General features: G+C 41.6%; 2 protein-coding genes and 1 long non-coding RNA gene across 5 annotated transcripts; all 3 read right to left on the reverse strand.

Moving 5' to 3' along the window:
- Positions 1-2,718: 2,718 nt before the first annotated feature.
- On the reverse strand, positions 2,719-3,494 carry LOC115263394 (uncharacterized). Its single transcript, XM_029866704.2, has 2 exons — positions 3,153-3,494; positions 2,719-3,089 (listed from the first exon to the last, which is right to left on the reverse strand). Exons 1-2 carry the CDS (start codon positions 3,432-3,434, stop codon positions 2,883-2,885), a joined length of 489 nt encoding a protein of 162 aa, XP_029722564.2. The 5' UTR covers positions 3,435-3,494; the 3' UTR covers positions 2,719-2,882.
- A 10,254-nt stretch (positions 3,495-13,748) lies between these two features.
- Positions 13,749-93,227, reverse strand: LOC109429483 (uncharacterized). Of its 3 annotated transcripts, none has more exons than XM_062855841.1 (10): positions 91,549-93,224; positions 37,891-38,443; positions 26,009-26,165; positions 25,738-25,942; positions 25,566-25,675; positions 25,108-25,498; positions 24,475-24,953; positions 24,278-24,401; positions 23,710-24,204; positions 13,749-14,740 (listed from the first exon to the last, which is right to left on the reverse strand). In XM_062855841.1, exons 1-10 carry the CDS (start codon positions 92,666-92,668, stop codon positions 14,505-14,507), a joined length of 3,870 nt encoding a protein of 1,289 aa, XP_062711825.1. In that variant the 5' UTR covers positions 92,669-93,224; the 3' UTR covers positions 13,749-14,504. The 3 variants fall into 3 exon arrangements, with proteins under 3 accessions (XP_062711825.1, XP_029724188.2, XP_062711826.1); XM_029868328.2 differs by having other exon boundaries at positions 26,009-26,168; XM_062855842.1 differs by lacking the exon at positions 13,749-14,740 and having other exon boundaries at positions 24,145-24,199; positions 26,009-26,168; positions 91,549-93,227.
- On the reverse strand, positions 42,035-76,205 carry LOC134289653 (uncharacterized). Its single transcript, XR_009998597.1, has 3 exons — positions 72,066-76,205; positions 59,073-71,888; positions 42,035-59,028 (listed from the first exon to the last, which is right to left on the reverse strand). It is a non-coding gene; the product is annotated as an uncharacterized LOC134289653 (long non-coding RNA).
- Positions 93,228-102,040: the final 8,813 nt, after the last annotated feature.

The following is a 102,040-nucleotide window of genomic DNA, read 5'->3' on the forward strand; positions in this document are numbered from 1 at the left end:
TGCGTTGCTTTACTTCCGCAACTATCTCTGCCATTTCGTCTGATTTATTGTGTTCTGTATTAAGGAAGCAAAAACACTAATTAAAGGCATGTTTAATTATAAATTTAGTAATAATATAACAATTGCTAACCAGATTGAGCACTGAACGAGGCACTTAATGTAAATGTAGCGAATCGTAAACAAACAAAAAATGAAAACGAATGTTGACAACGGAAATGACAACAAATGTCATCAAACTGCTGTGCCAATGTTTTTGACGTTTTATCAAATATGGCTGAAAGTCTAAAAATCTTTGCAAAGCTCAATACAGCTGCATTGCGATGTTTTTGAGTGCATTCTGGCTGCGTCCAACAGCAATTGACAACTGTTTGACGGCTGTCAGTCGTTGCAGTTAGCGAATTTCATTCGATAACTGAAACGTAAACATGTTGCACTTATCGAACGTCTGCTGTACACAGAAAATGTTTTTTCGACAAAGTCAATTTAGCCGCAAAACAATAACATTTGCCCCACCGTGATTTTTTTCCCACTCTGAATCCAGATAGGGAATCAGGACTGTACAACTTGGTTTAACTATGTCGACCACGCATCGAGCGGGCCCGGCCAATCCAAACAACACAATAAATGATCACGGCCCATGCCGGATGGCAGCACAGCTAGCTTTCCACTATCACACTCACAAAATATGCGTAGCATGCATACTTTGCCTCTTGCATCCTCCTGCCGTCACCCCCATCAACAACATCGGGAGAAAAATCAACAATCATAGTCGACTAAGAAACATTTGCACTATCGGGGAAGGGTGCTCCCTCCTCTCTCTCTCCAGAAAAACACTCTTTTTCGGTACTCACCGCAACAGCAAGAGACAGCCTTTAATCCTGAGGTGCACATATGTAAATACCACTGCCAGCGCTTGGGCTTCGACGGACAACTGGCAGAATTCGCAACTGTTTTGAAATTCTTAATATTCACCACTTTTTCTTCCCTCTTCAATGTGTTTTTGTCCTCGTCGCCAACTGTAGGATCGAAGACGTTCATTGAATTCCAACTGAAATACTTTTATGTAAGTTTCACGTTTTATATTTTCTTGCAATCCAACACACGCCATTCACGTCTCACACTTCGCTTCGTTACTCTCGATCTGCCACCACACTTGTATCCGATGACATTCATGACAGGGCTGTCTAACTTGATCTATTTATATAAAGGGCCAATGCGCCTCTAGACTCTACACTCAGGACTGAAAGTGAGTTCTAAACTGAGTTATAGGCAAATTAGTCAAATAGGTGGAACGGGTGAAGTGGCAACCAAATGAACTCAAGACTGAACTTTATGTTTGATCGCGATACTATCGAATGATGATATTTGGGTGAGCTCATTTCTTTTTGCACTGTAATTTAATTGTGATAGTTTTTGCTTTATTTTGGTAAACACATTTCCCCTCTCCCTGTAAACTAGAGTGTCATTAATCTTCTTAGCAACGTCACTCCTATCGCTAAATTTGTTGTGATGAGTCTCATTTCTGCCATTTTTTCGCCAATTCTAGCAATCTTGGGCTCATTGGATTCAGATTCTGACCCTCTATTGTGATGGGGAACCGGTCCTGTCACCGTGGAATGCGGATAATACGTATTTCGGTGCAGAATCTTAATGCCCGATGCCACAATGTCCTAGGTCATATGGCGCATTTTTCCGTGCAATAACGAGTGTATCAGTGTATGCAAAATGCGTCACAATGTCCAAAGAGAGAAGGCATATAGGATTTGATGACGCATTCAAGCTTTTGGACGATATTTCGCATAAAAGCGTGTCATAAGAACCGAGGCGTTGTCACCCCGGACGTTTCGATCCGCTCCCTTCCCAACCCCATAATGCAATGTACGTATTACTAATATGGTATTGATTATGTGGTACAGTAAAGTAGTACCATGTTTCAAGAAGTCTGATTTCTACGGAACCCAGGACGACTGAACCGATTCATAAGCTTTACATATTGATAGAATAGTGCATTAAAACATTGAGCCGAATGGGGATCTGAACGGGTGTTCTTGAGCAGTAAAAAGCTCTGACACGCAAGTTCAGTGTTTACTGCGTTCACATTCAAAAAAATGAACGCGTTCAGTTCCCTTTTGGCTCGCGTTCAGTTCAAATGCAACACTGGTATAAATGAAATGGAATTCGCTCGAAGAGCGATCAGTTTTTTTTAAAGCATGCAGTTGACTAATAAACATCGTTGAAATCGAATCCAGCAGGGTCCTCCAGTTAGCCTAGTGGTTAAGGCTATGGATCGCCAATCCAGAGACGGCGGGTTCGATTCCCGTTCCGGTCGGGAAAATTTTCTCGATTCCCTGGGCATTGTATATCATTGTCCTTGCCTCACAATGTACAAATTCATGCAATGGCAGGCGAAGAATGCCCTTCAATTAATAACTGTGGAAGTGCTCGAAGAACACTAAGTTGAAGCGAGGCAGGCCAAGTCCCAGTGGGGACGTAGAGCCATATAGAAGAAGAAGAAGATGAAATCGAATCCCTCAAGCCTTCTTCTTGGACAGCCGAAACAATCAGCCTTTTCCAAGGCTAACTCTTGAGAGTTGGTTAGAAGTTACGTCGTCGAGCTATCGTCTGCAGCAGTTGTTCCTGCGGCCCTCTTCAGTGGGAAGAGCCGGCCATCCTCCGTCCAGTGTCCGTGATCGGACAATTGGTAATATAAAACAGAAATTATTATACTGAATTGCATAAAATTATATATTATATATTGTTTGCTTTAATCGACGTATCAATTTCAGATGGATTTGTTTCCGAAAAGCAGTGCCGTTCCTGCGTTATAGATCGATGACCACGGGTGAAAATCGCCAAAACCACGGTCAGGTAAGTTCCCCTTTCTATTTAGGCTGCTTGCTAACAACGGCCAGGTAGCAGAAGGCGCCACATCGTGGTACCGGTTGCGATACCAAGAACGCTCCTCCATCCGGTGACCGTTTGAATAGTTCGGCCTTTTGTGATTGTCCTGCTGAGGCCGCCGGTCCCGAGTAGGCCTCATAGATGGGTCTGGTGCTAGTGGAAGCGGTCATTTCCGTTCCCAGCATAGGCTGTTCAAAAAAGGACAAGTTATTTTCAAAAGGATTTTAATGTTATGTAGTTTATCATCTCACCATCAAATGTGACGAATTCAGGACATATCCCGAAGGTGGTCGCTGATCGAACGGCGGCATCAGAGTTCCCTCCTCGCAGCTTCTGGCCAAGTAGAACAGAAAGTCGTTTCTCAGGCGGACTTCCTCCATCGATTGATTGGTGGCCGAGAGCTTCTGAATCCATGCTTCCACGGTACGGCGGCTTTCCAAATTGAGATTTCTTGAGGCAGCTCGAACCTCGTGCAGCAGGTAGTTGAAGTCGTAGTTCAACTCTTTCAGCAGCTCGTCCATCGTTCCGGCCATCGCGAGAGGAAGCTTTTACTGGGATGACACTTTGCGCAAGGCTAAATCAACCACCTACTTTGATTGGTTCATACAATATTTACAGAACAGTAAGGGTGCCGTTATAGTTACGCGTGAGAGTGGGAGTGCGCGTGTGCGAAGCCGCAAAAAAGAATATCAACAACAGCAAATCCACGAAAATCCTTTGGACGCGCACTCTCACTCTCACTTTGAAGCGGCACTATGTCAGCGCCGTAAAATTGGCGAAGTGAGAACGATCCAATCAAAATTAGGCCATCTCCAAAGGATGTGCTTGATAAGGCGATGTCTGAAGCGTTCTCTTCAACTCGCACGGCAGCGTTCGGAGTTCTTTTTGACGTGGCCCCACTACACATTCATCTTAGAAGCACTTTCTTGCACTTACCGCCTATCGGTGCTCGATTTACTAGAGGAAACTCCTGTGAACCGCAGATGAACACACACCTCGTTGTTTTCACTTTTGGTGGATTTGGACAAAGTTGTCCTTGGTCCAAGTGATCTTACAATTACTTGTAATTTTCCATATGGGATGTTTTCCATGATATTCCCTTTCCGGGAAGAGTGGACATCTTTTTATCTAGAGAGAAGTATTTCAGACGGCATACATAGTATGTTATACTGATGGCTCCCTTCTCGAAGGTCGATCAGGTGCTGGTGTCCACTCTTGTGAGCTAAGGCTACATCAGTCTTCCTAATTTGGTAGACACTGAATCGTTTTTCAGGCTGAAATATTTGCTTATGTGCGGAGTGCAATCAGCACTTCAGCAGCACGTAATGGGCAAAGTTATATACCTCTGCAAACCTGAGCGTCTGTTCTCCAGGAGCCGCTCCCAACAGCGTCTGATCCCCATGTTAGGGGCGGATGATTAACGTCCGAATGCCAGGGAAGAACTCTAAGCTCAACTGTGCACTTAGGTGCTCCGGAAAGTATGGAGTTGTTGTCAAGCCCTTTAAGCCAGTTGTAAAAAAAACATTGTAACAGAAAATCAGCAACAGAGTAATACGAACCGAGACCAATGGTGTGGACGAAAAGGGACTTGCGATTGGAAGCTCGGTACATGGAACTGCCGATCTCTCAACTTCATTGGGAGCACCCGCATACACGCCGATCTACTGAAAAACAGCGGGTTCGGCATCGTAGCGCTGCAGGAGGTGTGTTGGACAGGATCCATGCTGCGACATACCATCTACCAGAGCTGCGGCAACACACGCTAGCTGGGAACAGCTTTCATCGTGATAAGTAATATGCAGATGAGCGTGATCGGTTGATGGCCTATCGACGAAAGAATGTGCAGTTTGAGGATCAAGGACCTATTCTTCAACTTCAGCATAATAAACGTGCACAGCCCACACTCCGGAAGCACTGAGTGATGATGACAATTTACGCGCAACTCGAACGCGAGTACGACCGCTGCTCAAGTCACGATCACGACGTCAAGATCATTATAGGAGATTTGAACGCTCAGTTAGGCAAGGAGGAGGAATTCACACCGACGACGATTGGAAAGTTCAGCGTCCACCAGAAGACGAACGAAAACGCCCTATGACTCCTTGATTTCGCCGCCTCCAAAAATATGGCCATTCCAAATCGACCACGTTCTGATTACCGTACGGCACTTCTCCAAGTGATGGTCAGACTGGCCCCAAAACTCTTCTTCATCAACAATGTGTTGTGGACTTACCGGCTACTTGTATTCTACCAGTCGCTTCAGTATGGCCTCTAAAGTAGCCGTTTTATAAAAAGTGTAATTATCGGGTAAGTCGGTCGGGAGCAGTACTGAGACTTCCCGACTCAATAGCTCCAGGGTCGGCACGCTCACGTCCCGTAACTCGCGGGCAGGGAACTCTCGCACTTAGAAATAGATAATCACAACAGCACTTCACGGACAACTACACTTTATTCAGGTTTTACACTGTATATTTCTGGCACTTCCTTCTCCCTTTATCTCCCACTTCCTTAAAGCTAACCTGACCTTATCGTTGGGGGCCCCTCTCCTGCAGCACTCCACCACTTCTGGTCTCCACTGCGTCCTGGATACTGTGCGCGATGGCGGCGCACGAACAACGGCAACGTCCTTCGGGTTTGGGTGGTTTGGGGTGGCACTACACGGGATCCTGAACCTCCTACGCGTCTCCGTCCTGCCGATATGGTGACGGATCAGCCTTCGGCAAGTTCTGTGCCGGAATTCTCCCAGGTGGTCACGGAGACGACGTAGGGAAATCGGTCGGGCACTTTCAAGTAAAAAACGGCAGGGTTCTGTTATACGGGGAGGGCATTACTAACGGGTTAACATCTGAGAGTTAAAATACGAGAAGTGGTGGTAGAATTACCTGTAGTCCACTTCGCACTCACTCTGTCCACTTCTACCAACTTTCTCAAAAGCAACTCCAACTACTTTCAACTTTCACGTTCTGGTCTTCAACTTTTCGAACTTTTCCGACTTCAAACTTGTAACCAGTGGTGTGTTGAAGTGCCCAAGATTTGTGAGATTTTCGTGATTTTGTGTTTCGTTGTATTTTAATGTCAAACCAAGGAAGTCCTTAAATATCTAAACATGGACACTACCCAACACCCACTGTGAGGTAACGCAGCAATTAGTTCCGCTACTCACCAGCAGACGTCGCAGAAGGGCGGCCATTGTGGGTGGTGTAAAAAGGGCCATGATGGGGCGAAATTGGATGGGCGGATGACAGGACGGCCGAAGGCCTGGATCGTGAACCACCATTACGAATCCAGCAATTAACTTGCAACAGTTGTGAAAGCAAGACGTGAGCTAGCAAACTGAAAGCTAAAAGTGAATTTACAAAGCCAGCCAAATTAAGACTTTGGTCTACAAAGAGTGAAAAGTGGAAGTAAAGAAGTGGTGATAGCATCCAGGTAATTCACAACACAGCGCATTAATTCCCGACCGACCTAGCATTCACCGCCAAACCCCCCCCCCCCCCCCCCCCTCCAGGACCCCTGTGCTATAGTTTGAAATAGCCTTACCTGTGAATAGTGCGATACTTACCCCTGGAAGCCTCTAGTATTCCTCCAAGTTGGCCGGAGGATTGACGGAGGTACGCCTTAACCCTGTGAGAACCGACCGTGGTCCGGAGTTTGGCCCAGACATCAAAAGCGCCGCTCCGTAGACCGGATAGACCAAACCGACGCCGCCCACCCAGGCGAGGCCATTTTGTAAGTCCAGAGTTCACGCGCCACGCCATCAGTCGCGACTCGGACTGCGTCGAACGGCCGTCCAACCCAACGGAAGGCGACAGCGAAGAACACCGAAAGGAGAGACGAAGGAGAAGGTGAAGTAGCGGAGCGAGAAGAAGGGGCCCCGCCGACTGCGTAGGAGAAGGAATAGTGAGGTAGGAGATAGGCAATTACGAAAGTGGGAGAATCAATGAAGGTACCTGTAGTGCAAAACTAGAATAAAGTGGGTTTGTGTTCAAGCAAAGTGTTTGAATGTTCCTTGGCCGCGATAGTCAAGCGCGTACGCCGACCCTGAGGCAGTTGAAGGAGGGGGGGTCTCAGTAGTGCTGGGCAGGGATCGCCCACTAGTTACAAACTAACTTTTCGTCTCAAATATCAACTGTCGTAGTCGACGAACTCTGGGCAAGTCCCTGATCATGAAGTCGTCGATGGCCTCGAGGTTCATGACCTCGTTCCTCGGTCATTGCCCTCTCCAACAGTCCCGTTTCTTAATGGCCTCTGAGGCCACCCGTCATGGCCGCCCAGTGGTTGGTAACCAGTCCCTCTGGTGGTGGGTTTTTACATTACGGAATGTAGCATAATGATGGGTTCTTTTAGGGTGGTGGAGCCTGATCTTGTCCTATCTAACCTATCGGGAGCTTTTAGCTGGGTGGGACCTACTCTAAACACGAGTATTACCTGCCATTTAACTTTTTAACAATTCACGCAGCACAAATCACAAAATTCTCGGTAATACTCACGACACAAAATAACCAATACTTACATAAGAATAATTTAAAAATGATTTTAAACATTTTTATTGTATGAGCTATTCCCCAAGCAACACACTTGTTATAATAGAGTTACGACAGCGCAAGTTTTGGTTGTATAGAAGTTTATTTTACGTAATTCTAACATAGTGTTGAAATAACGTAAAATAAACTTCTATACAACCAAAACTTGCGCTGTCGTAACTTTTATATAACATGTGTGTTGCTTGGGTCCTCGTTGCCACTAGTTACTCAGCGACATTAATTTGTTGACAATCAGGTCGATTTTTATATGAAAACGGCTACTTTGTAACGGCTACTAAAGTAACCGGTAGAATACAAGTAGCCGGTTAATCCACAATACGGTACCGGTGACCGCCACGGTACAACCTAGAGCGACTGAAGCCACCGGATGTCGCCTCAGCATACGCGCAGAATCTCGAGGCTGCGTTACCAGATGAGGGCGAGCTCGATGAAGCCCCTCTAGAGGACTACTGGAGTACAGTGAAAGCAGTCATCAACGACGCAGCCGAGAGCACCATCGGAACGGAACGTGGAACGGAATCGACGGAACGAATGGTTCGACGAAGAGTGCAGAACGGTTTTGGAAGAGAAGAACGCAGCGAGGCCGGTAATGCTGCAGCAAGGGACTCGACAGAACGTGGAACGTTACAAACAGAAGCGGAAACAGCAGATCCGTCTTGTTACGGTGAGAAAAAGCTCCGCCTGGAAGAAGCGGGACATGAAGAAATGGAACTGCCTTGCCGTTCCAAGATCATGGAAGTTCTACTGGAAGCTCAACGCATCCCGCAACGGCTTCGTGCCGCGAGCCGAAATATGCAGGGATAAGGACGGAGGCCTCTTGACGGACGGACGTGTGGTGATCGAATGCTGGAAGCAGCACTTCTATCAGCATCTGAATGGCGTGGAGATCGTAGGCATGGGATATCACGGCAACGGAGGGAACGACGCTGCCAGTGCAGCGGATGACGGTAATGAGCCAACTCCCACGCTGAGGGAAGTTAAGGATGCCATTCACCCGCTCAAAACCAACAGAGCAGCTGGTAAGGATGGTATCGCTGAGGGGCCCAGAAAAGTTGGCCACCTGCCTGCACCGGTTGATAGTCAGGATCTGGGAAACCGAACAGCGACCGGAGGAGTGGAAGGAAGGAGTAATCTGTCCCATTCACAAGAACGGTGACCATTTGGAATGTGAGAACTTCAGAGCGATCATCATTTTGAATGCTGCCTACTAAGTGCTATGCCAGATCATCTTCCGTCGTTTGTCACATAAAACGAATGAGTTCGAGGGAAGTTATCAAGCCGGCTTCATCGACGGCCGGTCGACAACGGACCAGATCTTCACCGTACGGCAAATCCTCCAGAGATGCCGTGAATACCAGGTCCCAACGCATCATCTGTTCATCGACAGGATCGACCGCACAGAGCTATGGAGAATCATGAACGAAAACGGCTTTCCGAGGAAGCTGACTATCTATAGACTGATTAAGGCAACGATGAACGGTGTGCAAAACTGCGTAAGGGTTTCGGGTGAACTATCCAGTTCATTCAAATCTCGCCGGGGACTCTACTCTTCAACATCGCTCTGGAAGGTATGATGCGACGAGCCGGGCTCAACAACCAGGGAACGATTTTCACTAAATCCGGTCAATTGGTGTGCTTTGCGGACGAAATGGATGTTATCGCCAGTACATTTGGATCGGCAAAAGTGGGCAAATACAAAGTACATGCTGGGTGGTGGAACCTAACACGAGCGGGTTCGTCTGTATCGATACGATAGACGGAGATACCTCGGACTTTCTTTCAAATCTCAAATCACACGCTCTGTTTGATATTTTTTTTCAAATACATTTTTATTTTGTTCATTTTTTTCGATATTTATCCATTCATAGTTCCTATTACTAATCATTCTCACTTGTTTTCCCTTTTCTTTTTGCTTCGCTCCTCTCGCTCTTTCTTTCTCTCTCTCGTTTTCGTATCCTTCTTTTGTCTTGTTTCCTCTTGACCCCAATGGAAGGAGATTCCCCATTCAGAGTCCAAGTGAGTTTCTCTTGTTTGTGTGTGTTGCCTTCCCTTTCGCTTGCGCTTGTTTGCTATTTTTTCTCCCTCCTTATCTCTCGCGTTCGCTCGCTAAAATCGTACGATCCTGCAGCTCACTCACTCTCTTTGATTAGTTTTTTGTTTCTGTTTGTTTTTGTTTGTATGTTTGTACCATGCACAAATGAGTTTTGCTTTATGCTTGCTAATGCTCTCTTTCTCGTTTCTTGTGTTGCCTTTCACAGCACAGCACACAAACACTGTGTGCTTCTCCGTTTTTTTGTAGTGTGGGGTGTTTGCTTTTGTCTTACTCAATGTTTCCTTGTTTGTTTGTTTTTTTTAGTACTTACTTCCTAGCGTTTTCCCTTTATCTCTCTTTCTTTCTCTCGATTAAATACTGTACAACGTGTGTGTGAGAGTAAAGGGTGTGTGTGTGTTTCCCTTCGTTTTCTTCGTATGTATATTTGTAGGTGTGGGATTGTGTTTTTATTGTTTGTTGCTTAATGCTCTGCTCTGTGGAAGAAACCATGGTGCAGACTTGACTGTTCATCCACATTCCACAAGAGTGTGTGTTTTGTTTGTTTTGTGTATGTGTTGATGGTTCTGTTACAATTTGCCTTTTGTAGCTTGAAATATTTACAATAAAATAGGTTTGTCGTCGTTCTTTTCTCAGCGTTTTGAGTTTGATTATTCACTTTAGCTTAGTTTTATAAACTTCACCATCTAGTAAGTGGTGATCTATAGACATTTACAAACACTTTATTATGTTTTTTTGTGGTTCCTTGTTTTGATTTGTATCGTTTTATTTGTTAAAAATAAACGTTTTAAATTAAAAAGGATAAAATTGAGCTACGATTATTTTCAACAAAACATAAATTATAAATACGGATTTTGTTTTCGTGTGAGTTTGTGTGTTGTCTTGTAATTTTAGGTTCATGATTGGTTTTGTTTCTTTATTTTACAATAATATAGAATAGCAATAATTCACATCTTCGCAGCAGACTTTCTGCTTCTGTTTGTGTCCGATGGCTAGAAAATTGCTCGGATTTTTTAATGGGCCCACAAGATAGGTATTGTAATTGATTTGTTTTGCTGTGTATCAATAATAGATGTTTCGTTGGTTTAGATGTCTCGTTCTTGTCTCTCTCTCGATTTGTTTCATCGGGATACATTGCTGTAGGATTTCTTTGAATATTAAAGGCAGAAGGTCGCGGAAGTTTTAAGGGTACTCGGTTGTTTGATCATGTAGTTCATTTCAATTGAGAACCAAATAAAAAAAAAAGTTTTGTTGCCCTAAACTCTCATTGAAAGTTTATCATTAAAAGTCTAAGTGGTTTCCAAAAGAACTTCAGTAATGCACAGATTTCAATTTCAATTTGGACCCAATGAAATATTTCGAGAAGTATTTGGCAACACTGGAAATGAATAATCGAGGAAAAGTTTATTTCTAGTGTTACCAGCAACGTTCACCAGTGATTCGAAACCTTCTTCATTATCCTCCACTACGTTTACTGATGTTTCTTGATTGTCACGACGATAAATTCATTCGCGTTCGCTTAAGGTTCATCGAGTTGACGTCTTATGAATAATTATCATGATCATCAGTTTTTACGGAAAACTGCAGTCCACGGGTTCACGTTTGACGTACACGTCCAACGAGAAATTCATGATCGCTATGAACCAATGCACGTGTTCATCCGTTTGAGCGGTGCCGTGGTGTTATCTGGACGAGGCCATGGAAACGAGTTCATTTTTTTGTAAACGTGGCATCGCTCAAACGTCATTTTACGTTTTGTACGATGACATCACGAATGAACATTCGGTTCATTCTCATTCTGCCCGTCCCCTACAGTTCCACAAGAATATCGACAGTTTCCGATGGTATGTTTTGATTCCCATTCGTTGCCGTTCTTTTCTCTCACAGAGAGAAAATTGAGTTTTTTTTTCATGCAAAAACTCTATTCGTGAACTCGTGCAGAGATCCAGAATTGGAGGGCGAAACCGGATGATTGTGAATGTATAACTTCAGAAAAAGGTGAACAGTAGATGTTCGATAACTGCACCATGTTTACATTTCACTCAGTGAACAAATTCGGTAACTGCAGACGTCAACAGTACATAATTTGATAATCATTTTCCATCAAATTCATTCGACTGTTGCTAATTTGAGCATCATTTTGATAACTGCAAATTTGTTGTTCTAGCCAGACTTCCTGTACAATCTTTTGCATCGATCGAACATTCATTGTATCCGATCGGTTTCAAAAGGCCAGAGGAAATGGTTCACCTTGAATGAACATAACATCAAATCTACTTTTTTCATTACATTTTGCAAGATGTCGTGACGAATGAACATTCGGTTCATCCTCGTTCGTCCTGTCCTCTTCCCTCCCACACGGCTTTTGACAGTTTTCGGTGTTTTTTTTATTCCTATTCATTGTCGTTCTTTTCTCCCACAGGAAGAGAATTGAGGTTCACTTTCCATGCAAAACGTTATTCAAGAACAGAGAACAGACATCCAAGTCCAGTTCAGAAACTGTGTAAGGAATTTAACAAACATTTGAAATGGCAACACAAGTGGCAATTCCGTGGCGGCGCTGTTATCGCCAAGTTCTCATACCGTTGTCAGTGGTGAATATGAAACTGTATACTCACCACTGATTGTGACAACCTGCTGTATGGTGGCGCTAGTATTGTCAACGCTAAATACATTTGAGTTCTTACACAGCTTTCGAAAGGAAACTTGTTCTAGCTTGGATGTGGCCCATATAGCCGAGGCGGTAAACGCACGGGTATTCAGCATGACCATGCTGAGGGTGACGGGTTCGATTCCCGGTCGGTCCAGGATCTTTTCGTAAAGGAAATTTCCTTGACTTCCTTGGGCATAGAGTATCTTCGTGCCTGCCACACGATATACGCATGCAAAATGGTCATTGGCAGAGGAAGCTCTCAGTTAATAACTGTGGAAGTGCTCATAGAACACTAAGCTGAGAAGCAGGCTTTGTCCCAATGAGGACGTTACGCCAAGAAGAGAGAGAGAGAGAGAGAGAGAGAGTCTGTTCTCTGTGATTCAAACTTACGGAGAGAAAAATAATTGACGTTTGGTTCATTCAAACGTCAAACTAGTAAACTCGTGCGGAAGCCCATGCCATAGATTTGGCTTGCAAGATGACGCCACGAATAATCGTTTTGTTCATAGGCCAGGGGAAGTGGTTCACTAAGGCCGATGGACTTATCCACCGATGAACGGAATTCATCGCAGTCCGAGAATTTTGACACTAGAGCGGGGTCTGTTCCAATCAGAATCGTCCAATTCTGATTGGAAATGGCCCCGCTCTAGTGTCAAAATTCTCGGACAGCGATGAATTCGGTTCATCGGTGGATAAGTCCATTGTCACGTCCTTTTGCCTCTCAGACGAATTTTGACTTGGCAGATCGGTGGTTTGGTTAGATGGATTTACCCATTAATGAACCAAGTTCACTCCGTCCAAGAACGGAATCATTTCCAATCAGAATCTTCCAGCTCTGATTAGAAATCAGGAAAAATTAATGTATGTATCCTTTTTTGGAATTTCTAGACTCCCCTTTCCCCTCTGTCACGCTGTTTTTCTGTGCCTAATGCACGTGCTGTCACACTTTTAAGACCCCCTGCTCTCCCTCTAATATTCGACGTAATTTATGAACGTTCGTGTCAAAATGTGTGAATTCAGTTAACCAATAGACGAGTGCACCGATGAACTGAATTCATCGCGGTCCGAGAATTTTGACACAACAGCGGGGTCGTTCCCAATCAGAATTGTTCAATTCTGATTGGAAATCTTTCACTTCTGATTGGAAGCGACCCCGCTGTTTTTTTTTTTAATTCTCGGACCGCGATGAATTCAGTTCATCGGTGAATTCGTCTATTATCTTTCTCTCCAATTGAATTTTGCAGGGTGACGTCACGAATGAATGTTTGGTTCATTCTCGTTCGTCCCTTTCTTTTCCCTCTCACGTGAATTTCGACATTTTCCGGTGCTTTGTCGTTGCCGTTCTTTTCACTTTTCGGTGCAAAATTCTATAGAAAATTAGAAAACAATAGGACCAAAACCTGTCAAATTTGACAGGTACATACTGGCCCTGTTGTTTCCTTACGGAGTAAGAGACACTTTTGCCGTGAGCGCTGTTGATGGTGATGGCGGTCAATCCGGAGCGCGCAGATCCGGTGGTACCAATTCATTTGGGTAGGCTCAAGAGAGCACACGAAACATAACGGAGCCAAAAATCGAATTTTTGACACAAGTTTTGAAATAAAATCTGTAATCTTCTATATTTTAAGAATATACATAAAAAAGTTATATACATTTCAATCATAAAATTTTCATATTGCTTGCCTCTGCTAGTTCCAAAGTACCTTCCTAAACTACGATCGGACAGCTCATCGAACTAACGAAACAATTCAAATCCTTTTTTTCCCTAATGTCCTACCCAAACTAACCTTCCGCTTGCCTATTTTCAGGGGAACGAAACCTCTTCTACGTTGCTATTGCTTCCTCGCCATCGCTGTCGACGCCATCGCTTCTAGAAAGCAGTTTTTGTACCATTCGATGGCTTTTGCCGGTGCTGCCATCTATGAGTCGAAGTTCGGCGGAGACGTTCCCACCGTCTGGGACCGGCCCAGAGACGCAGAGTAGCAGCCAGGCGTGAATATTAAGCAAGAGAGCAACAACGAGACGAGAAACAACGATACCTCCCCGAAGGGAGAAACGGGTAAAGCGCGGAATAGAACGGAGAGGGCACTTTAGGGTTTAGTCTCTTCTCTGGTGGAGGTGTGGATACCCAGTACATTCTAGGTAAGTTAGGTTATGATCCCTTGTAGACAACAACAAAAAAAACTTTCTGGCGTATGGCTTTGTTCAGTTTGTGGTTTTTGGGGTGGTTGGTTGGTTGGTGATGGTGAGGTGTTATTGGTTCTGGTCAACTCAACGGTCAAATCCCGATGATGATTGGTGGTTGTGGTGGTGGGTGGTTGTTACTTTTTGAGTGGCGGGCTCATCGCCGTTCAGTTCAGTTCCGTGAAACTAAGGCACCCACCTTTCCCAGCTGCTGGGTGGATTGGGTTTGGGACGAACCAACAGCAGCAGCAGCAGCCGAGGCAGAGGTTGTGAACGGGCCGATTATGTGTCCTCCGGCTTCCGGGTCGTACCGGGAGACCACAACCGGCGTTAGACCGGACAGCTGGCCAGGGGTCACCACGTGGAGGGCCGTCGTTCGACCCGTTCCGGTGGTGGAACTATCGGTACCTGAAATGGAAAGATAATGGGGAAGCGTTAGGTAATTCATGATATTGTATTCCCTTAGATATTTTAACTACTGTGGAGTTTAAAAGCGAGCTTCTAAAATACGGTTGAGAAGCACTGGTGAGAGCTCTACACTGGGTCATTATCAAGATTTGGGAGGAGGAACTATTACCGGAGGAATTGATGGAAGGTATCGTGTGTCCCATCTACAAAAAGGGCAACAAGTTGGATTGTGGGAACTACCGCGCGATCACACTACTGAGTGCTGCCTACAAGATACTCTCTCAAATTGTATACCGCCGTCTATCACCGATTGCAAGAGAGTTCGTGGGGCAATATCAGGCTGGATTCATGGGTGAACGCGCTACAATGGACCAGATGTTCGCCATCCGCCAGGTGTTGCAGAAATGCCGCGAATACAACGTGCCCACACATCACTTGTTCATCGATTTCAAATCGGCGTATGATACAATCGATCGAGATGACAAATTAAGCACGAATACGGATTCCCAGATAAACTCGAGCGTTGTGCTTATTTCGAGTATCAGGGACACTCTTGAGTCCCTTCGAATCTCACAGAGGGTTACGGCAAGGTGATGATCTTTCGTTGCTTTAGAGGGTGTAATAAGGAGAGTGGGAATAAACACGAGTGGAATGATTTATTGTCTATCCGGTTGGAATCAAGACCGACATTCAATCAAAAATTGCCATTTTCTTGGTCCACAAGTGTCGCAACTGTTTCGCATCTAGTGCGCTGTGTTGCTGACAACAACGGGAAGGATGCGCACTACATTTGACATGATTAAAAAACGTCGCGAGTTGGGTCGCGTCGCGACTTGATTGTGCGAAGTCCGGTTTGGTGGCGGCCCGACAATATACGAAGTCCGATCAGCTGCTTGGTTTCGCTGATGGCTTAAATTTGAGACGATGGCGGAAACGTACATCTCACTAAAGAGTGAAACCAGGCATGGGCGTAGCCAGAGGGGGCAGGGGGGAACGTGTCCCCCCCCCCCCCGGCCGGGAGATTTTTTTTAATTCGAGCCAACTCAAAGATTATCGATAATTCAGAATTCCATAAAAAATATGTTAAAAAATAAACTATTTTAATAATTACAGTTTTTATCCACAATTATCAAACCTTTTTTACTCGAGAACCTCAGGAAATTTCGCCAAGTATTTCTCCGAGAGAACCACTTCGATCTTATCATTGAATTTTACCAAATAATAAGCTTGGTTGAATTTTGTGATGCTTATTCATGGAATACAAAAACAGCATGCCATATTTTCCAGATATGGCGAAACTGGTTCTGGTTCTGGAAGGACTTTGCTCCAATAGAGTGCAGTTATGTGCTACTGATACACGAATTTTCACTTGTATTCAATTCAAACAAACGTCATACTAAGAGCTAAATACCTCAGCCAGCAATTTGGTTGCTATATCGAAATTGCAACTGTAATAGTCACACATATATAGCACCAAAGAAATCGTATTCAATGCACGAAACAGGCATATACATACTAAAGTGGAGGCCATATCGAAACATATATACGATTACTGCGTTTCCATACAACATAATTTACGATTTCTCGGAAAAATTTCTACGATTTCGCTGATTTTATTCGTCTAAATAGGGTGGAGCGGGGCAAGATGGGTCGCCTAAGGATGGGTCACCATAACTTTGTAAATACAAATCGGATTGGTTTGTATTCGTCCGCTACTCTTTAATTCACTAGTTAGCTATGCTAAAAGTCGATAAAAAGTTCATTAAATACAAAATATGATGTTAAACAAGCAGTTTTAAAAAGTGATCGATTTTGCGCCGTGAAAAAAGTGCGGGGCAAGATGGGTCACCTTTTAAGTAATTCACATTTTCTCAACGAAAAACGTCAAAATATAAGATTTGTTTCGCATTCATATATGCTCCATATTCATACTGAGTAAACAAGAGCTACTAGTAAACATTTTATAAATTTATTTGGAATATAAAAAACTTTACGATTTGAGTGGTCCTGAGACGACTTAAAAATCGATGTTTTCACTAAAAAATTATCATAATTTTATGTTATAATTTTAGGCGTTCATTCCGCCTGATTGAAGTGAGTTATGAGGTAGTCTTGTAATAAAAAATAAATAACTTTTAAATGATCCAAGAATACGCTTAATATTGGAGGTGACCCATCTTGCCCCGCGGTGGTTTATATGGAGAATATATGGGATGTATCGCATAAGAAAAATGGCTAAAAACCATTTTATTTTTTATTTCCAATGAGAGTGAATAATTTTTCAATCAATACCCTAATCTTATGTATTTTCATGCTGGTCACCTAACAAAATTATTAACATAATCAAAACATAAGTAATTCGCTCGAAAATGGCACTGACCCATCTTGCCCCGCGACCCATCTTGCCCCGCCCCACCCTATACGATTATGCATGATCTTATTACGATTGAGAGTACCAATATACGACTCAAGATTTTCGAATAAAAAAAAACAATTGGTGTTCAGTGGGAATCGAACTTAGGTCCTTTGATTGAGAACTGCGCGTTATCTCTATTGGCTATATTGCCAAATTGAAGATAGAGAGTTCAAAGTGAACGGCATGAAACGAATAAAAAATAGCATGATACGGTGCGAGACTTGTGGTGGGAGCGTTGTTGTTGTGCATTGAGTGGCACCAAAAGTGGTACCGTGCAAGAGGCCCGGAGTTCACATCGTCGTTGGATTCTATACATCACTTATTGTTAGTCATCTGCTAGTATGAAAACCTATATATTTGGTTGAAATTATTGCTACTATGGTTGGAATGTGTCAACAACAACAAAAGTACACATTTGTGATGAATACCATTTTTTCTTTTTTCTCAATCTTTCAAATATGTAAACAAAAACATTTACGATTTCCGAGATTAAGATTCGACCAAGGATTCGACTATAACAAGTGCAGTGACAATCATATGCGACTGTAAAAATGAATATACGATTTCTACGATTTCATTCTCTTCGTATACGACGCAAGTGTGACGCAAACGATCAATATACAACATTGTTATAGTTGTATACGATTTCAGCGATTTTCATCATACCTTTAGGTAGCAAGCTCGATTTAGCAGATTCATATACGATGTGAAGCGACGATTTCCACGATTCAAAGAAATCATATATACGATGCTAGCGAACTTGCAGCTTGACACTAAGAATGTATATTTTTTTCACGATTCTATCCGATTCTGTGCGATCCTACCGATAGTATCTCGCACCTTTTATGATCGGAGACGACTATATGGAACAAAATCGCAATTGAAATTTAATTTGGCATGAAATGCGATTTATGCAATCATTGTCAACAAACATACATATTATTATACAATTCTGATTCAATATATGAAAATATACGTTTTTTCCACACAATGATTTACGATATTTGGTTGGCTGGGATTCTTTACGCTTTTTTTTCGAGGACACCTTCAGAAATTTCTTGAGGCATTTATTCAAGAACTTCTCCAGGGATTGTTTCAAAAATTCCTCAAGGGACTTCTCCAGGATTTTTTCATTCGTGAATTCTTCTGCAAGGATGCAGCGACGAATCTCTCCAGGATTTTTTCCATAGCTTTCTTTGGTGATTCCTTCATAGATTGCTCCAGAGAATTTTTCAAGAATTCTTCTATGAGTTTCACCAGTCATTCCTCCGGGAATTTCTCATAGGATATTATTAGAGGTTCCTCCAGTGATTGTTCCAGTGCTTTTTTCAAGGATTCCTCCAATAATTTCTTTAGGGATTCCCAAAGGAATGTCAACAGAAATTCTTTTAGGTATTTCTGCAAGTGTTCTTTCAGAGATTTCTGCGGTTTCTTCTCCATATATTCCTTTATGAATCCCACTAGAGATTGCTCCAATAATTCAAGATGGAATAATTCGAAGTATTTCAGCAGCAATATTTTCTAGAAACCCTTACAGGAAAATCCAGGAGTTCCTCCAAAAATTATTGTAGACATGGATTCCTTCATATTTTTTTTTCCTACAGAAATTCTTCCAGGAATTTGTTGAGAAAGCTTTTCTGGGATTTCCTAAGGAATTCCTCATTGGATTGCTTCCGTGATTTAGGAACTCCTGCAGAGATTCCTCAAGGAGTTCCTCCGAGAACTCTTCGTAAAATTCCTTTCAGGATTTCTCTAAGGATTCCATCTGCAATTTCTTTAGGAATTCTTACTGGAATTCCTCCAGGAATTTCTCAAGGGATTCTTCCACGAATTTCTTCAGAGTTTCTCCAGGAATTATTCCAGGGATTCCTCTGGGAATTACTACAGAGATTCCCCTTGAAACTCATCTAGGGATTCCTTCAGAAATGTCTCTAGAGATTCCTCCAGGAATGTTTCTATAGAGTCCTCCGTTAATCCCTACAAGCATTCCTCTAGGATATCCTTTAGGAATTCTTCCAAAAATTACAGAGTTTAACTCGAAAATTGCTTCTGTGATTCTTTCTGGAACAACTTATTTTAAAAATTCATCTAAAGATTCTCCCAGGAACTCTTTCGCAATTCCTCCTTGTATTCTGTAAATAAGGATTTTCTCCAGGAATTGATTCAGTACTTCCAGAACTGTTAAGAAATTCCCTTAGACATTGCTCTTGAAACTGCTTCCGGTGTTCTATCTGGAGTTTCTTCAGGAACTCTTCTAAGGATTCCTCCAGAATTTCTCCATAAAATTTCATCTGCGATTTATTCAGGAATTATTCCTGGTATACCTCTACAAATTCCTTGAAAGATTTATCCACGATTTTTTTTCTGGAATTCCTCCAGGATTTTTTCCAGGGAATTCTGGGAATTCCTGCGGGGATTTTTCTAAAAATTTCTCCAGGAATTCATTTAGAGATTCCACCATAAATTTCGCCAGAAATTCCACTAGAGATTTCTCCAGGAGTTCCTCTGGAGATTCCTTCAGAAATTCATACAGGCGTTCCTCTAGGATATCCTCTATAGATCCCTCCAAGGATTCCTACATTTTTTTCAGAGACTCCTCCAAGAAATCCTCCAGGGTTTCCTCCGTGTATTCCTTCATGAATTCCTCCAGACATCCCCCCAGAGATTCCTTCAGTAATTGCTGCAGGGATTTTATCCAAGAATTTCACCAGGAATTCCTACAGAAATTGATCCAGGAATTTGCTGCAGGGATTCCTCCATTGATATTTTTTAGGGACTCCTACAGGAATTTCTCTCAAGATTTCTCCAGGAATTACTTCAGGGAATCCTCCAATAATTCCATCATAATTTCTCCAAGGCATTCTTCCAATAAATTTTCCAGGGATTCCTCCTTGGATTCTTGCAGAGATTTGTCTAGGTTCGCGCGATTCTTCCAGGAATTCCACCAGATATTCCACTAGGAATGGATTCAGGGACTCCTGGGATTCCCGAAATTCATGCAGGCATTCCTCGAGGATTTCATCCAGAAATTTCTCCAGGATCTCCGCGAGGAATTCCTCCAGAAATTGCTACAGGAATTCCTTCGGGGATTCTTCAAGGAATTCCATTATAAATTATGTCAGCAATTCGTCCAGGAATTTCTCCAGAAAAGCCGTCAGGGATTCCTTCAGAAATTATTTCCAGGATTTTCTCTAGGAATACTTTCTGAAACTTTTCCCGAAGTTCCTCCAAGAATTTTTCCAGATCTTCCTCCAGGAATTCCGCTGAAAATTCCTCCAGGAACTTCTTCAGGGATTTTTCCAGGGTTTTCTCCCCGAATTTCTCCAATGATTCCCCAGGGTTTCCTTCAGAAATTCCTTCAAGGATTTCTCCAGGAATTCCTCCAGAAATTTCTCTAGAAATTCTTCCAGGAATTTCTCAGGAGTTTTTCTTTCAGATATTTCTCCCAGGGTTTCTCTAACCCTTAGATCTAAGATTTCCCCAGAAATTTATCCAATAATTGTTGTAAGAATTCCTCCAGGAATTTCTTCAAGGATTCCTCCAGCAATTCCCAAAGGAAAACCGTCAGGATTTTCTCCAGGCATTGCTGCAAGATTTCATCCACGAATTTCTCCTGGAACTCCTCCAGGAAATTCTCCAGGAATTACTCCAAGAATTTCTTCAGGATTTTTTCTAGGAATTGATGCAGGAATTGCTAATGTACATCCTTCAGAAATTATGTCAGCATTTTCTCTAGGATTTTTTTTCAGAAAATTTTTTGGGGATTTTTGCAGGAATTCTTTCAGGAAATTCTCCAGGAATATCCTCAGGAATTTTTCAGGGATACTTTCAGGTCCAGACATTTTTCCTGGAATTTCTCCTAAGATTCCTTCATGAATTGCTTCAGGAATTCCTCCAGGGATTTCTTCACGAATTTTACAGGAATTTTCCCAAGGATTCTTCCAAGAAATCCTTCGAAGATTCCTTCAGTAAATCCTCCAGAAGTTCCCGTAAGGATTTCTCCAGGAAATCCTCCAGGGATTTCTTCAGAAATTCTTCGACGGAATTCTCCAGGAATACCTGCAGGAATTTTTCAGGAAATTCTTCTAAAGATTTCTCTAGAAATTCATCTAGTAATTCTTTCAAGAATTCCTCTAGAGATTTCTCCATGAATTGCTGCAAGGGTTCTTCCAGGAATTCCGCTAAAAATTCTTGCAGTTACTTCTTCAGGAATTTTTCCAGGGATTTCTCAACGAATTTCTCCAATGGGATTTCCCCAGGAATTTCTCCTAAAATTTCACTAAAAATTCTTCCAGGAACTTTTCAGGGGATTTTTTTTCAGATATTTCTCTCAAGATTCCTCTAGAGATTTCCCCAGAATTTATCCAGTAATTATTGTAATAATTCCTCCAGAGATTCCTGAAGAAATCCCTTCAATGACTCCTCCAGCAATTCCTTAAGGAAAACCTTCAGGAATTCCTCCAGATATTCCTCCGGGATTTTATCAAGGAACTCTTCCAGGATTTTTTTCAGGAATTCCTCCAAATATTTTTCCAGTAATTGTTCCTGGGCATCATTCAGAAATTATGTTGGCAATTCCTCTAAGGATTCATCCAGGAATTTCTCCTGAGACTCCGTCAGGAATAGCTTTAGGGATTTCTCTTGAAATTTCTCCAGAGATTTGCTCAGGGATTCCTCCGGAAAATTCTTCGAAGATTCCTCCAGGAAATTCTCCAGAAATTCCATCCAGGATTCTTCCAGGAAATCCTTTAGGAATACCTTTAGAAATTCTTTCAGGAAATTCTCCTGGAACAGCTTCAGGAATTTTTCAGGGATTTCCTCCAGAAATTCCTCCAGAGATTTCTCCACAAATTTCTTCAAGGATTCCCCCAGGGATTCTTTCAGGAATTGATTCGAGAATTTCTCAAGGGATTTTTTCAGAAATAGAAAAATAGTAGAAATAGAAATTTCATAGAATCTCTCTGGAGATTCCTCTAGAAATACACCCAGTAATTCTTTCATGAATTCCTCTAGAGATTTCTCAAGCAATTCTCACAGGAATACTTCAAGGAATTCCTCCAGACATTCCTCCAGGATTTTATCCAGGAACTTCTTCAGAAACATCTCCAGGAATTCTTCCAGAAAATATCCCAAGAATTTCTTCAGGAATTCCTCCAGGAACTGCTCCTGGACATTCTTCGGAAATTACGTCAGCAATTCCTGCAGGAATTTCTCCAGGAAATCCTCTACGAGTTTCTGCAGAGATTCTTCCACGAAATTTTCCAGGAATACTTTCAGGAATTTTTCGGGGATTGCTCCAGACATTCCTCCAGGGATTCCTCCACGAATATCTCCTGGGATATTCCCAGAGATGCCTTCAGGGAATCCTCCAGAAATTCCTCCACGGGTTGTTCCAGGAAATCCTTAAGGGATTTTTTTTAGAAATTTCCACAGCAATTCCTCTGGAGATTTCTTAAGGAATTCTTCCAGAGGTTGTTCCAAGAATTCACCCAAGAAATTTCTCCAGGAATTCCGGCTGGGTCTTATCCAAGAATTCCTCCAGGAATTACGCCCGGAGTTTGTATCTCCAAGATTCTCGCTAGAGATTTTCCCAGGAATTCCTTCAGGGATTTCTCCAAGAATTCTTCCAAGGAATCTCCCAAAAAATCATCATGGATTTCTTCTAGGATTTTCTCATGAAATCTTTTCAGAAATTTCTCTAAGTATTCCTCCCATAATTTATGCAGGAGACTTTCAAAAAATCTTCCAGGGATTCTTCCGGAAATTCCTCTAGAAATTTCTCTAGGGACTCTACAGGGCTTCTTCCAGGTATTCCTGTAGGAATTGCACCAGGAATTCATCCAGGAGAAATTCCACTAGCGAAAAGTATTGGAAGATAATTTAAAAGGGGTTGCATTAAGGAACCGGGGAATTCTAGGTTAGTCCTCAAAGTTCGTAATTTCCAAAAGATTTCAGCTATTATTTCTTATGATTGTTTTGTAGACATTTACAAAATAAAAAAACGGAACAAAATAATGCACAAGTAAATAAAAATCCGCAATGTTTCAGAAATTGGTCACCACTATCAGCATCACGTTGATTTGTGTAGATCAGGTGAGATTTTTTTCGTATTGAACAAAATACAACAGCGTGACAGCTGAAGGATTAAATAATGCTTTAAGAATATAATGTTATTATATTCAATGCGCAGCAATAATGGGACACTCGCAGGGTAACAATGTATAAGGATCTTCTTTTTCACCAACGTGAGTCACAGGTAAATTGTGCGATCATAGTCCCAAGAGAGACACACAAGTTTATTGAAGTATGAGACACATGAAGTGTTATAGTAGTTAGAAGTGTTATTTCACAGTGAGATGGAACTCGGACACCCCCAGATCTAGCAAAGTATTCTTCTATAGCGAAATGGACACCCACAAAACAATCATTTAGTTCTTCCATTGCGAGATGGGACGCTCGCTGATCAATATTGCGCGTTATAAATGCAACTGGGACACCCGTAGAATAAAGCGTACCGGCGTGGGACACCCACCACAATCCCAAGTTCACTTACCTTTCAGAGTCAGTCCGGTACCGCCGGCGGTGGAGATCGCATTCACGAAGGTAAGCTTCCCGCCCGGACCGGTGGTGGCCCGGTACAGGGGCAGTGCCGTGGCCCCGTTCGTCCCAGCGGGCAGAATGTTCAGTTCGGCTCCGCCGGGAAGCCGCGCCAGCTCCGGAGTGATGGTGGCCGTTGGCGAACCGCCGTTACTGTACCCGGCGCTGGAGGACGTGCTGATGACGGTGCTACCGTTGCTGCCGGACCCGGCTCCCGCCGACGAGCTGATGAGAAGTTTGTGCAGCTGGGCGCCGGTCATCGTTTGGATGTGGGTGGGTTGCTGCGTGTGATGGAGGTGGTGGGTGTTGTGGTGGTTACTACTGCTGCCCGAAGACTGATTCGATGGCTGACTGGTGGCGGTTAAATGCGATGGGTTGTTGTGGGCGGTGGCGGAACTGTGCAGGCCATTACCACCGGTGGTTCGTTGAGCTTGGTTTGACTGCGACTGCACTGCAAGAATCACAGGAATTAGAAACGGGTGTATGAGGGGGAGTGGTGGCGCGAGAGTGTGTTGGATAACTACCATTTGCTGCGGTGCTGAGCTCGATGGTGGCCAATCCATTGGGGGCTTGCTGGATTACCCGCAGTCCCTGGGAGGTGAGTAGCTGGATAGTTGGGCTCATCACCAGACCGCCTTGCGGAACGACCTGTAAGAGAGAAGAAACACGGTTTGAAATAGCAGCGCAACAGGTTATGGGCCCAGGAATGATCGAGTCTTACCTGTGACAGCATCATCTTGTCCTTGTCGATCGAGGTCACCCCGACCAGGGTATTGCCGTTGACCAGCCTCATCACCTTGGTAGCCGGTGGATCTAGCGCGGAACCAGCCGCGGATTGGGTGGCAATAATCTCAATCTTGTTGCCTTCGGTGGTGCGGAAGCCGTTTTTGGTCAGTGCGGTCCCGTTGAGCAGTTCCTTCCCGGTGGTGGAACTGATCAGACTGGCCGGGATGGTCGTTCCGTTGGCGGTGGTTCCGATGATTTGCAGTCCCGATGGTCCACCAGCGCTGGTTAAACCGTTCGATGTGCTAACGATGGATGGCGACGAAGACGACGACAGGTGGTGACCGTTGGAAATGGTGGAAGCGACGTTCAGGTTCAGGGGCAACGTCTGGATGGCGGTGCCATTACCGGTCGTCAGGATTGTGGCCGTGACCGGCGTTAGCAGTTGGGACTGGCTCAGACTACCGAGGTTGTTTGCTGGAAGAGACAAACATAAATCATGCTATTGAGGACCATATTTATTGCTTTCTTGCAGTGGAGGAAGCTTTTGCTCTTTTGAAAGGGAGTTCCTCAGTAGGATCCGAATCAGTTAGTAAGTAAAGATTAATCAAGGAACTCATAAGCAACTTACCATTAACAATCAACGGCAGTGGCGTTCCACCGATACCGTTGGTAACGATGGAACCACCGCCGGTGCTGCTGTTTGGCGTGCTGCAATTGCTCCCGCCGGAGGAGTTACTTCCTCCGTTGCTGCTGTGTCCATTGATGGTGGTGGTGGCGCTGAGATTGAGCCCATTCGGAAGCCCGGACGCGCTACCAAACTTGAGCGGAGATGGTGTACTGTTGCTGCTGTTGTGCGTATCGGAACCCATGACTACACCACCCTTGGTCGTCAGGGACAGTGGCATGGGCATGCTTCCGCCGGCCGGGGAACTCGAGTTCCGATTCACCGCAGACGACGGTGGACTGGCACGGCTGGGTGACGACGCCGCTATCAGCACCGGCGAGATGGTGGTGTGGAGCTGTGGGGTTAGATGGGAGAGTTATGAAGGCGTCCGCGGGGTATTGTTGAGGAATTGCTTTACTAACCGGTAGATTACCGATGGAGGCAGTGGTGGCAACGCTGGACAGAGAGCTGGACGAACTGTACCGAATGCCGTTACGACCTGGGGCGATGCCCGGCGGATCGTTCAGCAAATCTGAAATAAGTAGACTTTCAATAACGCCTATTCAAACTTAAACTTCTCTTGAAAGTCCTTACCTCGATCCGATTGCACACTGTTGGCGGTAGCACTGCTGCTACTATTTGGAATGGCGTCGGTGTCCGGAGCGAGGCGCGAAAAGTCCACGTCTCCCCATTGGGACAGTTCCCGCTTCAGCACCAGTATCCGGTTTTGGGAGGAGATTTTCTCCTTCGCCAGCCGTTCCATTTCATGCTCGTATTCGCGCTCCTTGCGCTTCAATACCTGCGAATGCAAAAACGGGTATGGGTTATTGCACATCGCAATGATCTTCTGGACAAGAACACCCACCTGAATGTGCCGTATGGCCGCGTGCAGAATCGACAGGTTGGACGTTTTCTTTTCATCCGGCTGGAGCGTGAGCTGCTTCTTCAGCGACTCGAAGCACTCCTTCAGATGGGCCCGTCGATTCTTCTCCAGCTTGTTGTGCACTTCTCTCGTACCAACGCTGCTGGAAAAGGACAAAAGGAAAACCGACCGAAAGTTGTTAGAAAAAATGATCCACTATAACTGTGTGTAGTGTAATGCTGGGTGAAACTGATTTGGCGTATAGCTGAGAATGGTTCTTTATCTGTAGGGCCTAGAGACAGTTTTGGTAGTCTAGTGGCTACGCTTATGTTCAATTCTGAAGCAGAAGGCCCAGGGTTCAAACCCTGGCATATCCCTTCTCTCCTACTTTGTATCTTTATATCTACTTTCTCCCTCTTCTCTACATACTACTCAAGTATATTGATGACATGGACATTATTGCTAGAATATTTAGAACGGTGGCAGAACTGCAAACTTGCCTGAAACGTGAAGCAGCACAGGCCGGATTGATGATAAACGTGTCGAATACGAGGAACATGCTGACAAGCGGAACCACAAACGACAGGACAATCCTATAGGCAGCAGTGTTACGATAGACGGGGACACTTTCGTGGTGGTGAAAGACTTCATCTACTTCGGATTCTTATTAACGGCAGACAGCAACGTTTTTGTCCGCGAAATACGAAGGCGCATCATCAGTGGAAGTCGGGCCTACCATGGGGTCCACAAGAACCTGCGGTCGAAAAAGATTCACCCTCGTACCAAATGTACCATGGTACAAAACGCTGATAAGGCCGGTGGTCCTCTGCGGACACGAGCCCTGGACAACGCTCGAAGAGGGCATTCAAGTACTCGAAGTGTTCGAGCGTCGGGTGCTTAGGACCATGTTTGGCGGTGTGCAGGAGAACGATATGGCGGCGAATCTAGCCGTGCTGTATGGCGAACCTAGCATCCGGAAGGTCGCAAAAGCTGGAAGGATACGATGGGCAGGTTATGTTATGAGAATGCCAACAACGACCCTGTGAAGCTGATGCTTGCAAGAGATTTGGATGGTATAAGGAGACTTGGAGAGCAACGTGCAAGCTGGGAAGACCAGGTGCAGAACGATCTGGAAAATGTAAGAAGCGGCCGAGGATGGAGGACTACAGCCACGAACCAAGTGTTGTGACTAAGAATAGTTGATCAGTTTAATGATGATTATAATGTAACGCTGAATGAATGAATGAATGTTCATTCAAAAAGATGCTCACGAGGGCGGCCAAGCGGACCTTGACAGGCTCTTTTCAACTGCGGCAGTACCAGAGCCCGTGAAGCTGAAGATGCTGAAATCCACTCAGACTAAGGCCTGCGCATTCGCGGATAGCCCGAAGGATACGCTGGCCAGACACGATTGCTTACGATAAGCAATCCCAGAAGCATGCGAGGCAGTTGTCTGGAGAGGAGGCTACCACGGGTTAGGATGAGACAGGGGGAGAACGTTCCTGGACTTTTGTCAGCACTCTTGCAGGCGATGAGCAGCCAAGCTCGTGGATCTTGTAGCCGGAGTACGCAGTATTTGACGTACTCGTACAATCGAAATGAGCCTTAAAAACTGCGATAAATCTCGCATGGGTGTCGTTTGACTACGGAAAGGCATACAGGTGTTCTTGGTTCTGCTACCTGCGGTGGACTAGTTTGTTGAAATAGCAAAGCTCAGGGAGGACTGGCCGGTATGTCCGCTGAGCAATGAGCATACACAATTCACCGGAGTTTTACCACCGACGAACCGACGTGACAGCTAGAACAAATAAATTCAAATTTGTTGTCCGCGACGCCATGATGAAAAATAGCCGAACACTATCGCCACCTCTATAACGGCTCGCGATGATTTGATAGCTCGACACCAAACCCCCGTGTGTTCATATAGGAAACGGTTCGCGTCTGCGCTGATTTGACAGAAGCGTTCGCTCGCTTCGCTGGTCGACTGTTAAATTTGGGGGGGGGGGGGGGACAGTTTTGAATCGCCACTGTCACGTCGGTTCGTCGGTGGTTTTACGTCAGGTGTCTTCAACCGAGACACAAGTCGTGGGACTATAAGGACCCTGACAGGAGCATGCTTTTTTTGGTGATGTGGAGATGAAGGTTATAAGTCGCAAGGCTTCACGAACTCTCCCAAGTGCTGGATCTGCTCCTGGGAAATCCGCGAAACAGTAAACACGGGAGGTCTAAGGTTCTCTGCCTTCAAAAGAGCCACAGCTGACGAATCACAATGCAGAGGTAACGCCTGAAACCACCGCAACCTGAACCCCACTGTGATGCAGCCTAGCAACTGCTATGCCAGGCAGCCGATGAGTGGGGGACAGATATCTTTATAGCGAATACCCGTCGATAACGGTATTCGCCAAAGAAAACGGGGTCTACTTCTGTAGCTACTATGTGCCCCGCGGTGGTCGATCGAGCATTTCATGCCGATGCTGGGCTGTATGACAGCTGAGCTGACACGCCGAAAGTCGGCGGTAATGGCGGGTGACTTCAATGCCAGGGCCGTGGAATGGGGATGCCGTTTCACGAAACAGCGGGGTAAGATCCTGCAAGAGGCACTGGCTGACAATACTCGATGTCGTTCTATGTTGGATAATGTTGGCACTACAGGACCGAGGCCAGTGGAGGCGGATACTTCATTCGGCGTAGACTCACCACTACGAGTAGTAGCCCATCAAGTGAGTAAGTAATGTTAGCACTAAAGGTTTAGCCGAAACCAAGCGAAGTCGATCATCGATATTATTTTTTTGTAGTCGTGGCCTGACAAGTAGTTATAACTGGAGGGTAGATCTACCGAGCAGTCTCCAAAGATGCTGAAGACAGTCATCGAGGGGCTCTTCCCGCATCATGATCCGAATCTATGGCCTCAAGCAGGGGACGGGGGAAGGCGTGGCTGAGGCCTTAGATCCGGACGAAGTTCTGAACCTGGCATTAAAACTAGCCATTGCAGAGAATGCCGGGATGTTCAGACCTGCTATGCAGAAAGGTCCGGACGAGGCATGAGCTTTGGGAAATTGGAATTGTCTCACCACAAAACTGGAGTGGTGGTTGTTAGCAATCAAAAGTCGGAACAGCAGGCGATGATCGACGATACGCTTACCTTTGGTAGCCACGAGGATCGAAAGAGCATCCACAATTATAGTAGCACTGTCCCAGATGATGTCCACTAGCTCTACGGTGTAGCGTCCACAATTGAATCTTGGGTCCGGCTTCAGGCATGGCACTACGTACCGATAGCTACCGTGGACCGTGGGAAACTCGAGAGTACGTACGGGCTACTCAGGTTTTTCGGACTATGGCTTCTTTCGAGTGCCTGGACTACATCCTTCTTTCGAGTGCCTGGTGGAAGCAGGTTTAAAGGCTGGGGAATGTGTAAAGACAAGCTATGAATGCCCTTCTATCGTCGGCTATCGCCCAAATCACCTCGGAGCAACAGAGGAAGTGGCGCGTGGACTCGACGAGAGGGAAGTTCAGGAGCAATCAAGAGTACGTCCAATGGCTCAGAGTCAGCTACGCAGGCCATACAGATGTCCTGCGGTCGAACTCGACTTTTTTTTATAGGGGCCGCGTGGAGAACAACAAGGTTCACGCAGATGGATGTGCCATGCCGGCAAGTCATTCTGGGTGCTAGCTGATAGGCCCTCACCTTCAGGAGGTCAAATTGCGGTGCACGCGATATCAGTCCTGATACTTGCTGTAAAAAGCAGGCGTGGTGTCGTTTCTGCTCCGCCTTTCGAGGACAAAGGCAGCGGTCAGCCCATCCGGGAAGCCGGCAATGTGGCAGCACTCAGGGGACTGAGATTTAGCATTTAGCAAGTCGCACAAATTCGTAGGTGGTACAGTTTAACACCGCTGTTATGCGAATTCAATTGCCTCCTCCCCGTTCGTTACCAAAGCACTGAGATTTGGGGCTAATCACTGACTCTAAGACAAGATTGACGCAACAATCGAAAGCTGTCCTGGCCACACCCTGCGACACGACAGCTTAGGAATGGGAAAGGATGATCAGTTGGACACCTAAGAAAGGTATGTAGATTTTAGCACATATTCCCCATATGGAGGAGAACGTGCCTCTGGAGTCGACCTACTGAAGGTATGTAGTAGGTTGTCCCAAAAATTGCACATGGTCAAAAAGTTTGGGGGCTCACCCTGCAAATGATAGCTAAGGGTGATAGAAACAAACTTTTGTATAACGGCAACTTTCAGAAATGACGTTTAGAGGTCGCCCCGGCAAAATTTTTGAAAAATGGCCATTTTTCATAATAAATTTCATACAAATATTTTTTACCGTACAAAAATTGGCAATACCCACTATTTTTATATTTTTTTTACAGCTTGATATGGATCCAAACTTCTTGGGAAAAATAATTAACGACATGTTTTGCAGGTAACTTTTTGATACTGAATTTTTGAATTTACTAAAATTTGTCATTTTTTGATATACTGTGCATTTTACCCATCATAAAACGTATATGAACTTAATACTAATTTAAAACAATTTCCATAAAAAGATCGGAAATTTTATAAGGTAAAACTTTTCCGAAGACAGCATTGCGTTTTTTCTATCCGTTTTAGAGTTATTTACGATTTGCTATTTAGTGAAATTGGGATTTTTAGGTATTTAAAAAAAATCACAAAAGAACTGCCCAAAAACATATACAAAGTAAAAAATCACGTATGCTCAACAAGTTTTTGTTTTGATTGTGTTTAGGAATTATGGTGGCATCATTTATTGAATTTTCGTTTCCGTTGACAAATCCATTTTCTTTGATACAGAAAGGTACCTATTAGCGAGAAACTTTATCATTAGGTACCATTTTGAGATGCCTCAGTAGGCCATGGCATTTTTAACGGTTTTGTACTGACAATGGTTTATACGAGCATAATACACAATCAAATGCACGGCACATTTTATGTACCATTTAGAAGGTGATAGGACATTCCGCAAAACATGCTGATTTTATTGTTCAATGATGTTGTTCTAATCGTTCAAAGACATGAATAAAACGTTCTAGTAGTCCCTATCATTTTGATCAACATATAGGACGATAAAAATGACGTCACTTGTTTATGTCCAAAACTGTTGATTACCAATAATAGCCTACCTTGTCTTATTGTATGCCGTGTATGTGTTATAGTAATCAATTTGTTCTAACCTTGGATAACATTACGTTAACTCACTGGTTCATCTCATCCCACCCGTTTCAATTTGCCTCGGTGGTATTTTATTTTCGGTGTTGATAAGATAGTTCAAATCAGTAAATGTCAAAAAAAGGCATGCTCTGTTTTTTATAATGTCTTGAATTGGTATTCATATTGGTATTCTTACGTAAGATGTTCGTAATCGCGATTTGAATTTGGTATGGAGCAACGTATTCGCCTTTATTCACTTTGCCACTGTTTCCTGGGCTGTTTCACTGGTCCAGGACTCATACGTCTTCGTGTAGAAAAATAATTGAAAATATCGACAGGAAAGTAAGATAAACGCAAAAATATATTTAACATTTTGTGGAGAATATCTTTAAAAAATCAATAGGCAGTACGAAGCTTGTCAATAGAGCTAACTTTTTTTAAAACCTTTGCTAGTTAATTTCTATATGGAGGGATTGAATAACAACAAATCAAAATCAATCAATGATGTCACCATAATTCCATAACACAGTCAGGACAAAAAGTTGTTGAGCATTCGTAATTTTTTACTTTGTATGTGTTTTTGGGAAGTTATTAGGTGACATTTTTAGAAAAATACCTAAAAATTCAAATTTTACCAAATAGCAAATTGTGAATAACTCTAAAACGGATAGAAAAAACGCCATGCTGTCTTCGGCAAAGTTTTTCCTTATAAAATTTCCGATCTTTTTATGGAAATTGTTTTAAATTAGTATTAAGTTCAGATACGTTTTATGATGGGTAAAATGCACAGTATATCAAAAAATGACAAATTTTAGTAAATTCAAAAATTCAGTATCAAAAAGTTACCTGCAAAACATGTCGTTGATTATATTTCCCAAGAAGTTTGGATCCATATCAAGCTATAAAAAATATAAAAATAGTGGGTATTGCCAATTTTTGTACGGTAAAAAATATTTGTATGAAATTTATTATGAAAAATGGCCATTTTTCAAAAATCTCGCCGGGGCGACCTCTAAACGTCATTTCTGAAAGTTGCCGTCATACAAAAGTTTGTTTCTAACACCCTTAGCTATCATTTGCAGGGCCCCCAAGCTTTTTGACCATGTGCAATTTTGGGACAACCTAGTATGTAGCTACCTCTACGTCCTCTCAGGCCTAGGTGTCACTAGAATTTCAGTATGTGTTAGTGGAAGGGTCAAAGCCTGGAACACATAGCGTCCGTTCCGTCGAGGTTTGCGTTTTTTTGACAGTTTTCCTATGGGAAATGTGTCAAACTACTGTCACGCACACGCAAACGGATGCATTGTGTGGGGCACTTTAGCCCAAAGGATACGTTTGGTCAACGTTTAGGCACCAAACCAAATACAAACTCACTAAATTATACGAACTCCAATACTCTCGAGACGAAATTGTAGACTTCCATTTGAGTCTTCCGGACATCCAGCAGCGGACATTCACCAAAAATTACACAGAAATCATGCGAAAATGAAGAAGAATTCCGGCAAATATTCAGGCAAGAGAAATATGTTGAACAGCCGGGGCTCGTGGCGTAGTGGCTACACGTTTGCTTCATAATCAGATGGTCATGGGTTCGATTTCAGCCCCGGCACATTCGTCAGTTGCTCTTTCCCCCTGAGAGCAGCTGACACTGACCCTCTTCTGAGCCCATGGCTCAAATGAACCCGGATACTTGGACATCGGCGAACGGCAACCCATAATGGACCCCCAATCGGACTGGAAACAGGAACAGCCACACATCAACATCCTCGTGCTCATCATTCTACCATGATAGTGTAGAAATTGAAACCAGCGCAACGGCAACCAGTTCGATGTAGTACAATTAGAATAGAATACATTTAGGCGCTGTACAAAGTGTATGTACAGCTTCCGATTGGAATCGCTCACGCAGTGCCCTAGTGGACAATAGAGCTGTAAATTAGGTTAAGTGATTGAAGAAATAAAAATATGTTGAACATTAAAGATCAATTTGTAAGCACTTTCCGAGAAAAAAATTGCTGAACGCATAGCACCACCAGCCGATTCCATTTCAGCCGGCCATATTCAAAACAAACGCGGAGCAAAGAAAACGCGTGCCAGTTTTGAAAACGCAGCCGCTCGCGCGCACAGCCTGCTACGATCTATACCCACTAGGGTGCCAATGGAATGTATGGGAAAAATTTGACCATCGAGTTTCAAAAACGGGTAGTGCTCAAAAGTTTCGTCTCCTCAAAAAAAGTCCCCATGCAAATTTTCAGCTCAATCGGACTTCGCTAAAGGGTGGCCCAAAGCGGTCAAAGTTTGGCTGTTTTGAAACACGAAAAATATCCCAAGGTAGGGGTACATGAAAATTTCGAAATCGAAAATTTTTTTTTGATGCCAAATGCCTTAAAAGTGTATGAAACGTCGAGATCTGGTGTTATCTTAAAAACATTTTTTTGGAAAAAATTTGACTTTTTGGACTTAGAAAATTTTTGAGTTGGGAGAGTGAAATGAATTTGAAATGGAGGATTTGAATTTAGTTGCTGAAATATTCATAGCAATAGTACTGGAACATGTCTTATATCATCGTTGGCAACTGCTAGCATATTATATATCATATATCGTTAGGGTGGTTCACTTATTTTGCATTAGGGTGGTCCTTTTCTGGTAGAAAAATTTAAAAAATAAGATAATAGTATTAAAAAATCTCTTATATACCTGTAAGTCATTTTCAATGTTGAATATATATAATATTTCATTAGGGTGGCTCATTTATTTTTAATTAGGGTGGTTCTTTGAGATAGAAATTAAGAACAAAACAACATTTCCAGAAAATTTACCAGTCATATTTTTGTATAGTTTAAAACCATGATCCTTTATGTAACACTTTGTTAAGATATTCCTAGACCAACATGTGGAAAGGGCGTAACAACCATTGCGAATTTCTGCTTCTCATGTCCCTGGATTTTTTTTACCAGTAACAGATAGAGCTGACTCTCCTCTATCTGTTAATTGGAAAAGTTTGCATAATATATTGAGATATGCCCAGAATGGACGAGAAAAGTGAGCGTTTGCAATGGTTGTTCCGCAACACAAATGTTGGACCAGATTTTTATTATGGTTTAAAATAAGGAACTGATAAACTGATTTTAAACGTATCCAAATTATGACAGCTTGATAGGCGATGATAATGTGCAACAAAAGTTTTTTGTTTATATGTTCTAAAAAGATTCTTGGCCTTGGGCTGCTTCATTTCTGAAAACACAGTTACGTTGCTGGGGAAAGAACAACAGTAGGTTGCTTTCTATCTATCTAAACAAAATATACCTTAGCTACAAGATTACCATACAGCATACCGAATGGGACGAACAAAAACATAGAATAAATTTAACTATGAAATGTGATTTGGTAAATGGAAATATTTGGCATAAATCGTTAGTTTAGATGTTAATCGACCAATTTACACTTTGATTGCTTTAAAACATAATTTCCATACTTGATGGCTTGCAGTTAAAAAATCCCAAAATCACATATTTTGCCCTATAATTTGAGGTATAGCTCAAAATCCTGACGTGCTGGAGCAAATCTGAGCCCGGATTCGGATTCAGCGACTCAAAAACTGTGAGAGACACATAAGTTTGCTTTTGAGACAGATCAAAATTTAATTTTTGTTTCGCTGTGTTATGTGCTCTCTCTCTTCCGGAATCCTTCTTATTGGAAACTGATATTACACAGAGGAATAACAAAAAAGGAAATGAAAATAAAAGTTCAAAAAAAAAAAATCAGATGTAATTTGGGAACATATATTCGATGTTATGTACCAAAAACCTATCAGCATGATTTTAGTAAATATCACGAAACCGTTCCCACTCTTTCGTTACGTCCCTTTTACTACGACCAGGTTTGTTCGCACTGAGCGTATGAAAATTATGCTCTATTGATTTACACCACCGAAATCATCGTATTTAAAAAAATCTTCCTATCTTAACTGATAGAATAATGATTTAAATGTCTTTTCAAACTGTCAAAAAACCGCACCGCAGTACCACACTGAGCACACGGAGAGAACTTTACTCGGGTGAATTTTAACGCTCCGTGCGGAACTGCGTTGAGGTTTTTTTACAGTTCGAAAAGACATTTAAATTTTTTCAACATCCTTCTACCAGTTAAGATAGGAAGATTGCATGAAATCGATAATTTTGGTGGTGTAAATCAAAAGAGCATAAATTTCATCAGCTCAGTACGGGCATGCTTGGCCATGACCATTGCAAAAGTAAATTATATCTGCAAATACCGCATAATGAAAAACTTCCCCATCTTAGGGGTTCAACAAACAGTTTTACTATTCAAACTAAACTCTTCTTCCTCATAGAAACTGCTGAATAAATGTTTACTAGAATTTTCGAATTTAGTCTCTCAAAACTTTTCAAAATCTTACAATAAGATGAACCTCTCTAGTCAATAAATCTTTTTGGTAGTCCGTACCACAATATTTAATTCTGTAGATAGAAATCGGTTTTAATCACTATATTGATGCCGTGATTAATGAAATAGAACGAAATAAGGGATAATAATTAGAGAATATCCCATTATAGATAAGTCACCGATAGATTTGCAGGAAATCATGGCTTGAAGCTATACGAAAAATATTACCTGGTTGAATTTTCTAGAAGTATTTTTTGATCTTAATTTCCAAAAAAAAACAACCCCAACGGAATTTTTCTACAAAAAGGACCACCCTTATGCAAAAAAAGTGAAGCACCAAAAAAAAAATCTAAATTTAAAAAAGAAAATAAAAGACTTCATGAATAATTGAGGACACGCCCGGGAGGGACAGGAGAAGCATAAATTCGTAATGGTTGTTACGCCCTTTCCACATGTTGGTCTAGGAATATCCCAATAAAGTGTTACATGCCAATAAAGCATCATGGTTTTAAACTATACAAATATATGACTGGTAAATTTTCTGGAAATATTTTTTGTTCTTAATTTCCATCTCAAAGAACCACCCTAATTAAAAATAAATGAGCCACCCTAATGAAATATTATATATATTCAACATTGAAAATGACTTACAGGTATATAAGAGATTTTTCATTACTATTATCTTATTTTTTAAATTTTTCTACCAAAACAGGACCACCGTAATGCAAAATAAGTGAACCACCCTAACGATATATGATATATAATATGCTAGCAGTTGCCAACGATGATATAAGACATGTTCCAGTACTATTGCTATGAATATTTCAGCAACTAAATTCAAATCCTCCATTTCAAATTCATTTCACTCTCCCAACTCAAAAATTTTCTAAGTCCAAAAAGTCAATTTTTTTCCAAAAAAAATTTTTTGAGATAACACCAGATCTCAACGTTTCATGCACTTTTAAGGCATTTGCCATCAAAAAAAAATTTTCGATTTCGAAATTTTCATGTATCCCTACCTTGGGATATTTTTCGTGTTTCAAAACAGCCAAACTTTGACCGCTTTGGGCCACCCTTTAGCGAAGTCCGATTGAGCTGAAATTTTGCATGGGGACTTTTTTTGAGGAGACGAAACTTTTAAGCACTACCCGTTTTTGAAATTCGAAAATTCGATTTTCATTGGCACCCTAATACCCACTCAGGTGTCTGGTGAGCAGATTATCCCCCTATTGGTTAGAGAAGAAAAACAGGGTAACTTTTTGAATGGAAAAACAGTCAGATTAGTCAATGGAGCAAAATTCGAATGTGGAATTTGACCTGGTGTGCATCAGAAGAAAACATTCAGCGGTTAAAAGTCTTCATCAATTGATGCCTGTGGTGTAAAATTCGTGCATGGTGACCTCAGTCAGAATATGGAAATCATCGTCACGTGGAGCTCCATCGTTGATGTCATTAAAACCTAACGACAGAAACTGGAAAGCGAAATTTGAAATGGGTCGACGGCACTTAACGAAGAGACCGAATCTGCTAACAAGCGGTAACAATTGGGGCCGGATCACAACGTCCGAGGCCATACTGTCCCGGACTTGAGTTGCGTTATTTTTCCGAAATAACGTCCAAAAGTTCGGATGCGTCATAATATACTATGTGCCTTCTTTCTGAAGTAACCGGCCATCGATACTGAGGAAACAGTTAACCACGGATTCCATGGAAGAGGTTTATTCTGTTATAAATTGAAACACGACGTTACTCATGCGATCACAGTTAGAGACTCTTTATTCAATTCTTTATATTCTATACCGCCTGCAGTAGAGATCTTATAGGGTTTTGCTTTCTGCTGAGAGAACCTCTTCATGAGATTTTACCGTAAGATAGGGTGTGTTTATCATGACACCACACTTTCCTTGGACTTCGTGACATATCTGCATGTTTGGACGTTATACTCCAAAGAATGCACCATAAACTCCTGGGACATTATGGCCACGGACCTTATAATACTGCGCCGTATCAACTGTAGACTTCATGTTCTGAACTCATCACAAAAAGTACCTAAATCTTTTTTTATTATTTCTATATCTCCCAATACCAAATCCTTTGAACTACGTCAAATCCGCTCGAAATTGGGCAACGAAGGGTTAATCAGACTCAAAGTTTCCTTCAAATTTTCTACGCAATTTAAAAACGTCAATAGACACTAGCACTACAACATTAATAACAATATCATTCAAGAATGGAGCCAACAGAATACCCAAATTTGTACGCCAACGCTTCCGCCAACATCATGTTCCCCTCCGGCCGTAACTTACCCGTTGCTGTTGGAGCTGGTGGTCCGCCTCCGCCCACCAGCCGGGATGTGATTCAGCAGGGTGGCCGTGCTGGTCAGTCCGTGGTGCGGTTGACCCCCGCCGATCCCCCCCAGATGCTGCGACTGTCCTACAATGACGAGATCGTGCGGCAGCGGGGACGAGTTGGACCCATGCGACGTCGCCGCTATCACGCTTCCGTTGATGGGCAACGGCGAGGAACCGCTGCTCAGGTTGAGCGAGCTGGAACTGTTGGCGCTGTGGCTGGTGATGTAACCGCTGGTGGAGCCACCGCTCAGATTCAGCGACGACTGCGAGTCGTCCACCGGCGAGATGGTCAGCGTCGAGGACGACGACGAACATCCGGACGAGGGCGGCGTGCTGGACAGGCGGTGTCCGATAATCCCCGAGCTGCCGTTGCTTTTGACCGAGAGATCAATCGTGAGGGACGAGACGGCGGCGGCGGCGGCGGCATGGTGCTGCTTCTGGCTGCATTTATTGGTCGATATCACAACGAGCGGTGGTGCTGTGGAATGTCCGTTTACGAGGGGTTCGTCTGGAAAGATCCGCCGTGCGGAGAGATAGAGAAAAATGCACGTTAGTCGGCGGGTTGGAGGCGAGAGGATTAGTTGTGTAACATCATGCATGTGAAATTGAATCCCACCCCGAAGGTGGCACCGGTGGTGGTAATTGGTGTGGTGGGGCGTAACAGCCGGCAGCGTGATGCATCGCGATGGAAGGCTATCGTGAGTGAGTACATCGGAGAATCGGTACTTGTTAGTTTGTTTGTCAGCAGCGTGGCCCCGGCGCGCGAGGAGAAGTGATTAAAATCCAGTTTCAATGTCATGCAATCTTGGGTGTGTTTATACAGTACAGTTTATAGTCGGATTATGATCCAATGTGGCCGCGTCATCTAGGGCTCAACTACACATATTGTCGTATACAACTCTGTATAGTTAACAGTGGGGTACTGTGTTGTACTTACAACACCACATAGCAGTGTATAGGTAGATGCATGCCAGATGATAATGAGGTTCTGTAATCTAAAGTTGAATAACTGAAAATATTCCATCGCCTCTCTGTAATTTACATACGTATCTTACGTTTGAAATCACCATGGAATTGTTATACCGGGAATATTAACGTTATTTTCAATCATAGACTATCTATAATAATATAACATCTTCTTTCAAATCTTACAAAAACCTTTCACATCACATTTGGGTAGAGAAAATAAGCTTCGAAAATTGAAATTGAAGTGAATTTAAAATTGTGAAACTATGAATTAAACAGTAAAACTTCTACATACCAGAATAAATAAGCTTGCAGAATTCGACTTTATCGAAGAGAAAACGCTGGATGTCAAGGCCACAATTTCAACCAATATAACAGTAAATTTTATGTGATCTTTCAGATTTTTTTTTTATTTACACTTGTAAAAATTACTTTGAATCATAACGAACAAATGTTTTTATTTAAGAGGGAGGTTTTTTTTTTACTTTTGATTCCAGAGAGCCTTGGCCTGAGCGTCTGTTCGAGCCCGTATGAAGTTGATTATCAATATTAACTTCTTTTCTCGATCAGCCTAGATTAGCTGTGTAGTGTCGGTAGCGGTTGTTTGGCTAAGAATAACAACTACGGACCGCCTGTTATGGTGGTAAGAGTCCACTAAACAGGTGACCCCTAATTCATGGTGTGATGCGGCTATATGCTTACCGTGACTAGGAATTAATTGCTAGTCTATAATAAAAACCTAATCGCTAACGGAGCCTGTGGAGTACCAGGGCGCCCTCCACAGTATTTTGTCCTTACTGCGCTAACCGCAGCAATAGCGCAGTGGACCTTATGTTTCTCCGAGACAATCAATTGCCCTTCTTTAGTTTCAAATTTGAGGCTAAGGGCTGAATTACTTATGAAGATGTTGTTAATTAGTTTAGATCACCTATTACATGGTTTCGAATTATGTGATCCAGATGTAAAAAAACCGTAACAGTGTGTTCTGTGTATCCTCGCCTTTGGCGTTTTCCAATCGATACAGATCTAGTTTTATTATTGCTGTTCTTTGTTGTGCTGTGATTATAAATAGTCTAATCTTGCCCAGATTGGATAGTGGCTACCCGAGCAAAGTACAATAACTGAGCAATAACAAACTGATAACTAGTGTTCGCTTAAGAACTCATTTTACAATTTTGTGTTATCAACTTGGTAATTCATGTTACCATTACCTGTCAAACTGGGGGCACCATCGTCGACAACAACAACAGAAGTTAGTTATCAATAACCGTTGCAAATATCTTTCTGATAACAAAATGAGTTTTCAATTGGATAAAATTGATAGATTTACAGAAGTTGTTATCAGGATGCCTTTGATGATACCATAATGAGATATTTTAATGGTATCATCGTTATTCTTGATTATTATCATGTTTGTTATGTTGCCTGCTTATTCAGCCACAATGAGAACAAATTTAGTTTATTATTTTTGATATCAGATAACACAGTATGTTATCCGATTGTTATGAAACTTTACTCGGTATACGGTTAGGATAGCTCAAATCAATCTTAAGAATAAAAGAACAGCAACGATCAATCTTTGCAGACTTATGCAAAATGGTGTAGCCCAAGTGGCGTTAATCCAAGAACCTTACTTTAATAAGGGGTATTTATATCTAGGAAAGCTTGTGAGCCCGGTGTTTGCTGCTTTCAGTAAAAATGAAATGGCAAACTCGCGTGTCATGCCTCGAGTCTGTGTGCTTGTTAACTTCAGTTTGTTGGAATACTTAAAAAGTAAAGATCTTGGATTACTTAACATAGGCAACCGCCCAACCTTCATGGTTTCTGCTAGGTTACTTCACAAACTGCGTTTCAGGAATCTCCGGTCAACCAGCTGGGATCTCTTTACTGATTTGGTTGCGGTCAAATTTCATGGATACTCACCATCCATTGACACTTCAAGTGAGTTAGATGATGCCGTTGATACTAAGACTTTTATTATGAGCGCTTTTGAAGCAGCTTGCCCTCTGCGGTCTGTGAAGACTTCAAGAGAAACCCCTTGGTGGAACTCGGATCTAGCGAAGCTCGGGAAACAATGTAGAACGAGTTAGAACAGACGATGTTCGGGTGGACCGGAGGCTTTCAGGTCGGCTCGCAAGACAAGGCATAATCTGGGATGATTATGACCTTCTCTGGTTTAGTTTTTGAATAACAAAAGGCACTCATTTGGACATGGAAAAGTTTTTTTCAGAAACTTTTTTTTAAGTTTTTATCTTGTGGTATATCGGCGTTTAGTAGGGAACACAATTACCTATCTTGAGAAATATTTCATCGAAAAAGAGAATGGTGTTTTCGTCTTTAATTTTATTTTAAAATCAACTTTAATTTTTTTTGAATATTTTTTTTAATGCATATCAATTAATTTTTTTTTCAATATTTTTTTCTTGAAACTTGACGTATTTTGTTGTTACCACCCTCACAAGACTTTTGTATTTTTTTTCTAAACACATTTGAAAAAAAAAACGATAAAAAAGAAAAAGCAAACCCCTTTTTCAAAAAAAAGTCAATATAGAACTTCAAGAAACTAAGTATGCAAAGTGGCTGATCTAGTCGGTCTACACACCTAGAAAGTTTCATTATATATTGGGTTTCTTGTTGATGTTTAGACTACTGTGATAATTTAAGAATCCACTGAATCATCATTTCCCAGCGACATTTCACACTAATCAAACTGATTTTGTTTACCTGTTGTGTATCCGACGCCCCTGAGATGAACTCAACGGAACTTGTGTATGCCAGCCGCTGCGAAGTCGTGTGCGAAATTCGACTGTGATGATAATGAATTTCGGCCGAGTCTAAATGGGTGCAAATGTCGCAATATGAGATGGTGCTACCAACTCCGAATGCGATTTGGAGCGAAATTCGGCACTATCTAAATTATTGATAAACGTTAAAAATTTCATTCAATTTGGTTAACTGTATGAATGAGTGTAATCAGTTTCGTACCTTTTAATTCCGCCCTATGTTGCTTATCCTTTGACAGATACGCGTATTTCGACTACCACTTGTAATCTTCCTCAGTGTCAGTTATCCACGCGTATCTGTCAAAGGATAAGCAACATAGGGCGGAATTAAAAGGTACGAAACTGATTACACTCATTCATAGAGGGTATTCTGCTTAGAGGGTTCGAAAAGTCGGTGCAAGATTGGTTAACTGGTTTCCAAGATATGACAGTTCAAAAATTAGTTGTCTAAAAAAAAATTGTTTTACCGGAACGGTTCTAACTTCATGAAAGATTTGACAAACAGTCAAAATTTGAGATTTTTCGATGCACTCTATGAGAACAAGCTTTTTTTTTTGTATAAGAAAAAAAAATATGCCTGACATGTCCCTAACATTTTTATTGTTAACATTCTTGAAAAAATCCTTGACATATTTGATTCCAAAATCTGTTCGAAAATTCTATAGTTATTTTTTTTAAGGATTCGCATATAATATTATTATTTCTATTAACAAATATTTTCAAAACAAAATCCTGCATTTTATGAACTTCCACGTGCGTTCAGCCATAGATCATTCCAGAAGTTTTACCAACCATTCTTTTAAAGATATTTGTTAAAATTTGAGTTAGGAATGATCAGGGATTTGCAGGATACTTTTCCAGGGTATCCTTAGAAATACTTCCAGAAGGTTCTACCCAAATTTGCCGAGGTGCATTTCTAAAAGGAAATCATTACGGTTTGTACCCAAAAAAATCTATTAGAAATTACTCAAGCAATAACGTCAGGCATTTATAAGGAGTTCTAAGGAGTCATTATAAGCCGCAAACACAGGCGACATCCGTCTCCTCTACGATGTCTCACGTCACCTTAGTGGGATTAAGATGAATGCTACGATGCCCGTGAAAGACTCGTCTGGACCCGGCTGATCATTTTAAAACGCTGGCTCGAGCACTTTGGAAACCTTTTTCAAGTGTAGGCCACGCCATCAACACCTCAGCATGATCCGCCAAGGGTTCGACGCATTACCCCGTGTCCAGTGTTTGGACGAAAAAGTGATCAGTGAACCACTCGGCAGTTTTTCTTCCCTTCTGTTGGTTCTGTTTCAATTACCAAGCGGTGTATGTTCTCTCGTTGAGTCGCATGGTTCACGAAGGAACACAAAGAGGATAAACAAGCTGCGGCGATGAGCGGGCATCGCTAAGTGTAACACTTACCGATGATCGCTCATCGTTGGCTTGGGGCAACTGTGAATAATCGTTATTTCCATAAGTATTTAATGTGTTTTCGCTTTAAAAACGTGAAATACTATTTAATTTAACTGTATTCATGACGTTGCAGGTTGTGTAGTCACAATAAAAAAAGAATTATGGCAATAAAATATTCTTACCGAATGCATCGCTTTCATTAGCGTCATCGAGCATCTTCTCTCTTGATTGCGCTCTCGTATCGAACCGGGCAAGAGAATGAACAGCATTTCGGGGAGCGTTCCCGAGCATGTTGGTTCATGAAATGTTACATTCGCGAATGTATCACTTGCTGAGCATGGACCATTCAGTGGTTCGCGATAAAAATCCACACACTGCCCGTGTCAGATAGAAACAGCCATCCGTAGCATGAAATCGAACAGAGCCTCAGGGGTCGATCGCATATCAGCTGAGATGCTCAAAGCTCACCCCGTAGTATCCGCACAACTACTGCATCAATTATTCTGCAACATATGGGAAACCGCGACATTTCTGGCCGAATGGATGCAAGGCGTCTTAGTAAAGGTACCCAAAAAGGGTGACCTGACTGCGATAATTGGCGGGGCATCATTAGGGCAGTTCAGATTTTAAACACGTTAAAAATTCAAAGCTCCTATATGTTCATTACAATCCTTGGTGCAAAACTAGAGTCCTGTCAAATTTTCAGCCGTTTCGGTGGTGATTTAATGGTGGCCCAAGAGCAAAATAGGTTTATATGGGAATTACTATGGAGAATTTTCGAAAAAGGTTCTCCGCGCTGTAGAACATTACCACATGGATGAAGGCGTTGGGTCAAAATCAAATTGAATTCTTCAGATTTTAATGATGAATGTTGCCGATGACCGCCACTCGTTTCGAATCACGAGACAGAAGTTATTAATTAATATTCACTCATGCATGCTTGAACAGAAGACCACAGTTCGATCGATATGCTTGACACGCAATCATAGTATGCGTGTTACCTTCTTGCACATCTTGCAGGACATCGTGTATAAAGATGCGTATGCGAGTGAGAATTTGTTTAATAACTTTTTCCACGATTGCCGAAATAAGTTCCGGTCTTCGGCAACATTCATCATTGAGATCTGAAGAACTCAATTTGGCTTTGACCCTATGACTTCGTCCATGTGGTAATGCTCTACAGCGCGGAGAACCTTTTTCGAAACTTCTCCATAGTAATTCCCATATAAACCTATTTTGCTCTTGGGCCACCATTAAATCACCACCGAAATGGCTGAAAATTTGTCAGGACTCTAGTTTTACACCAAGGATTGTAACGAACATATTGGAGCTTTGGATTTTTGACATGTTAAAAGTCTGAACTGCCCTAGGCATCATGTTGCTGTGTATCGTTCTCAAATTCCTTTGCAAAGTGATCCTTAACCGGATACAGGAGAAGATTAACGCAACTCTCCGACGGCAGTAAGCAGGATTCCGTGCCGAACAATCCTGTGTGGACCATATTGTCACGCTCCGTATCATTCTGAAGCAAATCAATGAATTCCATGAGTCTCTCTACCTGGTGTTCATTGATTACGAAAAAGCTTCCGACCGTCTCAATCACGGAAACATGTGGGAAGCCCTCAGGCGCAAGGGTGTCCCTGAGAAAATCATCGGCCTAATTGAAGCACAGTACAGAGCATTTTCGAGTACTGCACAACGGTGTTTTGTCCGATCCCATCCGGGTCGTTGCTGGAGTGAGGCAAGGATGTATGTATACTATCACCGCTACTGTTCCTCATCGTAATCGACGAGATCCTGGTAGGTGCGATTGACCGTGAACCAAATCGTGGATTGCTGTGGCAGCCCGTTACCATGGAGTACCTAAATGGCTTCGAACTGTCTGATGACGTTGCTCTCCTAGCTCAACGGCGCTCTGATATGCAGAGCAAGCTCGATGATCTTGCCAATCGCTCCTCAGCGGCAGGTCTTACCATCAACATCAACAAGATCAAATCGTTGGATGTTAAAACGGTCAACCCTTCCAGCTTAACGGTAACTGGGCAATCACTGGAGAATGTTGAAAGCTTCCAATATCTTGGTAGCCAAATGGCGGTCGATGGCGGCATCAAGATCGACATAGGTGCACGGATCAAGAAGGCGACGGCTGCTTTTGCGAGTTTAAGAAATATATGGAAAAACTACCAGAACAGTCGACGCACCAAAATCCGAATTTTCAACTCGAACGTGAAATCTGTGCTGTTATACGCCAGTGAAACCTGGTGTGTATCAGTGGAACACTCAACGGCTGCAGGTCTTCATCAATAGATGCCTGCGGTATATAATGGTGGCCCAACAATTGGATCTCTAACGTGGAGCTTCATCGTCGATGTCATCAAAAGCCGATAGCGACAGATATTCGGGAGCGAAAGTGGAGGTGGGTCGTCCTCACTCTACGCAGGAAAACGAAATCTGCAAGCAAGCGTTACGACTGGAACCCAGAAAGAAATCGCAGCAGAGGCAGACCCAGAGGCTCATAGCGGCACAGCCTCAACAACGGAATCAAGGAAGTCGACAGAAATTTGACCTAGCCACAGGTCAAGGCGATGGCTGGCAATCGCCCAGGATGGAGATCTTTCAATTCCGCCCGTGGGTGTCCAGGACTGAAAGTAAGTAATTAGATCACTACTCGTTCGGGGAATCTAGAGAAACGTCGCCCAAGACCGACGAAGATAGTGCTGTACCATACGCTTGGCGTTCGAGTGAAGCAACTTTGTAGCCAACAAGCTATCAATGTAAGGACTGTTCATTAAAGAAAGTGGACATCTGTTCACCAATAGTTTAGAGTTAAAACTAAACAAAAAATTTTAAATTTTTGCTCAATGTGTAAAAACATTGTTCACTTTGGCAATACACTCAAAGAAAACGGAAAAAAGCGAGAAATTTCGAGCGATGGGTCGGATTAGCTTAGCGACTAGCTTTAAATTCTGCACAAATGGTGTTCCAAAAAGTTATCGTTTCGAGAATTTGCATACTAGTACACTTCCGTGACTGTAATTTTTCAAAGCTGAGCAGGGGACAGTTGTGCCGGATGATGTAGGGTACGTCAGAACCGAAAAAATTGGGAAAAAATTTTAATACGGCAATCCAATAGTTCTTCCGGCTCAAAGAGTTCTTAATATTTCACAACGGGAACAATTAACGATGAAAATAACAGAGAGAAATGCATCAAAAAACGACTTCTACCCATCTACCAAAAACATACGGATCCTCCATTGTTTTGGCCGGATCTGGCATCCGCTTATTACGCTTCTTCTACACTAGAGATGCTCAAGACGGAAAAAGTCGATTTCATCGAAAAATGGCAAAATCCCTCAAACTTCCCTTAACTGCGTCCTATGAAATGATACTGGACAATTATCAAGCGGCATCTCAAGAAAGATGGAAGAGAAGCAAGCTCTGTTGATTGCTACAAGTAAATTTTGTCTGCGGCACAACGAAAGGTTACGGAGAAAGTTGTGCAGAATCTAATGGGAGGTATCAAGAGGAAAGTCCGAGCGTTCTTCAGAAATGCGAAGTAAATGTTCAAACTCACGTGAACTCGGCCACATGTATGTTGATTGTCATTAATAAAAAACAAACTTTTTAATTTGTTCGAAAATAAATATTTTCTATTGAAAAACAGGTGTCCACTTTCTTTAATGAATAGTCCTTAGATATTAAATAGCAATGCTGAGTAAAATGCACTTTAATTCAGGCCAAACATGTCTAAAGGTCCTATCTGCAGAAGAGAGCCTCTCTTTGGTTTCCCTCTCTTTCGTTAATATCTCAGCTGTTTATTTGTATTATGATTGTCTCCTAGCATTGAACGACGGCCAAAACAATCCTAGCGTAACATAAGAAAAGAGCCTAAAGGCTTTTTGTAAACAAACATGTTTCGGTCGCAGTAGGACTCAACTTGATCTACCCACGGACAACAATACACTTAACAGATAGCCCGAAGATTACTATTTCTGATAAGCGTGTTGATGTGCGTGGGTGGATCAAGATGAGCCCTACAGCGACCGAAACATGTTTGTTTACAAAAAGCCTTTAGGCCCATTTCACATGTTACGCTAGAATCGTCTTCTGATTTGTACTGCAAAAATAGTTGAAAAGTGTACCATTACATTGCAATAATTGAAACAAAAAGTGAACAAAGAGAGCCTCTCAAATGCAGATAGGACCTATTGAAATGTTTGGCCTGAATTTTTCTTGTTCATAAAAGGCGGTCAAAACTGTAGCGAAAACTCTTGGCAATCCGTATGTGGAAATACTGTGTGAGATAGAATCGAAACTATACAAAGACATTTTGTGTTATATCGTTATATGCTCTACGCAGAATACGTTGGTCATCATTTGTTTTGCCTTCTAATATATGTATCTCAATATATACTATATCGTAGGTGGATGATAATCTTCTCATATCATAAAAGTTAGGAAATAAAAAAAATTGTATAGATATCTTGAAAGAGTAAAATAAATATTAAGGTTCTAGAAATCCTCTACACCCTCTGAAAGGAAAACCTATGATGCCATTTCATGAAAAGATAACAGAAAATTACCAGCAAATTTTGTTGTTCTTTTCGTGTGGCAATATCTCATTAGTTCTCCTTATTATATTTTAGTCGTTCGCAGTTCCGAAGAATTCGAATGAACGTCATCTACATAATCAGACTTAACGCCTACATATACGTAGCGCAGAGCCGCAAGCAATCGCCTCGCAATAATACTGCCCGAAACATCTTTTCCGCAAACGGCAGCACTCAGCAGAATGTTGACAAACATAGCACCGGACCGACCGACCAGGCCCTGACGAAGTGCACAAATCCTCCCACCCACCGCCTCTGCGCGTCATAATTCCACCACACCGAAGGCGCGCAACAACACCCCCACCGCCCATCATTCGGGGTTCGGTCAAAGAAGCCACTCCACGTGAATCGCCCATGAGTGTTGTCCTTTTGGATAACGCGGCCCCCAAACCCCACCGCCGCCACTTGGAAGGCGATGGTATAGAAACAAACAGTAAATAAAACAAGCTCCATGTGCTCCCCTCTCAACGCCTGCTCTCTCCATCCACTCTCTCCCTCCAAGGCCAAGCCAACCTTCGGCGACGACCGGGTGGAATGGGGGGCTACTCTGAGAAAAAAGTGTGGCACGTTGCCACCCACCGACCGCCTACTTGAGCTTTCATGGCGGGTGCTCTCTCGTTCGGCTACACTGAACTGAGCTCTAGATGCGGGAAAGCTCGGCTCTCACAGAAGTAAATAGACGATTTGGATGGAAGCCATGCAGCGTGTTCTCCGGTAGGATCACCACCATGGTCCTCGCGTGGTGGGGTGTGGGTTCGCCCCAAGCAGGAGGCGGCGGTGCGAGATGCAAAGCGCTCGATCAAGCATCGAGGTACACGTTTTTCTCGAGCACGCGGCCGGCTCGGTTCGGCTGCCCTTTTTCCACACTGCACTGACTGGTGGAGTGGGAATGGGCGCACGACGGCGGCGCATCATAATAAATAATAATAGTAGTAAAGACACCGCCGGGGTGTCATGGGTGTGCATGGGGTGAGAGATGGCGGGTATTATACCACGCCACTTGCTCCAGTTGATGATGGTGGGGAAAGTGGGGCCGCCTCCTAGCCAGCAGAGGAGGCGATGTGTTGTAAACAGAGACCGTTTTGACGTGAATTACGTAAATATGATGTCCACGTCAGGAGCAGGACTGGAATCGGAAGCGGTTTGAAATGCCATTGCGTTGCGAGTCTACATTGCATTGGTTTGAGATGGATCATCAATGGTGCAACCGCGAAATGGAGAAGGTTGTTGTGACATAGTACAATACAACCTGGATTCGCTGGTTGGGTCATTCGTTGGGACAACTGACAACTGATCGAAATAATCGAGACACACGCAAGTGACGAAACACTCATATCCCGGGTGGAGCGGACCTGGTGTGATGGTTAGAACACTTGACTATCACGCCGAGGACCTGGGATCGAATCCCACTCCCGACAAACTCGCAAAATGTGAGTTCTTCCTTCGGAAGGGAAGTAAAGCGTGGGTCCCGAGATGAACTAGCCCAGGGCTAAAAATCTCGTTAATACAGATAAAAAAACTTATATCCCGGGCAGACGAAAGTGACAAAAGATCAAATTTTGCCATTAAAAATGAATAGCTGAATGGCAAAATTTGTTATTGGTTTGTTGGGAACAAGAGCTAAAAGAACAAAAATAACAACTGACTTTGTATCGGAAAATAACTCAATAATAACTAACCAAGGACAAAATATTTTTAAATGTAGAATAACTGAATAAGTTATTAACGACCTATTGAGAACAAAGTAAGTACAAAATAAGCTACCGTCTTACCCCGCTGGTTCGACACGTTTTAATACGACATTTTTTAATTCGTATCCCGCTTATTCGACACATGTCGAATTAAAAAGTGTTCAAATGTCACAACGATTTACACTGTAAATGCAAAACAGTTTGATATTGCGCTTATACTCGCACCCGCAGCAATTCCTCTTGCAGCCGCAAATTTCGGAAGTGCTGAGTTGGTGCTATTCAACACCCAAACCGCCTGGAGGCCAACCGGAATGAACTGAGGATGGCAAGAATCGTAGAAAGAACGAGCTTTTCATTCGCGCCACCGCACTATTTGATGAAATTATGTTTTATAACAAATCCGGAAATCAAAACAAAAACAAAAATAGAGTTACAAAATTTCAATGAGCATGGTGGTGTAGGGTGACCAGTTTGTCGAATTGAAAGTTTACCCCGGTTATTCGACAACAGTCGGTGTCGTATTAGCGGGGTAATACGGTATTCCTACAAAGATCATAATAATTGTAAATTTTGTTCTTATGATTGGAAAAAGTGTATTTGAGGTTCAGAAATATTTTGTCCTTGGTTTGATCTTATTATTACTTTCAGCTCTTATTCCCAACAAACCAATAACAAAATTTGTTTTAAGTCAATATTCTATTTGAATTTGATCTTCTCATGTTATCTCTGACAAAACAAAAAAAAAAAACAAAATAGCTCATCAATAACAAAATAAGTTATGATTGAAAAATATGCCATTGGGATGTTATTGTATTCGGGATAGTCATAAGAACTTATTTTGATATGATTGCATATTTTTTTATTATTCAGTTATTTATTGTTATTCTATAATAACTCAGAAATAACAAATTTTGGAATGATAACATTTTTTGTTCTTGACGAGTTATTTAGTGTTAATCATAAACAACATGAGAATCTTGTACCGACTTTTCGGACCCTCTAAGCAGAATACCCTCTTGCCTCTTCGAATGAGTGTAATCAGTTTCGTACCTTTTAATTCCGCCCTATGTTGCTTATCCTTTGACAGATACGCGTATTTCGAATACCACTTGTAATCTTCCTCAGTGTCAGTTATCCACTGGATACACTGGATACAGTGGATAATTGACACTGAGGAAGATTACAAGTGGTTGTCGAAATACGCGTATCTGTCAAAGGATAAGCAACATAGGGCGGAATTAAAAGGTACGAAACTGATTACACTCATTCGAACATGAGAATGATAAAATGAGATATGATGGCAAAACTTGTTATTATTTTGTACTTGGTTTATACTTTGCCTCTACCCGGGATACTTGCACAAACATTCTGTATATAGAAGGTGCGATGCGATGGCGGTCAGACGTCAAACTCGTTTTGACATCGAATTTAACATTGGCAATGCTTTTTAGTTGGATTTTGCCCCAACCAGGGAACATTCAACCATCGAGATAGCCCATGTAGCGAGCCCCAACGAACGAATCGGCACTGTAAGGGGTGATACACAAATTATGTCACGCAAAAATCGACCATTTTCAACCCTCCCTCCCTCCTATGTCACACTTTTTGCATGAGACCTACAAATTTTTTGTATGGGTCGTCACGTTATGGAAAACCAACCCTCCCCCTTAAAAACGTGATGTAATTTGTGCATAGCCCCTAATCTTGTTGCGAAGCAAAAAACTAAACCATAGTTTACATATTGTTTACATGATAAATTGTTTACTCTCGCATTGAACAATAGCCCCGTAGGCTAGATTAGGCGAACATAAGGTTTAGACGCATTTTTACGAGTTTAGAATCATTTTTAGAATCATTAGGGGTATTCACTAGACAGATTAAATAACTGCGTTACTGCCGTTCTTCTACAAAGTGGCGTATGCGCCATTCCAAATGTCGACGTCTTTTGGTATATATCTTATGAAATTTTAACACTGTGGCATGTCTGCTAAATTAGGATGCAAGATCTAGTGGTAATCTAGCATCTATAAAAGAACACATAACGGACGATCAAGAGTTTGATGAATAATAACCAAACATTTATCAAAATTGTCAATGTCGCTTACGTCACTTTACAGAAGAACGGCAGAGTTAGCCATAAATATCTAATTATTGAAATGTTTCATGGAACTGTGAAAGAAATAATCAAAGATTGCCTTGGTGATTGCGACGTTCAATCAGTTTAATCAGTTTACGCTGTTTAGTGAATCCCCTAATTCTTCATTACAACAACAAAGCTACCCAGGTAACCAATAAGCATTAAACAAGCTATATTTCAACATTATATCGACATTCCACTTGTTTACTGCTCTATCATAGCAGTTCAACTGCTAAACTGTCCTAAATTAGCAACTGAACTGCTACTGAAAATGTAACAGCTGTTCCGCTGCATTTCAAATGCACGATCATTTGGGAGTTCAAGCCAAATAATACTTTCAGCCCTTTCAGCCCATCCGAAATCGCATCAATTACTTCTTTTTGAAGCGTAGAGTGAAGAAAATAAATATGAAAAGAAGATAGAAAAGGCAGCAAGAGTGGAAGTGTGTAATTCTACACATATTTTCGTTTCAATTTTTGATAGTCTAAGGGATAAGCATTTAATCAGCCGTATATTGGGCCAAAACCTGCATTTAAGCAGCACTTAAGGCGCATATACGGCTAATATTCATTTAATGACCTGCTGTAAAGGCACATTTCAACTGCTTATTGATTACCTGGGTAGCCATGAAAATGTTTTGACAGACCACACGCATGCGCGAAAAAGACGGATCATATATATTACTTCTATTATTCTACTTTATCGACCTTGTTGCCGTCTTTTTCATGCTCATGTTACATCTGTCAAAACGACCTGATAGTTGTCAGTTATTTTGAGGTTAGATTCGTTTGTGTGATAAAGAATTGTTACTTTGTTATTGAAAACTACATAAGTGTAAAATTAGCATTAGTTAATAGACGTAAATAACAATGAAAAAAAATATTGAAAACTCATATATTGCGCATTACGTTCGCTACTGGACTGCGCAATAAGTCTTCATTTGTCGCATTTGGTGGATTGTCGAAACAAATACAGGTTGCGACATTATTATTACTGTTCCGCGATGGTTGAATTTTGATTCAGTGGCGAAAACGTAAATAAAAGTGCGCGATTACATCGAGTTGATGTCTTCGGCGCACTATTTCTTCGCTATATGCTGAATAAGTGCTCTGAACAAACAGAGTTGATTTGAAGCAATCGCGCGCACTTTGATTTAAGTTTTCGCACTTGTGAAAACTTGTGCGATAGTCTACTGATGAACTAAATGCCCAATATAATAGTCGAAGCTGTTAAGACGCGTTTATCCAGCAATACCATTTTGACGGTACCTGAATTTCTGATCGGTCAAAAAATTATTGGTCTTATAACAGATGACCGCGAGTCGATTGCTCGAATGACAAAAACCACACCAAGCCATTTGAGTTCCACGCCGAGGTCACACAATTTGCGCCAGTTCAGATGCATATGGTTTTTATAAATCATTGAAGACAAAATATTTCAGAGAAAATCAACTAGTTAAACAAGTTATTAGTATTGGTGCCCGACCATTTGGCCGAATTCCTTTTGGTCGAACGCCATTAGGCCGAAAGGGTCGTTTGGCCGGATTATGATCGAAAGAATTTAGAGGCGCAGACAAATTCTTGCTAACATTATTGATGCCAATTATGGAAATAGTACCAATTATTCGCCATAGTTGATGTTCACCCTTTACCGATGTAATTCAACAAGAAAACAATTATGAACAGCAGATCACGTTCACAAAAGATGGTTGCACTCATTTAAACTCCACATTTTGCTCAAATTATGGTAGACATAAATCATTTTCCTTAAAATTTCGACTTACTTGCTCCCTTTTTCGCCATAGTGTACCAGTTATGGCATTCCCCATTAGGAATGCATGCAAATGGTGCGAAAAGGAACCGAAGTTAATAAATGTAACCATAACTAGTACAGGGTTCCTATCATTGGTACACGCTGTAATAAATACTAAAAGTAGTTTTGGCTCCGTTTCTATATTTTTCCTGTAAAGTATGGAAACTAAGCTATTATTTATATTCATATTGATGGCATTGGTTGGTCTTCTCGTTATTTTTGTACAAATAGTTTCCCTTAGGTAGTGCCATCATTGGTACAGGCACCCCACTCCAATTTTTGCGGGGGCGATGAAATGCTGTCAACCACGACATGTAACGATAAGCTTTCTTTGAGGTAACAACAACCCAACATTCATTGATAGTATGTACTGTCATTGGCATTGGAAGAATGCTCAACCCTATGCAAAGCAATGCCAGAAAGTCTGCAGCGAACATTTGAACGTGGGTGGACAGCCTGCTACAAGGTACCTACCCAACTTAAAGCTTCCCCCAGAAGTGTGAAACTGACAGCATACGTCCACAATGAGAGCACACGCCGCAAGGCAGAGGCTTCGAACATGTGGCCACCCGAGCACATGGCAAGCGCCAAAGTCATTGAGAAAGGAAGGAGAGGGTATGCAAATCTTCCCAACGCACGACTGCATGTATCAACTCAAGTAGGTATGAACCACCCGATGGGGATTCATCCATCGCCATGGGGAGCTGATACCGACTGGATATTAACAGCATGAACCTTTCAGGCTTGTTGCAGACAGACAGGATCATCATAACGTCCTCTTTCCATGAAGTAGGCTTTGCTTGACGCCTCGTTTTCGCGCGCCATTGAAGTACAGAGTAAAATGTTAGAATGGGGACACCCGGTACTTTGTATATTCATGAGGCAGATTCCTTCCGTTTGAGGTTGATTGGTTGAATGGTATGCGTCTGATTTTGAATTTTGATGTGATGCAATCCTGTTCAATAATAAATAGTCAATAGCTTGTTAAGGTCCCATCAGACTTGACAAATATTTGGCCAAGCAAGCCCAACAAATGACCAACATAACGTGATTCATAGTAACCTTGGATAAATGTCGGACTTCAATGGCAAATATTTGGCATAATGACAAACAGTCACCTTTAAGCCCCATTACACATGGACAAATATTTGTCATTGCAAGTCGACATCAATCCAAGGTTGCCATGATTCGCCGAATATGTGCCATTGAAGTCCAACATTTATCCAAGGTTGCTATGATTCACGTTGTGTTGGTCATTTGCTGGGCTTGTTTGGCCAAATATTTGGCACGTCTAATGGGACCTTTATCTTCCCCTACAAGTTCTAATGCCTAAACCGATGTCTCAAAATTACTAGGAAACTTGTACATGTTTTCTTTGTTCGCAAAAGCCAACACTAAAAATAGATTCACCCGACTACAAATCCTGCGTTGGGTTCCTTGCGTCATCATCGATGAACACTCTGGCAGTTGTCCCACGCGGGTTTGGCATTTTCTCCAAGAAGCAATCCTGCGCTGCCTGGATGCAAATCCCTAATCGAATTAGCAACCGCGACGATGTTGTTGTTTTTGTTGTTGTTTCTGTCGTAAACAAGCCCTGCGGCAAGGTGTAATAAGACCACCTCATGTGCAAATAAGGGGCCCATGATGTGCGGCAACAACAGCCACATGGTTCCGTGATGGTTGCGGCAACTGACCGCACGGTACCGGAGGCCATACGAGCACATGGTCGCGTGATGGAAGGTGTAAATGCCAACGGTGCCACCACGTAAGGTCCCACCGTAACATCATGTGTGGCTTTTGGAGGGATTTTCGTGGGGGTTGCGGTTATTTTTGTCCCCAGTGGTAGTCGTATGCGTATTAGAATGCGTCAGGCATGTGTCGCGATGATTACAAAGTTCTGCAAGGTTTTTTTGAGAGAACGGACACGAATCTCTTGCATAAAGTCGTGATTCCCTAGCACAGACTTCAAAGCTGACATGCTTTATCGTTTGTGTGGCTTCGTGGTCGTGCGGCTAGGTCACCAAGCATTTAGTCGCATCGTGCTAGGGGCGCGGGTTCGATTCCCGTCGCAGCTGTCAGGAAAAATTTTCGGCTGTGCCACTGGGCGTTGCATGATAGCCCGTTGTCTAGTATGGCGCTTCCTTCAAAGAGCTGATAGCTCACTTGAAGTACTAAACGTGTGTCCGTGTCTTCTTACAAAATTTGATCTTTCTGAAACCTGGTAGTTTTTTCGATCGACTGGAATTACATAACAATGATGCATTTCACTAAACCACACTATTAAATCAAAGGAAAGATGCAGACTCAGGCGAATATGAGGTAGAATTTGTGGACAGACTCAGCCTTAGCTAGGTTTCTTCTGAAGACAATGACACACTTGATTGTGTAAGTTCTTTTCCAACAGCAGTGTTTACGTAAATCATCTCTACCATCCTAGGTGCATTTGGTGCAAACCTAGGATGGTAGCACTTTTTATGATGAAAAAACTTTGCGTTTGCCATTTCTGAGTTGAAATCATAGGGTGGCCCCTCAGGGTTGAACATTCGAATACACAAGTTCTTCATAAAGATAACTGTGTTTCATAAAAGCACAATCGATTTAAATTTTTCAATACAATAATACAACAATAATACAAGTACTTTAGATAATTTTGAGAAAAGAATTTTTAGAAATAGACAATTCCAAAACGGTTTAAAATCATGTCAATCCAAAAGTGTTTTTCAAATTTTGGTTAAGTTCTGCAAAATTTTCCGACTTTGTGAAAAAAATGATCAAATTATGTCAAAACTTAAAGGGAAACTAGCAGTCCTCGACATACTTTGTTCTGCCCACCGCGTTTTGGACATTTGAAATGTCACATTTCAAGTCCAAGTCCCCGATCAAAATGTATGAAAAATCGATTTATCCATACTAGATTCGGAAGATTTCTTGCCGGAAGTTTGTTGTTCAATGCAAAAAGCAAACAGTGAGCATGTGAGCGCCAGCGGCTAGATTCGGAAGGGTCATTGCCGGTAGTTTGTTGTTCGGCGCAAAACGAACACGGCTAGATGTCGGCGCAAAAAGTAAACAGTGAGCATGTGTGCGGCATGATTAGGAAGATTCCTTGTCGAGAGAAGGATTATTAGGAGGAATCCTCGAAGGTTTACCAGGAGGAATTCCAGAAGGATTACCTTGATGAATCCCCGAAGGATTTACAGACTGAATCCTCACGAAATTCCAGAAGGTGTTCCAGAAGGAATTCCAAGAGGGATTCCCGAAGGAATTCCAGGAGCTATTCCCGAAGGAATTTCAGGAGGGATTCCCGAAGGAATTCAAGGAGGAATTCCCGACGGAATACCAGGAGAAATTCCCGGAGGAATTCCAGGAGGAATTCTCGAAGGCTTTGCAGGAAGAGTCTCGGAAGGATTTCCAGGAGGAGGTTCCGAACGATTTTCAGGAGAAATTCTAGAAGAATAACCAGGAGGAATCCGCGAAGGATTTCCAGGAGAATCTATGAAGAATTTCCAAGAGTTATCCCCAAGGGATTTCCAGGAGGAATCCCCGAGGGATTACCGAAAGGAACCCCCGAAGAAACTCCAGGAGGAATCCTCGAAGGATTTCCAGGAGGAATTTCCGAATAAATTACAGAAAAAAATCCCGAAGGAATTCAAGGAGGAACCCTTGAAAGAATTTTAGGAGGATTTCCAGAAGAAATTCCCGAAGAAATTCTAGGAGGAATCTTGAAAATCCAGGCAAAATTTTTGGAGGGTTTCCCGGTGGAATCTCCGAAGAGTTTCCAGGAGAAACCCCCGAAGGATTTCCAGGACAAATCTATTAAGGATTTCCAGGGGCCCATATAGCCGAGGCGGTAAACGCACGGGTATTCAGCATGACCATGCTGAGGGTGACGGGTTCGATTCCCGGTTGGTCCAGGATCTTTTCGTAAAGGAAATTTCCTTGACTTCCTTGGGCATAGAGTATCTTCGTGCCTGCCACACGATATACACATGCAAAATGGTCATTGGCAGAGGAAGCTCTCAGTTAATAACTGTGGAAGTGCTCATAGAACACTAAGCTGAGAAGCAGGCTTTGTCCCAATGAGGACGTTACGCCAAGAAGAAGAAGAAGGGGTAATCCCTGAGGGATTTCCAGGAGGAATCCCCGAGGGATTACCAAAAGAAATCCTCGAAGGAACTCCAGGAGGACTCCCCGAAGGATTTTCAGGACGAATCTATTAAGAATTTCCAAGAGTAATCTCCGATGGATTTCCAGGAGGAATTCCCATAGGTTTTCCATGTTGAATCTCCGAAGGCATTCCTGAATAAATCCCCTAAAGATTTCCAGGAGGTATCCCCGAAGGAATTCCAGGAGAAATCTCCAAACAATTTCAAGGAGGGAACTCCGAGAGATGTTCAGGAGGAATTTCAGAAGGATTTCCAGGAGGTATCCTCGAAAGAGTTCCAAGAGCAATTCCCGAAGAATTTCCAGGAGGAATTTTCGAAGAATTTCTAGAAGCAATTTCAGAAAGAAAAGGAATTCTAGATGGAATTCTGAAGAATTCCCAGAAGGAATCCCCGAAGGATTTCCAGTAGCAATCCTACAAAGAATTTCAGACGTAAGTCCAGAAGGAAATCCTGGAGAATTCCCTGAAAGAAATCCTGGAGGAATTCTCGTAGGCAGTCTATGGGACCTTGATCCAACAAGGAAATCCTAGAGATATGCCGGATTATATTCCTAGAGAAATCCTTAAAAGTACTCTTAGACTTAGAAGAATCCTTGAAGTAACCCCTGCAGGAATTCCGGAAGGAACTGCTGGAGAAATCCTTGATGGGTTCCTGAATCCTTCTGGAAAAAATCCCCGAAGAACTTCAAGGTTCAATTGCTGGAAGAATCTCTAAAGGAACTTCTGAAGATATCCCTGAAAAAAAAAAACTCCTGGAGCTATTTTAGAAGGAACTCCTGGACTAATCCCTGAAGGAGCTTCTGTAGGAATCCCTGAAAAAGCTTTTGCAGGAATCCCTGGGACTTCTGGAAGCTTCCTTGAATCTTCCAGGAAAAATCTGTGATGGTTATCTTGGAGAGATCCCTGAAGGAACTTTTGGAGAGCTCTTTGAAGAAGCCCCTGCATGAATCCCTTATTGTAATTTTAGACGAACACTTGAAGAAGCTTCTGTCGGAATACCTGAGGGAACTTCTGAAAGAATCTCTGATAAAACTCCTGAGGGCATCCCTAAATCATCCTGGATGAACTACTGAACTACTGGGGAGATCCCTAATGGAACTATTGGGGCGATTCTTGAAAGGATATCCTGGACAAATTCCTGGAGAAACTTCTGGAGCAATCACTGAAAGAACCACTGCACTCCGAGGAAATCCTCAAAGGAACTCCTAAATTAATCCTTGGAGGAACTTCTGTAGGAATACCTGAAGCAGCACCTCGAGAAATCCTTAAAGGAACTCCTGGTAGAATCTTTGGAAAATCTCCACGAGGCATTCCGAAGATATTCCAAGAGGAATCCCCGAAGGAATTTCAGAAGGAATTCCAGAACAAGTTTCTGAAAAACATCCTGGAGGAATTCTTGAAGGAACTCCTGTTGAAATTATTAAAGGAACTACTGGTATAACCCCTGAAGGAATTCTTGGAGAAACCCCTGAAAGAATTCCAGGAGGGATCCTTGCAGAAATATTTGGAGAAATCCCAGAAGGAATTCCTGCAGGAACCCTTGATGGAACTTCTGAAGGCATCTCTGATTACTCCAGGAAGAATATCTGATGGATCTTTTCGAGAGACCCATGAAGAAACTCTTACAGAGATCCCCGAAAGAATTCCTTAAAAAAATACCAGGAAAAATCCATGATTGGAATTTTAGAGGAATCATTGATTGGAGTTCTTTGGAGGACCTTTTGCACGTATCTCTGAAAAACTCCTGGACTTATTCCTAAAGAAACTACTGTTCGAATTCTTGAACTTCAGAAAGAATTCCTGTAGAAACTCCTATACCAATCTCTGAAGGACTTCTTATATGTCCTATAGGAATTTCTGGCGGAATCCCTGATGGATCTCCTGGAGGCATCTCTGAATCCTCCTGAAAGAAGTTCTGAAGAAACTTGTGGAGTAATCGTTGAAGGAACTCTTGTCGGAATAGCTGAGAGTTCTTTTGAGAGAATCCCTGATGAAAATCCTAGAGACATCCTTGAATCCTCTGAAGGAACTGTAGAAATCACTTAGTCCTTCTGGTGAGCTCGTTTTATTTTTTTTTTCAAAAAAAAAACAGTGTATTTGATAAAAACATTAAAAATTAAAATCTTTGTTTCAAATTTTCAAATTTCAATTTCAAATTTTCTGGCATGAATGGAAAGCAGAATATAATATCTTTCGATCACAAGAATACAGTGTTTTTGTCAGATTGATGAAAGTCGTTGTTGGCAACTTATTGGACATTTCAGCTGAATCGAAGCATTAATTCCGGAGAATGATATGTATGAAGTAAGCAACTTTGCTTTGCTAAAAATAGAACAACAATGATCATCAGCTTATTGTGTTAAAAAAAAATACTTCAAACTACTGTATTAGGTAAAGAAAATTCCAAAACCGTCATTCTCTTTAATACTTTGATAAAATCTGCCAATTTCCTTTCATGATACGGTCGCCATGTTAAGCATGTACGTTCACGGTCGTCATATGTTTTAAGGGGCTGTCCATAAACCACGTGGTCATGGGGGGGGGGGGGGGGGTTCGGCCAATGACCATTTTGTATGGACAAATTAAAAATTTTGTATGGACAAATGACCACGCGGGGGGGCAACGTTCTGTGGAATGTTTTACGATGCCCCATCCAATAGCAGAAGCCTCTTGTTCCTCTCGATTCTGTTCTCCGGTGGTCACTTGGATGGACATTAATTGGTGAGCTCGTTCCATATTGTTAAAACACTATATGGCATATATATTTGAAAACAGCTTTAAGAACTTTTCGAAGGGTAAATCACGTCCTCGACTATTTCTTAAGATTCGAAATCGCGAAGCATGGGCCACCCTAGCAAAGATCTGTCTTCTGGCGAAAAGGTCAACTTATTTCCACCTGTAGCTCTCTGTTGGGGACAGCCACCCACACGCCAATTTCGTGCGCATTTCCAGCTCCCCTCCCTTCCTCCACGTTCCCCCCTTCTTAACGTTCCCCCTTCTCCAAACCCGTTGTTGTTTTCCTGTACTTGACCGTATCCAATGGCAGTAGTGCTAGGCTAGGATGACGTCTCACCGGCCTCCGGGCTCGTATTTCGCCACACATAGTCGTCCTGATGGGTGGTCAGAACGGCGATGGCGGTGGCGATGTTGTCCGCTCTCTCTTCTCTGGATTTTCAACACCTCCACGGCGAAGCCGGGTCTATTCCGACATTGCGTGAAAGGAAGCGAAAAATATAGAAGCCATTCACAGAGGCAGAGGCCATTCGCAAGCAAACATTCCTCCTCCAGCAGAAAAGGACCGGGACTGGAAGGAAGCCGTACCTACATAATGCGCTTTCGCAAGTGGTTGTTGCGCAATATACCGCAATTGTTGGCCAGTTGGGCGGCTTGCTTCGAGCTTGGTGGTTCGAGGGGGAACCACACGTGGCTGAGCCTACTCTTTCTTTATAAAGCTACACTATACTAATTGCCGATGGAATAATCGAGAATGCGAAAACAACAACGACATGCTTGTTGTTCTACACAGTACCTACATATACAGGTGTTCTTTCGTTACCCCTCTTGTATTCTAGAAGATCAAATTGGTCTTATAGATGTTATTTTAAGCAAGTTTTTCAAACATCTTCATTTTGACGTAACGTCCTCACTGGAACAAAAACTGCTTCTTAGCTTAGTATTCTGTGACCACTTTTACAGTTATTAACAGAAGCTTCTTTTGCCAAACGTCATTTTTGAAAAACGTTTGAGCAGGAATCATTATATTAAACCTTCAATATTCTGAGATACTTTAGCCAAGGGCTGAAAGTCTCTTTAATAAAGACAAATCAATCAATCAATTCTGAGATAATCACTGACATAATACTTAAAAAATCCTTATTAATCCACCTAGCGGTGATCTAGTCTTTCTCGAGCCTTCGAAATCCCATTCCAACAAAACTCAAGTGACATGTTGAAGAATATCGCACTTTCACTCGTTTAACAAGCATCTATTTCATGGCACCAGAAATCATATCGTTTATCTGACTTTTGATGTGTGAGCCCTAAACTCTGTAAGAAAAAGCCGCAATCTTGAATTTTGAGCCGCTATTTTGGATTTAAGTCCGCCATATTAGATTTAAGATCATCATCTTGGATATTCAGGCCGATATTTTTGGACTCCGGACATATTCTCCATACTATGTATACCCATATTGCATGGTTTTAGGACATTAAACTCATTTAAACAGTCGCCATCTTGAATTTGGAGTAAAGTGACCAGACGTCCCGCGTTTCGCGGGACAGTCCCGCATTTCGACCAAATGTCCCGGGACAAATTATGTCCCGCGTTTGTGTCAAATCGTAAAAATGTCCCGCCTTTGAAAAAAAAATCAACAAGCATTCAAAATATTGTAGTAACTAGTAACTTCAAAGCCAAAATAGTCAAATCGGTTTTGTACAAAGCACAAATCACATCAAACATATTAACGGAACTTTGAACATCAGAGTTCAAAAACTGAAAGATTTTTGCGAGAAAGTACATGAAGATTCTGGGTTACAGTAAAGTTTGAACTGTTGAAAGTTTTTTTTTTATCGAGCGATAGCAGTCCCAGCATTTTTTTTATTTTTGAAGAAAAAAAAATCGAAAATTTGATTGATTTTTATGCACATTCAGGCAGCATCATTTTACAGTTCGGTGAAGAAAATAGAAAGTGATAAGAGTACAATTACCAGGGTGGCCACCGAACCGGGAAAAACGGGAAAACCGGGAAAAAGACGGGAATTCGGAACGACCGGGAAAAAAGCGGGAAAAAGTCGGGAATTTGGAATGATTACCGGGAAAATTGTTGTTAAGAGAGTAACTTGATGTGCATATTTGAATGTTTACACCGAACACGAAAATCTGCAAAATCAAAGCCAAACCAAAATACTTCTACGAAATCCCAAGGAATTCGCCTGTGCAATCACTTGGAATTTCCTTAAAACAGAACTTGGGATTCTTCAAGAAGTTTCCTCTAGAATTCCTCTAGGTTTTTGTACCGCTTGATTATCTCTTGGAATTCGATGAGATTTTTTCGAGGAAAGAGTTTCTTGCATCTGAGATTTTTTCAAAAGTTTTAGTAGATAAGAAAATCATAACCACTAAACTGGGTTTTAATCAAGACAACCTATTGCAATTTATTCAAGAGTTCCTTTTAAGATTCATCAAGATTTTCCTTCCGCAATTGTAACAGGAGTTGCTCCAATCTTCAAAATTTCCTACGGGAATTCTTCCCAGATTATTTTTTTGAAATCCCTCCAGAATTTTCTTCCTTTTCTTCCTGGAGCTTCCTCTGGGGTTTCCCTAGAATTTTCTACTGGAATTACTCCGAAAGCTTTTTTAGAAATCAATCGGAAGTTCTTTCTGGGACTCTTTACAGAGTTTCTTCTGGTATTTCTCCAGGATATCATTCTGTTACTCATCCATCTCCACAAGTTCTTTGCACGATTTCTGCAGGAGTGCCTTCTGAAACTTTGGTTTTGAAAACTTCCAAGAGGTTTTGCTGAATTTTATCTTTATTTTATATTTGCTTTTGGAATTTCTCCAGTGTTTCTTACTGTTTTCCTTCAAGAGTTCTTCTTGGGCACCCTCCAGGAGTTTGTTCAAAGAAACCTCCAGGAGTTGCTTATGAAAGTTGCTTTTGGAGTTGCTCCAGGAATTGCTTTTGGGCATCCTTCAGAAGGTCCCTCTGCAAATCACCCAGGAGTTCCTTCTGGATGATCTCCCAAAATTTCTTACAAAAACTTGACGATAGCTATTTCTGGAAATACTCCAGAATCCTGAAAATCAAACTACTGCGGGAGTTTTGTAATCGAGAACTCTTCCAAGTTCCTTGGGAAACCTTCTAGACATGTAGGAGATTTTTTTGGGAATCCTTTAGGAGTTCCAGGAGAAATCCCTAGATCGAATTCATGATCCCAGACCAAAAGTTCTATTCCCTAATTGCCAACAGACTGACTAAAATCCTAAATTCCCCAAAGGAACTTCTTCCAGAATAAATCCATTAACCCTCGAGCGATCGCGCTGTTGTGTTTTGTACAACACGTTGAAAAAATCTCGCTTTTTGTGTTCAGCATTAGCGTGGTGCTGGCGGTGATGGCCAACCGCGCTAGTTATGGACGGTTGAGGAATCTAGAGGAATCCACAAAAGATATACAAGGTGAAATCGCCAACAGAAGTTATTGAAGAAATCCAAGATAGTATTTTTGGAGTAATCGAAAGATGAAATCTCGGACAAAACTTTGTAAGAATCCCCAAATGTAAATTTTTGGGGGAATACTCAGTTGGACATCCTGGAGGAATCCCCGGAAACAACACCAATGAAGTTGCGTTAGGGCACCTACGCTAATGAATAAAATTTAAAAAAATGGTTCGATTATCCTCCAAGTCCCGGATAATCGAGTGCGACCTTTGCTGATTTTATATGCACATCTTACCTATTACAGATCTGTCATAGTTAGCTACCACTTCTACACTTGTTTTTTTTAAAGTACAAGAAAATAAGTAAAATAATGAGTGAGGGAAAGCTTAGATTATGCGAATTTGTAGCTGTATGAAAATATGTTGTAAGTAATTGTGTAGCATACGCCCTTTATGTCATCAATGGTAGTTACTTCCAATTTTTTCCATACATGCATTACATCAAAAATAATATTAAACTATAAATATCTAGTACATAGTATTCACAGGATTGCAAGTGCATTTTTACATGGTACTTATCATCCATATGATACAAAAATTGGGCGTTACCTACTAAAAAATGTGCATTTTAAAAACCGGGAAAATTTCAGAAATCGTACCGGGAAAACCGGGAAAAAGACGGGAATTTCAAAACTGATATTTAGTGGCCACCCTGAAAGCAGTTGACGATACTGTCTCAAGTTCAAACTACAGGGTAGAAAACTACTTTTATTAGTATGTAAGTGCGCACTGTGCACAGTCGAATGAAAAATCCGGAAGGAAATCGTTGCCCGAAGTTTAAATCTTTCCAAGCCCAGTATAGTAAACTTTTATCGGAAATTTATTTTGACTGTGTTATTTTTTTTCAAGTGGGTGAATATCAAAGCCTTCATTGACTGGCAGGCGGTACGCTCGTAAATTAAATTCCAATAAGTTAATCCAATGTTGACAGAGAAGCATCCGAGCTACTTAAGGCAATAGTACGGACAAAATTGGACATGCAGCAGCTAGATTGTTTAACATTTTCAGGCACTTAATAATAACCACAAAAAAATATATAGTTCACGTCATGCTTGTCAGGCAAAAATGCTGTAATAAACGATTTTTTTTTCAGTTGTGTACGAAGTTTGAAACACCTTGATTTTAATTTTGAAAGCAATTGAGAGTTGAAATATTAAAGCCATTTTCGACAGCTAGATATAATTCTCAGGTTTCTTTTGAAGACTGTAGAAAAATGTTTATGAGTTTGTTCCACTTCTGCAAAGCTCACATCGCAGAAAGATATGCTTGGTAGAAGAAATGAATACTTCGTATTCTACGAACAAAAAAAATCGCTACGTAGGTATTCGTTAACAAAAAAAAAAAAAGATCATGATTTCACCTTACTATTCATCTTTCCAAAATAATGTCCCGCGTTGGAGCTCTGATCATCTGGTCACTTTAATTTGGAGCCATCATATTGGATTTTAGACCGCCATCTTGGATATTCTGGTTGCCATTTCGAATTGCGGTCATCTTCCCCATACTATATATACCCATATTGAACGGTTTAAAGCCTAAAACTCCATTAAACAGCCACCATCTTGAACTTGGAGCCGCCTTCTTGGATATTCTGGTCGCTATTTTTGAACTTCGGACATCTTGTCCATACTAAATATACCCATATTGCATGGTTTTTGGGCCTAAAACTCTATTAAACAGACGCCATCTTGAAATTGTAGCCACCATCTTTGATGTTAGTCCACCGACTTGTTTATCTTTGTCGCCATTTTTGGACTCCGGACGTCTTCTCCATACCAAATATACCCATATTGAATGGTTTTTGAGTCTAACACTCCATTAAACATATTGAATGATTTATTAACCTAAAACAGCATTGAATGGCCGCTATCTTGAATTTTGGGACGCCATGTTAGATTTTACATCATAATCTTGGATATTCTGGCCGTTATTTTTGGACTCCGGACATGTTTTCCTTACTATCTATGGTTTTAGGGCCTAAAACTCCTTTAAACAGTCGCCATCTTGGATTTTAGACCGCCATCTTGGATATTCTGGTCGAAATTTTTGGACTTCGGACATCTTGCCCATACTAAATATACCCATATTTCATGGTTTTAGGGACTCCGGATATCTTCTTCATACCAAGTATACCAATAATATAGGTTTTTGTATAGCCTAACCCTCCAATTAAAATGCACCATTTTTAATTTGGAGCCGCCATCTTGAATTTTAGACCGCTAACTTGGATGATCTGGTCGCGATTTTTGGAAGTCGGAGATCTTCCCCATTCAAAATATACCCCAAACAGTCGGAACCCGCTCGTTGAGCCACAACCTCCACCCAACCAACGAATTCGATTCGCTAGTTGGGTGAAGTGACAGCAGCACAAGGGGCGTGCACATTGTTTTTTTTTAATCGTTTAGGTTGGAAGTAAAAAGTAAAATTTTTCTATTTCTTTTACATTTAGAGCAAAACTGATACGTTTTGGCCAATGCGAGAAATAATTATTTTCACCCATTTTTAGTCGGTCAAGTGAGAATATAGATGTTTATGAAACCACCCGAAGCAAAATGCAAGCACAAAACGCTTTCAATGATCGACAAAATAAAGATTGTCGATGTTTTACATTTGTTTCGAAGTAATTGTACATATTGTTTTTTTTAAGAAATATGAAATAGAAATTCTTTTCGATTATCAGTAAAATTTAAGAAACCAAAAACTCATTAGCTCGCTCCTCCGAGTTGCAGATTGGTTGTCATTTTCAGTTTGACATTGAATTATGACATCCAGGTACTTTTTAGTTGGCTGACAGCTCAACTAACGGAGCCCCAACTAAAAAGCCACCCAACTATTAAACCCCCAACCAGCGGGTCATGACTGTATTGCTTTGTTTAAGAGCCTAAAACTATTAATCAGCCGTTATCTTGAATATCAGGTTGCCATCTTGAACGTTGGACCAACATTGTAAAATTTATGGTCTCAGTATTGATTTCCGCACAAAACTCGTCAACCATGCTAAAGGTTACAAAAATCGCCGCAGTTTGATGTGTCCGCATGATGGGGCTTCGTTCAGTTTTATATACGGCCAGTTCTACCGGTTGCTTGTGGTCTGGATCACTGAAATGGCCATAACTCTGGAACGCCTTGGTCGATCTGGACCATTTTTAATAGCAAACAATGCGGTAAAATTCCGGTTCGATTTGAGCTATAATCCGAAAAATCGGTCAATGGGAAGTGCCCTAAAAGTGAGTGAACTTTTTTGCGCACAGACATACATACATACACACATACAGACATCATCTTAATTCGACGAACTGAGTTGATTGGTCTTCTATCGAAAATTCGTTTTGTGAGTGATCATACAGTCTTTCAGTACACTTTGGTGTACGAGAAAGGCAAAATGGTCAGAACACTGAACATTCTTTAGAAATCTCCAGAAAAAAATCCTGAAATTTCGAGAAGCTTATATAGTTTTCAGATATTTTCTTAGTGCCTAAATAAATCCCGCATTATCTGTTTGACGGAATTCGAACTGTTTTCCAATGCCAGAAATGCTTGAAACTTATGTCTTTCTGTAAAAGCCTGTTATTTTGTAATTTTGAACGACATTTTAGTGATTCTATAGAAATAAAACTAGCCTGAAAAAATCACAAAAGTTTCTGAAATTCTAATTGTAAGATTTTGCCAAGACTTCCACTGTTTTGCAAAAAAAAAAAAAAGGGGAACTTCCTTAATAAGTACATTTTTATTTGTACAAAACTGTAAACCCATTACATTGCATCGTTGCAGCCACATCCAGCTCTTACCCTATTTGCACGGATAGTCATTAGCCATCAACCGTAGCCAGCTCTCTGGGTCCCGGGAAGCGCGTGACCAACCGTCCACAAGGCCCTGTGCAAACACTGCACCATTTGGGAGGTGGTGTGAGAAAAGTGTGTTGCATCTTCGGAAATCCATAGGTACAGTGAGCGCCTACAGCCCCGGCATGAGTCGGGCTGGCTCGTGCAGCGTCGAGCGCTCTAAACATTCTCGTACTCACCACAGTATCGGTATCTAGCTGTGTGTATACTCAGTAGATATAAACCGTAGGTAAAGAACTGCGTATAAATAAGAGACAGTTACGAGTTGATACATAGCGTAACTTGTTGAATCAACAAACAAAAACGGCAACAATGAGGTGCATCGTGTTACACAAACAAAGAATGCAATGGAAGGAACAGTATAGATCGATACATCTGAAACTCTTATATTGAAAATTTGGGAATTTGGGATCGATTTGCCTGACATTTCGGAAAAGATCAAGTTATATGAATTCTGATTTGAGGGAAATAACGGCCATCAGATGATAAATGAAATTGTCGAAGGTCTATTTCTTTAAAACAATTCATTAAGTGTCAGTGTAGTTTTAAAAATTAGACCTCGAAGTTGTATAAAATGAATGGGCTGGGGATCGATCCCAGAACCTTCTACCTACAAATCAGAAGCGATAGCAATTATACTACCAAGCACATCTAATGATTGAGCATTTTGTTCGAAACATCAATAAGTTTCGAATAATGTGACCAACTCTGTATGAATAGGCTGTAAACACCGCGGCCCGGTGAGAAATGAGTAATTGCATTTGGATAATATTTGCAATTTCAAGTGCACCGATTCAACGTGGTGTTGGTGCCACGCGATGACCGCTTCCACCACCGATATCTGTGGTCTGTTTATCTTCCACACTATTGCTGCCGACAGTGCAGCGGACATTTGATGTTCACCACCGCCGCATTGCTATTTTTGTACCGCACTCTGGCCACTTTGCCTTCGGTGGCAAAACTAGAGTACTTTGTGGCTCAAGCTGGAGTGACAGAAATGCATTCACCCGAGTCGATTGACGTCATACCAGTGCAGTGTCAGTGGCAGGGCCGATAAGATTCCGATCAGCTCCCGGTGTCGGTCCACAATCAAGACGAACCATCTCGAGTTGCACTATTTCTAGTGCAAGTGCTGCATTTAATCGGAATCTAAACATCTTTCCTTCACTATACCCCTCGCACGCTGCCTGGCGTGGCGCTCGCCGTTTGAAAAATAAATAAAATCAGAATTTGTTGTCGCTGAAGCAGTGGTTCCCAAACAGTTTTAGCGTTCCTTTGAAAATTTCTACAATTTTCCCCGATTAACATGATAGATTTCGAGAACATTTCCAAAACTTCAAGAACTAAGGGATTACCGGAAACTACAGTAAGAATTCAAAATCATTTATAACTTTACGTCGTACTCCTTAAACAAATATTCAAGTTCTGCTTCGTGACAACAACTATTTTCTACCATAAAACTTTCTAAAGAATGCTCTGATGGAATTCTGTAGAAAACGCAGGCAAATTGTTTGGAACAAATATCGCTGTTTCTAATATGTAAACTTCATATGGATTTCTGAAAATTTCTTCGAGGATCTTTAGAATTTCTAAAATTACTAGCAATGTTATAACGGAAGGCTTCGACTGACAAATGGTCGCAAGACATTTGACCGAATTTATAGAATGACCTTATGTTCAAAAAGTGGAAAGAATTACCTAAAAATACATTAACTTGTTCTTCCGGCCATTTGTCATTCGCAACAGTCAGTCGGAAATTTATCCGGAGATGATTTTGAGCGAAACCCCGAGCAGAATTTCAGACGCAAGACGCAACCCTTGCACGTATTTACGTGTGAAAATATATTGTTTTACTAAAAATTTCAGTAAACTTCAATGGGAACCACCAGTAGAAGTTCGGATGAAGTTTCAGAAAAAGCAACTTCTCGAAAAAAAAACCTTAGCGATACTTATGGTGTAATGTCTAGAGTGTTAGTAGAATTTGTTGAAAGTTGACAACATTAAAAACTGATTCCGTGTAAAAATATCAGAGGAATCCAAAATGAAAATTTTACAGATTTATTATCTGGACTCTAGGTCACTTTTGATAATTCACAGTGAAGAAATTGAGAGACTGTTCCTACTAGTCAGCAAGGTGCTTCGATTCTCATCCTATGCAAAACAGAAGAACTGAGACGCTGCTTGTATTGTTTCTTATTTGTGTATTTTTGAAAGAATTTGATGAATCGGTGCCGAATGCATGAATGGTCAATTGACAAAGAATGCTCTTTGTTAAAACAGCGGAGACACTAATGAAATGACATAATGCTAGCAGAAAAGAAAGATGTAATTCAAGAATTAGAATGATTGTTATTAATAATAATGATAAACATTGCCGACAACAGAAAATTATTGTTAAAGGGCCTAAACAAGTGCATGTTTATAGACCTTTAAACAAAAGAATGCCTTTCGTTTCGACCAAATTGAGATATTCAAAATTTGAGCTTCATTGTTTCTTAGAAGAGAAGCTATGCTATAATTCATTTTGATATCTCTTGGTATAATTTGAGCACCTTTTAGGAATTCGTTCTTGCAGAAATGCAAGAAGGGCTTTGTATAGTCATTCATTCAAGAATACAGCAAGTATCTTTGGATTATCCAAAAATAATAATTTCTGGTAGATTTCTAATGGAGGCAGATTTTTAAGAACGTTAGAGTTGCTAATGAATTTCGTGCATATGGCTTCCTAAAATACCTAGGGGTCCCATAGAGAAATTTTTGATGATATTTATAGAGAAACTCTAACATAAAATACTAACAAAACGACCTTATATTGTATTTAGCCTTCCAAAGACATTTTTGAGGAATACTTTGAGAAGAGCTGTTGAATTTGTCCCTTTTTTCACAGTTTCTCTTGTGAATGCCCACATGATATTCTTATGAAATTTTGTCATTACATTCTGTCGGAATTTCATCTATTTAGGAAGCAATGTCAACCCTATGTAAATTCTTCCAATGCCACTTTCTTGAACAGGCAACCCCTGAAATTTAGGAAGAAATCCCGACAGGAATCCTAAAGAAATTATCCCGGAAAGATTCTCTCGAGAGAAAACCCTGAATAAATCGTGGAAGAAATGCTCAATGGCGAAAGAGGATTCACTGGAACAATTACTGAAGGAATCCAGATTCTTCGATGAGTCCCCAAATAAATTTCCTGAAAAAAAAAATCCGTAGTAATCTAGGGAGCAATCAATGATGGAATCCCGGAAAAATCCAAAATCAATTCCGGAGGGAGTCCTTTGAAATATATCTGAGAGAATCCTAAAAGAAACCTGAGCAAAATCAATGAAGGAATTCTGGGAGGAATTTTTGAAGGAATTCCGGAAAAAAGCCCGAAAGAAATCTCTGAAGCAATTGCGCCAGAAATCTTAAGAAAATATTGAAATTATCTCTGAATGAATCTCAGAAGTATTCTCTTTGAATTTTCTGAAGGATTCCCTTGATGAATCCCTGAAGGAACCCCAGGAGTAATTCCTGAAAAAATCTCAGGAAGAATCCCCGAAGGCCCTGAAAAAAATGCAGAAGGAGTCTCTGAAGAAATGCCTGAAGAAATCCTCAATGGAATCCTTTGAAATAATTATTTAATTTAATCTTGGGAGGACTCCCGAAGAAATACCGGGATAAATTCCTTAAGAAAATCCGGGAAGAATCAATGAAGGAATCACCGAAGATATTTCCGAAAGAATCCCTGGAAGGATTTATGAGGAATCTCCAATGAAAGCCCTAAAAGGAATCTCGATAGAAATCAGTGAAGGAATCTCAGCAGCAATCCCGGGGGAAATCTTGCAAGGGCCGGAAAGAATCCATGAAACAGTCTCTGACTGAATCTCAGGAGTAATCGCTAAAGGAGACCTCAGCAAAATCAAGGAAGAATTCCGGAAGGAATTTCTAAAGTCTGCCAAGGAGAAACATCTAAAGGAATCCTGGGAACCCAGAAACAATTCTTGATACAATCTCGGAAATAATCTATTAAAGAATCTCGGAATTAAACCCTAGAGGAATCGTTGAAGGATCCTCGAAGCAATCCTTGATGGAATCCGGAAAATATCCGTGAACTAATCCGCAAGAATTTCCTGCAGGATTCTTTAACGGAATCCCAGCAGGGATTTTGGGAGAAATTCCTAACTGCTATTGAAACACGACTGTATGGTTGACTCTTTTGGTTAACGGCTACGCAGTCTTGAGATTCAAAACACGAGTTGTTTTGTTTACCTGACGTTTCGACACGGGGATAGTGTTTTCCTCAGGGGGAAACTGTAATTGGAAGTTGTTTTTTTTTAACAATTTTGTCTTAAGGTGAATATAATATATAATATATTATATAATATGATGGATTATGCTGAAAAGTTGATCGATTGTTCACCACCAGCGTGTGACCAATCGATCAACTTTTCAGCGTGGTGAGACATTTGGTTCTTCAGATTTGTGCTCTTGAAAATTCGAAGGGTGGCTTCGTTATATATTCACCTTAACATAAATTTGCTTTGTTACTAACATAATTAATACTATCGTTTTTTGTCAATGGTTTTGTCTAACTGTAACTGTCCCTTTTTGTGTCGTTTTTGCTACATGCTGTAAAGTGGGTGTGTGGTTTATCAATTAATTATGTCTTTTAAAATTATAACATTAAAGTATCTTACATTTCGGAATCCCTTTTAGTTCAACTGAAAATTTTCCCTCTTTAGCATACCCCCTTATTCGGACCATTCTTTTTGGAAGCTGTGATGCCCTATCGGAATAATCTAATTTTTGTGTAAACTATCTTAGTTTCTAGATTTATTGTGTTTGTCAATGTTCCTTCTACTGTGTAGAATCCCTGCGTATGTCGTACTTAACCTGTCTATGTTTGTTCTTTTATTGCCTGTGTATGTACTGTATTAGCAATGTGACACATTTCGAAGAATGGAAGTGTGGATTGTTTGTGACTTCGCCGCCGTTTGGCCGGAATTGTAGAAATACTTTCTGAAGGAGTCTTTGACAGAATCCATGAGTTATTCTTGAAGGAATCTTAGGAGAAATCCCTACAGAAACCCCGGAAAAGAATCCGTGTTGCATTTGGGAATTCGCTGAAAGAATCGCGGAAAAAATGCCGGAAGACATATATGGAATAATATGATGAAAAATCAATAAATAAATCCCGAAGAGGGGGAAGTCTTGAAATCTCTGAAGGAATCTAGGGAAGATTCCCTGTTGGAAACTCTGAAGCAATCCCAGAAGGAATCCCTGAGAGAACCCCATGAGACATTAAAAAAATCCCGTGAGAAATCCCCAAAAGTATCATTTATTGACTATCTGAAGGAATTAATCCCAGTAGTAATTCGTAAAGGAATCCCCGAAAGAAATCTTTGAATCCCACACCCAAAACCCACAAGGAATCACAGGAGAAATCGTTCAAGAAATCCTGGGAGAAATTCCTGATGGAATGCCGGAAAAGACTGAATCCTGGGAGGATCTTTCGTAAAGGAATCTCGGAAGCAATCAATGAAATAAACTCAGTAGGAATTCCTAACAGATTTCCAGAAAAAAATCCTGCAGGAATCCTTCTCAGAATACCTGAAGCAATTCCAGGAGAAATTCCTAAAGGAAACCCAGGACGGATCATTGGAGGAATCGGGAAAAATGCCGAAAAAAATCATGAAAGAAGTCTAAGCTAAATCGAAGAATAAATCCCGAGATAAAGCTCTTAATAAATCCTGCGAGAAATCATTGTAGAAATCCTTAATGGAAACCCAGAAGACTTAGGGTTCTCAGGAAGAATCGTGTATTTTATACTGTTCCGACGTTTCGGCCTTTTTTTTGTGGCCCCTGAATAAGATTGTATTGTCTACTGTCTATCATCATGAATAAGTTCTCCTGATGATGGCCATAAGAGGAGAGATGGAGTTTTCACGCCTGCTGTTTGCTAGATTAACAATTTAGGGAAATCTTCTTTAGCTACACATCACTCAACACTGCAGTGTACAGCTTATTATTGAAAGAGTAAACATTGGCAGTTACAGCGCCAACTTGTCTCTGAATGGTAAAACTATAAAGAATAGCCTGTGACAAAAAAATTCTGATGGTCATATTGGCAGCTAGAATGTCAAAAAGTTTCTCTAATTTTTTTGATAATAATTCGGCCAAACGGCATTCGACCAAATGTCATTCGATCAAAAGGTCACCGGGATTTGGCCTGCCTCACTGCAATTTAATGTTTTTTGGGCACTTCCACAGCGTTCTTTGCCTGCCATGAATTTGTGTATTGTAAGGCTTATGCCCAGGGAAGTCGATAAAGTTCCGACCGGAACGGGAATCGAACCCGCCGTCTCCGGATTGGCGATCCTAAGCCTTATCCAGACGTATCCAGAAGTAAATTGAAGCTAAGCACAGTTTGGCCAAATTGCCAGACTTCAAAGTCGAAGTCTGATAATTTCGCCATGACAAACACTTTTCCACACCATCTCTGATCGATTCAGGGCGATGACCTATTCAGGGTAATGGATTTCGTTCGGGGTAGTGACCTATTCGGGCTAATAGAATTCAGAGTAAGGGCATTCAAGGTATGTATTAGCGTTTGGAGTAATGAGGTTGAATCAAGTCATGTATGTTCACATCATGACCTTAAATTCACAAATCAATAACACACCTTGTACTTAAATAGAAGTCCGTTAGTTTACCGTTTGGGAGCCACTGCTCGAATGGCACTTCCTTCCCTTTCAACAGCCACGCGGTGTGAAGTAAATAAACATCATCACTTCACTCGTCTCCTCCCGCCCGCCATTACAGCAACCCTCTGCACTGCAACTTGTTTTGCGGTGAGCGAGAGAGCTCTCCCCTGCCCCAATGTGGTGCAGTTATGTACCTAGTCTATCTAGTACATGAACTAACCCCACACAATTGCCGCCCGGCTTCACGGACGCCGCCGTCAGTTGGCGGGCCGACTGCCACGTGCATCGCGAAAAGCCGTCGTCGTGTAGAGCGCATTCTACAGTTTTCCCGTCCCCTTTTGCCATTGGTCCTCCGCATCCCCGCCCCCACTTGTACCGGTTCACTGTAGATATGTACAACAATAATGCATACCCGCGCACAGTCAACAATCCCACAGGGGCTAATGGAGCAAATTGTCAAGTGCATCCCCGATCCGGGGGATAGGGCTAGGGAAATGGAGACCGATGCCGCCCAGCCTGCGGGGGTAAATATAATCGCGCATTTGATTTGCGCCGTACGGTCTTGGACGATCGTCTCCCTCGTCGCCATGGGACCGGGAATGGCAATCCCACAGGAATATGAAGTGTGTGCTGGCTGTTATGGCAGCAGGGCGGCAGTTCGCGTTCGATAGGGTGGTTGATGATATTATGCAATGTTGCAGTTGGAGTGCACGCGTCATTTGCAAGCTCATCCGGATAATGGTGGGGTTGGAGCTAGATGATTATTGCTGAAAGGTGCATTCAAGGGTGCATGAATCAGGAGAATGTGCGGGGAGTAAAGCTTTTTCACACTTTTCTAGAGGAAAATCGCGAACCGATGGGATGCGTATAGCCTTTTCCTGGAGACTTGCGGATTAGGGTCTATTCTAAAAATGTGTTGCAATCCTTGTTATTCCTTATGAGAATTTTAACTATACCTTGCTCGAATTCCGTAAACCCCGTGGTTTGGTTGAGTTAGATGAGGGTTTCTTACCAAGTGAGCTAAGCTTGAAGCTGGGTGAGCTTGAAAAATTACCAAAGCATACAGCTTATTCTTCTAAGCGTTACGTCCCAACTGGGTTAAAGCCTGCTCTACACTTTAGTGTTCCATATCCACATGAACACTTTGTCTATGGAGCCTATGCTAATAATTACCTTAATAAAAATCCAAAAATGACATACCTGAAAAGAAATTGGAGAAGAAATATAATAAATTAATCTGTTTACCAAACATGGTCTAATTTAGGATTATTCAAATCACAAATTAGTCTGTCTCGTCACCGGTGACTGCAGGTCTTGCCCCGACATGTCGCGACAACGCAACGCCAAGATCTCCCACAAAACCGCAATCATTTCAAGCTCCAGCAGAGAAGCTGCGCCCTGCGACCGCCGTTATTGTTCCGTAACCGGTCAACCGCACGTCTCGCTGTGTACTTAGTTACCATATTATCGTCATCATCATCATCATCATCATCATCATCATCATCATCATCATCATCATCATCATCATCATCAACTTGTTTGACATTATCGTTAGGATTGTTGTTCAGATTATATGCAGGCAAAACCAGTAACATCAACCGTCCCATCTCCCCTTCATTTCCATTTAAAGCCACCGCCGGCCGACCGTGTTGGATGCCACGTTTTTCGCATTGTTCGCATTCACATACAAGAAACCACCACATGCGTCTAGTGGTTGAATTGGATCCATCCCCACCCTCCCTGGACGGCGACAACGGCGCAGCATTTGATTCGAATGGAAGTGACATGTGTGGAGGAGTAGCCATCTACGTACACGTAACGTAACCATCACCTCTCCCCATGTAGCTTGATAGAGGTACATAGGGCTTCTCTTGATTAGCCGGCACGTGGTGCCCCACCGGGGTGCGCGCCTTGTTTCCCCACGCTGCAGCTGACATCGGGGTTTTGCATGTTAACTGGTCGTTGTGGCAGGCGACACCACCACCGGTTGCGACTTGTGAAGCGATGATTCTAATCGGTTCACTCATGTGTGCCATTATTGCATTGTGACGCACGTATCGAACAGTAGGTAGGTAGTCGAACACCATGCGTCTCCACTAGCGTGGGTCATCGGAACTGTTTTCTCAGATCAAAGCTTTTTTGGTTCCGTTTCGGGTCCTGAGTGTCTGTGCAAAATTTGAGCACGATCGGTTGTGTCTACACTTTGCGCATTGCAATTGAAATTTGTATGGGATTTTGTTTGAGAAAACCTACTTTTTTGCATTTTTATCATAAGTTGAAAAAGTTTGTCTGAAACTTTTTAACCGATACAGTAAAATGATAGCCTAGGATGTTCTGAAAAACTTTGTCGAAGACCGCAAAACGATCCGATGCTTGTGAAAATAGTTATAACCAACGAACCGCATGCATGTGTTTATGTTTTAACATGTAAAGGAATAACAATAGCAACAAAATCATGCTGTTTCACCAAGCAATGCCAACGCTATAACTTTTTTCATAAGCATCAGATCACTTCGCGGTCTTCGACAAAGTTTTTCAGGACACCCTAGGCTATGTTTTCACTTTATCGGTTACATGGTTTTAGAAAAATTCGAGCTTGTTATGAGAGAAATGCAAAAAAAGTGTGTTTTCCCATGTAAAGCTCCATACAAACTTCAAACGCGATGCGCAAAACGTAGACATAACCAATCCTGCCCAAATTTTACACACTTATTTGGGTCCCGAAATGGGATCAAAAAAGCTTTGATCTGATGGGATACCATTGAATTTTTCATTTTTCCATATAAACGATGACCCACTCTAGTCTCCACCAGTTATTTATCTGTTCATACTGGAACCTCCAGCAGCCAACGAGATGTTGGATTCTTAAAAAATGCGGCATCGCACCCTGGTGGCAGCAGCACGCTTATATAGTGCCCGGATCGTGTCAAAAGATGAACCTAATGCACAAGGATTAATGAAGAACCCATTTAGGCACGATTCATATATGACGTCCATCATTTTTCTTGAATTTTAGGCCCCCCCTCTGTCACGCTTTTTCGTATACTTAATACATGGAGTGTCACACTTTCTCAGACCCCCTCATCTCCCTTAAACGATGGACGTCATTTTCGAATGACCCCTTAGGTAAAAGAATGTTTAGGACAATTTTTAGTTGGAGTTTCAGAAAGTCTATGGATTTCCAAGAACTCCCTTGAGTACAGGACATTGGATGGACAAGCATAGTGATCATTTGAAGCGCTATGAGCCATCTCTCTCTTATCCGCCACCTGCAACTTTGTTCGGTCAAACAGTGAGTTCAATGACTGTTCAGGGTCTTGAAGAACTTCCTTGGAACATCGAAGCTACAAACGTAACTAGTGGACTCTAATTTATTACAAATAAGGTTTGTACTCAAATATGCTCATGCAAATTCTTCAAAATCTTCGTGAAAATCTCCTGAAACCTCCTAAACCGGGTCCGTCACGCTTTGTAACAATAAAAACTTACGCGCCCCACCGTAGCATCGTCATGATGGATATTGTATCTATCATACGAGCTACAGAACTGTGATGATATTTGCATTCTGGTACACAACAATTTCCTACAAACTCTACTGAAGCCCTCTGCCAACACCTCCTGATAAACAAGAAAATCATTGAAACGCTTTGAAATCTCTCGAAAAACATCCCTTAGACCCCTGTAGAAGCTATCCTGAAGCCCTCAGAAACTCCCTAAAACCTCTCGAAACCCCATGAAACCCCTTGAAACCTCTTATAACCTTCAGACCCTCGCAGATTTTCTATGAATTCCCCTGAAGCCTCTTGAAATCCCTTGAAATCCCCTGAAGCTCTCATGAAAGCCCCTTAAGTTCCCTGAAATCAACGGAAACCCAATTTCTTTTTGATTTCTTTCAGCAATTCCTTCAGCAAATATATTGTGAAATTTTTTTTTGGTAATGCTTTTGGAATTTACTACGTCAATTTCGTTGACAATTTCTATGGAACTAACACCGGAAATTCGTTTGTGAATTGATCGGGCTGTTTCTTTAAGATATCATTCGGCAATTTCTTTTGGAAGTCTTTGAGAAGTGCTTTTGAAAACTTTTTTGGTATTTTTATTACATTTCTTTAGCAACTCTTTTCGATACTTCTTTGAAAATTACGTCGGGATGCCTTTTAGTAACTTTTAGGAATTCTCTTTGGCATTGTTTGTGGCAACTCCTTTGGAATTGTTTCTGACAATTACCTTGCTCTTGAGGATTTCTTTTGATGATTATTCCGAGATGTCCAACGGTCATTCCATTGTAAATTCTTGGAAATGTTTCAAAGTCGCAAAACAATTTTAAATGAATCATTCAAAGCAATAACTGACGGACTTCCGGAAGGATATACCAGAGATATTAAAGAACGAAATGAATAAGAAGTTTTCAAGTACATTTCGGGAGAAGCTATCGAAAAACAAATGCCAAAATAATTGCCAAATAAATTATAGAAGGAATCACTATCAAAACTCCCAAATAAATTACTGAGAAAATAAAAAAAAAAACTTTGAGTGACCAGACAAATTTTGAAAGAAATCACCAAAAAAATCGAAAAGAAATGTCGTAGGTGTTTTCAAAAATAAAAACCTAAATCAATTTCGCAAATAATCACCGAAGAAATTTCCAAGAGTTGCCGAACCAAACATTCGAAGAAATTACCGAAGTAGATTTCAAAAAAAAAAAATCCAAAAAAAACTTCCCTAAAAATAATACAATACTGTCCATATGCGCATATTTGACGTAAGCGATACTGTAGTTTTATTCACACATTTACATTTGTGACATTATGAATAATACAAAGTTCAAGACGTGTTTTCCACGTTGACATCTAACTAACGGTTGAATCTTATACTCGATTTAATAAAACTGTTCAGACCTACGCACAACCATGAGATATTAGCTTTTGTATGCTGAAATGCTGACATTGGCAATGGTGGTTACGTCGACTATGCGAACATGGGCAGAATAGGAATTTTTGGATCGATTCCAATAGAAGTTGCTGAAAGTATTTCCAAAGGAATTATCGAAGAAATTCCGCCAAAGACATTACCAGATAAATTCATAGCGAAATTACCTAACCAGTTTTCGAAGGAAATGTCGAAAGAATTGTCCAATAAACTCCCGTAGGAATTGACGAAGAAGTTTCTTCTAGAAGAGTGTGCGAGAAATTCTCAAAGTATTTACCAAAATATTATTTAAAGGAATTTTCAAAGCATATCAGTGAGAAATTTCAGAAGGAGTTCCCAAGTCAATTGCCGTTGAAATTCTAGAAGAAAGTTTTGAAGAAGTTTACAAAGCAATTGCCGAAGCATTTCCTACAATAATTGAATAAAGGAGTTTCCAAACTCAAATACGTTGTACACGACTGAGACTGAACTGTAAGCTCATTACAACACTAGCGGAGTGTGGCCTAGGTTTAAAATACACAGAAATATGAACTTTGAAAAACAACACTAGCGCCACATAGTGGATGAATTTCGGACTGAAAAAAGCTTTCATTCTTCTGAACAATTTTTCCGAAACAGTATTCTTCTAAGTGATCTAGAACATGAGATATACAAGCTAACTTGTAACTGATACAACAATAGAGCCACGTAGTGAGCGAAGTTCATACTAAATGGTTTTCTAGATGAAAGCTTTCGTTTTTCTATGCAAGTTTTCCAGAAGACATCATCTTTCTAAGTGGTGTACTGCCCTTATTCGCACAACAGTCCCATGTGAATAGGAAACCCTGCAAACATGGGACTGTTATGCAAATAGGGGCAGTATAGAACGTGAGTAATACGATTCTATGACATTTCCCGGAAAATAATTTTCCGGAAAGACATTTTCCGGAAAACTTTCCCCGGAATGACCCATTTTCCGGAATGTCCCATTTCCCGGAAACCCATTTTCCGTAATGGAACATTTCCCGGAAAACTGTTATCGCCATTCCCACACTCGTTAAATTTCAACCTTTTTATGAAATGTACAATAATTGACTTATTTTGGTTGGTATTCGTTGAAGAATTTAAGAAACGCTTTCAGCGTTATTTCCAAATCTTCGACAAAACATTAAGAAATATTAGCAGTTATAATGCCAACAGTTTTATCACTAAATCTTGAATGAACAGCTATTGTTTAATGAAGGAAATTTTATTGCGAACAGTGAAACACAACTGCGATAACCAGATTTGAATAAGTTTACCCATCCGGATCCCCGTGACAGATTCCACGGAGCCTAATTGGGGACACTTCTAGTTTTCAACCTAAACATGCCGTGCGACATATCAATCTTGAATTTTGAGTTTTGAATGACTGAATCAAAAAACGATAGACTAAATAGACTAAATAAATAAAATATAAAAAATAAATAAATTGGGTTCCACGGGGGTGTCATCGGGGACATTTCTGGTTTGCAACACAAACATGCCGTTCGACGTAATCTTCATTCTCTCGAAGGGCAGAAAAAGTTGACTGAAGGTATCAACTGATATGGCCGCTCCGGAAGACCTGGAACAGGTTGGACGGGGGCTTCTCAAACACAATTACACACGAAATAATCACTGTTAGCCATTTGGCAAAAAAGACACCTCCCCCACCCCCTGACTCCAGTAGAATCCGGAATATCTCCGGAATGGTTCCGGATATTACATGGCCCATTGAGTGAAATGAACTTGCACCAATCGATTGAGGGAAATCGGATGAAAATTGACGAAATGCAAGCATTTTGAAAATTAGTTGTCGGGGGTTGGATACGTGAAGGTTAACTGGGAGCTTCCTTTGTGAATGATAATTTTGCATGTGTATATCGTGTGGCAGACAAAAAAGATACTCTACGCCCAAGGAAGTTGAGAAAACTTCCTTTACGAAAAGTACATGGACCGATCGGGAATCGAACCCGTCACCCTCAACGTGGTCATGCAGAATACCCACGTCTTTATACAGCTGGGCCTATATGGGCCTGTATCTCTTAGATTGTATGAGTTTAATTCAAAGGATGCATAACCGGTAATACATTGCTGTTAGCCACATACATCGTTATTGTTTATCTACTCCCCACCTTTTCAAGGACTTCATCAGACCAAAAGAAATCTTCTCTAAAACGTTTTACAAGCTGCAGGCGCCCTCAAACGGTCACCGTTTGACATTTCCCAGCAATTACTAAATAAGTCATCCAAATGGAAAATCTCCATCGCTCCTCACGCTCTCTGAACGCGCAGCGGCAGCAGCAGCAGCATCGCAAACTGCAATTACCCATTATTAAACAACAATGTGCCAACCAAGCAAAACAATTACCCGTCCACTACTTTGGCTAACAACCTGTAGCGTAGCCGGCCAGATCCCGAAGTTTCACGCTATTTATCCAGTCGGCGGCGGCGGCGGCGTGCATCTTCCGGTTTTATATAACCCCCCACATGCCGCCACCAGACAATCATCATCATCAGACCCATCAGAGTGTGTGTGTGCTAATGTCAGAGCGTCAGTTTTTCCGGCTTTATCCCGTCGCGTCCGTGTCGCGCAATGGAGCACGCGGCAAGCGCCTATTGAAACAATCTTTCCTGCTCCCCTTCCAAATCTCAGCCCACAGCACCTCCCCCCCACCGTTTGAATCAATTTATTGTTGTGCAAGCCCGGGACCAGCAGCGCAGTCGTAGGGAATAAAAATTGTATAGTTGCATAACTAAGATCCCAACTTGCTCCCGGCTGCAGGGCAACAGCTGGATTGACGTAGGTGCCCCCTACTCTTCTCGCTGATGGGTGTTTGTGGCTGGAGTTTTACTCTAAGTCAGTGATGAGTGGTTGAAGTTATTCACCAAGCGTCTCCATTAGCCTGGTACACGGTTTATATGGGAAAATACAAAAAATGGGAAAACTTAAGCTCCTGTATACTTTTTGAGTTCCACTTTGGTCCCATATCAACTGTGCAAAATTTCAGATCGATCGGAAAAACTATATTTTAGCGCCCGCCATTCTTAGTTTTTCATACGATTTATTATGGGGAAATTTTACTCTTGCAAAGAAAAATCGCTAGGAGCCACCCCTAGATCCTTAAAAATAAGTCGAAGAATGATTTCTGTAGAAAACTTCACTAGGAATCAGACCTCCGAAGACAGCAAACCGATGCGACGTTCGTGGAAAAAGTTATTAGGCTCCACCCGATCGATAAAATAACGAGATTTTATTATTTATTGTTATTCCTTATATGTTAAACAGCGTTTGCATGCCATTCGGTTTTCAGTCAATATCTTTTTCCACATGCCTTAGATCGCTTTGCGGTCTTCGAAGGGTTGGTTCCTCGTAAAATTTCCAACAGAAATCATTCATCGATTTATTTTTAGGGGTTAAGGGGCAACTTGTGGCGATTTTTCTTTGAAAAAGTTATTTTCCCCATACTAAATCGTATGAAAACTTAAAATGGCTGGCGCTAAAATATAGTTTCTTCGATCGATCTGAAATTTTGCACAGTTAATATGGAGCCAAAATGGAACTCAAAAAGTGTACAGGAGTAAAATGTCTTTCTGTGTCCCACTCTAGTCTCCATCTATGAAAGGTTTTAAGCATTTCCATTTATGACTCAATATTTATTAATTTTAATAAGAAGTTACTTCTTACACACAACAGAAGCTGTAGAATGAAGATCAATAAAATGAAATTCAACCAAAACAATGTCGTCTGACACGATGACATTTTTTTTTAATTTTTTTTTCTTAGCCAATTCTTATAACGAATGTTAATATGTATATTTTTTCCTTGTTTGTTTGTTAAATCGAATATGACACATATACGACAGGAAAAAAGGAGTTGCTCAGACGCTATAGTGGTCAAAAGCATTCATTTGACATTTTTGTTTCGTACAGTAGTTTGATCACTTGTGTTGCGAATGTCGGAGGCAAAGGCTGCTGAATGTCGATAAAAATGTGTCAAAGACTGTGATCACTAAAAACACTGCTTCCAATTAATCTACCAGAACTAATAAAAGTAAAAATAAAATCAATGCACCTAATGTTGATAGAGCGTTTTTGTTTTTTCCCCAATTTACACGTATAATGAAGTTTATGTTCGTGTTACACGTTCTTTAATGCGCTGAAGTTACATCGCATAAGATATAGTAAAAGTGCTTCATGCGTACAAAAGTGGGGGTGCTATACGTGCATTAGCGGAACAATAATAAAACTATATGCCTTGAAGCGATTTCTTATGCGATGAACGATGTGCAATATTGCGACGTAATATAGCATGTTATGTGACTAAAAAAATCGAAAAAAAAAACAATTCTTGTCACTTCAGTGTCGAGCTAAGACCTTGAGCTTATAGTGCCAATTTAACAGTTATCACCAAACACTACTTATGAAACAAGCTAATTAATTATCACGACATTCCAACTCATCTCAGTGTTTGTTGAAATGCACATGGTTTACCTGGGCTGTGCATGTTTTGCAGGCTACCTGGAGTCACAAACGACCATGCGTGATTTCCCGCACACACTCTCTGGCTAGCGTCGACCATTGCATTGTTGATGATCAGGCCCACAATACAAAATTTATGACTGTAACTGTAAGTTAACATCAAGTTCCAGTCGCAACTACCATCGAATCCAATCATGACTGTAACTTGCTTTGTAAACAAAATGTTGGCTCTTCACTTTCTTGTAGCTTTTTAGCACTGCAGGCACGGTCCAACAGCACCTCTTTCATTGTTATCAGATATCAAATCGCATTATGTCAACAGAAACGATTCTAGCTTATGTGAGATTGTATGCAAACTTTGAAGAGTTTATTTTTGCATTTATGCGATTTCATCCGTATACCAATGCGAGTTTAACTAACATAATAAGGAAAGTACTAAGTGAAGTCGTATTATCACCGCAGTACGCAGTATTGCGATTTTATTTGACACCTCGCGAGTTCGATCGCACGCGTTTGCGAATAATAAAGTTTATTGCAATGAAACAATAGAATATCGTTTGTTACGATGTAGTCATACCCGATATAAGTTGATTTGTATTCTTTTTCATTAAAAATACACTACACCGTCTTCAACCCGTTTCCGTTTGACGAAAAGTTTCCACCGACTAGAGCGGGAATTGAACCCACACTCCGAGGCTTGCGAAATGACCAGACGATTGGCGCCCAAATAGTACGGTTCAAAAACCAGCAACATATGCGATGAAAATTGTCCCTCCTCCGTACATATATGCGATAGTAACTTAAAATAGTACTTTATACGATGTACTGCGAGCACCATTATGCGATTGGTTGTTGTCTGGGTCGTCAGTAAACCGCTTTTTTTGTCGTAAGGAAGTATTTCTGAATAATAATAATACTTAATTTCGCAATGCAATAATTATAGTCGTCCTCGAATAAGGGAACCAATTGATGGTACAGTCACGGAACGTTGACTGCGGACATTGAAATTATTGTGCATTCTTTATTGTTATTAAAGCGATTTTTGACGCGAGGCTAGGCTAGTAGAGTTACAATCACTTGCTATTTTGCCAGTTTAGAAGCGAGCCATCAAGGATCGTTGTATGGACGACTTTTGCCTTGTGGGTTTGTCTGAAAGTTTTCCGAATAAAGTAGAAGCCGCACACGCATACCGAAGTCGTGGGGGAACTGTGATGGCGACTTTTCACGAGGTGAATGCAAATTACACATACCTCGTTGAGTGTCACTTTCATAGCTCTGTCACTACTTTGGCATGCGTGCACACTCGGTATTCGGCACACTGCTAGACAAAACCACAAGGCACAAGTCGCCCATACACAGCCCCTTGATAGCACGATTCTGAGCTGAAAAAATAGCAAATGAGTGTAACTCTTTGCAAGTATGTGTTCCCATCCCTGTCCACAGCTTACTTCCCTTCCGAAGAAAAAACACAGTTTTTGTAAGTTGTGAAATTCAATCCTAATAAAAAATGAAAAAATAAAAAAATAAAAATAAATCCCAGGTCCTCGGTGTGATAGTCATGTGCTCTAACCATCTCAACAAATCCGTTCCACGATTGATCATTGGTGCTCAAAATTTCCTTTCAAAACAATATTTTTTTTTGGAAACGCCAGTACATGCTATTAAAAAGTTTTCAGTATTATTCTAAAAAAAATGCTTTCAGGTATGGATTTGAACATTTTTAGAAATATGTATTTAATGCAACTATACTTTTTTTCTATTTTTTTTAAGTAAAAATATGTCGTTTTCCCTGTTAAATAAAATTTCCTGAGAATTTCCGGGTTTTTTCATATAATATAATAGACATCCTGAGAATATTTCTAGTCGAAGCATGAACGTTTACACTACCCAGGTAACAATTATACTTTTGTGGCAATCCTGAAGTAATTTCTAAGATTGAATAATAAAACTTAGCAATAAAGCTCTTTGTTCTGCAAATCCGAGATAAAATAGGTATAAACTATCCATAAGACTAATCTGGCCCACTCTTCAGGAGATCTTCAAGACTGGTTTTGAAGACTGCTTTGAAACTAGTTGTATTTATGTCGTAACACTGATGATTGGTTATAAGAACTTCATAAAACTTTAACAAGAATAGTTTGAAGCATGTTGATCTTTTAGCTGTCTTTCTCAAAAATGCTAATAGTGCATGATAAATGAAATCTTTTACCTCAGCATTATGCAGATGCGAACTAGTTTTGTTTCATGGATGAAATGTTAATTGAACTGCGAATTAATTTTCATCAAATTGAAATGGCTAATGCATCAAAATTGCCTGACAGATCATTGATGACAGGGAATCAAAATTTTCCGTGCCATACCCACTTTGTCGTTGACATGCCACCCAAAACATACGAAAACAACGAAGCGCCTCAAAAATAATATCATTCATTAATATACGAAGGCATAAATTTCCTATAAAAACAAAAGGCTACGCCACTTTTTCAATTCTTTCTAAACATGGCTGCCGTTCCAAGTGAACAAAACTCATGCAGCCGCCATCAATTATTATTATAACAATGATGGGACCAAGTCGCCTTGCATGAAATCTACAGCATTTATTGAAGGTTGTTTTTACTAGTGATGATCTTAAGGCAGATTTGTTCGTCTTAAATGAAACTTATTCGTTTTATTCAAGAGTAACCGCCTTTGACAATTGTTTGTTTACCTTTTTGGAGCTAGAAAGTTGTTTCTGTACATTTTGCTTCAGGAAGTGCCAATTCTATTATAGTTTCGTCTATTTAATAAGTGCATTTCTAAAACTTACTAGTATTACACTATTTAGCATAAGCACGAGAAGAGTCACAGTAAGTACCCATTTCATTTTCGATTCAAGCTGCTGTGGCCTGTGTGAGTAACTGGCGAAGGTTGGACGACCTCAGCAAGCTACTCGCATTTTTGATTGGCTATAAAATGAATATTTCGTCGATATGATTACTTTTGAGCACCAAAACGGCAAAATTAACAGTGAGCAAAAATGTTTGAGCGTTTATATTTGCATAAAAAAGCCAATTTATTGCATAATTTATTATTTGAATTAATAAGATTTTATTATTCCGCTCAGTTCTTGTTTCAGACTACTGGCTCTAGCTCAAGAATTGAAAGCATTAAGAAGTTTTTAAAGGAGAATAACTCAGATGAATTGTACTTGAATAAACAAAGCATAAACTTTTAATAAAGTTTGTTGATGTTATGTGTTGAAAATAACTTCAAATACGTCTTAAAACTTATTATAAGATCAAATGCCTTAGGGAATCAAGTTGTTTTATGCGCAATTTTCAAAATTAACTTGAAGAAAGCTTAAAAACCGCATACGAACGGAGATTATTTTCTCTTGATAAAAACAACTATAAATGTTTCATGAATTCTTCATGCTATGATAAAGCTTCCATAAAAATAAACAAATCTAAAAGGAATTTAAATTGTTACTTGGGTTATTTCACCAGGAATCTTAACAGTGTTTTCGTTTAGTCGCGCTACTTATGACTTAACTGTTTCAACACAAAATTCATGAACAATTTAGCCCTTCAATGCCGGTAAGAGAGTCCAGTTATATTTGATATTTTCTAATTATGGGTGGCACAGTCCTAGGGAACTCACAGGAGTTTTTGTGCCAAATATATTTTGGAGTTCAGAAGACAATTCGAATTTGTTAAATTTCATTAAGAATTGATTTTTTGGACCGCTATATCACACAGATGACATGTTTTTCTATTTTTTCAAGGATTTGTAGAACTGATTTTAATTAATGGCTAAAAATAACTTAAGGGCTATGCTTAGAAAGAAGATTATTTGTATAGTAATTTTAATTAGATCATTTTTGCATTCGTTTCTGCTTTTGAATTAGATTCGACTGTAGAATGAACTGTTTTCGGTTGGCGTAAAATCAAAATTATCCACATACATTATTGTTCTCCATTTAGTTAAGATCTCTCTGTATATGAGTGTCCATTTTTGTGTCATAGTAGCTAGTCAGGTTTTTTAGTTTTCGTATGTTTCGTACGACTATCCAACAACGCAACCGCGAAACCAAACCAAATGCGGTAGGGGGATTAGGGGCATAATGGACACCCTAAGCAAATGAGTACGTTAGACCTGTATAACAGAGTAAAACTTAACATATTATCAGTTGTCTAGCATCTTTAACTTGTTTCCTACGTATTTCAATCATTTACAGCAGGTATAATGTCTTTGTTGTGAAGAAACAATGAATTGTAAACCGTGTGTTTTTCAGCGCTGGCAGGAAAGGTACGGGGCGAAATGGACACCCATCGGGGCATAATGGACACCCCTGCATATTTTATGTTAATTCTTTGGTGAGATCGACCAGTTAAGTAATTTGCCTACGAAGATCAATACCACAGATATAATATTCCTTCTTAGACGAGTTTACATAACAACAAAGATAATTAAATAATCTTTAGACTAAAATAATCAGATTGATTTTTTCCAAACTCTCTAAAACGCCTAACAGTATGCAATGTGCGTATATCCATTCGTAATTGCCAGTGTTCATTTCGCCCCGAATCGACTACAACACTAAAACTGCTATTTTAAGTAAATTCTGATCAAAAATAAAACACTTCATCCATTGCTAAATCTTCGTATACCGTCGTTGGGGGTGAGAATGGGTCAAAAAAGGATGCTCAAAGATTAATTGTTAAATAACAAATGCAATTGAAGTCGGAATAACTTTTTATTTGGTATGTATACTCTTCTATGTGGTAATGATAGTTTAGCAAAAACGTATCACATTATATGAATCACTTACTAAACTACAAATGATTGAAAATTGACCCAATCTCACCCCTTAGAGGGGGTGAGAATGGGTCAAAGTATTCGAAGTCGCCTATCTAAGAATATAAGTTAATTTTATTGATCATATCTAGTAAATCTTTTTAAAATACAATGTAACCATGACGAATAAAAACTTAGGTAATTTTAAAAGATGATTAATCCACCTAGAAGGGCTAATACAACCGAAAAAATTGTTGAAATTTGATAAAATAACGTTTGTATGTTGTATCGCCATTTTTAGCCACCCTAATCATCCTCATTTAAGTTTCAACCTCCAAGAGAGGAGGGGGAAGATTAAAATGAGGGAGGGACGCATTGAAAGATTGATTGAAAAAAAACATGATATTTTTAGTATACTGCATAAGAAATGCTTAACCAAACCCTCCGTTATAAAATCTTATGTACTTGATCATTGGCCTCTCAAGATAGAGGGTCGTTCAAATATTATGTTACACAACATTTCTCACTATTAGACCCTCTCTCGCAATAACATTAAAACGCAATAATAGTACACTAAAGGCTAGATGATGATTAGAGGAGCTGTCCAAATCCATGGGTGTATTTTCATAAATGATTTTAGGCACTAAACGTATGAACACACTCGCTTGACACTTCTTCAACATATTTTCGAAAAAAGCGTGTTTTTATGAAGATACGGTAAACATGGCACGACTTTAAAGTCAAATGGGGACTGGATAACAAGTTGAATTTTTAGTTAAGGTTATGTGCTCTCGATAACTTGCTTGACCCAATCTCACCCCCATTCTTAATATTTAGACATAGGGTCGAAAATATTGAATTTTTAAATAGAAAGTGCATTGATAGTCCACTTTTTTCATTGCATCAACCAGGTAATACCTACAGCTAACTACTTATAAGAAAATTTACGATTAGGTGCTTGTGTGAAACATTGCGAAGGAGTAATTTTTTCAGAGTGATTTACTAGTAGTTTCATCACATAAGTTTAGCCACAAATTTAACAAAAAATGATTATTGCTAAACATCTTATTCTGCATCATGACGTTTAAAAACATCTCCTCTTTGAAATAATATAAAGTTTTCAATATAAATTAGCGATAGTTGATGAGTTATTTCAAATTTTATGTTTCTCCGTTTTGACCCAATCTCACCCCCCAGACCCATTGTCACCCCAATCGACGGTACATGTAGATAAGGTAACAATTCACTTGTTTTCATGGTGGATACACTTAAACACTCGTAATACCTTATTTGATGCTGCTTCGAAATTATAAGAATTTCACCATATGAAAAGCATATTTCAATATCAATGATATTTCGATTAATTCGGAGCAATCTATATGGTACTTTTGAAAAATAGAACCATGACTTGTTCCTTTAAGCTTATGCATCAAAAGTTTTACATAAAACTCAACGGTTTCGGCAAAAACAGGGGTGTCTATTTCGCCCCGGGTGTCCATTGTGACCCTAATCCCCCTACACCAGATAGAGGTAGGCAAAAGCTTAGTTGCGCACATTTTTAAAACTAGGTGTCAAAACATAGGACAATTCAGCACAAAGCACCACACGAGGGACGGTGCAAGTTTATGTGAGTTTTTTGTAAAAAAGTATTTCGTCAAATTTAAATGAGGTGGAGCGGACCTGGTGCGATGGTTAGAACACTTGACTATCACGCCGAGGACCTGGGATCGAATCCGACTCCCGAAAAACTCGCAAAATGTGAGTTCTTCCTTCGGAAGGGAAGAAAAGCGTGGGTCCCGAGATGAACTAGCCTAGGGTTAAGAATCTCGTTAATACAGATATAAAAAAAATAAATGTACAATGTCATGTCTTGAAAATAAATTAACAGAACCCCTAAGAAAAGCCGAGTCCAATGGCCGAAACGTCGGAATTAAACAAGTAGCACTTGTCTTGATTTTACGCTAGACTGAAAAGCCACCCGAAAACAGTTTGTTTCTGCTTTGATCTGAGCTTTTACATCTCTGTGAAATTGGATCATTCCGATGCTGTTCTTCAAGAAATAGTTTTTTTGAAATTCTGCAATTATCATTATAGTAAAATATCCATACGAGGTTTAATGAGCAAGTTCATAGAAACTTCTTGATGAGCAATATAGAACGTATTAACTGCTTTATTGGGAAAAGTATCTGGAGAGAATGCATGTGCACTAATCGAGGCATATAGCATCATAATTCCAGAAATAACTAATGGTGAGATTTTTTGAGAAACCGGTGGTTGCATTATTTCAGGAAAGAAACATGTTAGATTTCTGGAACATTCTTGGCAATATTCTTTAGGTAATTTTGTCCAATTCATGGAGAATGTTTTGAATGAGTTTATCGAGAAACACGTGTAGAAATATGGGGTGAATTAATACGTAGTATTAGGTAAAGTTCATATCGAAATTTCTAAAACAATTCTTTGGATCATGTCCCACTTTCGTTAGAAAAGTGTAATAATTCTGCTAGAATTGATTTAAAGTTTCCCGGCGTATCTTCTTGAACATTTTTATAAAGGTTTCTAGAAACAATACTTTCTGAATTATCTTATTATTTTCCGAATATTTTCCTGAATATTCCTTAAGGAATTGCTCTATTTTCTGTACAAATTAGTTAACAGATTGTATACACAATTCTAAGAAAAGTTATTGAGAGTTTTTTTTAAGAAACGCTTGCGAATTTCCAAAAAAAAAATTCTGAAGATTGTTTTCAAGAGAATCCTAGAAAAAGTATTTGGAACTCTGAACAAATATCTGTAATTATTTTGACAGAGTATCTAAAACCTCACCTACATTTCACAAGAGCGCAACTGGTTCTGAAAATATATCTTCTAACACAGCTATGAGCCTTATTTTATCTCCCAGGCACAATTCATCCCACTATTGAATTGAATAGGTCTTTATATTTCTATGGGAGGGCTGGAGGACTGCTTGGAAGGAATGAAGTAGGACCCCCTGATAAAGAAACAACTATTTGCAAAATAGTTACGTCGTTTTGGACGGAAGTTGTCCAAAACATCTGCATTTTCGTCAGTAATTCAATTATTCTAAAATCAAAACTGAAAAATTATCCACATACCCTCCATATGCTGGCGTATCCACTTCTTCTTGGGCGGCGCCGACGTCCGTCGGGAGGAACACTCCTCCAAATCCCTGCTGGCGATGCGTTGTGCGCTCAACGTTTTCAAGCTGAAATCCTGCGGCTCATTATCCCCGTCGTCCACCTCGTAGCTGAACCGCCGATCGTCGCCGTCGACGTCGGCATCATCGTCATCGTCCTCCGGAAGTGGCGGAACACTATCCGAAACGTCCCCGTCCACGTTGATCGGACTTTCCGAGTTGGGCGGGCTTGGGGTTTGCTGGGGCGGCACCGAAGTCGGTGGGGAATAGGATGGTGAGCCTTTGCCGCCCTGAGTCATACAGATTCCGTAGTATTGGGTGTTCATCAGGGTTTTGGACGCATTTTTGCGATGTTTGGTGATGGGTTTGCACTCGGTAGGGACGGCTGGGGTTGCTGGATAGTTGAAGTAGTTGTTGAGCTGCTGGCCGTAGGCGGCAGCTACCGACGCGGATGAGGTCGCGTTGGTTGGGATGGGAAGGTAGGGGGCTACGCGGTTGTTGTAGATCTTGACCGGGATCTTCGGGTGGGCAAAGTAGTACGGGGAGTAGGGTATGCTGTACGGGGAGGTTGACGGGGGCGTGTGGGATGAGGAGCGAGGGAGTCCGTTTGGGGGAGTTACGTTGCGGGGTTTGAAGGAGGATGATGCTGATCGGAACTTGGGTATTGAAGGAGGGATGGTGTGGGTTGGTTGGGTAGAATCGTTATAACCTTTGCCCAGTACGGATAGGGACGGATGGCCAAGAAAGGGTGGATAATCGCTGTTCAGGTTGACGTTGCTCATGCTGAAGCAAATTCCGACATCGGTAACCATTGTGTTCGTGTAGAAGGAAGCTCCCTGTACGGTCAGAGGCGAGTGGGTAACTTGCGGAGTTATCGGAGCGGAGTAGTTCCGAAATCCTTGAGCTCCAATTGGTGCGGGCTGCTGCGAGGGGTAGTAATGCGGCAGATGTTGATGCAGTTGCGGCTGCTGCTGTTGTTGTTGTTGCTGATGCTTCGAAAGAATCGAGTAGGGAAAACATTTGTCCTTATCTCCACCACTTTCACAATTGAAGGCACTACGCCTATTATCGCTGTACATCGCAGACGCGAAAGCTTTTCGTGGGAATCACACACTTCACTGCACTAATCACGTCGCGCCACTCTGCTCTGATATCAACCAATGGCTTCAAAACAGTTCCCGAGGTGGTCGTAGACTACGCCGCCGCCGATATCAACTGGGTCGCCGGAGGTGAGCGCACGTTTCTATCACAGACGCTTACTGGTTTCGACTGGCATTTCTTCTTCCGTTGTTGTAGGTAATATCACTTGATTGCACGTACGTAAAATCGAAAAGCGCTCCTATCTATTTGACTAAAATAACCCGCGAATCTTTTGATATCTCTCTCCTGTGATGTGTGGAACTCGATCGCAAATAGGCACTTACTACCGGGCAGGGAAATGCATTGATTCACTAGCTGTATTCTTAAACTCCCGCAAATCCCATTAGACTAGGAATATCACAATTTAGGAGTCACTGCGACCGGTCTTCGGCGTCCAAGTCCCACTCGGAACTGTTCAGTTCATACAAAATCTGGCGACGGTGGTGGCGATTCTACCCAGTAACATCCGAGGCAGCACAGGACAATTCCGTCCGAACGCGACGAAGAACAGCAGTTGACTGCCGGGCGAAGTGCACCCGAAACGTCCCAGTAAAGCTCGGTCCGTACGTAGGTAAGTATGGGAATCGAGAGCGCGAGCGTAGCGCCTCAGCTCGGCTCGGTCCGGTCCGACCGGTCGTGCAATTCAATCAGGAGCTGCTAATCTACAATCCCGAATGATGATGCACGGTATATAGTGGCATCGTCGTCGAATGGGAACGCTTGGTGGTTTACCAAGCGACGGATGTGCTTCGCTGTCAATGTCGGGAAATGGGTGAGAACGTGGAAGAGCGCACTATAAATGCACTGTGGTTCAGTTGAATCGACGAGTATAACGATAGGCAGTTTATAAATTATTAATACATAGTTTGGTGAGCTCGTTCCACGCTTTTTTTCAACTTCTTGTGTATTGGAAGGTGTTTTTTTTTCAATAAGGGAAAAAACACTAATTTTCGTCGGTTTTATACCACAGTGGGTGGTTGGTTAGGTGGTGGAGCTTGTTCACTAGAATTACATATTCGTTTGCTACGACTTCGCTAAAACGCGAGTACTAGAGAGTACTAGACCTTATCCGTGTTCGATGGGGGATGGTCGGTGGTTGTGAGAGAATACTTCACTCAACACCTAGCTGTCGTCGATTGCCATTCGTCTCCGTCAGTCATCATCGTTCGCGTTTACTCCGTCAGAGCATCCAAAGTTTGCGATTCAACTCGATCGGTCGGCACTGCTGCTGGGAAATAAGGGACGGACAATGATACACACCGACTCGTCGGCTTCGCATTTACACAACAGGCAAGCGAAGAGTGTGAGCACACGCAATTCGAATCATATCATACAAAAGGAGTTGCACGGCTACCAGACAAATCACAAGGAGGTCTGTTTTGCAATTCTATGCAGAAAAGGCTATATGTGGATGGTGGCCCGATCGGCAGTACTATGTTTTCTCTGTATGGATTAGATTTTTATTCAAAGAATCATTTTCCGCCATTTGCACTTTGAATGAAACTTCAAGTTTTCTTGTTTATTTTTTTAAATTTCAACATTACTTGACTTAACTGTTATTGTTAATTGAACGTTTTTTGAGCTTTGGCAATCGACGAAAACTAATAAGTTGAAATGGTTATACCTAGTTGAAATCAGTGTCATGTGTCATGGAATTTTATTAATGAAGACGGGAACAATTTTGTCATAAGACAGTTGGCGTCTTAAAGGTGTGATCGGGGGACTCCAGGGAGAAAAATGAACTATATTTTAAACGTTGATTTACACGGGATCTAGTTTAGGAATGAGCCGAACTTTTGATCAGGCTTTTAAATTTTTACTAATGTGGATTTGCTGGTTAACAACGCGATTCAGGAAGGAGGCGACGCCAGATTGTCCACTACACCAAAAATTCCTCTCAATCGGCCAATCCCTGGCCTCGGCACAGCATCTCCAGATGTACCAAATCCTCGGGATTGGTGAACACATCCGCCAGTTGATTCTCTGTGCTCACGTACGTGATGCTCGATGTTTATGTGCTTTGATCTTTTGCTTTCACAATTTTTCGCCATGCCTATTGCGCCTTGGTTGTCCGCGAAGATTACGACTCAAGCACACATACTTCGCTTTGCTACATGATGTAGTCACTCTCACCTGCTTCTTGCTTGACCACGATACAGCATTACCAAATACGGTTATAGCCGCTAACTGACTTCCTGTCTACTGCATACAACGCCCACTCAGCATCAGCATATCCAACCAAGGGTTCCATCGATTCGTCACGAGCAAACTTCAAATGCTTCGCTTTCGTACCTCTCATGAATCGAACCACAGGCTTGAGGCACTACCAGTGGGTGCTTGTTGGATTCTGTTGGTGATGTCCCAGAAAACCGACAGGAAAACAGAGGTTAAGTCTGGTACACAGCATTACGAACATAACTTGTTTCTAGAAGTTCGCGGGGAATGACCAGACTCTTTTCCATGGGTATCTTGGAAGGGTTGCAATCCCCCATCTTGAAGCCTATCAGTAGCTTGTTGATGCTTGCTTCTTGAGGAAGGTTAATGAAATTCTTCGACTGATCGTACACCAGCTTCATTTCCAGGAAACGGCAGATTCCTTCAGATTTACGAACGTTTCAAGCTTCCTTCCAGCAATGAGCAGATCGTCAACATAGAGATGATGCACACCTAGACGAGGTAGACGCCTGGTACTATCGCACGTAGAGGCAGTAGTCGTAGCGATCGGTTGTTCAACTTCTCGTTCCAGCATCACGGTATTCGTATAGCGACTTCAGCAAGCGACATACTTTATTAGGGGATGCTGTCACACCATCGGGAATAACCATAACCTTCTTTCAGATCTCCGTGCAAAAACGCCGTCTTGACGTCCATTTGATGGAAGTGCAATCCTTGCTGCACACTGGCCGCAAGAACCGTTTTGATGGTGGCAAATCTTGCAACCGGAGCGAAAGACTTCTCGTAGTCGACTTCCGTCTTGCCTTGTGTTTAACCGCATTGTCGGACGCATCATTTTTCAGTCGAAATATCCATTTCGATTTCAGAGGCTTCACTGCCTTTGGACGGTTCGGAATTTGCCAGACCTTGTTCTCCTCCATGGAATGCAGCTCGTCTCGTACGGCAACCATCCACATGCCTCGGTCAGCACTCTAAGCCATCGTAGAATTCAGGCACATCTGCAGAAATCAATTCACCAGAAACAGCTCTATAACCGATGAAGTAATCGAATAACTTATCGGGGAGCCAGTCTTTCAGAGGGCGAAGGGAGCGCATTTTCTGGTTCTTCGACTGAATTTTGACCTTTATCAATGGCATCTGCTTCATTTTGAATTTCAGGTTCTTGGTTGACTTCCTCTTGGTCGAGTGGGAAGTGAACAGTCAACGCGACGTCGTCCAGTCTCCTCTACGGAAAGCACGATTCATCAAACTTGACGCCTCGAGCAATCGTTACGTTACGCGCCACCGGGTCCCACATGCGGTATCTATAGGGGGCATACCTAATCATGACCATTTCTTTGTTATAGGCATCCAATTTACGTCTTTGCTCCTTCGGAATCCACACAAAACTTTTACAGTCGAATGCACGAAGCTTCTCCAGATCCCGTCGAAAGCACGCTTGTTGGACCGGACCACAACTGCTTCGGTGCCTTTAATTGGATGAGCACGGAACGAACCTTCTCTATCAGAGTTCGGGTGAAACTCTCCGCTACGCCATTCTGTTGGAGTGTTCGCAGCCGTCTTCTCTAGCCTTTTGTAGAACTAAATCTGGTTCGTGGAACAATACGCTCTGCCTTGATCGACCGATCATGTAGAAATGGGTATGATCGTCGATGATTCTCACTATGTATCGTAAATCACCCCATGCCTGCGGTTCTATTGGTCCGCAAACATCAGAATGAATCCGTTCCAGGGGTCGGCTAGTCCCTAGTATGTGTTTCTCTGAACGGTTCTCGGCATTGCTTGGCGTGTACACAGGCGTCGCAAAAATGGATATTGCTTGCCCTTTCGTCCATACCTTTCAACATTCCTGAGAAAGCTGCCAGCTTGTCTTCCTTTCTTCGGCAAGTTGTCAGTTCAGCCTCGTTGCTTGACAAAGTCCAAGTTCAAGTCTTTTTCCGTTACGTTTTCCAGGTCCGTCATCAGAGGATCAAACGAGTCTGGCAGCGTCAAGAAGAGCTGCAATACCAGATCACTTTCCGCGTGGAGCTTCGCTCCAGCCGTCTTCAACTTCTTAATAAACCTGTCGAACACCAGGAGATGCGTTCGAACGTCTCCGCCTTCCTTCATCCGCAGACGGGCCAACTGCTTCCGAATTATGGTTTGGTTCGCCACGGAGTTCTTCGCGTAGGTCGTTTCCAGGCTGGTCCACATCTCCTTTGTGGTAACCTTCTCCCGAACGATTTCCAGGCACTCGCCCGACAGGCAACTCACCAACAACGCTTTGGAGAGCCGGTCCGTTTCTTCGAGTTTCACTCTCTCTGCTCCCACTGCCGGTGCCATCTTCCTCAGCAACGCCCTTGGCTTCAAGGAACAGGCGTACGCGGTTATTCCAGTTCTGGAAGTCTCCGCTTCTCTTCAGCAACGGAATGTTGCGTGATAGATTCTTCGCGGTGGTGCCAATAACCTCTTGAAGGTGTGCTCGTGGGTCTCCAGAGGGACAAATGTAAAGGCAACTATATTTACTACGTTTGAATTACACGGGATGTCAATTTATTTATGAATCTGGTAGCAGAATTATTACTGTCCCGTGTTGGTAGAACTTGCCTATAACTCAAGAAAAGACATTGTAGTTTTAACCTTCATCACTCACGCGGTTAGCTACCACCGTCAGGACCATGCTGCCACTGGAAGCATAATTGTCCCATGTGCATTTTTGTCAATATTGAGATTTTGGAGCCCATGACCATGTATCGTGGTGCACAGGGAAATAAAAATAGGTAAAGCCTGCGCACTTTAGAATCGGTACACTTTCAATCGGCTGCAGATCAAAAACGGTTTAACCTAGAAAAAAATGTTGTGAGAAGCAAATGAAGCTTATTTATTGTATGTATTTTGAAGGAAAAATATGAAAAATTCAGTTTTTATTTCTTCAAGATAAAATTTTGACCTGATTGTGAAATTCATGCCGTTTTATTCTGCACAAATCAATGATCGTTAACATTTGCAAATTTCACAGCTTACGGGCTGATATTTTCACAAGAAACAAAATTATATTCATCAAAGATATTCTCAAAACAAGCTACGGCATTAAACTTTTGACAAATATGGTTCACAAGACCATAATAAAACTTATAGCCTTATTGTCCATTCACGCTGTATTCAAAACATAATTTTACTCAAAGTAATTTTTCATGAAAAAATATTTCCTGGGATCATTTTTTGGATCTACAATTTCCCAATTCAAGTGGCCCAACTTAATTCATATCGAAACCTGAATTATTTTTGGAGTTATTAGCAGTTTCCCCTCACAGTAGTCGGAAATTAACAGCCATAAGGCTAACTCCTCATAATAAGCCTAAAATAAGTAGTTTTCATGCATAAAACACAGAAAACCATATAGATTATGGAACTATAGATGTGATTCTATGATCACAAATAAAAAACTTTTGAGTAGATTCAGTTTTATTTAAAAAAATGTAAGATATTTCACGCAATCAAAACACATTCAATAAATTTCGTCAGCAATAGTCCATACAGGTTTCGAGCTACGATTATTTATATTGTTCTGCATCAAATCATTGGTTTCTTGTACACTGCAACCTCCATTTAAGTCGATGCATGGCTAATCGAAAATAATTTTTACCGTGCCGGCAATGACTAAACTATACAGTTTTATATTTTTTGACAAATCTCCTTTGTCATGCGAAGTGTTAAAAAATATAAAAGTCTATAGTTTTGTCACGACGTCAAGATCATCATAGGGGATCTAAACGCTCAGGTAGGCCAGGAGGAGGAATTCAGACCGACGATTGGAAAGTTCAGCGCCCACCAGCTGACGAACGAAAATGGCCTACGCCTCATCGATTTCGCCGCCTCCAAGAACATGGCCATTCGTAGCACCTTCTTCCAGCACAGCCTCCCGTATCGTTACACCTGGAGATCACCACAACAAACGGAATCGCAAATCGACCACGTTCTGATTGATGGACGGCACTTCTCCGACATTATCGACGTCAGGACCTACCGTGGCGCTAATATCGACTCCGATCACTACCTGGTGATGGTTAAACTGCGCCCAAAACTCTCCGTTATTAACAACGTACATTACCGGCGGCCGCCCCGGTACGATCTAGAGCGACTGAAGCAACCGGATGTCGCCACCGCATACGCGCAGAATCTCGAGGCAGCGTTGCCGGACGAGGGTGTGCTCGATGTGGCCCCTCTAGAGGACTGCTGGAGTACAATGAAAGCAGCCATCAACAACGCAGCCGAGAGCACTATCGGGTACGTAGAACGGAGTCGACGAAACGATTGGTTCGACGAGGAGTGCAGAGCGGTTCTGGTGGAGAAGGATGCAGCGCGGGCGGTAATGCTGCAGCATGGAACCCGACAGAATGTGGAGCGATACAGACAGAAGCGGAAGCAGCAGACCCGTCTCTTCCGGGAGAAAAAGCGCCGCCTGGAAGAAGCGGAGTGCGAGGAAATGGAACTGCTGTGCCGTTCACAGGAAACACGCAAGTTCTACCAGAAGCTCAACGCATCCCGCAAAGGCTACGTGCCGCAAGCCGAAATATGCAGGGATAAGGAAGGGAGCCTCCTGACGGACAAACGTGAGGTGATCGAAAGGTGGAAGCAGCACTTCGACGAGCACCTGAATGGCGAAGAGAATGTAGGCACGGAGGACCAAGGCAGCGGAGGAAATGACTATGTTGGTGCAGCAGAGGTCGGGAACGAACCAACTCCCACGCTGAGGGAAGTTAAGGATGCCATCCACCAGCTCAAAAACAACAAAGCGGCTGGTAAGGACGGTATCGCAGCAGAACTCATCAAGATGGGCCCGGAAAAGTTGGCCACCTGTCTGCACCAGTTAGTAGTCAAGATCTGGGAAACCGAACAGCTACCGGAGGAGTGGAAGGAAGGGATAATCTGTCCCATCCACAAGAAAGGCGACAAGTTAATGTGTGAGAACTTTCGAGCGATCACCGTTTTGAATGCCGCCTACAAAGTGCTATCCCAGATCATCTTCCGTCGTCTTTCACCTAAAGTAAATGAGTTCGTGGGAAGTTACCAAGCCGGTTTCATCGACGGCCGGTCGACAACGGACCAGATCTTCACCGTACGGCAAATCCTCCAGAAATGCCGTGAATACCAGGTCCCAACGCATCACCTGTTCATCGACTTCAAAGCGGCATACGACAGTATCGACCGCACAGAGCTATGGAAAATTATGGACGAGAACAGCTTTCCCGGGAAGCTGACTAGACTGATAAGAGCAACGATGGACGGTGTGCAGAACAGCGTAAGGATTTCGGGTGAACTATCCAGTTCATTTGAATCTCGACGCGGACTACGACAAGGTGATGGACTTTCCTGCCTACTATTCAACATCGCCCTAGAAGGTGTTATGCGACGAGCCGGGCTCAACAGCCGGGGTACGATCTTCACGAAATCCAGCCAATTTGTCTGTTTTGCGGATGACATGGATATTATTGCCAGAACATTTGGAACGGTGGCAGAACAGTACACCCGCCTGAAACGTGAAGCAGCAAAGGTCGGACTGGTGGTGAATGCGGCTAAGACAAAGTACATGCTGGTAGGTGGGACTGAGCGAGACAGGACAAGCCTTGGCAGCAATGTTACGATAGACGGGGATACTTTCGAGGTGGTAGAAGAATTCGTCTACCTCGGTTCCTTGCTAACGGCTGACAATAACGTGAGCCGTGAAATTCGAAGGCGCATCATCAGTGGAAGTCGTGCCTACTATGGGCTCCAGAAGAAACTGCGGTCAAAAAAGATTCACCCCCGCACCAAATGTACCATGTACAAGACGTTAATAAGACCGGTGGTTCTCTACGGACACGAGACATGGACGATGCTCGAGGAGGACCTGCAAGCACTCGGAGTTTTCGAGCGACGGGTGCTTAGGACGATCTTCGGCGGCGTGCAGGAGAACGGTGTGTGGCGGAGAAGGATGAACCACGAGCTCGCTGCACTTTACGGCGAACACAGTATCCAGAAAGTGGCCAAAGCTGGAAGGATACGGTGGGCAGGGCATGTTGCAAGAATGCCGGACAACAACCCTGCAAAGTTGGTGTTTGCTAACCATCCGGTTGGTACAAGAAGGCGTGGAGCGCAGAGAGCACGATGGGCGGACCAGGTGGAGCGTGATCTGGCGAGTGTTGGGCGTGACCGAGGATGGAGAGCTGCAGCTGCAAATCGAGTATTATGGCGGCAAATTGTTGATTCAGTATTATCATGAATTTGATGTGAACTAAATAAATGAATAGTTTTGTCATTGCCGGCACGGTAAAAAATATCTTCGATCAGCCATGCATCGACTTAAATGGAGGTTTCAGTGTATACCAATACTATTCGTATAGTATCCTTCCCGTATGCGTATATGCCGAACTAAAGTTTATGCGAAAACAACTTTTTTGACCCTAAATATCTATGCAAGCCTTTGATTTTCCATAAAACCCTTCAAAGGCTTACCATAGCTATATTGGAAATTTTAAAACACTCATGGAATACTTTACCTCCCTTAATCAACAATCATAATACCAACAACTATTCTATACTGCGTAATTGGTGGGTTTGGTAATTATATATTCCTACACAAATCTGGAATCTGACAATGATTGGTTTTTGCTCAATGTGTGCAGAAAAAACTGGCACTGTTTACGACTTCAGATCAATAGCTCATCTAAAAATATAAAAACAGCAAATTTTATTTTTTTCCTACAAACAACATTAGATAAGCTTCAATTGCTTCTAACAACACTTTTTTTTTCCAAGTGACACCGTTTTTGAGCGGCAGCCGGTTGAAAGTGTACCGATTCTAAAGTGCGCAGGCTTTAGTTATTGTTCCGAAAATTGTTGAAAAAATGCAACGCCGATTTGTCACATTCTTAAAAGTGGACACATAAGCGTCACGTTTCATTGGAAATCTATGGAACTTTAAAATCGCTCTAAAACAAAAATTAGTGCTCAAATTCAAAATTTATTGATGTTAGAACACGCCAAATCGCCAATACTTCATAGTTGAGTAAATTTACTTTTTCGAACTTTGGACGCGGTTTTATCGATTGTCTGTTTTTGCACATGGGACATTTATGCGTCCACCGGCAGCACGCTAATGTTGAGTACAAAAAGCG

The sequence above is a fragment of the Aedes albopictus genome, chromosome 3 (assembly GCF_035046485.1).
Source record: "Aedes albopictus strain Foshan chromosome 3, AalbF5, whole genome shotgun sequence".
In the NCBI taxonomy this organism is placed as follows: Eukaryota; Metazoa; Arthropoda; class Insecta; order Diptera; family Culicidae; genus Aedes; species Aedes albopictus.

Coding starts and splice junctions, on each gene's coding strand:
- LOC109429483 (XM_029868328.2), bottom strand. CDS start 92,668: ATGTACAGCGATAATAGGCGTAGTGCCTTCAATTGTGAAAGTGGTGGA. Junction 24,205..24,277: donor GCTCAGCACCGCAGCAAATG/GTAGTTATCCAA, acceptor TGATTCTTGCAG/TGCAGTCGCAGTCAAACCAA. Junction 14,741..23,709: donor TACCGGACTGACTCTGAAAG/GTAAGTGAACTT, acceptor TTTCCATTTCAG/GTACCGATAGTTCCACCACC.
- LOC115263394 (XM_029866704.2), bottom strand. CDS start 3,434: ATGGCCGGAACGATGGACGAGCTGCTGAAAGAGTTGAACTACGACTTC. Junction 3,090..3,152: donor TGAATTCGTCACATTTGATG/GTGAGATGATAA, acceptor TTTTTTGAACAG/CCTATGCTGGGAACGGAAAT.